Here is a 121,896-nt window from a genome sequence, read left to right on the forward strand (position 1 = left end):
GCCAATCAATCCTCGAAAGTGCAGGTTAAGAATCAAAGGCCGGCTCCACAACATAACACAACATCATCAACGTGCACAACCCTCACCTCCAAAATACCGATGGCGATTAGCAGGAATTCTACGCGCAATTGCTGCGTGAATACGCTCGCTGCCCAAAACATGATATGAAGATCGACATTTCAATGCTTAGAGCGGCCAGGAAGAGGAATACAAATCAGCGGGCCAATGAAATGGGCCTAAGACTTGTCGACATTGCTATACATGTCTGTTGGAACACCAACAAAACAGCCATTAGCATGCAGTGGAGAGCTCCATCGGGCACGTGGCATGAGGAGAATGCTGCACAGGTGGCCGAGATGGGCACTACGCATTTGTCAGAACGAGGAAAGACACCAAGCAGAATAAAATGCAGCGAGCCCAAAATATTCCAGGAAATAAGCGCTACCTGGAAGAACAGCAGTATGCGGAATACGAGCAGCTGCATCATTCTCAGGAAACGCGAAAGTTCTAGCAAAAACTGCTCGGATCCCGGCAAAGGTTTTTTGCTACGAGTCGAAATGTATTAGGATAAGAATGGCAGTATTTTGACACACGATCATGAGGTGACCGACAGGTGGAAGCAGCATTTCGATGAACACCTGAATGGTCTCTTTGGGAGTGAGGAATTGTCTGGGTCGAACTGGAATGAACTAGCAAATTTAAATATATGGGTCAAAAATATATTGGGTCGTTCAATGTCAGGTGGGGCTCGCATCCACGTTCTTTCGGTTGGTACCCGAACATTTTACTAAACTAAACTACTGTCGAACCCTTATATTAGGTAGTCTAATATTCAATTTAGTTTTACTCTCCCAGTTCTATCGCTCCAGGCTCACCTCGACGATGATAGTTATTTTTTGTATGATTGCTCTTTGTTTCTAGCGCCAAGCAAATAGACTGTTATCTACTCGGTCGGTACGACAGAAACAGAAATGGGCAGCCTGTTGCCTGATGACAATACGGGAAGTTTAGTGTGATTTACCAACACTAAAGGGTGTCCCACATCAAATTGCACCACAGAAGAAACGCTGTAGAAAATTACCCAATTGACCGATCCTTTTCAAACTTTCAGACAACAAAATATAACCCATTAGTAAGCTTTTGGCATTTTTATTTCATTTTACTTCAATACCATAACCGTATGCTCGCACCTTACGCTTCAGGTGAAATTAGTGGTCATCGATTCTGCAAATTTCAAAAGCAGTTTTTTTGTTTGAAACGAAAATTCTGTTCATGAAAATATATTCGTTGTGTTCAGATTGGCAAGAAGAATACAATGAATACATTTCTATAAACAGAACCCCGCTTTTGGCCCCAAAAACTGCTTCCGGAATTGGGGTCTCCGACGAAAAGTTAATGACTGCTAATTTCCCGTTAACTCCACTCAAAAAGTTTTGTACAACCTGGCAGCAGTTTCATCTGTTCGGAAATCCATTTTTTCTTCATGTCTTCCTCAAATTTGACCTCCTTGGGGTGTTTCCGTAATGTCTTCTTGATATTAGCCTAGTATTTTTCGATAGGCCTTAGTTCAGGTGCGTTGGAGGGCTTCATCTCCTTGGGTACGAAAGTGACCCCGTTGGCGTCGTATCACTCCAGGACATCTTTTGAACAGTGGCACAAAGCTAGATCCGGCAAGAAGATCATAGGGCCCTCGTGTTGCATCAACAAAGGAAGCAGACGCTTCTGTAGACACTCCTTGAGGTAGATCTTCCCGTTTACAGTTCCGATAGTCACGAACGGCGCACTTTGTTTACCATATGAGCAGATCGCTTGCCAAATCATGTATTTCTTGGCAAACTTTGAAAGTTTCTGCATCCTTACTTCCTCCGGAATACCAAACCTGCGCTAGGCGATGAAGTACAGTAGCTCCGGAAGCTGCGGAAGGTCCGCCATGACGTAAGTTTCATCATTCGTGATGAGAAAGTTGAGGATTTCTCAGGTGCTTGCGCAAAATAAATTCGCGACGTTGCATTTCGGGTGACGCCATTTATTCAAATTTTCGAAAAACTTACCGCGATAAAAATAGAGTGCCCAAAGCACATTAAAAGCACATTTATTACATTAGGATGCTGGCCTATGATGGTTTTGGTTAGCAAAATTTGTCTTCAATACCGTGATAAGAGTGCAATAAAACTCAAATTGATACTTGGAGGCGGAAGATGAATCATTAACTTACACAACTCTATGGCGAACCCAGTATTCAAAAGATGGCTAAAGCTGGACGGATACTATGGGCAGAGCATCTTGCAAAAATGTCGGACAATTACCCTGCAGAGATGGTGTGGGCTTCAAATCCAGTAGGAACAAGACGACCAGGGGCGACGACCAGCGAGATCTTGCGGAGAGCACTCGGTGTCTAAGAAATTCGAAAGCGGTAGCCCACAACCGTGTGGAGAAATTTTGTTCATCAGACCATATCTTAGGACGACAAGCCAATCAAGTAAGTACATTTAATACAATAGTTCTAAATTACTAACGAAATTTTCGTTAATAGTATACTCACACAACACATTTATGTTGTTAAAAAAAATCCTGTTTACCGCAAACTACAATACAAAAACTTCAACTCTTAGGAAGGCGACCACCGTCGTATTATTTCAAATTATCGAAGGATAAATTTATTATCCAAAAGAATTAGGCGCTAAATACTATCCAAAACAAAACTAAGTGAAAAAATAGTTCAAAATAATGCTCAAAAAACCCCAGGAATGGGTTAGATGGAATATGAACCAATAAGAAAAAAATCTTTATTCATGTTTACTTAAAATTTTATTAAGTCTCTCAAGAATATTTTTTCTTTTTAGTTAGATGGTATGTTTGTACAACACAAAACCTCAAGTAGCCGCATTAGTTTAAAATTTGTAGTTATAAGTAAGTTTTCGGTAGCAGGCTCCAAACTTCGAATCTCCGTTTACAGTACTCGGATTATAACATTCGATAGCGCATGTAAAACTGACACCCTACTGAACTAAACACAAATTCCTAACATGCGGTATGTGCACTCGGCTCAGCAATTGAATGGTTAGCCAAGCGCCAAACTTCTGGGTGTAAAATAAATTCCTCGTTATAGGGTCATAACACCTCAATATTCTGCTAATAAAAAAGAGATTGACCACCACTGCTGTTGCTGCTGCTGCTGAAATCGCAAATGATAGCCGGCAATATCGGCGGCCGCGGCTAGCCGAATGGCTATTACCATTTGTGTGCGAGCGTAAAAAGGAAACCAGACCGGACAGGCAGTCACGCCCAATGGCGCCAGCAAGCTAGCTAGCTAGCTAGCCAGCTAGCGGAGTCCGACGATGCCTTGGCTGCAAAACTAACAGGCAGGCAGCATTCGCCGCCGCACTCACTACGGCATCATCGGCCAGCAATCATCACAACATTATCAGTGCAAAGGTTGTTTTCTTTTTTCATTTTAGATCTTTACTGTTTGTAGACGCTTGTAGTCCAAAGTCAGTAAAGTTCGGTATCGGTGAAGTTATCAGCCTAAGTAGCGTGTTAGATTAGTTTGAAATACGCATATCCTTGTGCTTGTTTGCAATGATAAAATTAAATCAAATTATGCTGAAACTCGTTAGATTTGTTTTTAATTTCAATTTAATTAATCACACAGTATTGCAGCTTCACTAGTTACAATACACTCTTCGGCGAAAGACTAAAATGAACTACTGTATTTTCTAAATTAACAATCTTTTATATTAAATTGTATTTAGTGTTTCTAATACTTATTTCTGTATTTCACTTGACTATTTTTATGGATTTGACTTCTTGCAATGGTAATCAACTGTGAACAACATTGAATTTCATGAAAGGAACTAATACAATACTGAAAAACAAAACATAACACAGAAAAATGCTGAATGCTGAATAAATAATTTATTGACATAAGGTTTCCTATAAGGTAAAAACTTCATAAAGGAAATACCGATAGAAATAAATTGTAAATGGGATGTATTTATGGCACACTATTGCCTCATAAAACTACCTGTCGACCATAAAAATCCTAGCAAGTCAACCACAATGTAAAACGAAAACCGCAAAGGTGTTTACAATCGTAAATCCATTTTAATTAGACATCCCACAAATAAGCTAACCCCGTCGGTCGGTCTGACTGTGTGTGCGTCAATCCTACCGTCATCATCAACACCGGGCGGTTACATCTCGTCGTAGGTACGAGAGTGGTAGGTATTTGAGCAGGTCCCTGTGACTGTGTCTAATTGAAATTGAAACACCTTCGCGAGTTTTCCCATCCAGAGCGGGCCGACTTTGCTGCTCGTGACGACACCCACCAGTTTGGTGTAAAGGAAGATGCTATCCGGTGTCCTTAATGAGAAATATGGACCGTAACCACCCAGCAAGTAATAAACTATTATGAAAATGTAATATTTTTCCCTGGGATGAAAGCTCAGGGGCGTCACAAGTTTTATTCTATTGGTGAGAACGTGTGTTTGGAAGATTTAAATTGAATTAAAGTTCTAGTTTAAGTTTAAGTTTAAGTTCAACAGTTTGAAATAAAAGAATTTTTTTTAATTATTCCAAATATCAATATTAGATGATGCTGGAGAAAAGGTCCCCCAAACTAACAAAACAGTGACGCCACCTTTCATAACATTCACGTGCGGGAGAAAGTCAAAGAATCACGCAAGAACAAAAGGACGAAGCGAGTGTCCTCCCATTCGCCTTTCTTTGAAGTGTCAGGATGATCGTAAAATAGCCTCTTTCCGATATAGAAATGTTGTATACAATATTTTACGGATATTACCAATTTTCATATTTCGACTACATGCTGCGAACGTGGAACTAGAAAGAGATGAAGTAAATCAAGCCTATGGAAATGAATAGATTTATACCTGACGTGACCTGGAAGGTAGCGCCGAAAAGTAGATAAATCATAAAAAATGAACCGAGATCTGTCCAGGTCTGGCAGAAAACATAACATCAGCTTAAGGACAAAGCATATCGTGAGCACACGCACTTGAGACATAGAGTTTAAACCTTTCATGCGCATCATGATGACCGAAAAATAGATTTTTAGATTGGCAAACTTCGAGCGGCCCCATGCGGCTAAAAATAACACTTTAATAGGATTAGCATTTGTTTCTTCGTACAAGGATCACGCTATACCTGCTCGATGGGATCCGAACCTACAGCAAGGAAAAGTCCGAACTTGAAACCGAGTCTTGGGACGAGTTAAATTGTGAAAATATTTTGCTAACCTACTGCAAAGCATGAAATACAGTGTACTGTTTTCCAAATAGACAATAAATCATGCATTATTTCCTGGAATACCGTTCCTTCAACGGAAAACATATCTCGGCATCAATCGTAAAATGATTGCAACTAGTATTAGCGTAATAGATTTTTCAATTTTTATGAAGCCAACAAGCACCTTCTCATCATTTGCACCCGGTCTTGAATAAAAAAAACCTATTCCTATGGTAATGAAGCGGCTTTTATTCACTCGAATGTCCGCAGCCAAGCCATTAAATATTTAATTCTGCGCTGCATCTTCGACAGCTCCATTAATTCATACTACGGTGCACTGCATGTTAAAAAACTTGAATGAATACCGATAGTTAATGTTTGTGTAATATAACACGTATGAGCATTAAAAAGCAATTGAAGAAAGCTGCCATAGAATTACATTTTAAATAACAACTCAATGAAAAAGTTGCCTTCACCTGTGGTGTAATACAAATGTTATTGCATGATAACAGTTTTTGCTTCATTACTCAATGGCACCTGAAAAAAATGATTAAATATAATGTTCAATTTTTTTATTACAAATTTTATTGTTCTAGCAAGAATTCCTTCCAATGTGTGGCAGCATCGGTTGTTTAGTTCTCACGAAAGTGACATCAAGTTCTATACCGGATCAAGTCGATGATTTTTTCGAGCTGGCATTCTTTCGATTAGCACAATAAAATTGCAAAATAAGAGGTTAAGTCATAAATCTTTTAACAAATACGCTTAAACCACAGAACTGACAATTACAATAAGCTTAGAATACATAATAACAAACGTGAAATTTTCTGCCAAATCATTTTTGTTATTACATTTTTAATCAGAAAAAAACACGATTTAATCCTAGTGGTGAAAGGAACCTTTGTTATACCATCTTCATTTGATATGAGCATTTCCAGCTCAAAACACTAAAAAAACCATTTCTGGCTCGACTATTTTTGATTGGAAATGCAATGTGAAAATAGTTTCAAAATATAAATAATATTTCCAGAGGCAGAGAGCATATAGAAATCGACACGTCCTCGGAACTTAATTGTTTGTTAACGCTGTATTAGTTATTATCACCCATATGCATCATAGCGATAAACAATCTTCAAAGTGTATTTTAACATACTGAATAACTTTGTAAAACATTTTAAAGGGATAAAATTATCGTGTGCAACGTTATTGACCATGACCAGAAATGATTTTAAAGTGGTTTCTTTAAACAAATTTATAAATTTCGCAACCAGTGAGAGATACTGCCCATTTTTTCATAGTTGACGTAACGACCAACACCATCACTGCTGAGAAAACGCATTCTTATCGGGAAATAAAACGTTTTTCCCGATAAGAATGCATTTTATCTTAATATAATCTTAACTGTATTCTTTTTCAATCAAATAATCTGTCAATTTAGTAGAGATTGTTGGTCAAAAAAGGGCCGATGGGGTTTTATGATTCATTTCTCGTTTATTGTATTCAAAAAATGCGTACGCTAGTTTATGCGAATAAACAGACTGTTTATTCTGTTTAACAGAACGTTTATTCTCATAGCTTGGCGTAAAGCCCGTGAAAAGCAGGTTGCTATGCTAGTTGATTATGCCAGGAGTTACGTCAACTATAAAAATTATTAGCAGTACCTCTGTTTTTTCAAATTTCTCGAATATTTCCGAACAAACTATTGTTGTTTTCATATTGGTTGTGTATATTATATAGTTAAGAATGCGTCGGATCGAGAAAGTACATTTTGGTCATTTCGGTTTTACTCCAACTATGAAACCATGGGCAAGATAGATGGTTACTATACTCAGCAAAGTTGCTTGTTTTAATGTGTTCTACAATTTTTGTGAAGACACTATATATTTTTTTGGACGCATTTAACAATCAAACATTTATCCGCCCTATTAGGCGGATTTACGGGCACCTAATGATGTAGAAAATTGACCTATATTTTATTATTAACCTGCTAAATAGTGATCTACCAGGCTATATTACCTTTCAAAGGAGACTAATAGCGCATAAATCGGTTTGGCCATCTCTGAGAAACAGGCGATCATTTGAGTCAAAACAGGTTTAGGCTAACTCTTAAACTGCTTATTTGTTTTTAATGAAACTTAGTATAAAGTTTGGTGATAGCAATAGCTTTCGTTACTAAAATCATTAAAATTGGTTGTGTAGTTCCGGAGAAAACAGTGTGACGTGGTTTTCACATTTTTGCCTATAACACACACACACACACACACACACACACACACACACACACACACACACACACACACACACACACACACACACACACACACACACACACACACACACACACACACACACACACACACACACACACACACACACACACACACACACACACACACACACACACACACACACACACACACACACACACACACACACACACACACACACACACACACACACACACACACACACACACACACACACACACACACACACACACACACACACACACACACACACACACACACACACACACACACACACACACACACACACACACACACACACACACACACACACAGAGAGAGAGAGATATTACTTAATTCGTCGAACCATATTGTTTCGTACATGACACTTGACCCTCCGAGCCTTGCTTCTATGTCGCGTTTTTCGACCAATTTCTAAACCTTTGTTATAGTACATCAAAGGTAAAACTTGCCAAAAAATACTCGCATATTACGTGAATAGAAACAAAACTGGTCAAAAAGTCAAGCCATTCTTCACATAGAAATTAACCACAAAACCCTAAATTTGTTATTTTGAACTGCGCTTACACCTTACCTTAGCGGTTGTTCTTTTTTTACATAACTTTTCCGAATAATTTTCACGGTCTCTACTGCTGCTGCAGCATTGTACCCATTGTACTTATATGGCGCCAGCTCTGACAGGTAGATCAAATCAACTTCCCAGCCTTAAAGACCATTTCCTAGTCCTAGTTCGTGGCTGAGGGGAACCGTTTTCATTTTCATGTGGACATTCTGACAGGGCCAAAGACCCGGCCGGGAAGGGAAAGAGGAAAGATCAAACTGATGAGGATTCCCTATTCATTCTTTATCCCTCAGGCATCAATCAAGATGCGTCGGTAGGCCCTTTCCGTCAGTGGTCGAGGCAACCCGACGGCTTGGGCGGTACAAGTGTTTGAATATCCTACAAGATTTGATGCGAATGTCAAAAAAACCCCGTGCGTTGCCGGTTGTCGGTGCATTTCAAAGGATACCGGTGCTTAATTGATGGCACTCTAATTTATTTTCAATCCGTTGTCAATCAATCAGTTTTGCAATATCGGACTATTAAAACAAAACCGCCAGAAAGTCGACGCCGCATCGCCGTGCAGCCTCTGCACATTGTTGTCACAGTTCTTTTTTCAAGTTCAACTTGTCATAGAGCTTGCAGGATGCTGCAACAATAAGTCAGGGGTTTGAAAAAAACAAGCCAACAATAGAAATCCACTCGAAAGGTAAAATTCGGACAATGCTAAGAATAGGTAAAAATCACAAACTTGACGTTTGTTGTTTTTCTTCAAGCCTAATCTTCGATCCATCAACAGCGAAGCGAATCTACTGGTGTGCGAAGAATTTGCCAATATGCAACGTTTTGATATTGTACGAACGAATACAATTGCTTGCAAGAGGTTCGTCGCCTGTGTTAATCCTTGTTCTCCCTAGGTTAGGCAGAAGTAAAGTAGTAAGAGGGCGTCACGGGGCGATAGTGCATCTTTATGCAAACAAGCTTAGCATTGGCAAAGTCATAAGTCATTTTTGTTGTGACGGTAGGCGTAAAAAAACATTATCGATGCACACGGAAAAGGCACAGAGGAAACTGTCTTAAAACAAAAGCTCTACTGAAATGCTGAACATGATTTGCAGTTTACCATTCTTAGACTTGTGTCTGCCTCATATAGGAGAGTTGAACTGGCGATAATGTTTGGTTGAGTCCTTATTTATATTACAAAATAATATGCAATACGCAAATGTTTTACATATTAACACTTACTAGCAATTCTAGCAGGTATGACACAGGGCACACCATCCTTATTGATAGAAACTCTCAAATAATCCTCTGTTTACGGCACATGTGTTAGTATTTTTAAAGAATCCTTTTACAAGGTCTTGCTTAATTGCTTATTAACAATGGGCAAGAAAATTAGATATGATATTTTTTACTGTTGCTACCCAAAAAATTCATCTACCAATTCATTCATTTCAATTCATCGAAAATGGCTGAATAAATGGTTACCGTATGATGCAGGTATTGAATTGCACCTTAAAATTCATCTTTTTTGACAGCTTGTAGCTACCAATAAACCGCCCCATCCCCTCATCTTCCCGCTCTTTCCCACCCTTTCAAAAAAATTTATTACTTTCCCCTACCGTCCCTTCATCAATGGTAGAACCACCGTTTCAAAAAATATTAATATATATTCCTGACCGCATTTCAAGGTCAAGACTAAAAACACGAGGTTGGCTTGTTATCCAGTTTGAACTATTCGATTGATTCGACTGAAAATTCGCGCTGGCAGTATTAACCGGGGAGTCGATTATCCGGGGATTCGATTATCCGGGTTTTTAGACTCGATTATCTGGGTGAAAAAAACCCGATTTAATCCACCTAGTGGTGAAAGGAACCTTTGTTATACGGTCTTACTTGCTATTTGAGATAGAAATCGACACGCCTTCGGAACATAATTCATCTATTGGTTATCGTTGTGTAGTGCGTTGATTTACATAAAATTTTTGAAAATTGAATAAATTTACAAAATTTGAACAAAATAGGAACACTTTTAAATTTTGATAGATGAAATTGCCGAGTAAGGATAAGTTAGTTGTTATTAATCTGAGTAAGTGTAAATAAAAGTAAGTTGTAAGTGGAATTCTTATCCTTTAGCATATACATTGTCTAGTAAAGGTCTAGTTTATAGGTTTTTGAACTATGCATAGTTTCCTGTAATGCCATTCTATTTGAATCACATCAATAGAGTTTTCTTGAATAATTTTCATCAATTTTTATTAACTCACGCTGTTATATTTTATACAACACGTGTAGGTTTTTCAACGCCATATTGTTATAAAGTTACAAATCGTTGTTTAACTAACGTATATTCTTCAACAAACTTATTGTGAGCAAAATATCATAATTATTCAATGCATTAATAATTTAAATTGTTGGGAAAATTTATGCAGCAAAACTATCAGCAAATGTAAAATGTTTAAAATGTATCCGTCTGCTGGTAGTCGAGTAATGCGGAGTCAAAATTAGGGTATTTTTTATAATCAAAGTTCCACAGATCCTAAACAAGCAAACATAGAGGTATAGTATTTTCAGCAAAGTTGTGTATTTTTACTATTTGTACAATTTTGTAGTACATGAAAAAGTCATACAACAATTACAAAAAGAGCAAAAATAGAAAAACTGATTTTACAAATACATATACAATAAATAAAATATTTCTATCTTCGCTGCAGAGATAGAAGGTTACTGTCTTTAACAAAATTTCTTGTAATAATATGCACTATAACTTTGCAGAACACATCAATGTGTTCTATTGACACTGAAGAAAAATATTTTTTTTATTTCACTTTTAGGGGGATTAATCAAAATTTAAATTCCACCAGACGATAGAGCTTTCAGTTTCAAGAAACTCCTCCAAAGGTTCGATAAACCTAAAACCAAGTTTTCCCAATCAAAACTCTAGTGCACACGTTTTCTTTGGTTTGGGGCTATTGTGCGCGCGAGTAATCGTGTTTCAAAAGTTGGCGCGAGTGTTCGAGGGGTAATATCTTTTAACCGGTAAAACCACTTCTTATGCAATTTTGCATATATATTCGTAGTGTCAAAACCTCTCGTTTGATATTAAAATAATTCAAATTTGGTAAATTATCTTGGTTAAAATCATTATAAATTATTGTTAATTTTGGTGTGGTGTATACGGTTGCTCATAACTTTCAAATTAAACGTCCAATCAAAAAACCATTCAATAGTGATCTATTAGGATATATTATCTTTCAAATGAGACAAATAGCGCATAAATCGGTTTGACCATCTTTAAGAAACAGGCGATAATTATTACCTTGTCAAAACAGGTTTTTTAAGCATAACTTTTAAACTACTTGTTTGTTTCCAATTAAAAATTCCTGAACAATTTAGCTTTAATAAGGGCTTTCATTTGATAGTAAGATCGTTGAAATCGGTCATGTAGTTCCGGAGAAACCCGTGTCACGTATTTTTCACATTTTTGCTTATAACTTTTAAACGAAACGTCGTATCACGAAACAACTCAATAGTGATCTACTAGACAATAACACCTTTCAAACAAAAGTAATAGCGAACCATTCGGTTCAGCCTTCTCTGAGAAACAGGCGATAGAAAAAATCATTACATACACACACACACACACACACACACACACACACACACACACACACACACACACACACACACACACACACACACACACACACACACACACACACACACACACACACACACACACACACACACACACACACACACACACACACACACACACACACACACACACACACACACACACACACACACACACACACACACACACACACACACACACACACACACACACACACACACACACACACACACACACACACACACACACACACACACACACACACACACACACACACACACACACACACACACACACACACACACACACACACACACACACACACACACACACACACACACACACACACACACACACACACACACACACACACACACACACACACACACACACACACACACACACACACACACACGCACACACACACACACACACAGACATTGCTCAAATCGTCGAACCCTATCGATTGGTATATGTGACTTGGCCCTCCGGGCCTCGGATCAATTTCGTGTTTTTCGACCAATTTTTAAACCTTTGTTATAGTATAACAAAGGTAAAAACATTATTTTTATATAATTTATTTTAACCCATTTCCTCCCAGCGTTGCGAAAACGCAACGCAATTTCATTCGATTCTAGAGAAGGCCTTGTTTAAGATATCAACTTGGACCCTAAGAAACAAAGAAAGATTGGAAATTCTTCTAATCTAATCGACCTGTTTTTGCTCAAAGGTCAGATGTTACATGTAACATAATTACAGCTGTGATAAAACAATAGGTTTTGCTATTTTTCAGACAGTTAAGGAAAAATGCTCATAAAACTCGATTTTACCTCTATTAACGCCTGACCTATTAATCAGTATTAGTAAGAATCGGTTGCTTGCCAAAATAAACTTTGTTTCATAATTTTGATTATTTTTGTAATTTTAAGACAGGTTTTAAGCTTTGCGTTGCGAAAACGCAACGCTAGGAAGAAACGATTTTAACGATTTTATTTAAAATTTGCAACGGAAACGTTTGTTTTTGTTCGTTTGCTGCGGTGTTCCATTTGATGTCGTTGCTTTTTAATAAACAAATGAATTAAATCTTATCTTTCGCATGTTTAAAATATCCCGGAAACATTATAAAAGTTTACATAACATAGAATTCGCAGCTTCAAACACTGGATGGCACAAGGAGCAGCCGTTGTGATAAGAGCGTAATAAAATCGTTAAAGTAATTTTGTCTCCGGAATATCTGGAGGAATTGAGTGACAGTAACGACAGTTTTATGGACCCAAATTTAATGTTGCAACCTTTCCGGAACGTGTTGGTAGGCATTTAATCATCTGCGATGACATGCATTTAGCATTCAAACTGCATACTATGCGTCTAGTGCAAAGATGGTCTCTAACCCAAATGTTTCAATATGGACATAACATGCCCACATAACATGTAATACTCCTAGTCGTTCATTTAATCTTTATTAATACTCAAAATCTCAAAAAAAATCCCAAGTTTGATTTAACGGTAAAAAAGTATGAAGTATTTATATGCATAAAAATGCAGGTATGCAAAAACGGTATTCTCTAAACGTAGCGTTGCAGGACACAAGCTCAAAATTAAAAATACATGTCAGCGGCTTTTTCTTAGTTTACCTAAAAGAGAATTTTGCTGAAAGTTTCAACTTTCTATCCCTGCTGGGAAAAGTGTGGCCCTTTATGGGTTAAACACAAATGTCATAGTTTTCACGTTAGATAATGATTCTAGCATGCCGAACACTGATTTATCTTGCTAAAGGTATAAAATTCTTTTCCTATATATTTTTGTCAGCGCTACTCGATAATGGTATCAATTTTTAATATTTAAATTGTTCCGTGGTATGATCATCATCATCATCATCATCATCATCATCATCATCATCATCATCATCATCATCATCATCATCATCATCATCATCATCATCATCATCAGCATCATCATTATCATCATCATCATCATCATCATCATCATCATCATCATCATCATCATCAACAAAACCATCATCATCAACAAAACCATCATCATCAACAAAACCATCATCATCAACAAAACCATCATCATCAACAAAACCATCATCATCAACAAAACCATCATCATCAACAAAACCATCATCATCAACAAAACCATCATCATCAACAAAACCATCATCATCAACAAAACCATCATCATCAACAAAACCATCATCATCATCAAAATCAACATCATGACCAACATTATTATCATCAAAATAATCATCATCATCAGCAAAATCATGATCAGCGTGATCATCATTATCAAAATCATCATCATCACGGTCAACCATCATCATCATCATCATTGTCGGTGAAAAAAACAAAAGATAGGAATTTTCTAACTTTAGGGTAAATTATTCAATTTATTATACCTAAAAGTAAAAAAACATCACATACAAAAAAAATTTGTACAGAAAATAAAGTTCATCAGTGAAAAACACCGTAAGAAAGGAATTTTCTAACTTTAGTGGAGATTAATCAATGCTAGAAATAGGTTTATGACACCTACAAGTCAAAAAACATGACAGTCGAAAAAAATTTTAGTAAGGTACACCGGGGCAAAGTGAAATGCGGGGTAAGTTAAAATGGAAGCGACAATATTCACCAGAAACGATGAATTGGTACCAGATTTTTTTTCATAGAACAGGTTCCCAAAATGCACCTGCTGACTGTCATAAATGGAAGATCGAAGTGACTAAATACACTCCCTTGACTCCGTCCTCTTGTTTACTTTTTGCTTTTCGGAAATTTAAAACAAAAATTTTTTCGTGTTGTCTAAATTTGCTCATTTATAGTGTGTTTGGTAAGTTTTGTCTCATAATTGCACCTTAGATAATTAGGGTAAATATGTGGACCAGTTAGTACTTGAGTAGTTTTCTTCCACTAATTATTTTAAACTGGTAATGCTAAACACGCAACCGATGGCACTTACAATACGAGTAACTTTCGCTTAAGTTTTTTGAGGCTTTTTATGTTTAAATTTATGTTGCAAATCTCTATATTTTACGCATTTTTTAAAACAGATTGAAATGTCCGTTTTCCTCTAATGGACTTTGTGGTTTACAATAGGATAGCGACCAGGTCCATTACAGGAATTCTAGTGTATTTTGTATGAAGAGGGTCCACTATAGTTACTATATATATATATATATATATATATAGTTCGGCGGATACAAAAATCGGGAGCCAATTAAACATCAAAAGCGGAGCGAAACGTTTTTCAAAATTCGAATTATGGGAGTAATCTTAATAAATAGACTTTATTTTCATAGAACTAGTCATTTTCAACACCCGCTAGCGATTATTTTTCGTAAAAACCAGCACATTTCTCCATAATTTCAAATTAAATTTCAAAAATCAGGAATGCCAATCCGCCTGGTTTTCTATCCGCCGAACTATATATATAGTAACTACTCATGAATAATTGGTTCATGGTTTTGCGTTGTATTGTGCTGCAAGAAGCTCGTGATATCATGATTTTTATCCATGGTGTATTTTCATAAATCATGAGCTGGAAACCGGGAATCATGAGTCATTTTGCTCGTTTCGGAGATCAAATTTCTACCGTGTGTCATATATCATCAGAAATAAGAAGTACAAGCTAATAAACGCCGAAACTGTACCCGAGGTCCATTATAGGTAAAGGGTCCACTATAGGTTAATTTACCCTATTTGGGTTTGATCAAGTGTAACAAGGTTAAAGAATTCTATGTAGAATACTTTTTCCGTTTTCTATTGTGGCCATTTCAGCTTACCCCCCGCCCCCCATATTTTACCCTCGTGGGGTAAATAGAAATGCATACAGAGGGGCAAGTTGGAACAACAACAATGTTCGTCTAACTTCCTATTTCGAATTGAGTATTCGGTTTCAGAAATCATCATGGTCCGAAAGCACTTCCGCAAAACCATGTTCATATAATGGAAAGAGACATTACTACTACTTAGAGCTACTGGAAGAGAAATTCCATTAAGATGGTGCTAAAAAATGGCATCCCAGGAGATGTTTATTTTTTGAATTTCAAGCAGCGGCAGGGTTTGTCTCTGACGAAGCCATAATCGGTTGAAGTTGCCAGGAAACGAGATGCTGGTCCATTTTTGATCTCATACTGCTTCGATTTGCTCCGAGACGTTACCCGGAACATGCGAGAGAATCTATTATACCCAACAAACATTTTTTTTAAATAGTAGCTTGTTCATCCATTGTTCAGCTAATTACTGAGTAATAAGCGTTTGACAAGCTGTTATTCAACAAAAATGTTTGTTGGGTATTGACGAAACAAGCTTTTGCTTGGAGCAGTATTGCATTTTTAACTGAAGTTATTTAAACTTTAACATTTAACTGAATGATTTAAACTTTTTTGGTAATCTTTTCACTGGTTTTCATTGCATCGTTTTCGTTTGTATCAGAGTTGAATAAAATTGTGAAAAATAGTCTCTAAACATTTAATCAGCATATTTCAACTTACACCGCACATAAGCATCTAAAATTTTAATAATCGGTTTATTTAAAACAACTTTTATTATTTGTTATTTTTTATCGATAGTCAATGGATTAAGCTAGTAAATGGCATCAGCAGATTTGAAAATAATTATTTTATAGAACTTTGAAGACGAACTTTGAAAAAATCGTTTCAAATAGCCCCGTTGTACCTTACTAAAAATATGATTCGATTATCCGGGCTGAAAATAAAAGTTAACACCCGGATAATCGAATCCGCGCTGTATGTTAATTTTGATACAATAAAGTGTGAAACTGAGTGGTTGCAAGCCGAATAATTTGCTCTGATGGATGACTGTTTTGGCCATATAACCCAGAAAGTTCTTTGACAAATTTTAATAGAGCACAAATTTTTAAAATAATAATATGCAATAATTTGTCATGTTGCTACGAACCCAAACGTTAAAATAAAATGATAAAATAGTAAACCTTACTGAAAAATAAAAGCACCTTGTTAACCAAATTTCACAGGTACAAATTACAGTTAAACTGCAATAAAAAATTATCACTCCAAAAACATCCTTCAGATAACAGCAATCTATAGCAGAATAAAACCATTCATTTTTCTGTTAATACCATTAAATATACTTGAAATCGCTTCTACAGTCTTCACCTTAAATATTATGTAAGCATTTAATACGTGTATTCATTGATTTCATTTGAATAACAACGAGATACAAATTATACGTTTTTATCTCCATACATTTTACACACCGCATGACAGACAAACGCTCCGAGTAACTAAAAGTTCGACACCTACCGTCCACTAGTCTAAAGTAGGTTCGATGCATCGGTAAAGCAGCATACAGCATAAAACGTTAAAACAGCGCATCGCATCGCATCGAATAAGAAAACCTCCCACAAACACGTGCTCGGTTGGAACGCAAGCGTGCCTTTCTTCAAGTAGCATGGCGTGGCATGGCATTCATCGTCGTAATAACAGAAGCAACCTAGAGAAAGCATTTAAACACTACAGCAACACCTCATACCATACGGACCTTCTATTTTCGTACTTCGTCACGATTTGGCCCAGTGCAGTGCATGGGAAGAACCCATAATATTCTTAATTTTCGATTTAAAATCTACTAAAAGCGAGCAAAATTGTAGCGTACCTTTGTATAGTTACAGTGTAATGAATATGATGGAGAATAGCGTACACGAAAGAAACCGGTTTCCCTCGTCCGACCTGTAGCGGAGGGTTACATTTTGCATTTATTCAGACTCCCAATCAACTGTTCATCGCTGCAAACATATTTATTATTTTTGCACACCCTTCCCCTCAGCCAACAGTGGCTATTTAATGCACACCAAGCAAATGCAAAGGCTATGCATACCGTAGAGTGACTCAATTTTCGAAAAATCTGCATCTTTGGAATGACTCAAATGGCGTTTGAAACTTGCACCACATGACTTTTACACTTCATATTTGAGAAAAAAGTGGGCGAAATTGATTCAGACCTAAAAAAAACATTCTTTTCATTCGCCAGAGCCAATGCACTTCGGTCACACTACCAGAGAGAATCTTTCCCGTAAGCCAAGTATCGTAGCCGAGGAAACTTTACGGCAAAACACTAATCAACGACAGAACAAAGTAATTTCTAGAGGCTTTACGCACTGTGATTGCAATCTAGCAGGTACGAAAGAAAATTAAGTTCTGCAGGATATTCATTGAGCTCTGCATTCGCACCTTTGCGCAATGGACGCCGCCCGTTAGCACGGGAGAATACTACAGTCAATGATGGCGGCGCGCACATGTCGACAGCTTCTTTTATCTGCTTTCCGCTATTTCTTTTGGATGGTGTCGTGAATCCAGAATAAGTTTTCCAGTTTGGTAAATTGTCAATATGAACATTCAACTTGAGTTTGACAAAATTCAATACCATAAGTATATGACTGTGAGCTAAAATAAAAACTACATAAGATGCGAAGCCGAAACAAAAAATTAAATTAATTTGAACCACCTTAAGACCACGTTAGGCAAAATTTGAACCTAGGCGGACCTAAAATTATGGCATAATATATACAATTGAAATCTACGCTGGTTAAAAAACTAAATATATACGACATTGGAATGCATAAAAAATAATTCAATAACTCAAAGTTTATCTAAATTTTTTATAATTTTTAGACAGGTTAAGACGGAACTGGTAGAACCAAATAACAGTCTCATTTGTGTCCGGTGCTTTTTTTGATTAATAGAATAAGATTCTGGTTTTCCTCAGTCATTTAGTAACTGACCTAGATTCCATCCTATTTCAATTCAGATCAAGTTTTGCCTTTCTACTATATAAATATATAGTATAAAGGTATAGAAATCACTTGGAAAACCGGAAATGGAAAGAAGGTCCTGCGGGCCGAATGTTATATACCATTCGACTCAGTTTCGAAAACTGAGCATTTTCTGTGTGTGTGTGTATGTATGTGTGTGTGTGTGTATGTGTGTGTGTGTGACGCTTTTAATCTCACTCACTTTTCTCGGAGATGGCTGGACCGATTTTAATGTCAAATGAAAGGTCTAGGTGTCCCATTGGTCGCTATTGAATTTCATTTTGATCGGACTTTTAGTTTAAAAGTTATGTATAAAAATACGAAAAATATGGGACTTCATTATCTCATAGATCCCTTAACCGATTTGAACAAAATTGATTGCATATGAAAGAGGAGCCTTGCAAACCCTTAACTTCCAAATTTCATGATGATTGAACTTGTAGTTTGAAAGTTACATAAAAAAATGTGAAAAAATAGTATTTAAAACATATTTTTGTAACATTTAAGAATTAATTCAATAAAAAACATCACACATTTTATTATTATTTGAAAATTACTGCTGAGATCTATCAAACGAAACCGAGTTATTTAAAATCGGACGGTTCATTCAAAAGTTATTCAAACTTTAACACTTAAGCACCGTATATTAAACCGTTAAAACGTGTGAAATCAAAACATCAATCAAATGTTGATTGTATTCAATGTATGAGATGTGTGTGATGTATGTGTGTATGTATGTATGTATGTATGTATGTATGTATGTATGTATGTATGTATGTATGTATGTATGTATGTATGTATGTATGTATGTATGTATGTATGTATGTATGTATGTATGTATGTATGTATGTATGTATGTATGTGTATGTGATGACAATTTGCAATGAAATTCAAGAAAAGTGAGAAACATGTCAAAAGTCAGAAGTTTTTGAAGCCTCTTAGTGGAATACGAACTCTGAAATAAAAGAAAAGAAAAAAACTTTTACCGACTAAATTCAACTACAGGTATACCTCGATAGTACGTACACCTTCGCTTCGTTTAGCGTACGTATTACCGAAATGTACGTACTATCGAATCACAATCTTAGGCTTTGAAACAATGTTGTATTATGCTTAATATTGCATGAAATTTGCAAATTTGCTTGCACTATTGAATAAATATGTATTTTAGTGGTATTGATTTAATATATCGGGTATTTTTTAACTTTTTTAAATCAATGATTTTGCCCTTTGTGAAACTTGGAATGAAACAAATAAAGTGTTGCTGGAAAGTGTACGTACTATCGAGGCACAATGTACGTACTATCGAGGATACGTACTATCGAGGCAAAATGTACGTATTATGGAGGGTACGTACTATCGAGGGTACGTACTAACGAGGGTACGTACTATCGAGGTATACCTGTATTTAATATTTATTCGCGACAGATAAGTATACGCTTTGAAAAAAGACACTGATGAAGCCTGCATGTTGTAGGCGAACTACGTATCTGTCGCAAATAAATATTAAATAGCGGGATTCAATTGCAAAGTTTTTTCTTTTCTTTGATTTTAGATTTCAATTGTCATTTCCTTCACTTGCTGTTACTCACAATTGCACGCAAAGCAAAAAGCGGAGAAAAGCAGTTAATTTAAGTATATAAGTATAGTGTTGTATAGGATCAAAATACTAGTGAGTTGATTTTTCCAAATAAATTTATACAAATTTCATACAAATTTTGCGCATTAATAAATGCTCCATAGATACTAGAGCTTAGAAATGTTATATGAAAAATAGGAAGTAAACGTTGCACGGTAGTAACTTTGTACGATTTGTTTTCGTTAGTGACATTTTAAAGGACAGATGTCTTATGTCATGTATCATGTTTTAATAAATAAATCAAAAATGACCAGCACTGGAAATCATATCGATCATATTTCTCATTCTCAAGCATGTTTATGGTGCAGTTTTTGCACTATTTTTCGACCTCATCTTGTTTTCCTAACCCTCTAACATTGTAAAAACGATGCGATCAAGCTAATGACTATCTTTTCATGAAAGTACATTCAAAATAAGCTCAAGTTTTGATTTTCATGCAAAAATAATTATCTGAAGGAGCGCCAGCTAAGAAAAAGTTCAATTTCTCTTTTTCATATCTAATGCTCTATTCAGTTATTTTTTCTAATTCAGATATATTGCAAAATTGAAGCCAAGCAAACTAATAGTAAAATTTTGAGATTAATCATTTTGTTGTAGATATCCTTTTTCTTCAAAAACGAAGTATAATAATAATTTTTCTGAACTCTTGTTTTTCAAAGATGCTAACTTTTGAACGCATGGTATTGATATCAAAATATCAAAAAAAAAATCTACCCTTTGGGCTAAACCACTCAAAAAAATATCAAAAAATATGCTATGAACGCATATTTCATATTGTCAGTTCAAAACAAGTTTCGTATGTGGCTCTGAAACCCAAAAGTTAAGGCCGACCGATTCTAAAACTAAATAAGGTGTTCATCAAATAACATAAATGACGCTTACAAGTATTTACGCACCCAAGGAAAGAAAATATAATTATTCTACGCAATACGTTGTGTATTTTACTGGCAAATAAGGATTTTGAGGAATTCGGAACGAATATTTAAAAATATAGTCAAGTTAATTATAGATGTTCCTGAGAAATTAAATAATGATTATTGTGGCAGTAGAAAGGCTAGGTCACGCCGCTAGGTGGATTAATTCGGGTTTTTGTGAATAGTATTATATTTGAATCGCAATCTGGTGCACCTTTGTTTCAGTTGTATCCATTTTCGATTCAGTTTTTTCTACATTTTGCTTTAGAATATTGTTTGAATATTATTTTTTGTTACAATTTAACTTGCTTTTGTTTTTTATAGTGTTTCAATATTGTTTCAGTTTTTTATTTATCTCTCAGTTTAATAATCTTTTTTGTATTATCTAAGTTAAAACCTATCCAGAAGCCGATTCCGAGCCGAGTAAAAACGAGATCACACGAAAAGAAGCGTTGAAGAGCGACGAAAGTGAAGTGACCCGAAACCGATTTTTATCGAGAACTCCATTCTGACTTTTGTAATTTCTATAAAACTCCACTCTCAGTCCACACTGAAGTCTGCATAGGACATTCGTCGGAACCAGTTGTGTCTCATCGTGGTGACTTTCGTCAAAAAGACAATTGTACACACTACGCATTTACTGTTACGAGTGTTTCTTATACTTTGTTACTAGAACGAAGGCTGTTTGGCCTAATGCGCTTTCAAAGCCAGTCAATTCGAATAATGTCTTCTAGTATCAAGTTTTTGTTATAATTTAATTGTTATGCTTGTCCTCCTTTACTCTTCCATTTTCTTCTATCTTCTATCTTCAATCTTCTATCTTCTATCTTCTATCTTCTATCTTCTATCTTCTATCTTCTATCTTCTATCTTCTATCTTCTATCTTCTATCTTCTATCTTCTATCTTCTATCTTCTATCTTCTATCTTCTATCTTCTATCTTCTATCTTCTATCTTCTATCTTCTATCTTCTATCTTCTATCTTCTATCTTTTATCTTTTATCTTTTATCTTTTATCTTTTATCTTTTATCTTTTATCTTTTATCTTTTATCTTTTATCTTTTATCTTTTATCTTTTATCTTTTATCTTTTATCTTTTATCTTTTATCTTTTATCTTTTATCTTTTATCTTTTATCTTTTATCTTTTATCTTTTATCTTTTATCTTTTATCTTTTATCTTTTATCTTTTATCTTTTATCTTTTATCTTTTATCTTTTATCTTTTATCTTTTATCTTTTATCTTTTATCTTTTATCTTTTATCTTTTATCTTTTATCTTTTATCTTTTATCTTTTATCTTTTATCTTTTATCTTTTATCTTTTATCTTTTATCTTTTATCTTTTATCTTTTATCTTTTATCTTTTATCTTTTATCTTTTATCTTTTATCTTTTATCTTTTATCTTTTATCTTTTATCTTTTATCTTTTATCTTTTATCTTTTATCTTTTATCTTTTATCTTTTATCTTTTATCTTTTATCTTTTATCTTTTATCTTTTATCTTTTATCTTTTATCTTTTATCTTTTATCTTTTATCTTTTATCTTTTATCTTTTATCTTTTATCTTTTATCTTTTATCTTTTATCTTTTATCTTTTATCTTTTATCTTTTATCTTTTATCTTTTATCTTTTATCTTTTATCTTTTATCTTTTATCTTTTATCTTTTATCTTTTATCTTTTATCTTTTATCTTTTATCTTTTATCTTTTATCTTTTATCTTTTATCTTTTATCTTTTATCTTTTATCTTTTATCTTTTATCTTTTATCTTTTATCTTTTATCTTTTATCTTTTATCTTTTATCTTTTATCTTTTATCTTTTATCTTTTATCTTTTATCTTTTATCTTTTATCTTTTATCTTTTATCTTTTATCTTTTATCTTTTATCTTTTATCTTTTATCTTTTATCTTTTATCTTTTATCTTTTATCTTTTATCTTTTATCTTTTATCTTTTATCTTTTATCTTTTATCTTTTATCTTTTATCTTTTATCTTTTATCTTTTATCTTTTATCTTTTATCTTTTATCTTTTATCTTTTATCTTTTATCTTTTATCTTTTATCTTTTATCTTTTATCTTTTATCTTTTATCTTTTATCTTTTATCTTTTATCTTTTATCTTTTATCTTTTATCTTTTATCTTTTATCTTTTATCTTTTATCTTTTATCTTTTATCTTTTATCTTTTATCTTTTATCTTTTATCTTTTATCTTTTATCTTTTATCTTTTATCTTTTATCTTTTATCTTTTATCTTTTATCTTTTATCTTTTATCTTTTATCTTTTATCTTTTATCTTTTATCTTTTATCTTTTATCTTTTATCTTTTATCTTTTATCTTTTATCTTTTATCTTTTATCTTTTATCTTTTATCTTTTATCTTTTATCTTTTATCTTTTATCTTTTATCTTTTATCTTTTATCTTTTATCTTTTATCTTTTATCTTTTATCTTTTATCTTTTATCTTTTATCTTTTATCTTTTATCTTTTATCTTTTATCTTTTATCTTTTATCTTTTATCTTTTATCTTTTATCTTTTATCTTTTATCTTTTATCTTTTATCTTTTATCTTTTATCTTTTATCTTTTATCTTTTATCTTTTATCTTTTATCTTTTATCTTTTATCTTTTATCTTTTATCTTTTATCTTTTATCTTTTATCTTCTATCTTTTATCTCTTATTTTCCTATTCCTATATTATCCTATTTTCCAGGCTTGTTTTGCCAACCTTGATACATTTTAGCCAGTGACAGTAATAGATATAGTGATAGACAGGAACTACACCAATTTATTGAACAGACCATATTCTGTCGTAACAATAATTTATATCCCAGAAAATATATTTGACTGGATATGACAAATGCTCAAAATACGATCTACTACAGATGACGAAAATTTGAATTCAATTCCATTATGCGTTTCATTTAATTTAGTCCATTTAGGTTTATTTGTTTTTATTGCCTCGTGAATGTACTAGGGTCTTTTTCTAATTCCCGTCGTAATAAGGAAAGCCATTCTAATTTTCATCATTTGCTGGATGGATTTAGTGAATACTCCAAAAGTTCTTGTACTGATTTGACTAAAACACACTTACCTTCCGATCCGTGAACTTTGAAATCACTGAAAAGCGACTATTAAAGCATATTATTGAAATTACGCAACTGACTTCATTACTAAAATTCGTCGTACCGTTTTAAAATCCGTCCAACAAAATTTTTCATCGTCCGAACTAAAAATCACAACAATGTTTACGAAGCTAACGCGCATGTATTTGTGTAGGACGGCATGACAAATGTTATTCTACAAAATTTCTGCAGGTCAGGCAAGTTTTTCTGGCTGTAGAATAACGACAATGCCTTGCGTGAGTTATTTTCATTTATGAATGACGGAAATTAAAACGATTAGTCGACATTGTCTTCTTCGTCGCACGAAAAAACGTAGGAAATTTGGCTGGAAAGACTTCTTTAACCCTTTATAAGGCCGTGGCAATTATATTGCCACCAACGAAAAATATTTGTTTTGAGTCTATAATGACATCAATATAATTATAGAAGCAAAATAAAAAATGTTTGTTGGTGGCAATATAGTTGCCACTGCCTTATAAAGGGTTAATGATAAAAAGCATTTAAATAGATCTCAGCTCACTTTGATTGATTGCGTATGATAGACAACTAACTAAAGTATTAGGGAATAACTAGTTTTGCATTGTGTGTCATAAAAATGCTGATATTTTTAATAATTTGTGTTGGATAGGACGGGAATAGGCAATTACGACGATGTAGCAACATACGATAAATAATGATATTCACGTTGATTTTAGTTCAAAAATCGATTAGAAAAATAAAAAAATACGGCTCGATTGAAATCGAGGCTCGGATAATCGAGTCCGACCTGCATTACCACGATAAAACTAGTTGGCTGCACCACGTCTCCTTCAAAATTACCATAAGTGTGGCGTAGCAATGCATAATGGTGCACCAATCAAAATTGATCTTATCGCGGTTGCTCGTCAAACTGCAAGAAATCTGTTAGTTTTATAGAGCTATTAAAACGGAAAGACCCTGACACCAAATAGATTTATTACTGCTATTATGAAGAATACTAAAGTTCAACAGCTTTATTCAGAAAAGTTGTAGATAATAATTAGTTGTTCAATCGTCCCATATATAACGTTTTCAAATTCTGCTTGGCTAAGATGGTACTATCAAATGAATGTGAATTGAGCCAAAGTGATTGTACCATCCCTGCTGTCAAGTAGCGAAAGCTTCATCGGTACTATTGCTGCTTTCAGCAGAACGTGATACGACTACTTGAGCTTATAACCTGATTCTTATAGATGTAATGAAAACATTCTGAGAAGTGGGCCACTTGGCCATGAGGCAGTTTTATAGCGGTCATCATAAAGTTCTGGTGGAGCCCATAGTTATATTAGCTGTTTTATGAACTTGGTTATGAAAACCACTACAGGAACGAAATAAAACTTAGAATTCTTAGTCAATCAGTATTGTATGGTTGGGGTTGTGTGGGGGCGGTCCCTAACATGAAAGGAAGGTCCAAATAAGTAAAAAAATGCATTTCTTTTGCATTAAGACCGATTGCAATTACGCGTCTGGCTAGGAGACAAGAAGATGAGTGGCTATGAAGATTGGGTAGAGGTTATGAAGGAGGGAAGGTCCAACGAGGAGCGATAAATAGGAAAAAGGTTTGCTTCTCATCCGTTATTGGGATTTTCAGATCAAACAGATGCATAATGGCAACGTGACAGACGGGGAAACTGACTGGCAGAGAACAAATTGAGGGGGCACGAGGAACGTAAGCATGAATGTATGTTCCGCCAGAACTCCGGAACGCTCAGACGGTTCTTCATCAAACTTGGCATACATTTTCCTTAATATAAAACAATTAGCGCTGGGGGGAGGGGGGGCTAACAAAAGGGGGCATAGAATAATCGAATGGGTAAATGGGAGCCGTTCTTTTGCATTTGGACCGACAGCAGTTATACAAGTGCCTGGATGACAAGAGGGGGTTTCTGAAAGGGGGAGATAATGTGACCATTGACAAGGAAGAGGTTCAAAAACGTAATAAGAATTTGTCTCGCTTTATAGGGATTACCGAAAAGAAAACAGATTTACAAGTGGCTGGGGGATAACAGGAGGAGGAGCTGACAAAGGGAATAGACAGACTCAAATGAAGAAAAAGGGTTTTGTTTCTTGCATTTTGAGAATTTTTTACAATAACCGATGTACGTTTGAATGGGAAAATACACATTCAATAGTTTCATAGCTTCTTTTGTCATATGAAGTCGATAATTCAAGATAATAAAAATCCTATCTGTTCTAGATTGTAGACATGTAAATGTTCGTAAAACTACCTACACGTCTATTTATTATTAGTACCGTACTAATTATCGAATTTTAGGTCGATTGAATAAGCTATAACAAATCTAATAAATAGTTATGAAACCACTGAAAAGCAATGCCATTGATTGTATTGTAAAGCGACTATACGTTGCAGCATACTCGAGCCTGCTGATTTCGGCAGGCTGTAAAGTTAGCTTTCGTACGAGCGGTCGCTCAGTCGTCTCTGAGACATATCTGGACAATTGGAACGAAATAGATATTGTTGCATTATTTAATCTCAAACTAAATTATTAATATTCGATCTCAAACTAAAATATTTAATCTATTGTTACTCAATCGTTAACTTTGGCATAGAAATAAAATCGTTTTCCTCCGCTATTATTACAAGAATTCATCTCCGCCGGCCCTCGATGGCGAAGGGGTGGCCCCGGTCATACAGCCGATATATGCATGCACCACGAAACGGCTTGTTCTCGCCTCTTAACTGCTTTTGATGATGCCCCAAGCCGAAAGGCCATTTGTAGGCTCACTCTACGCAGCGCCGCGCCGTTGCCCAGCCAGCGCGCGGTTGCGGGAAAATGAACCGAAAGAAAGGAACCCCTTCGATATATTATTAGTAGCTTCCATAATGGAAAAGTTGCCCTTTTATTACTCGCTGGCATAAGAGAAAAGCAATAATATGCATTGGAAAGATATGCTAATTTTCGTATTCATTTTCCACCATATCATTTACATATTTGATAAAGTTTTACCTGAATCCTGAAAATCGCGAACGCAGAAAAAGGCACTGTATAGGATCAGTAATGCAATTTAAAAGGCTCGTTAATACTGTACGTACGAGGGTAAATGGATAACTTTGATTCACAGGTGGTAGATGTTGCATTTTAGCACATCAGCAAACATAACTATTTACAATATTTCAGACAGGTTAGTAGTAAATGATCATCCAATATTGCCCACAAAAAAAATCAGAATATATGTTATCTTATCTGAGTAGTTTCATTTGCCACTATTAACAGTTTGCTTATGGCTTACGCCAGGATGAAAACCATGAAACCGTATTTACTTCATTAATCGAACTTTAACCTTAGGAAAGGAAGGATGACTTAAGGGGGCATAGTACTTTTTCAATTTAAAAAAATCGAAATTTTTTTTATTGATTATTTCGAAAGATTAACATTTTGACTATATGTGTTTCAAGTCATTTCGATGAAATCCAAAAATTGGCAAAGTTACAGCTATTTGTACCGCACATGTCTGGAGCGATTACACAGCGAATAAAAACTTCAATGTCGTTTTTCTCGAAACCAGGTTTTGAAAGTCGGTACTATAAATATCTCAAGAACGGCTCAAGCAATTCTCATGATACTTTTTTTGTTTCAAAGCCAACAAAATTATCTAGTGTTTGACCCATCCTTTTTTCGATATTCCAATTTTTGTATTTTTTAGAGATGTTTAAAGTCAATTTTTTCGACTAAAAACCTTACTTTCATGTTTGAATATCCGCCAATTTGTTATGCGTTCGAATTTTAAAAAAAAAAAAGGATGGGTCAAACACGAGATAATTTAATTTACTTTCATGTCGTTTTGGAATTTTTCAATTCGGATAAGCCCCCCAGCGCCAATCCATGGTACCGCAATTCATGTTTTTTTCGAATGATCATGTTCAAGGAGCCGTAGGGGGGAGGGGAAGAGGTTCACATATGCAAACAAAATTGTAAATATTAGTATAAAGTACAATGTTTAGAATGCAAAAAACCCGAATAGATTCGCCTTTCGCATTATCGAGAAAAAAATATTTGAAATAAGGCAAAAAATATGGTGTAAAAAGTACTATGCCCCCTTAACTAAAAGAAGCTTTGCACGAAAGAAAGTTTATGCATAAAATTGATTCAACAATACTAAGTTCAACGACACAGTTTCCAGCACTCTTTTAACGGCCAAATCGGCAGAATCACGCACAGTACTCAATCCAGTAACATTTATTTGATTATTTTTTTGGGAAACGCTCAAGCCAGACCACTTTTTCGATTTGTTTCATTGATTTAATTACGAGCAAAGTGAAGTGTATGCCGACAAAATGCCGCTCGCGGTGCGGTTCGATGTTTCTTCCCTTTTTTTTGTTTGATTTCACATGCGGCAAGCATAACAGAAGCCCGCGGCGCATTCGGGTAGGTGTGAAGCTATTAATTAAAAATCTTCGTAATTTTCCGCCACATTCTGATAGCGAAATCGTTAAAGTTCAAAATTAAAACCCCTCAGCAGACCGACCAACCGTACCCGTCGGTGGGTGAAATCATTTCGGATGTGTTCCCTCTGCAGAGTTGTAAATGTTTACGCTCTTTTGCTTTCAAGTTCAATTTTGCGAAAAACATAATAGTTGAATTAAAATAATGGAAATTTACCAGCTTTTCCCAGTTGTTCTCGTAAGCATTCCTTCAGCAGATGACACAAGATGCTTTACGTCATTGTGTTGTGTGAAAAACATAACATCAGGCAAGAAACTTCGAATTCGGATCTACCATTACTGATAAAATTAAGTGAAAGTACATATTTTTTCGAAAGGCGAAGGATAGAGTACATTTGCCGTTCAGTACCATTAAAAATTCAATTCTGTAAAATAAAAACATTCTAAACATGATGACATTTCGTTCAACCTTCAGTCACGAGACAAGAGGTAGGATGCACAATAGATAAAGTTAGTATTAGACACACTTGAACTAGGCCGATTGATTACGAGGCTGAGAAACCGGATAGACCAAATAGGGGTGATATACACTAACTTGAAAAGATATGACGACTGGATGTTAAGTTACAAATTGTCACATGGTTAGGCTCGTATATGTGCGATCGAATCCTGAAAATGACTCAAAGGTATCATCCCTGTCCACAAATAAATATACTGTAGGGTAAGACTGTCCAGAACGCACCGGGGGGGTAGAATGGCCCATGCTATTATACCCTTAAAAACGCGGAAACTATTTGGTAAAATTATAAATGCGCATTTTATTTTGGTGTAAAACACGCTAATTCATAATTGTGCAGAATGTAAAAATATCAAACATAGCCACATCCAATAAAATCAAGCGATTATCCGCGATCTCATTCCACATGTAAGAAACGGTTTTCTCTTAAGCTTTTACCACTAGTCGGTATGCCAATTTCATAATAAATACAGTCTATCTAATTGATATACTATCATACTCGATGATTCATCACAAAAACGGCATTAACTATGCATATTTTTCACATATATTGCAAAAAACTTCAAAATACAAAAAACGGGTTGAATGCATCACAGCGGGATCGAACAGTTATAAAATATTTTTAATTTGCAGTACCGTCAAACGGGGTAACTTGCAACCATTCTCAACTATAAGTGCAAGTGAAAACTTATCTGTAGTACATTTGAGGACATTTAATTATTACAAAGTTATTAGGTCTAGCATAGAACAATTTCACATATTGAGAAAAAATATGCGATCAATATTGGCTGTTGTAGAATTTTTTAACTAATTTGTTACTGGTAACCCCTTAAACGGGGTAAATTGCACCAAGCAATATTTTTTGGAAATTGAACGAATTTAAAGATTTGTATGAGTTTCTTTTGACTTGAATATGCAAATGATAATCCGACTTGCGATTTTTAATGCTTTTGCTATGAATATACGCATAAATGTCCTATGTCACGCTGGTGAAAAAAAATTTATAAGCCCCGTAACGGAAATTACAGAAATAACTTTTTATATTATTCATGCAGTTGATATTCCTTGTCTGAATCCTTAAAAGCTGCCTTCTTTAAGGACCATTCACATACAGTGGTAACCCGATTTTGTCACTCCCCGATTTTATCACTCCCCGATTTTGTCACACCCGATTTTGTCACGTTTTTGACCCGATTTTGTCACGCTTTTGATTTATCGAAAGCTTAGTTTGAAAATCATTTTTAAACATTTCAAATGTGTTAAAATACTGAAAATACTGTGAAAAGAACTGTGTTGATTATCGTGGAGTTTCCACAAAAGTTGTTTCTAATCTCCACAACAATAATAGCTAGAAGGTCACTCTCTTTGACAAAGTTCTTTATAATAATCTTATCAAAAATTTTGTAGAACATTGCTTTGTTCTATCTGTCACTGCTTGAAAAATAAAGTTTCTATCTTACTTTTAGGGGGGCTTATCAAAGAATCGTTCATAACATAAGAAAGGGCTTTTTACGCTGTGAAATTTCTCTGAACATAGTTAACCAGTATAATCAACCATTTCGGCGCAATCGAAAAGCGCGTGTTTTCATACCTGTGGGACCTGTGCTGTGAACACCTGAAAAGTGTCCAGAGAGATAGAAGGAAGTGCGAAATGTCTTAAAAGTTATCAGAATGAAATATATGTAGTTCGTTCTAAGTTATCTGCAAAAAAATAAAAATTGAACAAATACCCGATTTTGTCACTGTCCCGTTTTTGTCACCCCTGAATCCATCATGGGGGTGACAAAATCGGGTCATTACTGTATTACGTAACGCACTTAGGGAAGCGGGAGTTGTGTAATAACGCATTACACGCCGTATATCCACTATACAAAATCTCATCATGAAGTGGAGCGGGAGAGTTAAAAATCATCGATATCTTAGTTACGTGACATATGAATGTTCATTACGTTACGAGTGATCGTAATTAGACACAGTCATATTGCTAGTCAATTTTCACAGTGAGGTTATTTTCTTTTTGGCCTCTTCTATGGCCATTTTCAGTATATCTAGAGAAAAACTGGCATATTTCCGACTTACCGAAAGTATCTTACACTCTTCTGGTGTGCTTTAGTATTGTTTGATGCAAAATTAAGTGATAACTTGCCTCTTGAAGCTAACGGAACACAGCTTTTTATATCTACCAGCTGTTGCAAGTTACCCCGTTTATGTACTTGTTTTACGAATAATGTGGTAACAAGTAAGATAAACAAAACTAGTCATCACAAATCGATTATTTTGTTTCCTTATTGTTCATTATGCTATAAAAATGTATGTTAGGCTTCTTTTATTTGAAGTGCCTGTGGGCGACATAAACATTTACTGACGAAAAATTGACGATGAATTTGTCCCCATCTTGTGAAATTTTCACCAAAACAGTAGAAAATCAACATAACAGTATCTATGGCTTCTTTGAACTGTTAACAACAAGATTCAGAGGCTGATATAGATTAAAAATTGAAGTAACAGATCAAAAGGTACAGTAAATTGGATAGATATAGCGTTGTTGCATGTTACCCCGTTTGACGGTACATCTTTTGTTTCGGATTATTTATTAAAAATGTAGCAATATTATGTATTGTATTAGAATTTGCCTTAAACCTAATTGTACATTGTTTAACTTACAATATTTCATCACACATCAGTTGGAGAAAAGTAGATGATTAAATTTTATTGCCAATTATGTTGAGATATGAACCCATTGTATCTCAGCAAACAAGCGTATGTAACAAACGCTATAACGAACGCTTCCGCCATTGCGGCAGCCTAGTTTTAGGAGTTTATACAACACGTGATTGAATGGTAATTTTTTTAGTTGCGTTTAACGCCTAGCTGGGCAAACTTGGTGCGTTTTGTCCACGGGCTTTGGCGTTCTGCCTCACATAATGATTTTGACTCTTGGCAAAAATCGTCAAAAATAACAAAAAATACTGGTTTTTGTTAGGAGATTTCACCAGGAGTAAGTGTAGAAAAGATCCCAAAGTCTTCTAGAAGTTGAAAAACGTGGAACAAACACGCCGTTGCTCTGCAAAATGAAGTTTTGCTTAAGCGGTGCCTTCTGCACCACCTTACCCTACCACGTGAAACTGAATTCACTGCTAGGTTTTGCTGGACATCGCCGATTCCCTTCTCTTACATTTGCTACCTCACAGTCTCAGGGTCCATCCATATACCACGTGAACAGTTATGACAGAGAGTACAAAATATGTAAACTTAAATTGTGCTTATTAAATGAATTATACATATCAGAATAAAGTATTGATCAGTGTTTGTTTTTAAGCTCAAATAAGGGCGCATTCATAAAGTACGTCACGCTTATAGGAGGGAGGGATCGTTGACTTAATCGTGACGATTTGTGACGTAGGGGGGAGGACGGGTATAAAGTTATGTGACGTCACATGAAAAAAAAATCAAATGGAAAATTTATTCGGGAAATTATGATTTAGCCTTCATTTTAAGATACAACTATTGAAGGCTTCTATAAAATTAACGTACTGATGGATTTTAAAACAAATAGTTAAGTTTTTTGAATAAAAACTTTTTTTAACATATATGTGTAAGCAGGACTCATTTATGTAGTATGAACTCTCCATTAAGGCTTTACAGAATATGCAGTACACCGCTGAAGAGCTGCTTGAGTACCGTCCTGCCTAAAAGATTTTTGCAACCGCAAATAGCAGTCGCACAAACTTCTGAGGGGCTACGGGGTGCTACCAGAGACTCATGACGATGCTTTCCCTTGATATTCGTGCTGAACTCAATCGATGAACATAAACTCCATACCAAAATTCCACGGCTGCTTTTAAGGTTTTTCGGAATAATTTATACTGCCCCTCACTCAAAAGCTCTCTGAAGCATAAAGTTTATGCGGAATAAATTTCGCATCTAAGGTAATGTTGAATGATTGCACGATTGCATGAATACACAAAATGACAAAATCCATCGGAAAAATTCTTCCAAGGCGTGTTACTGCAAGACGTCAGCAGGAAGTCCTGAATCTTTCAACTAGATCAGACGAATTTGAGTGGATGGATGTATAAAGGACGTGGATATGCGCGAAACATTAATCGACGACACATCAGCGACTTCTGAAGCGTATCCGATCGCAGAAATTGGAGTTTATCTTCAAAATTCGTGAATCGATGACTTATAACCTCGAAGATTTTCTTTTTTTTATTTGCTGAAATTCGAAAATTTGATAGCTTTAAACTTTAAGCTTTAAAGGTTGGAATTAATATTTAATTTTTTGTTGTGAAGGTTTTTTGTTAGGTAATAGTTTTTTTATATGGTCTATCTTAATCGCATGAACCGACTTTACAGAAGTTAGGGGAAGGCGGAGGTAGAAAATAGAAGAAAAGTATAAAAATCGAACTTAAAATGCTATTTTATAAATTTTTGACAAAGTTTCTTTAGAAGCTGCTTAGCGCTCTATGCAGCGAACTCAATGCGCCTTTGAAGTTCGGTTAACTACACCTGAAGCTGCTTAGCAAGCTATATATCCATAGACATAAAGCTTATTAACCTTCCTTAGACGCTATTATCCGAACTCGTAGCTACTTTCAAGTTGCACGTTGAACTTTCAAGCTGCACTTTGAACTTTCAAGTTGCTACAGATATTAAAGGTAGTTTATAGAGAACGAAGTTCGGTTTACAAATGTAGTGTCTGGTTATTCAGCAAGAAAGTCCAAATATGAACTTCCAAGTTCGTTCCTTAAACGAAATTCGAACTTTTGGTTGCTTGAGTAGTGACAACAGGTAATAACTTGCCCTACGCCGTTTCATCATTTGACGCCCTCGCCAGTCAGCTAATGCCTTCTATGCTTTTGTCAAATCCCCGCAGTGTTTGATTGAATTCAAATTTCTTCCGTGGAACCAAAAACCCTTTGGCAGATTGGCAAAGGCCGAATAACATCGCAGTAACCTCTAATCCTGAGCGGAAGGATCGGCAAGGGCCGAGCATCCAGATCTGTCATCTAGCGCGGAAGGATCAGTAAAGACCGCTGGTTAAGAATATCGACGAGCATCCACGCCGGAAGCGGCGATCACGTACGGCAGCGATTGGTAAAGGCAAAAAGTGTTGCAGGCTGGGGGTATGTGTGCAAAACCTAAATTACCGTCCATATCTTGAATGTTTGGCCCAACGAATGCGACTGGCTGCTCAACAGTCAGGTCTTTGAACACAGTCGTAATCTTGACGACACCGACGATTGCCGATACGATGATGCACCGAACTGTTCAGACAGTTCGTTGCATCGGTCGCACAGTGTGTCGCTGCCGAGATGGTATATTGCGCGAGGCATCTTCTGATGCTGGGATAAGCGATATTCTGTACCGGGGGCATTCAACCCCCACAGTATGTATGGTGAAGAAAAGCGGCCCGCTAAAGAAAAGTACAGGTTAGATAGACTAAGAAAGTGAGTATGTTGCCATAAGGCAAAGTGAGAAATAAATTTGTAAAACGTTAAATTATTGGATGGGCTAATTTAGGCATTTCCCGGCTTTCCCATGAAAACCCAAGGATAAGCGTGCCGACCCGAGACTTGTTTCAAGGAGTCTCAGCAATGCTGGCGGCTGGGGCTAACCAGTAACTAACAAAATATTTTTTGCGGCCAATGTTGACACAATATGAAAGTTTTGTGGTGACACGCTAAGCTATCATTTGGGGATGAACCCCCGGGCTTACTGACATAGTGTTTTTGGTACACTGTACTATGTAGCTTTTGCTTGGTCAGAAGGTGCAAAATCTTGTTAAAAGTAGTATGGTAGTCTAGTAGTGTTTTTTGACAATGGGAAGCAAATAGTTCTTCAAAGCATTATCGTGATATTTAGTGTTGATCTTAACACCAGGTTCAATGACCAACAATGGAACCTCCAACTCGCCTCCAACTTCAACTCTCCAACTCCAACTGGCCATCTTATGTCCAGACTCCATACTTATCTAGTTTCCGTCGAATTCGCTCTTTTACTCCTTTGATGGCTTCTGGTGTCCTTACAATGCGTCTACGGCCAGGTTTGGACAGTAATTTTTAAAATCCAGTTCTGCAGGTTCTTCAGCTTCTTTAAAATATTTCACGGTCGAAAATTTTTCAAAAACAGACTTAGCACAAGTTCCGTTTTTACATCCACGATTAAACGAATAAAAATTCAAAACAAACTGGCAAGCTGTGTTGATATTTAAATACACTCTAAACGAAAAATATCCAGACAAATCTGTGATTCACCCATTTTAATTAAACACGTTCAAAAAACACTGACACTTATTACTACTCACCCTGTACTCTGACATACAAGATGAAAATGCAACTCGAGATAGAGCAGTTGGATTCCTGCTGAACCCAGAGGTACAAGCGGCCCTGATGAAGAAAAAATAATCATGGATTTATGGCCCAATTTAGAACATGGGTTAGAAACCTTACTGCAACCCTGTGCGATATGGGATGCCATGGTCTAATGGAGAAGAGCGAAAACGGGAACTACCACCTGGTGGAACTATCGACGAGCAATGGACCGACAATTAGAACGTCTTCATCACGACCTGTGACAAAAACTTCAGCAGTATGCACAGCGGGCGGAAGGAGTGGATTTTGAATGAAACTTTAGGAAACCCAAGTAATAATTAAGGTTTTATTCCAGTCTTATGATGGCATTTGTCACCAAAATTGGTCATGAGAACCAGGACAAGACTGAAATAAATCTCACTTTTTAATTTGGGAAAATTGGCCAGCGGAGAGAGACGAAAACCGGCATTGAGCGAGTGCGAACCAGAGCGACTAAGACAGTCAACCCTGTTAAATGTAGTCCGAACTGAAACCGGCTGTTAAGCACGCTTGTAAGCGTGACAAAAGAACCTTTACTTGCTCCCTAGCAGGCTTCATATTCAGTTTTTTGCTCAGTAGATGCTCATTTGACTGCAACGCCTCAACTAAACAGAATTCGAAAAAGTAGAATAAAGGGCAATTGTAAAGCTAATTATTATCTACATTATTGTTGAAGAAAGTATAGTTTTATCTTTTGTATTTACGGTGCTATGCGATTGCTTCCCCGTTGGTAGCCAAATGTGCGCTCTTTTTGCTATCAACGGTGTAGCGATCGCATAACGCCGTAAATACAAAAGATAAAACTATACTTTCTTTAATAATAATGTAGATAATAATTAGCTCTACAATTGCCCTTTACACTACTTTTTCGAATTCTGTTTAGTTGAGGCGCTGCAGTCAAATGAGCAAAAAACTGAAAATGAAACATGCTCCCTAGCCGGAGAAGGAGAAACCGCCTCCGCCAATGGCGATATCTGTTTGTTGTAAGATATTTCTCACTGCCTGCCAGGATGAATATTAAGATACCACTAAAGAACAGAGCTGACCTGTTACTGACTGACCGTACAGAACAGCTTATGCGAACAACTCTTTTCAGTTTCAAAGATCAGAGAACAACAAAACCAGAACCAGCCAATAATTAGTCGCATTAATCGCGTCAAACCTGAGGTGCCATCACTGGATGAAATGTATCTGCATCAAAAGTATGAAGTTCAACAGAGCACCAGGGATAAACTGCATTTCATCCGAGATGCTCAAAGCTGGCCCATCTTCGTCAGTCCACATCATGCTCAGCTATTCAGCAATACATGGGGCCCCGCAACTTGTCCGCTTGACTAGATGTAGGGCATAGTCCTTAGAAAAGGAGACCTAACTGAATACGGCAACAGGCGCGACAACATTCTTCGACGGCTGGATTCCGTGTTGACCGATCATGTGTAGACCATATCACAACGCTCCGCATTATATTGGAGCAGATCAACGAATTTCAGGACTCTCTTCTACTGGGGTTCGTTAATTTCGAAAAGACGTTCGATTGACTCAACCACAAAAACATCTGAAGCGTACCTAGGCGTAAAAGAGTTCCAGATAAACTAGTCCATGTCAGCGAGGCCCAGTATGAGGCGTTCTCATGGAAAATGTTGCTAGTGTGAACAAGGTTGCAAATTATCACCGTTGCTGTTTCTCATCATTAGAATATACTAGTTAGAGCTATTGACAGTAGCCCAAAATGTCCTGAAATTCCCTAAGGAAGCAGCTAAATGACCTTGACCTAGCCGACGACATTGTCTTGCACGCAAAACGACGTACTGATATGCAGACCAAGCTAGATGACCTCTCCGAGAACTCCCAGGCAGTAGGCCTCACAATCAATGTGGCAAAGACTAACTGTATGGTAATGAAGACTGACAATCCCAACAACTTCACAGTAGTGAGACAATAGGTTGACCAGGTGTGGTAGAAGCCTTTCAATATCTTGGCCAGACAATGGTAGCCAGACAATGCCGGATGGTGGTACCAACATAGCTCTACGAATCTGAGAAGCCAGCGATGCCTTTGTGGTCTGCGCAACATCTACCACCCCAACCACGTCACTAAAAACCAAAACCCCGAATTTCCAATTGAAATGTTGAATCTGTATTGATGTACGTCTTTGAAACGTGGGGCGTTTCGATGGAAACAACGCAAAAACTGCAGGTATTTATTAATCGCTGTCTGCGATATGTCTTTTGTGCGGTAGCCTGACAACTGACAACTGAACAAAAAAATTCCATCGTCAATGTCATCAACGGCCGGTAGCAACGGAAATTTGTGAACGTATTGGATCGTGGATCGGACACCCCTTGAGGAGAGGAGCGAACGAGATCTGCAGAGAAGTACTCGATTGGAATTCGCACGGACAATGTAGAAGAGGCAAATCCAGAGGCTCTTGGCGGTGCAGCTGTCCTGGTGGCAGATGAAAGTCATGGCGGGTAACCGTCGGCAGTGGAGATCTCTGATTTCATCCATTTGTTCTACTGAACCGGTGGATATGGACCAATAAGTAATTAAGTAAAAAATTATAATTTTGAGCATAACCTATCTTCAATCATAATGCACAAGGGACTGATGAATCCTGCAAAAAATAAAAATAAAAAACAGTTTTTAGAAAAATTTCATTTAAAGTTTCAGACGGATTTTTTTTTGCAGTCGCCAGCAGTTAAAGCAAACGTTACTTCATAAATATCGCATACGCATTCCGACTAGGTGTATATAATGGCAATAAACGGCGCCCATCAATAACGGTCAATTGACTCAAACAACCGGTAACCGGTAGCTGCATGCACATAACAGACTCGTCGGGCTTCCTTTGAGCTTTTCCAGCAGTGATGATGATATTGATCAATAATCTAAACTGGAAATTCTCTTCAGAAGAAAGTCATAATTTGTAATTTGAACAGGAATCAAAAACTAATTTTCTTACAAATTTTCATACTTTTGCTAAATTTTCATTTTTGTTTATGAAATAATATTGTAGACCTCAAACGTGTTCGTATCTAACAAAATAGAATTGATAAACTAACAACAACAGGTTTTCTTTCGTTTGCTATGAATAATTATTATTGTAATTGATTTTGTTAATTTTTTACTCTCGTGCTTTTAAATTATTTTTAAAGTCGAATAAAATAAACTGGTTCACATTACTAAACTGTACTGTATCATTTTTGAATACATGAATATTGAATAAAATTTATTATTTAGTTACTGTGAATATTTTTCCTTCTACCTAAAGTGAAAAGTCATACTTTTACCACCGTAAAGTTTACCACTGCGACCAGCCAAAGCCAACCTTTACTTATTAGTAAGCAGCTCGCTGGCATGACCAAGTAATTCAACTCAAGTATCCTGCGAATTGAAAACAATAGTGCCGCTAAATAACAGCTGCCACATTATCCACCTATTCGTCACCCCAATGTGCATGTATCGATATGTTAACCGACGATAATCACCTTTTCATTCGCTCTTAATGGATGTCCAGTGCTTCAACAACTTAATGAATCGTTTAAAACCGCATAAACGGTCGTGCAATCGGTAGTTATTTGCGTTTATTTACAGTAAATTTGATACCACTACACCTTTCTTCACACCTTTTCCCTTTATTGATGGCGTGTGTACTCATTGCTGCTAAAAGAACGTTCATTCAGCGTGATCGAAGTGAACTCACAAACCATAACCAAACTCTTCGGCCAGACTCGGATGATAAATAAACACAAATAATGAATTTGATGATTGTTATTATCCTCATCAAAGACGATAATCATGGAATCATAACTTGATAGCTACGAATTGCTATGCTTCACATGCAAACGAGGCTGGTTGTGCATCATTCTCGAATTCGCTACACCCTCTCTTCATACTTTCACGTTTTCCTGCCTGCCTAATTAATTATCTCATCCAAAAAATTTCTGTTTAACCGAAAAATTGCATATCTATGAAAAAAAACAAACCATGAACACCACATAAAAATATACGACCCCGCAGAAGCAAACCGTTTGCGCTGCAGTTGTTTCATTCGTTCGATCGCTGATCGAAAATGACGATCGTCAAAGCTTATGACTGCGTAGCATCGCGTGCAGTTATTCAACACTGCAGTCCCCGCTCGATGGTTGCCATGGGAACGTGAACGTGATTGGTGTAGCAAAACATACGCCAAGCTCCGCCCATCGTATCTGTGCACCTTTCCACGATTCGCGCGATGTCTCGTTCATAAATGTTTGCTTGCCTCAACCGAACCGGCCGAGCGAACGCAATGGCATTTGCTAAAGACTACATAGCAGCAGCAGCAGCAGCAACAACTCAGCGTGGAACTTATTGTAAATTGAAAACATTCATTTTAAAGTTTACCAAATAGATTGTATTTGAATGGCATTTAAACTGCAGGACATACTTATGGTAAATTAATATCAAATACAGCATCATTCTATCAATTTATCGCGTGAAAATGTCCCAAATTTAAGAACAGTAAGAACAATTGCTGTTGGGTGAAACTCACAATATTTATATGAGAAAAAGGGAAAATAAATACACAACCATAAATAGTAAGCTTCATCCGATTTGGTTCGGTTGACGTCACATCGTAAGACCATCTTCAATTTATTGGACAAATAATAACATTGCAATTCTAGATAAGAAAGTTCTCTTTCCAGCCAATCTAATTTATCTAGTGATGAAAAGAGCTCTTATTCTTCTAAACGACTAAATAATATGCTAGGGTTCATTACTATTCGAATAGTAGAGCATCAGTTCTATGACTAGATTGGCCGCATGTTTCAGCTATTGGGCAGCAAGAGAGAGTATGTAGAAATGCAAGTAGTTAATGCTCAATTCATATGAGGTTCAGCGATGTGTCAAAGGACATTGAGGAAGTGTCCTCAAATGTAGCATCTTGATATTAACCCCTCTAAGCTTTACATCATTTTTAGCACCGAACAATTGTCTAATTTTTGTAGCTTTCAATATTTTTTCACTAACTTTGGGAATTTTCCAGGAAATCTTTTCTAATTTCATGATTCCTACAGATTGTGGCCATATGTCACATGGTCCCGGTATTTCCTGGCGGAGCACGACATGGCTTTTTAGATAATTTCATCAAATTTTGGAAATATGTTTGAAACATGTCGATTTTTTAAATAAATCAGCAAAACTTTACCGCAGTTACGAACCATGGTACGATCCGGGAGGTCACTATGCATCCGAAACCAGGAAAATTTCAAAACATCAGCACTCACCTTAATAACAATCGGCGACCGTCTCATGTGTCTCAGAGGCCATATGGCCGATTCGAAGTCCTGGACAACTTCCTTCAAAAATCGTTCCGTGCCTTAATGAATTTCATCTTCTTGCTTGCGCACTTCGTCCTTCAAGTCATTATTCATGGCTCTCGCCCAAAAAAGTTTACGATCTCTAATAAAACCAACTGTCTACGCTTCCTACCTTGCGTTTTCAGTGCATTTTTTTTAATCTTTGGCCCAACAAGAGTTGTATCACCCGGTTACCCGATAATTAGCTAGTTATAGTTCAATAAGCTACTATCCACCAAAATTGTTTGTTGGGATATAGACATATATGTAAAGGAGAACTGTAAAAAACGCATAAGTGCGGTAGAATGCGTCATGCGCATGCTATTGTTTGAAAACGTGAATATGGAAACATTCATATGGCATGAACGATTATTTGATTAATCCCCCTAAAACTAAGATAGAAAAATTATTTTTTGAACATTAAGAGATACAGCAAAACAAATCCTCAAAATTTTTGAAGAGATTATTATAAAGAACTTTGCCAAAGAAAGTAACCTTCTAGCTAATATAGTTTTAGAGATAAGGAATCATTTTTGTGGAGACTTTATGGAAATCAATTTTTTGACCACAGTTCTTTCTACAGTATTTATATTTTTTTTAAATCATACAATTTTCAATATTTGCTTTTTAATGGGGCTTGCAAATTAAAACAATAACCAATATAATTTGAATACCCCTGCATATTCCAATATCCTTATCCTGATGATATACATACAGTTACAATTCTTATTCACGCACATCTTAGCAATAGAAAAAATTATCTATAGCTATGTCGATTATCTATCGAAAAAAAGTTAATAAAAACGTTTTGGTCAATTCCGGCGTAGTATTTTCCGGAATTCGAAAGTCTTCCAGTAACAGCAGCGTGAAAGAGCTAAATACATTACATCCCCCTAAGTTACGTCAGCTAGCCAGAGGCGGACTGGCCCACCGGGTAACCGGGCAAATGCCCGGTGGGCCTCAGTAAAAATTTCGTCGTTACAAAAGATGAGATTTTCCGAAAATTTTATTTCAGTTAAACTCTTTCTACGACTCACGAATGTTCAATTGCGGGCCCCATGATTTATGAAATCATTTAAGTTGAACTGTTGGGGTCCAAGCTCCGAAAATATTACCAGCTTCAATTCTGAATATTTAAAAGTAGAATTATTATTTCATCCGCAGTTATTTGACTACTTATAAATATTGAACTGTCGGCTTAAGCTCCATACTTAGTTTACTTCAGTGGCGACGGTCCGTTATCGATCCTGCACCGAATGAATTATGGTCCTCCAGTACTCAATCCTGGGCTACCTTTCTTCAAACCCCTCGAACACCAGCTGAACGTGCATCATTCTCGATAGCGCGCATCTATCAGTGCGATGTCTACTCCGAAGTCTACGGCCTCTTCTTGATTCTCTGCTTAAAATAATTTTGGTTACTTTTTCGTCGGGCATTCTAGACACGTGACCAGCCCAGCGCAGACTGCCACACAGTACAATCTTCATTATAACAGCATATTTGCATTCTTAATACAGCTCGTAGTTCATGCGTCTGCGCTACCAAAATCCATTTTGGATTTTGCGAAATTTTTCGCTAAAACCCCAAGCATTCGTCGATCAGCTTCTTTTAGCGTCCATGATTCATGTCCGTAAAGGGCCATCGAGAGGATTAGTGTTCTCTAGAGCGTCAGTTTTATGCGAATTTGCAAGCTACGGGACTTCAGCTACAAAATGTAATGCCTGCGTAAAGGCCAATTCGCAGCTGCAATTAGTCGTTTTATTTTGCGACTTACATCATTGTCACATGTCACGAGCATACCAAAATATATTCAGTTCCTCTTCGACACCAACACCATTTGGATTTCCACGCCATGTACTTCATTTTGGCGGTGTTAATGGTAAGTCCCAATTTCTCAATAAATGACCTAAAATCTTCTTTCGTTGCTCTACTTTTGATTTCGGTGATATCGACGTCATCCGGAAAATCAAAAAGCACATGAGGTCTCATCTGCTATTCTGACTCATAATTTTTACTCATCCAGCGTCCACGAATCAACGTAACTAGTTCTGTGGGAAAACCATATCGTAGCGTTAACTGTCACAGCTCATTTCGTTTGACCGAATCGTATACCGCCTTAAAATCCATAAAAATATGATGAGTCTGCAAGTTGTACTCCCGAAACTCGTCAGTTACTAGACGCAGGGTAAATATCTGACCCATCGTGAAGCGACCCTCATGAAAACCAGCTTGATACTCGCCGACGAAGAACTCAGCTAACGGACACAGTCTAAAACACAGGATAGGAAGAGCACCTTATAGGCAAAATTGAGCAACGTAATGCCTCGATACTTATTACTCTCAAGTCGATGTCCGCTTTTAAAATTATGGGAAATGAGGTCAATCAACCACTCCGATATTTATTTCCCTCCCATATTCTGTTCCTGACAATGAGGTGGCATATTGTTTCGTACAGCTGCTCGCTCCCCGTTTTTAGAAGTTCAGCCAGGATACCATCCTTTACAGCAACCTTACCGTTTTTCAGCTCACTGATTGCTCTTTTGACCTCCTCCGGTGTTGGTGGCTCCACAGTTTGGCCGTCGCTCAAAATTCTTATCCTGTACCCAGAGGTGGCATAAACCGCAGCGCAGACCAAAAGACACACATTCTTAAACAACACAACACTCACCATGCGGTGTGTGTTCGCCCACAAATTCCCTTCAGTGTCTCTTTTGCTAAACACGCTCTTTCGTGTTTTACGCGCACCAGGAAAAGGCAGTCGCAAACGCAGAGTGATAAATTTGCTGCGTGCTTTACCACACCAAGAGCCGCACTCTGCGCGGCTGGATTGTACACCCTGTGCTGGGTCAGTTGAAGTGGTGTGATTGAAAAAAACATTTTTACTGTTGCGTCGCCTGATCCGTACTAACTTAACATAGACCATATTGGTTGTTCAGTGCAGCGTGTATTTTCACTTTTAAAAGGGCAGAAAATTTGTAAATACAAAACAATTTTTTTGCGTTAATTCCGCACGGAGTGTGGCAAAGGGCAGCACCAAGTGCTGTTTGGATGATCACTCACTGGGCGATTTTCACCGAGTGCTGTCGTTCGCTCCCACTCCGCTTTCGCTCGTACGCTGTGTGCATATTAGCTGTAGAGGTGTGTTGCCGAATTGCTCTGTGCGACAAGGCATAATATTGGAACATTGGGCGCATAGTGTGAGCGAATGACAGCCCTGCCTGTACCTGCTGATCTTCGTGTTTACTTCTCTATTCAACAGCGGCTGGAAATACTCTTCCACCTGGCTGCTACCGTCGTTTTGTCAGTCAGTCAGTCGGTTGCCAGCACTGTCATTGCACATCACAGGCATGGCAAAATTCTTGCACCTGACCGTTTTGTAGAAACTCCGTGTGTCGTTGCTGGCGAACCTCTCCTCTGGACTGGCGAGCACGTGCTCATCGTACTGGCGTTTTTAGACGGTGGTTTCTTTTTCCGCAGCTCTACCAGGACGAACCAAAAAGATTCGAGCAGAGTCTCGGGCTCTCTTCTTCTTCTCTTCTCTTCGTCACAATGGAATCGTGTGAAGAAATTCTGCAGAGGATTCGCGCAGAATACCTTGCTTAAGAAGCAAGATTCTTATAGGAGAATCCAAGAGTTGAATCCCAGGGATAGCTATAACTCGGCACGGGAATCGCCTGCACTATGAACTGTTCTGTTCTGGCGTGTAGACGCAGTAAGCTACTCATATATATTGAACTGTTGACATCCTATCATTTATCACGCAAATCAAATCAAATATTCACGCTGCGGCCGATCCTGCAAAAAGCCCATGAATACAGAATTCAATGCACAATTATTTCATAGATTTCAAAGTTGCGTATGATACCATCAACCGTAAAATCATGGCCATTCTAACATCGCAGGGGATTTTATCAACGTGATGGTTCCTCATGTGGGCTGTTCAACATGCCGTAACAGGATGTTATGAAAGGAGCAACACACAGGCACAATCTTCAGCAAATCTAGTTAGTTCGCCTGCTTTCCCAAGGAAATGGATATTGTCGATAGAACAGCATCTGTGGTAGTGACTGAACAAACTAAAACTCAAAGTAGCGAAGATTGGGTTGAAGAAAAATGCATCCAAACTAAAGTACCGTGAACCGCTAATATGACGCACACGCTAAAAGCTAGTAACTCGGTCCTAATAACGACTGAGTTTGTTTTGTTTCGAGCATCGAGCCGCTACACTATGGTCGAAAAAGCCAAAATTCCAGACAAAAATCAATATCTCGAAAACCATTGGCTCTACATATTTCATGTATTCAGAAGATTTTGTTTAGAAAAAAAGACCTATCTTTTGGTATAATTAGTCATTAGGGTGGTCCACTTTTACTCGTTATAAAAATTTTAACTTTTTTGTCTTGCGATATAGAGCAATACTTTCTACTACAAAGTTGTAAATAATTTATTTTGCAGAAACTTTGCTGAAGAAACCAAATTTGTATCTCATCTGTGTATCACTATACAACGAATTTTATAGATTAAGTCAGGGTAGATCTTGAAAAAGCAGTTTTTCTGCTCTAACTTTTTTATTTGAAAACCAATTTGAAAACTTTGTTCGGATGACTTTTAGAACATAAAATGATGCATTTTTTAAAACTTCTAGATAGTTGCTATCTATTGCCTGAAGGAAGATATAGAAGTTTTCGATTCAAAATATTATAGTTTTCCACGGCGTCTCACACTTCCGTTGGCACATATTTTCGAAAACGGAATGAATGGTCTAAAAGTACGTATCTGGATCTACAAAATCCATGTAATGGCATTTTTCCAGACTTCTCCTATTCTGAGAAAAACGCATTTGAAAAGTAAGTATTTTTCCTTATTCAGCCCGCTGTGGTCCAAAGGTTCACCAATATCTACGATCCGCAGGACCTGGGGGAAAAGTTGGGTTCGAATTCTGTTATAATTGACTCCCATTATAGCTTGTTTTGTTCCATGGACCCGTAAACGTTGCTTCAAGGGCCATCCCTTACCTGTTTTTTCGTTCTGGAGACACTATAAACACGTTTGTTTCATTACTTTCTTCTACCGTTCCCTCCATCTATCGTAAAAAAAACTATCGTTATGAAAAACAGTAGTTATAAAAAAAGAGTATTTCTACATCTCTGGACTGAAGTGTTGCGCTTGCGTAGTTTTGTTTAAGGCGGAATTAGTCGTCATCGATTCTGCCAATTTCAAAAGCAGTATTTTTGTTTGAAACAAAAAATCTGTTCATGTGTTTTGTTCTGTTCTGTTCAATATATTCGGTGTGCAGATTGGCAAAAAGAACGCAGGATTTACATTTTTGTAAACAGAGTCCCGCTTTTGGGCCCAAAAACTGCTTCTGGAATTGGGCTTTCCGACGAAAAGTTAATGACTGCTAGTTTCCCGTTAAGCGTGTAGATCTATCGCATATGTTTTCTTATTTAAAAACCTTCTGATATTTTTAGAAAGAAAACTAACATAAATTCGAGGTATTCTAAAATGTTTTCAAGGTTTTTGGAATTTGCTATATTTTTTTTAATATTTTGTATAGACAAGTATTTCCATTTTGCTTGCCGCCTTGCAGACTGATTCTAGCAGAATAAGCTCACAGTTGCTTACTTCTACGGCATGATAACGAGAGATTTTACGCATTCTCTCAGCACTCAAGTCGGCCAAATGTTTTTAGGATGACCTATCAATACAAAAAAATCGGGCTGCATTTTGTCCACAGCATAAAATAAAATTAATTTTTGTATCTCGATGAGACTTGTTTAATGAGAATGCGGTATCAATCGATGAAGTAGTCGGGACATCATAATCATTCGATATTATTGCAATATTTTCAAAACTTTATCCAGGAATTAGTAATGGTGCGTTGAAATATTCCTCATTGTACTTAAAAACTTATGTTGAGCTTTGTTAATACTTCAAATAATTCTTCTTGAAGAAAAATGCATGTATCCCTTATAATTGAACAATTTTTTTTTCGATTCCACCGGCATGTCCTTCTTTACGACACTGTGTATGCTTTGAAAACTTCATCACATACTTTTCGGATTTTTTCGACGGAGTTTCCTTGCGTATTTTTTCACAAAGAAAACAATTCGCGTTTGTCCATTTCTTTAAAAGTACCCCCAATATTACTTTTTAATAAAAAGGTTTTAAAGCGTCGTTTTCTAACTTACCTGCGATATTTATAACGGTAGTTTTTTTTACAATAGATGGAGGGGACGGTAGAAGAAAGTAATGAAACAAACGTGCTTATAGTATCTGCAGAGCGAAAAAACAGGTAATGGATGACCCTTGAAGCAACGTTTACGGGTCCATGGAACAAAACAAGCTATAATGGGAGTCAATTATAACAGAATTCGAACCCAACTTTTCCCCAGGCCCTGCGGATCGTAGATATTGGTGAACCTTTGGACCACAGCGGGCTGAATAAGGAAAAATACTTACTTTTCAAATGCGTTTTTCTCAGAATAGGAGAAGTCTGGAAAAATGCCATTACATGGATTTTGTAGATCCAGATACGTACTTTTAGACCATTCATTCCGTTTTCGAAAATATGTGCCAACGGAAGTGTGAGACGCCGTGGAAAACTATAATATTTTGTATCGAAAACTTCTATATCTTCCTTCAGGCAATAGATAGCAACTATCTAGAAGTTTTAAAAAATGCATCATTTTATGTTCTAAAAGTCATCCGAACAAAGTTTTCAAATTGGTTTTCAAATAAAAAAGTTAGAGCAGAAAAACTGCTTTTTCAAGATCTACCCTGACTTAATCTATAAAATTCGTTGTATAGTGATACACAGATGAGATACAAATTTGGTTTCTTCAGCAAAGTTTCTGCAAAATAAATTATTTACAACTTTGTTGTAGAAAGCATTGCTCTATATCGCAAGACAAAAAAGTTAAAATTTTTATAACGAGTAAAAGTGGACCACCCTAATGACTAATTATACCAAAAGATAGGTCTTTTTTTCTAAACAAAATCTTCTGAATACATGAAATATGTAGAACCAATGGTTTTCGAGATATTGATTTTTGTCTGGAATTTTGGCTTTTTCGACCATAGTGCGCTATGCTGCACGTTCTCCCGATACTCGTCACTCGACAGTGCCTGCGTCGAGTCGAGTTGCACGACATGATTTACAAAATAGAGCCCATATTCATTCAATTTACTGTCCTTGTAACGCTGATGGCTTTTGAGTAGATGTCGTTTTTTGTGTTAATTTACTATCATGAGAATATTGCAAACTGGGGCCCCTAATCTCAAAGGCCCGGTGGGCCCTTTGGCTCCCAGTCCGCCCCTGGACAATCGTTTGGACTACGACAACCGAAGTTCGATACCCCGGCTGGGGTACGTAACTTCGGTTGTCGTATGCTAACAGGAAAGGGGCACAGTGGCTCCCGCCCACATTAAGATGGTAGCCCCATCAGCGGGATAAGGACCTTAGGTTAACAGCCTACTGTACCAGAACACACAAAAAGTTACCGAAAATGAAAGAAGAAATCTCTACGGATTATTGGCAACGACCTTTAGCATGAAAACACGGACACGAATCGGAACATGGAATATACTGACCCTTGCCCAGCAGGGCAAGCTGGCTCAACTTGCAAGGGAAGCTAGCCGCCTGAAGCTTGAAATCCTGGGGCTGAGCGAGGTCCGCTGGCCGGGTACTGGCGAACACAGGACATCATCCGGGCAAGTCTTGCTCTACTCTGGCATACGAGGTGAAAATGCTACTCGAGAAAGAGGAGTTGGATTCCTACTGAGCCCAGGGGCACATGCGGCCCTGATGAAGTGGGAACCAATAAATGAGCGAATAATCGTTGCCAGATTTAGAACACGGGTTAGGAACCTTACGGCAATCCAGTGCTATGCGCCAACAGATGCTGCCGACCTGCAGGAGAAAGAGAGCTTTTACAGCCAGCTGAACAGCGTGGTTGAGAAAATCCCGAAGGGGGACATCCAAATTCACATGGGCGACTTCAACGCGAAGATTGGCTCAAACAACGCGGACCTTGAACGCGTCATGGGACGCCATGGCCTAGGAGAGATGAGCGAAAACGGGGAGCTGTTTACAGAATTCTGTGGTAATAACGACATGGTCATTGGTGGATCGCTCTTCCCCCATAGACCAGTACATAAAGTCACGTGGGTTTGCCGCGACGGCCGAACAGAAAACCAAATCGACCACATCTGCATCAGCCGGAAATGGAGAAGGAGCCTTCTTGATGTACGCAACAAACGCAGCGCTGACATTGCATCCGACCATCATCTTGTTATCGCTGAGATACGTCAGCGCGTCGCACGTGTCCAACGACGGGAGGAGAAAGTTGGGTGCCGCTACGACGTCCGCTGATTGGAGAATCCTGAGGTGAAAAGGGCCTTTGTTGAACAACTTGAATCTCGAGCCTCGGAGTTGCCACCTGGTGGAACCGTCGAAGAGCAATGGACCGGCATCAAGAACGCCTTCATCACGACCAGTGATGAAACCCTCGGCAAAGCGCGCAGTGGGCGGAGGGAGTGGATTTCGGATGAAACTAGGAGGAAGATCGACGAGCGGAGAGAGGCGAAAGCCGGCATTGAGCGAGCGCGGACCAGATCGACTAAGACAGCTGCCCGTCAACGATACGCCGAACTGGAGAGGGCTGTTAAACGTGCTTGTAGGCGGGACAAGAGAGCCTGGACTAACTCCCTAGCCGAACAAGGAGAAACCGCCGCCGTCAATGGTGATATCCGTTTGTTGTACGATATTTCTCGCCGCCTTAGTGGTGCCAGGATGAATACAAAGATGCCGCTAAAGGACAGAGCTGGTGAGCTATTGACTGACCGTACAGAACAGCTTAAGTGATGGACTGAACATTTTGAACAACTCTTCCGAGTTTCAAATGTCAGAGACCAACAAAACCAGCAGCGTACGACGCCTACAGTTCGTCGAATAAATCGCGTGAACTCGGAGGCGCCATCGCTGGATGAAATTGTAGCAGCCATCAAGAGTATGAAATCCAATAGAGCGCCAGGGATAGATCGTATTTCAGCCGAAATGCTCAAAGCTGACCCATCTTTGTCAGCCCAGATGATGCATCAGCTTTTCAGCAATATTTGGGAAACCGCAACTTTTCCGGTGGACTGGATGCAGGGCATATTGGTCAAAGTCCCTAAGAAAGGAGACCCAACGGAATGCGGTAACTGGCGTGGCATCACGTTGCTCTGTATTACTCTCAAAGTACTCTGTAAGGTAATTCTCAACCGGATCCAGGAGAAGATCGACGCTACTCTCCGGCGGCAGCAAGCTGGATTCCGTGCTGGCCGATCATGTGTAGACCATATCACAACGCTCCGCATTATATTGGAGCAGATCAACGAATTCCAGAACTCTCTTCTGCTCTTCTGTTTCTCATCGTTATGGATGAGATATTAGTTGGAGCAATTGACAGTAAACCAAATCGAGGATTGCCTTGGAATCCTCTAACGATGGAGCAGCTAAATGACCTCGACCTAGCCGACGACATTGTCTTGCTCGCACAACGCCGAAACGATATGCAGAGCAAGTTAGACGACCTCTCCGAGAACTCCCAGGCAGCAGGTCTCACAGTCAATGTAGCGAAAACTAATTCTATGGTAGTGAACACTGACAATTCCACCAACTTCACAGTAGCGGGACAACAAGTTGAGCAGGTAGACGTCTTTCAGTATCTTGGTAGCCAAACAACGCCCGATTCACTGGACTGATATAGCCACACGGATCAGGAAGGCCAGGGGTGCCTTTGCAGGTCTGCGAAACATTTGGCGCTCAAACCAGATCACTCTACGTACGAAAACCCGAATCTTTAATTCAAACGTTAAATCCGTACTGCTGTATGCCTGCGAAACGTGGTGCGTCTCAGCGGAGACAACGCAAAAACTGCAGGTATTCATTAACCGGTGCCTGCGATACATTATTCGTGCCTGGTGGCCTGATAATTGGATATCCAATGAGGAACTCCATCGTCGGTGTCATCAACGGCCGATAGCCACAGAAATTCGTGAGCGTAGGTGGAAGTGGATCGGACACACCTTGAGGAAGGGAGCGAACGAGGTTTGCAGAGCAGCACTCGACTGGAATCCACAAGGACAGCGTAGAAGAGGCAGACCCAGAGGCTCATGGCGACGAAGCTTAGCCAACGACATCCGGGCTGTAGACGAGAACCTGTCCTGGCGACAGGTAAAAGCCATGGCGGGTAACCGTCAGCAGCGGAGATCTCTGATTTCATCCCTTTGCTCTGCCGAACCGGCGGACATGGACACATAAGTAATACCAACTAGATTACATTCAAAATTTGCAAGCGATTTCGAAAACAGTTGGCAGAACAATTAACCCGGGTTAATTAACGGGTAAGATCGTCTGTAGACGGCTTTCGCTTTTGGAGCTCCAGAGCCACACACGAAATTTGTCTTGAATTGACAATATGAGAAATATGTTCAAAACAGAATTCCTGACATGCTAATATTAATATCATAACATTCTGACCGTTCAAAAGTTATCATCTATGCGTTCAAAAGTTATCATCTTTCATAAACAAGAATTCCGAAAAAAATTATGGTGCGAATATTCCCTTTTTTACGTTTGAAGAAAACGGACATCTAAAACAAAATGTTCGATCTCAAATTTATCCTATGAGTAATTTACAAGGTTTTTTTTCAATTTTGTGATATATTTGAACTGAAAAAATATTTGGGCAGAGGTTTAGGCATGAAAAACTAAAAAGAGTAATTGGACTATTTCATACCTAGCGGTCCTCCAGATAAAAATTTTCCCATGAAAATCAACACTCGAGCATCTTTTGAGTATACTTTCATGATAAAGTAATTATTTGCTCGATCGCATCGTTTTTACGATGTTGCCCGTTAGAGGGTTAAAATCAAAGTGACTATATACACGATTAAACATATAGCTCTGATTGGCTCATTTTGTCCGTAATCAATTCTTCTAAAATCCGGCCGAAGAAATTCTGAGCTGCGAAGGGCACGTGGAGCAGCGTTTATGTTAATTTGAGCGAGGATATTTGGAGAGTCCAATTCGCGCAGCAAAACTTTCCTGATGAAGAGTATCCTATCAATATTTTTCCTTTTGGAGAGAGTTTCCATATCGAGTAATTTACAACGGTCTTGATACGGCGGGAGCACTTAAGGGTTTTCCCAGGGAAGGTGTCTCAATGCGTATCGTAAAAGTTTCCTTTGAGCTGCCTCTAGTCTGGAAGACCAAATTCCAGTGTAAGGGCTCCAAACTACAGCAGCTTATATCGAAATATAAGAAAATGCTCGATTGGCCTCCTCAGCCACCAGATCTCAACTCCATTGATCATCTGAGGACAATACTGGATAACAAGATTCCTGTGGAGTCGCGGAGAACTCTAAACGATTTCTAGCATGGTTTCCAAGCAGCACGGGATGCGAATCATCAACAAATGCTGCAAATATCTGTCGAAAGTATACCTAAACAGCTCATGGCAGTTATGGAGAACCATGGAGGGCATACGAAATCCTGGAATACATTATCCACGAGCACTGGTACGCTTGCAATAGTTCATTTCTAATACTATTTACTTTTTTATTTCCTAAGTAAATCTTTGTTGGCTCACACAAAAATGATTAGTACGAAATAAACAAGCAATGGCTGTGAAACGAGACTTTTATTAATTTTTCACATTGCAAAGTTTACACTAAAAATAAACTAGCATATAAACTCGTGAGAATTTTATGAAAGTTTTATGTTCTGTTTACTTTTTTATTTTCAAAACTGTATTATCATGCCACCGGACGCTCAAAAGTGTAAGTAAGCTTATCTACCATATTCAATATAATAAGAAAAATTAGAAAGTGGAATATTCACTAAAATGCAAATATATGGTATAGCATACTGACTCCATAATTTTCGATTAGAGCCATTTGTCCAACCATTTTCGTCCACGCAACTCTTCACCGTAAATCAAGTTGAAACAACAAAGGCGTAGAAGTATCTTTCCTAGATTGTATCATGCAGAGAAAAGTTCAATGCCTAGGGAAGTTAGTTTGTAGCTTCGTTTCAGTAAAAATCAATAACGTAATTATTCAAATGAAAGCACCCTTATGCGGGTGCCGTTGCATATATTTAAAACTGTTTGGTATAAATACTGGTGATATTCTTTATATTTTAAGCCAGTGTCCAACGAAATAAGTTACCGTTCCAGTCGACAGTTGCCGGCAAAATAAATAGTATGAAGTTGTTTCTGTTGCTAATCATTGTCTATGTTACATCGGCAGCCGAAACCCCTGGATTCTTTATAAAATTGTCAAAAAGTGTACCTCGTATCGGACGTCGCGGTGATTTTGAAAATTTCTTCCTAAAGCAGTCTAAAAGTGTTCCTCGCATTGGCAGGCGCAGTGGATTTATGGAAAGTATTATCTGAAAATAAAATTAAACTAATTTAAAACCTTTCCTTGAAACACAGGCCCCGTCACAAGATGCCTCCAGCAATTGGTTTGATCGACTGGTACGGCCTTCTAAACGTCCACTTACCGATAACAGTGAATCGGCGGAGAACAGCCGAACTTACAACAAAGTACGTCCTCTAGATCTACATCACATTATAGACATACTCTCGGACGATCTGTTCTTCGGTTCTGATCTAAAGTTCATTTCATGGGATGTGCTGGACAAGGCACTCGAGGAAGATGCGGATCTGCTGGGTAAACTAAGTGCCTTGGCACGTGATAAGGAAGTTCACCAGTTGAAACAAATGTTGTCCACCGACAAGAACGAACTCGTTCAGTATGTTCCGCTCGAAAGTAGTCCAGGTGATTCTCGCTCCAACAAGGCGTACATTTATCGTACCGATGGAGATGAAAGAAACGTCCAGCTTGGCAAAGAAAATGTAGAGTACCAACAGTGAAAAACTATATACCAGCAAATGACACGATTTGAAATCTTTAACGAGCAGTTTAAGTTAATTATAAATTCATATTTACCTACTATGTGATTTAAGAATCTATAAACACACGGGTTTAACGTTCCTATTTATATCTATTTAAAAGTTTGGCCCTTTAAATAATGTTTGTTACTAAATATTTGTAATACATAAAGTTACTATACATTGGAAGATTAACATTAAAATGAATTGTATGTAACGAAAAGCACTTTTAAAAACCAAAAAATAAGACGAAGTAACAAATATAGCTGATAACTTCTAAAAATGTTTAGAGCCCTTCACAATATTTTCTTTTGTCAAAGAATGAATCATGCCAAGCTGCCTGTGAAACCATATTGGATACCTCGTGATTCGTTGGGTTTAGCGCTTTCGAAACTTTTAATGCCTTCCAATAAAAACTCCAACGCCTTGTACACTATAAATGCTTTACAATTTTTTAATTGAGTCAATAATCAGAATACCCGCAACGGACCAATTATGTAAAATTTAGGAAATATTAATTGAATAACAAAACACACACACAAAAGGGAACGAGTTTAAAGTTTCTTCCAATTTTTTTTTCCAAATCGCCTAAGGATTGGCATGAGAGCGAATATGGCCAAATAACGACAAGCACGGAAAAAGTTACACACGATCCTGAAGACTAAGCAGCCTCCGAAGGGGAACAGAGATCGTGAAGAGTTGAAACAACTTTTTCCGGACTATAATGACACATACTCTATAGGCAAACCAAATCATAGTCCTTAAGTAGGGTTCGAGAGGGGAAACCTGACAAACTAGCATGAGATGGTCGACTGATGGAAGCAATTTTTCGATAAGCACGTCAATGGGGATTTATTGGAAGGAGGCATGGGAGTGTCCACAAATAACGCCTCGGCTCCCAATCTCGAGGAACTCCGTCGAGAAATCGAATTGCAGAAAACTAATAATACAGCCACCGGAATGAACTGAACCTTTCCGGCGGACCTACGAACTACTAGTAAAGACATTTTAATGGATAATTTCCAGGATTTGGAAAAAACACTACCGTAGCAATGGTTTGTCGCATCTACAAAAAGGGCAATCGGCCTAATTGTCATAATTATCTGTTTCCAGCGCGGTTGCTGAAGAGAATGGTTCACAGTGCACTTTCCGCCAGCACACTGACAGATTTTGTTCTATGAGGCAGTAAAGTCGATAATGCATAACTGAGTGCACTAACCCTGCTCTCCTACGATTTAGTTTATCGCTGTCAACAATTAAGGGTAAACGGGGTAACAACGTCAGTGGAGGTGACTCTCAGAATCGCAAATTGTACTCTCATCCTAAAATTTTAGGTGAGGTGATTGTGAGAATAGGTACAGGGAATAGAACAGATTACACTGCGCATTCTTGCGACGTGGCTGGCCCACTGTAGTCTCCCAAGTTTCGCCAGATGTATGATGGAAATCTCTCCAAGTGCCTGCAGCTCGTGATTCATACGCCTGTGCCACTCTCCGCTTGCCGTTTGCACTCCACCAGAAATGGTCATCAACACCTTTCGTTCAAATATCACAAGTGCACATATGCACCGGTCTGATTAGCGTTTTGTGCATCGTCAGCTTTGTGCGGCAGCGTATGCTTCTTGAATGAAGCGTCTTGCGTAGGTAAAAATAGACTCGACTTCCAGCCTGAATGCGCCGTTGAACCTCCTTGTTGTTGAGTCCTCTATTATTGTCGGCGGTGACCAGTACTTACTTACATAATCAGCTCCAGGCCGTGGTTTCCTCTGCTGTACGAAGAAGTCGTCTCCATTCTACTCGGTCTATGGCCGCAATTCGCCAGCCACGTAGTCTACGTAGGGTCCGCAGGTCGCCTTCCACTTGATCGATCCATCTTGCTCGCTGCGCGCCCCGCCGTCTCGTTCCAGTCGGATCGTTATTGAGAACTTTTTTAACCGGGCAGTCGTCCGACATCCTCACGACATGCCCAGCCCATCGCAGGCGACCGATTTTTGCGGTGGCAGCGATGGGTGGTTCCCTAAGCAGCTGATGCAATTCATGGTTCATTCGCCTCCTCCACGTTCCGTCTTCCATCTGCACTCCGCCGTAGATGGTGCGCAACACCTTCCGTTCGAAAACACAAGGGCGCGTTGGTCCTCCACGAGCATAGTCCATGTCTCATGGCCGTAAAGGACTACCGGTCTAATCAGCGTCTTGTAGATTGTTAACTTCGTGCGGTGGCGAATTTTGTTCGATCGCAGCGTCCTACGGAGTCTAAAGTAGGAACGATTTCCTGCCATAATGCGTCTTTGTATATCTCTGCTGGTGTCGTTGTCTGCGGTAACCAGTGAGCCCAGATACACGAACTCTTCTACCACCTCGATTTCATCACCGTCTAAATGCGTCTGGCGGTGACCAGTAATCCCAAATAAATGATCAACCACCTCCAGTTTATCACCATTAATAGTTACAGTATATGGGAGATGATCGATGTTTTCTCTGAAGCCGTTTCCTACCATATATTTGGTTTTCGACCTCGTCCTAATCAGAAAAGTATTGATCGACGTGTATGATACCATACGTTGTATTCTGATCGAAGCGAAATTTCTAATCAGATCCGGCTCCGATCGGCGATTATTGAAGATAGACGACGTAACAAATGCCAGAGCAACTTTGTAACCGATCGTTACAGTATGATTATGGTTATAAATGTTTAAATAAATGCCCACCTTTTTGAATCTAATACTAAACACAAACATATTTCACTAAAACACATACGCCACAGCACCGATGGGTAAGTGGGTAACAGCACAAAACACAATGCGGTCGACAAACCGCCAAATCAATTGACAAACACATTTGGACCGTTCTCAAGAATGTGCCAACGGCACATTTTCGAATCAGGCGAACGAGTGCAGTGGAAGTATAAAATTTTAAAAAGTATTTTTAATTGTGCCAAAGTGCCAAATTCGGAGCGCTTGAAAATTCCAATCCCGAGTATTCAGGACCTTTTTGTATACCTGTTGACAGGGGTGTCCTGCACTCAGTGCACCTATTTTGCTTTTTTAGCTGAACATTTTCGAATTTTGTTTGGCTGAGGACAGCCCTGCCTGTTGAATACCGTTTGGTTTAGTGATCGGCGATCGCGTTCCGGAAGCTTGCGACCAACCAAAGACACCCTGCACTCGTTTCGGCATAGGCAACTTGACGGTTGTCTACGCCTAACCCGTAAAAGACCAGCGATTGGTCCTCTGATCGTCCGCGATCATAAGCGCAAAAGAGGACGCCACCCGCGGGCAGCGGCCCTAACCGTAAAGGAGGACCCCCTTCGCGATCTAGCAAAAGTCGGTATCGCCCGTCGCCAACCAATTTTCGACAACGAAGGAAGCCCCTGAAAGGACCCATCTGGAACGCCTTTCCAGGTCATTCATTCGCCATCCGTATTTTGCCAGTCGGCAGGGAGGACACCGGAGATCAGCGAGCGTTCGCCGGTCATACTCAGCCGCCAATGTCAACACGCAGAAGGAACAGAGAGTACCCAACAAACAATTTTTTTGAATAGTAGCTTGTTCAACCATTGTACAGCTAATTACTGAGTAACAAGCGTTTGACAAGCTGTTATTCAACAAAAATGTTTGTTGGGTAGTGAAGTCTCGTGAACCCCCCATCAACACACTACACGTTACAATAAAGAACATTTAAACAAAGAAGTTGGCCAGTAGCACGCCGACCTTGCGATGAAGTCCAGGTCTCGTACTGCTGAAGTTTGTCGGGGTAGCAACTCACTTGGGAGTTGTTACAACTTGTAGGCAGCGTTGATCAGTGAATGCCGCGATAATTGCAGCAATCGAACCAATCGCCTTTTTCATAGATGAAACAAACCATACCTTTCATCCATTACTGCGGTAGTTGCTCCTTCTCTTAAATCCATGAAGTTTTCCAGTGAAATGCCGTTTCTATTGGTTTTTTGCAGTTTTAGTGAGTTCTTCCGGTAGTCGGTCCATTCCGGTGGCTCTGTTATTCTTCAGCTGGCCAATCTCTCGCCGGATATCTTCGAAATCAAGAACCAACTTGCAGTTATCGTTTGAAAGCACTCATAGGTTAATTTCCATTCCGTCTCCTTCTGTTATATCGCTATTGGGATGTCCATCAAGGAACCACTTCCACCTGTCGACCATCTCGCGCTCTTCTATGAGCAGGTTTTCCTCCTCATACCTTCTCATAGAATTTACGCATCTCCTAAGCCCGGAATAGTTTTTCCAGCTTTACACGATCTGCCCTCTGCCATCCTTCTGAAGCATTTTTCTCCTCTGGATCGTGTTCAACTTATTCGTGCTTGTCGATACATTCGCAAAATCTCCTTCTTGGCAATGCGTAGATAATTTTTCCACGCGCTTTTTTCCCTCTTCATCGCTTGTCGACATTCCCCGTCAAACCAGTAATTTCGTGCACTCGAGACTTCTTCACCTAGCACCGCGATAGCAGCCTCATTAACGACTGCGCGTATCGTGCTCCATCCGTCTTCCAGGGTCGAAGACCTAGCTCCACAGAGGAAGGAAGAACTTCTTCCAGTAGACGTAAGTAGTTCCCGGCAATTCGCAGGATATCTAATTGCCAAACGTTAACCGATGAGGGTGGCTTTGTCGCGAACTATTGGGAGCTTTGCCCAAAGTTAAACGCAGTCTAAAGGAAACACCGCGCTTGAAGCAAATACCGCGCTAGAACTGCTGCCAAAATCTTGTAAACGAACATGTTGTTCACAAAACTGGGTGGCCAAAAATAACTAAAACTTTATGATTTCTGTGTAATTTCTTCCAATAATATCAAAATTGACCCAGCAGCCATAAAAGAGCATTTTATTTTTGAGCAGCGCGGTGGATAACTTTCAATGAAACTCACAATATATATGTACCGTCGATAGTTTTCAGCACACTTGTACTGGTAGGTACTAGGTAATAATGTAGCTTAACCTTTATTGACCCGGAATTCTCTCTAAACTTACAATTTTACTGGTATGTAGCTTAAACTTTATTGACCCGGAATTCTCTCTAAACTTACTGTCTGTAAACCGAACGAACGAACAACTCCCTTTCTACATTGTAACACTTATCTCTCCCCCACCGGGGGATAAACTTTCTGCATTTTCAACCTGAATCTCCCCTTGCTCGTGGCGTTGCCGCATGTATTTATAACAGCTTTTAATTGTTCGTAGTAAGAAGTACTAGAACAGCTGCTGAGAAAAAAAAACAGAGAGTAGAGCGGAACTTAAGTTCTATGAGAGTTTCAGTTGGCACGTTCGACGTACAATGTTTGTTATGTTCCATGTGCAAACGTTTGCGCTTGCCCCTGAAACGGTCTGAGAAATAAACTTTACAAAAACCGCACCGAAAGGTAAAACTTTCGCTGTCGCGGAAGCTTCGGTCAATGTTAACCGTCAATGCTAGCGTTTGTCAATGTTACCCGTACGGGCACGCTTTTGGGCACTGACGTTGCAATAATACGAATCGATATCCGCACTCCGCAGGGAGCGTACATTGGTGATGTTCGAGTAAAACGAGCAATCGATGAGAATATGGTCGATTTATTTCAATTCATTGGTCAGGTAATCTTCAGGTAGCTTTTTGTATACCTTTTCGAGGAAAGAAAGCGCTTCTGCATAGTTATTGCACTGCTGGTTGTTATAATTCGTGTCGGTGTGCAAGCTATGGGGCTCGATCGCCGGTCTATACATCTAGGCATACATATCACATATCAATGTGCAGATACGTTGTATTCCCAGTATTTCTGCAGAATCAGTAGGGTCCATTGTGGCGTGAGCTCCAATTAGTCCCCTCGTCCTTTTGGCTATTGATGCTTCACATAGTTCACAGCATTATACTGCGGCAGATGCAGCAGTTAAGCCGGCCATTTTTACGCGTCAAAAGCCCTCCAGAATAGATATCCCAATTCTTCTCAACAGAACATAAGTCTGTTGCTACTCTCGTTAATCATCTTCAATTCATCACACGATCCTGAATTCTGGCAAACACTACAAAGCCCGTTTCCGATTTGTTAGAGACTCTATCGCTCTGGTAAAATTGTGCCTTACCACTAATATTCTTCCACACCTTCTTGCCTTTGTAAGTGCAACAAATCTCCTGTAGCACCACGATGAAAGGATCGTACAGCACCCTGTTACCCATTCTTCACTAAAACTGAGCGTATTCTGGTTACTGCTAACGTAAGAGTAGGGATAAAGTTAGTCAACCTTATTCTGTATTCCAATGGATCGGTTTTTGGAACGAATGTGGATAGGATTTCCAATTCCGCCTGGAAAATCAGATAAGCAAAATCACTCGTTTTGAAAGAAGTCAAACGAATATAGAATGAGAATGACTGTAGCTTAAAAGGATTTATACAGCAGCTAGTCGAATTACTCAATTGAAGCTTTCCTAACGAGCGTATTAAATCTTGGCGCTAAACTGGATGATAAAATGTGGCGCAAGCGCATGAACCAAGCGTTGTACCCTGTGTATGAAGACGTGAATGTTGTAAAGCGCACCGAACACTACACAGTCTGCATGCACATGCAGTCTGCATACACATGCAGTCTGCATGCACATGCAGTCTGCAATGGGCTGCCCGCATTGCGAGATGAATGATGAATTAGCGTACACAGTATTCAGCAAGGATTCCGAAAGAGACCGACATCTTTGAAGCAGACCCGGCACAAGTTGAAGACCGCGTGATGTTGAGGCGACTACTGAATTAAAACTAGGATAACCATACGGACTGCATTAACAATAAAGTAAGAAATGATATATATTTTAACAGTTTTATTTTTTCACGAATAATACTGTTGGACAATGCTAGCGTAAAACAACAAAAAACTCAACGGTATAACTAAACCATCAAGCGTTGGGCCCACTGGCTAATCTCAGTCGGCAAGTTCTGCGATCTCTGGATCGCTTGATTTATTTGTCCGTATGTAAGCAGTAAGTGATGGAGCTGATATTCTTTTTGCACCTTTGAAGCGGCACTACTAATCGGTGCAATCAATTCTAAATTTTTTACATGCTCAAAAGCTTTCAGTATGACATTTCGTTCAATGCCTTGCATGGTGGAACTAGAATTAGCAAATTTATTGTACCGAGTTAAAACCATCTCAAAATTAAACGGATCACGATCGTATATTTCCGAATGATGTTTCATTGCGATCAGGAGACAGATTTCCAATACGGATAAACCACACAGCAACACTACCTTATCATCATTGTTACACTGCTGGTACAACATCTGAATCTGTTCGACTGTTATCAGCGGACTAGATTCGCTCAATTCGGAGACCAATTCAAAAAGAAAGCTCTTAAAAGGACCTTCAAGAACTTCATACTCATACATATTTTGCAATATGGATACCACACTTGGCGTTGAAACTAGTGCATCTAAATGTTTGTTCCATTTGGACACCCATTTGGAAGAAAAACTAAAATCATTAGGATCGAAGACGTTGCGCAGTAGAGGAATCTCGTGATTTTGCTGACTTTTTAGCTTTGTAGCCGTATTGTATTCTTTCATTTCCTAAAAGACCGTTTACATTGTCAGTAAGCATATAAATACAATTCCAACGTTATACCTTTTCAGTTGGTAGCTTCAAAAGTGTTCCAAACAGCTGAACTCGTCCTGCAAAGTTATCCTCCATCGGAAGTAAAAAGATTTGACGGTGAGAAAATCTGGATTTCACACGCTTTTCCAGGAGCTCTATAACATCCAATCGCGCGGTTATTCCTGTAATATGAACATTATTAGGTCGAATTGTACACATTGTTGTCTTGCCCTCAATACCTAGTACACAAATTGGAGCTTGAGCCGATTGTGCAACATCAAATAAATTATACAACAATGTTTGGTTGTGATGTGAACAAAATAAATCGAATTCTTCCAGAATAAATATTACACTTTTCGAGTTTTTCTTATCACCCGCTTTGAGGCAGCCTAGCAAGAATGCCAGGTTCTCAGCAAATGATCCAAAAACCTTGCCATCAACAACATTCTCCAAGTTCATTTGTGATGTTGCCGATTTCAGGGCCAACCGATCGTCCGTGTGCAAGAATCCATTCAAGTAAACAATCAACGTATTGCTGCAAAAACTTTTCTCTTTTTGTAAATCTATCAGAACGGAAGTAACAAGCTGCAGTATGATATAGAATTTAAGTAATTTATTGAAATATGTAATTATTACTGGTTACCGTAGTTTTGCCGCATCCTCTGGGGCCTAATAAGAGAGCACTGTTTGATTCACCATTTTCGGCCGTTCGATAGAGTAGATCGCGGATGTGCTGCACTTCTTTCTCATATCCTCTAAAGGCGGCATCTGTTTGAAGGCGTCTTTTTAAAAACTTTCGCGTTTTAGCCGTGTCGTCTTCCAATACCGGCATTTTAGCACTGATAAACTATTTTTTCAAATCGATAACGTATAAGCATTTACGTGCATTTCTCGCATGTCTAGATTGCAATATACAAAGTTCTGAACAAATTTGATTTTTGTTTTGGTGTCATGAATTTTGCGCGGGTTTACAACTGCGGCTGCCAGTTATTTTTGTATCAATAGAACTAGCTACACACAAATCAATAAGCCAAAATATATGTAATTTTCACTCAAACCAGCTTTTTTTGTTCTGCTCTGCACGTTCACTGAATCCCTAGCTGAATCCAGCTTTTTACGAGCCATAAGGTTTTGCAAGGTGACGTCACGAATGAACCGGAATGAACGCAATTCACCCATTTGACATCCACTCTTGGTTTGTTTACTATTTGTTAGACGAACGCGATATGCATAAATTGGAGTTAAATGTTTTAAAAGCGTATTATCCAGCAATGGCGCCGTCCAAACTACTCGGAATGGCAGTTTTTGTGCTTTTCTGACCGCCGTTAAGACCTTTAAGCAATATTCAGTTTCAACATATTAACCCATGTTCTAAGTCCATGCAAACAAACCACTGATGGACGTCAAAGAAGTGAGGTTATGCTCGCCCGTGCAAAACCTTATAATGGCGGACGTGTTTGTAGTATTTGAACGGCACTTTGACATTTCACTAATACATCGCACGTCTTGTTTCCGCACGTTCACGGTAAAACTACAGGAACTTGCGGAAAGAAAACATACGATGTACTACTGATATGTCAAAAATACCGTTCAAATATTACGAACACGTCTGCACACTTAGAGCGTTCTTGTTTTGCTTAGGTCCAACTTCAGTTCGCTCTAGCACAGAGAACAGACATTCATCTTAATCTCGCAACGTGTGTAAAACCTCAGCAGCCATTTTGAAAGTAAGTGGTAATGCTCGCGCTACGTGGCGCTCCCATCACTAAGAGGATTGATTTTGATTTTTAATGTCTGTTAATGCATATCAAAGTATTCATGTTTTCACCAAGGCGTCGCTACAGCAACTAGTGTGTTGTTGCAATTTATCCAACCAAAAATAAAAGTAAACAACATTTATCAAAAATAGCAGTGCTTGAGTTATTCCTTTTTAACTCATCCGTGAAACTATCTTTGCGTAAATAAACCAACATTTTTGCATTTTGGTTCAAAGTGATTCTGTGCGGCTTCCCGCACCCGTTCGTCTATATGAAAGTCTTCATAGCGGTAAGGTTTTCTGGAATGTGATCAAAGTTGAGAAGGCTGCTGCAGGTGCCGCCGCAATGGTATCAGGCGGTACGAATGGTGCGTTCAATTATTGAAAAACTCTAAACACGACACCTATTTCCGGTAATTATCAAATAAAATAAAATCTTGAGATGCCTTTTGGTTTCTATGTTCGATTTTCAGCCAGATTCAATAAATAACATAAACAAAGTTACATCCGTTGCTACAGTAACTTATATCAGAGTAGCCAATATATCGAATATGCAGAATATAACAAGACTATATATTAAATTTGGCAACGAGGATATTGGACAACTGGTGCACCTGATGTGAGATGTCGCTAGTGTCTTATTAAAAAGTTTACACACCATTTGCATGATATTTTATATGAGCATAAATGTCTGTTCTCTGTGGCTCTAGTTCCAATCGAACGACTGTCAAAACGTTTGTTTTTTCACTCAGGTTAAACTTAGTTTCGCTCTGGCTTGTACTGTTTAAACGACTGGTTCGCTCTGGGTACTTTTACAGTTTCAACCCCGCCATAAGCAATACACTGACAACCTGAAAACGTTTGTTTATTCTCCCTAAAATATTTGTTTATTCATTGGTCGAGTTGGAAGTTATCCAGGTTAAAACATAAAAACGCTATTAGTTTAAACAACTGATGTCGGTAACATTTTACGGAGTTTTGAAACAGCTGACTGTTTCGTAATTGACTCAAGATTACCGAAAACTCAACAAAACTCTGAATCTGTCAAAATGCACCGACTTTCTCGGTAAAAAGTATCGACAGACTCGGTATTTTTTACGGCTGTTTCGGTGAAAAATATTCAATTTACCGAGCGCCCAGTGAATTTCCCAACGCTATTGCGGACATATTTGTAAATTCTCATAGTAATATTGCTCTTTGCATTGAAAGTTGGATTTTGAACACACTTGTCCAGTCACACATTTTGTAGGTGAGAAAAGTTGCCAAAATTTCGTGGGAAAAAACCATGAATCTTGGTTGATTTCTATTTAAATTCTAAATGCTTACGTAGAGTTGTTATCGACGCAAAGAATAATATAAAAATAGTTTCTAAATACATAATTCCACGCATAATTCATAACTTGAATAAATATGCAGCATATATGAAATAAATGAAAAATTAAATACTATTTGCTTTCCCTACAACTGGTACTGGCGCCACTGCTAAATCAAATGTCAGCTCAGATGGGAGAGTTGTAATGATGGGAAATGTCGGTCAAAATCTATAACGATTATTGATGAAGTTTTGTTTTCGTTAATAATTAATAACGATAATATGGCAATATAAGCAAAAATACGTAAGAAATAGAACAAAAATGTTAAAATAATAACAAATCAAGAAGAAGATTTCACTTTAAACCCTCCAATTTTCGATATTCTTCCATGACGATAAAGTTTGATGGTATTATCGATATAAGATTACTAGCGATATTATCAGTAGCACACTTTTCATCACAGTTTTGAAGGTTGCACTTAATAACTGTGCAGTCCAATTGAGTGTGAAGAGCGCAATATAGTACTCGTAGTTCTTTCTCTAGGTTGAACTTTCCAGAAGACGGTTTCGCTCTGGGATTTCTCACCCAAAAATAACCTTTTCATTTAACGTGTTGTCGAATGGTGCTAGCGGTGCCAACTGACGCTGTCAAAATATTTCAATGAGTAAAAATAAGGTACTGCTCTCCACTTAACTAAATTCGGAAAAAATGTTTATATGTTTGTAATAAATTGAAGCCCTTTTAAGTTTTGAAAATTCTTTCATTAGATTACATTTTTAAACGAGTATTAAGGCGCGATTTGTTTTAGTCAAACGGATTCAAAATATCCAAAATATACAATTTACTGTTTCACTTTCTTTTTACTCATTGGTAGTAAATAATTTGTAATGACACAACTGACACGCACACAGTCATAAGCTTTACAACTTTTATTTTACTGCCTACGTGTTGTGAATGAATTTAACTTGTTGGATTCGAAAGACCAAGTTAGCTCTGTAAATTTGCCGAAATTTTTGGATTATCTCTGTAATTTACCGGAAACAACGTATCTAGGTAACATGCTGCATACAATTGCTATTCTGGAAAACTGAGTCTTAAATTCCCAACATTACTTTCATTTAGATTTCAATTAAACAAACGTTCTATACCTAAAAAGGCCGGATTCTTGAAAATGGTTGAACTAAGCTCCAGCAGTGATCCTTTTCAACACGGATTCCCAAACATTGTTTTCGTCATTCCAGCGATTGTTGTGGTGGGTTTATCCGGTAAGTACGTGCCAACATTGCACTTGTAAAGTAAACAAAGCAAACGTGGAATTCACGTCATTCCATATGGTAGCGGTGCTAACGCAGAACTGAGTGTGGGAATCGCATGGTACTAACAACATACGAACTTGCCAGAGCATGATAAGCCATTTGTTGATAACAGCCCGCTTTATATATCTGCTCTCTGATCCTAGGGGTGGTCTATAAACTCCACCACTGCATTAAGGACCATTGCGCCGGTAGAAAGTTGTCGACGTTATCCATGCATTTTTTGATAAAACACGCAATTGAGGTAATGTTCATCTGCTGTATAATCCTGCAGATTTGACAAGTTTCTTTAGCTATGACCAAGTCCTGTTCCTTCTATTCAATTGGGCATGTGCCTCATATTTTACGAACGATGCAATTTTGTGGTTTTGAGAATTCGTTGCTGATAATGTCGTACAGGTACTTGTTATCACTACTGTACCTATATTCCCGTATTTCGATTGCTTCTTCGTGAGTATTTTGGATTAGTTCTCGACATTCAGTGATTGTGTCGTCGGTGAGTTGGACTAGCCGGTTTTTTCGATTTGCAACGTGTTCAAAAATTGCTAGTTTGAAAGCATATCTGGAACTAGAAGGTCATGGATAACGTAGTTGATGAAGCAATGTTTAATACGGTTGGCTCTGACGGTGCCAGCCAGGATGTTCCGAAAATGCCTATGGACGAGAAAGGCAACTTCAAGATGCCCAGTCTAGAGGAGTTCATGGAAATGCTCGAAAACATGGATAGCATGTCGGATGAGGAGAAACAACAGCTGAAAGGTGAAGTACTGAGGAATTCTATGAAAGGACGCCGACTGGAGACCGGATTTTCCGATTATCTTGTATTTTTAACTATGGTGGTAATCATAGCTGCTGTTTTCGGTAAGAATCTTGTATTTTTGGCCACGCAATACTGTTCTGTCTCATATATAGTTGCGCAAGTGTGTCTGCAATTTGATAACAAGACATTTATTTCGCTTATATTCTCTTTGTAGGTAATCAAATGGTATTAAACATATTTAAATTTTATTTTTAACAAGCACCTTTTTAAATATTTTATCAATATTTACCTGTTTCATTAGTGCATAATTTAAAAAACGGGTGTCAATGTTAGTTAAATGGGGTTTAATTTATTTTCTAATTTTACGAATAAGATATATTACTTCTAACAAAAATGGTGCAGAATCATCGTCGTCGTTGCATAGCTTGGTTAGTCTTTCAATTTTCAACCGAATGTGGACCCAAGAAAAATACCCAGAGTGTCTGGAAGTTGCAATGTGAATGGAAAGCCTTCAATACTTTAAACGTTACAACTTGTTCTGCGACATAAGCGACGTGACAGGCTAATTTCAGTGGTACTATGTGAGTCGATTCACATGTGGTACCTCCTGGAACACACGTCATTCTATTCGACTTCATTAATACTGAACGTACCTAGTACAAAATAAATTTCGCCATGTTACATTACTCGCCTCGCAGAATAAGCCCCATTCTTTGAAGATTACGGAGATTAGTGAAAGAGTTATTCATAGCTATTTGAGTAAAAGATTTAAAGTCTTTTTCTCGAGCGTCTTAGTAGACAGGGAAAATTCAAGAGAAGTCCTAGGCAAAATGCGTATCTGTCAGAATACAATAGGATGAGCATACAATAGGTACAATAAGTACGCGTTTGCGATATTCAAACATGTTAAGAGTTCTCTAAGACCTTACAATTCACTAAGACATATGTTTAGCAACATGTTCACACCGCAGTGCTGAAGTATATTTCGCAGTTTTCTCAAGAAGAGAAAGAAGCGTGCGGTGTGTTTTTCGCAACATGGCCGGAAATGAGTTAATCACACTTTCATGAATTAAAGCCCTCGAAGTCCGTTCTGATTCATACTTAGAACAGTCTCAAACTTCGAACACTTCAGAATAAAATGCTCGTAGTATCGCTAATATGATAAAATATTATGCTTATTGTACACCACCGTGTTCGTTAAAATGTCCTCTATCCTGTGAGGTATGACATTGAACTGTAGGACTCCTTGTAAGAAATCAGCAGGCGCTGGAAAAAAGTGAGAACTTAGATTTTAACTTCGTTCGCATACTCTTAGCGTTTGGTGCAAAAGTAGCTGTTTTTTCATTTGCATTATTTTACCAATTTTAGAACATTTACCTTCCCACTTCGCGATTATTAGGTAAGTGCAAGATATATACGTACTACTAAAGCATAGTTAAAATACAATATTTCATGCATTATTTCAAAGATATTAGATAAATAAAAAGTGTTCGAAGTTTGAATCACGTTTTGAGGTGTGATTCAAACTTCGAACACCCACGAATAATATCCGGTTTTCCGGATTTTTCTTCAGGAACATGAATTATCTGCATTGTAAAGCTGTACAAAGTTAACTTGCTTTAGATGTGGTACATAGAGTTTGAAAATATTAGCAAATGACTGCAGAAGTACAGATTGAAACTAATTATTGTGTGAAAAATTTAAATCATACTGTTAGGTGGATTTAAAAAGACAGTGTTTAGAAAAAGGATGAAATATCACTTATTTAAGTTGAATGACACTAAAAACATTAATACTTTTCAAAGTAATACAAGTATTCGATGTCTGAGACTGAAATATTCGAGCTTTGAATGTCGACCATGAAAGTGTTCAAAGTTTGAATCAAAACCGAACAGCAGTTTTTTAGTGTTTTTCAATGTAAATTAATATTTTATTCTCAGTTTTAAAATTTTAATACGAAAATAATTAAATTGTCATGCTATTAAACTATTTATGGGAGTAGAATAAAGATGTTTTGGAACATTTTTCTTTGAAGAAAGTTTCAGCATAGCTTAAGTGTTCGAAGTTTGAATCAGAACGGTACATGTAAACAAACCAAGTGAAATATGATATTTTGTTTGCCGGCCCAGCAACAAATAATTCTCAGTTTATTATGTTACGCAACACAGTTTGTTACGGCTCACAACTTTGTTCTTTTTATGCTAGTCTGGGCCGGGCATAATGGCAGAATGTCAAATCCCGGTCTCTGTGATGTATCAAGAAAGGCTAAAATCACTTTTAGAGGTTGGATTGATGAACGGCAGACTTATCTTTCCACAGTCGCAGATGGCTTGCCAGGCAAGGAATTTTTAAGCGAATGTCGACAGCTTCCGTACAGTCCCAGCCCAGGAACTGCAAACCGGGTAGCAACATAGTATTCCAACATAGTGCCAGCCTTGATGTTTTTTTTCTTTCTACCAGCCTTGATGTAGATTTCTTTATTTATCACAATGCAGCACGGTTTTGTGAGCCACTTTCTGTACAGCTTTGTTAAACCAGCTTTTGGCCACTGCGTTCTGGATGTCATTCCGGTTCATTACTTTCCAAACTGTGTCGAACTGTATTGCTTCAAATAAAAAAAGAAGCAAGTCATTAGTACATTTAATTACTACAATGATTGCCTAAACTATATTTGTAAGATAAAGAAGCCGGTATCGCGACGCGACGCGACATCGCACCTCCTTGCTCGGCTTCATTTAATTTCAAGGATAAAGAATCACCGGGTATGGCCGCTTGGAGGCGCTAGGTGAGAATTTAGTATGGTCAAAGCTATGTTGGGTGCTTTGTTATGTTACTTGCCCATTCCATACCTCAAACGTTGCTTCAAACAATTCGTTTTGCGCTCAAACGACGAAGTCTTTTCCGACGCCGAGTTCCACCAGAATCATAGAAAAAGTTGAGAGGACATAAAGATCCACAATTCAATAGAGCCAACATGTAAACAATCCATTTTAGTTTACTGGTCAAGCAAAACAAACACTTACTGTTTACATGTTGGTCTTCGACCCCATTTGAATTGTTTGTCTTCATAATATAATACCTCGAATAACATGCTATTTTATTAATCGTGGTACCTAACAGTGCACATATCTGTTAATCTTTAATAGTAAGTGTCGAATAGGCATTCCTTTTTTTGAACTACCTAATAGCATAGTCTTTCTCGGGATGTTTTTATCAAAATTCTCCTAAAAACTGTGATAAAGTTGTTTGCTTTTATCTACCAATTTGTAGCTCTAGTATCGTTCCACAATCCGTTCTTTGACCACACGAAACGACTATCGCTTTTAGTTTGGTTGGAATTTAATTTAACCTCTGTAATAGGCAGCATCGTAAAAGCTAACGCGATGCGATCAAACCAATAACTATTTTTCCATGAAATTAACGTAAAAAAAGCTCAAGTTTTGTTTTTCGTTCAAAAATAATTATCTAGAAAAGCGCCATCGCCAGGTAAGAAACAGTCCAATTTTCCTATTTCGTTATTTCGTCCCAGATATTTTTTCAATACAGATACAGCAATGATTCGTACAGTAATTGAGGGTTCGTTAATTGGTCGATTCGTTAATTGGGTGTCCTAACAACTGTTAGACTGCCCAATTAGCGAATTAGCTGGAGTGCAGTCGTAACCCAATCACCGAATCCAGGCTGTATATTACAGAATTGAAATAAAGTATGTAACTTACTCATAGAAAAAATTTGAGGTCAGTCATTCAGGAACATTCCGGGAAAAATACTGTGCGAATATTTCTTTTTTTACTTTTGAAGAAAAAGGACACCTAAAAGTCCTTTTTCTTCAAAAGTAAAAAAAGAAATATTCGCACAGTATTTTTCCCGGAATGTTCCTGAATTCTTCTTTTTGAAAGATGATAACTTTTGAACGCATTGTTAGAATGTTGTGTTATTAATATCAATATGTCAAGAAATCCGTTCTGAACACATTTTTCATATTGTCAACCCAAAACAAATTTCGTATGAGGCTCTGAAGTTTCAGAAGCGACGGCCTAACCCATTCAAGAATTAAACGTATCATGTTAAGTGTTGAATTATTATATGAAAACCGCAAAAATTCAAACATCACGCACAGCACACTAGATCACCGTGTGCGACGGACACACTCTAACCTGTAGTGTGGAAAGGATGGCTTTTTACCGGGCCCGCACGCTTCATATCTTCCAGTGTGACACGGGGTGCAACTTGACTTATCTATCTTGGGATCATTTCTTACAATCGCAAAATGCCGCGGTCAATCGCTGACGCAACTTGCTGATACTGTTCTCTTCAAAGCCTCGTTGAAAACAATATTCCTTCTCGGAAACGACGGGGCATCGCCATAGCAAAGATGAATGTCCGCGCGTTCTCAAGAAGAACACATTTTGATGCTGCAATCGTTTTCAGAAACGTCCTAGAGAGGGGAGGCTCTGTAGCCGCAAGGTTACCGAGTCTGCTTTGACAAGCGAATGGTCATGGTTTCGAATCTTAGTAGAATTAAGCCATTCATTGTCAATTGATTTTAGCATGGGTTTATTCTTAGGCAGGCTTCATTTTCAGTTTTTTGCTCAGTAGATGCTCATTTGACTGCAGTGCCTCAAAGAAACAGAATTCGAAAAAGTAGTGTAAAAGGCAACTGTAGAGTTAATTATTATCTGCATTATTGTTGAAGAAAGTATAGTTCTATCTTTCGTATTTACGGCGCTATAGGGCTGCCACCACGTTGGTAGCTCATCCACCTTTCCTTCATGCTGAATTCTATATTCACCCACTGAAGCTTTTTGACAGTGCAAAAGTCCCTCCTATAGCTAAGTGTGCTGGCTGGAACGAAGGAGTGCTCGCCAGGGACGACTAGGGTATGAGATAGTACTGACAGCGAGGAGTAAGTGGGTAAAGTACATCAAGCTTTGAAGGAAGGGTAAACCCCAATACACACAAGCACGCATATCGCTCATTCGATAGCGATTATAGCAAAAAGAAATGCTGTGCACCGATATCCCAATAGATCAACTATACTAGTCGCAGTGATGAGTCCACACAGGAAAAAAACGTCCTAGAGAGACCCGAAAAGTCTATTTCATTGTTGTTTTCCATACGCGTCAAACGCGTGTCCGTCGCACGCGGTGATCTAGTGTGCTATGCGTGATGTACGAATTCGTGCAGTCAGACTTGCCATTTCCTCACTCAACCACAAATAAGTAGTACATCAACACAAAGAGAAACAGACCAAAAATAAAGAGAAATATAAACAAACTTTATTTTCTCATTGTGCGAAAAATGTGAAACTGTCAAAATCGCTCGTTCTGCAGTACCTACGTGTAAAAGGGAAACAAAAAGATCCGCGTCAGAAGCGACTGCACGGATTCCAATTCCAATGTTGCCATACCTATCATCCACTATTGTCATATGCAACATTTTTTGCACTGTAGCCGTTGCGAGATAGAAGTCAAAACAGTTTTTTTGTGTCCATATCATAGGCGTGTATTAACATTTTGTTGCTCAGTTTATTCCTCAATGTGTAGAACAATGTGCAGGTTGCTGAGCAACTGCGGTCAGTAAAAAAGAGAAAAGTTAAAACAAAACTGAGCAGAATAATTCGCGACTGAGTAAAGTGTGAATTTTGCTCTTCTCTTTTTTTATTCTGAGGAGGATTCATCCCTGCGTGCAGTTTTCAGATACTAATTCAACATCCAAAGCGCTCTGTTTTAAAATAAACTGCAACGAGACTAAAAGAGATAGACGTTTCACGCCAAAAACGAATTGCAAAACGCTACCAGAGCTTTGAATCGGTAGATAAAAACAATCAACTATCACGCTTTTTAGGAGAATTTTGAGGAATACGCCTTGAGAAACCCTTATCTCGACCGTTATGCTTCTGAAAGGTTTTCATAGTTTTATAAAGTAGGAAATTTAAAGGAAATCTTTAGTACAAAACTTTCTCAGCTTTGGAATAAAAACAACAGCGTTAAGTTAGCTAGCATACTTTTTGTACTAGAGTGAACCGATAACGGAGTGATTGTGAGACAAGAAGGGCGTCTGAAAAGGGGGAAAGTTCATCATTGACAAGAGGACAACGTCTGAAGAAAACTTTGAAGACTTTGTTCCTTTTTCGTTAGAGGGACTTCCGGTAAGAAACCAGATGCACAAGTGATTGGGTGACAAAAGCGGAAAACTGACAAGTAGGAGGGACGTCCAAATAAAGAACAAGGGCTTTGTTTCTTGCATCATGGGAATTCCCGGAACGAAGGAGGTGTACAAGTGATGGGAGACAAAAAGGGGCATGGTCCCAAGCAAAATCGGTTATTCAGCTAGTTACTAGCAAAAAGACCAAACCGCAAACATAAAACAGTTTCGAGTACGATGTAAACGGCCAAGCTTATGGCCAAACAAAATTTGGAGGTGGATAGCTCCATCACACACCACATACTATTACCATACCAGTTTGTCGATATTAAAAGTATATTTAAAAGTATGTAAAAGTAATAGTCCTAAAAATCTATCGTTGAATCCAATCTTTAGTTCTGGCTCATTTCGACTATGACATCATAGAGCTTTATCAAACACAGTCTTAACATAGGTAACAGGTAATTACTAAATTTGTCGTTTTTGTCAACCTCAAGAACTCTGACCCATAAACAGTATGACAACAAGTAGAATTCTGGACTTGCGTTTTGTTATTGATGCAAGACTTATGCAAGTGCTAGGTCCGTGTTTTTGTACCGAAACGGTCAATAAACAGAGACAACAAACAACAAATTTTACAGCCTCACCGCTGTATTGTAGCAGAATCAGGTTTCTATTTGGATAAAGACTTACGCATGATCTGTTCGGGAAAAGCCGTTATAAAGATTTCAACTTTTTTATCTAACATAGTAATAGGAGATTTTTTACAGCTTAATAGCACTAGAAATAATTCTTAATTGTTTGAGACAATTGGCGACTTTTTTTCGAATTTTGCTTCCATAAGATAAAGTTGAAATGAGCGGCCTTGGCCAGCAATTTTGAATTTCCTACCTAAAGAACGAATATTTGCAAATCGAACACAGTCTCATTAGATACGAACACCTTAGAATTTTTTTTTGATTGCAAAAAAGTTGGTGTAAACGTGTATGATTGACTCACACCTCAACTGATAACAATAAAAAGCATAAAATTTGTCTCTGTTGAAGTGCTTATTTTATGGAGTAAAATTAACTTGTACAATATAATTTGTGTTACACACCTATCTTCAAACAACTCCACGTGGCAACTTTCACTAACGAAAGCAACCGACCACGCGGATTTCCATCGAGATCTAATCAATACTCGAGTTGCTAAGATAACAAAATAATCTGCCTAAGTGCAAGGTAACTTTGTTTGCATTTACACCTGCTGATACGTACGCAGATAAACACGTCACCTTTTCGAGGAAAACAGCCCTTCTCTGCTCAAGACGATTCAGTATCAAATTCGATACCGCTGATGTTCTATGTAAGTTCACGGCTCCAGGCTTGTTCTACTGCCGCACGACACGCACGCTAATTGAGTGAATTCCAAAAACAATTGTTTTTTATAGCAGGTGGAGAATTCCCACCATCACACCGAGGTTAGCCCTCTAGAAAAGCGCGATGTGAATATAATAATATCTCTATTTGTTTTGTGAACGAACGTTAGATTTTCCTATCTAGTTGAATTAACACCATTCTACCGAATAACATAATTACACGGAAATGGAAGCGAATGTCGATCAAAATCCGTTCACCGAAGCACTACAGTCGGAAGCGATTACCGAGCTGCTCCACAATAAGGACAAAGGAGAATTGGCGCATAGTTTGGTTTCTAATTTGAAAAAGCTCTCGGAAATGTTCGTTAATCTTGCGGACGAAGAAAAGCAACAGTTCGCGCGTGAGTTTAAGGGCCAGTTCGTGAATCAACTGAAAAATTTAAACGAAATGGTGAAGCAGGAGAAATTGGCACAAGAAAACTCAAAAGCCCAACAATCGGTACCAGTTTTCGACACATCCGCAGTATTTCAAGAAGAAATGAATTTCTACCTTACGATTGCCTTTGGGTCACTAATACTATTATTTATTGGTTAGTTTTAAGATGATGTGTTGTACAAGTATTTATAAAATCGTTGGGAAAATAGTAAAAAAATTAGATCTTAACATTCTAGCAGTTAAATCATGCTGTTATATCTTGATTAAGCATTTCAAATTAATATATTTATATAACCCCTGTGAATAGAAAGTAATACTCTCCTAATTTTGTGATTTAAAATTTATTTATTATTATTTTTAACACAGTGTATTTTTTAGTTTGCAATTCATTACGCGTACTATCTAACCCAACGATTTTTTGTAGATCTTAACCGTATTCTAGGTTACTAAAGTACATATTTAACCTCTTCACACTTAATATCATTAATTATTAAAAAAATATTTTAAAAATTTTCAATACTAAGAATAGACGTGAAGACGTTAAATTGTAAATATGCTTTCTGGTTATACACTCTTTTGATGAATTTAGATTGAGCCATTCTATTTGCTTTCTCTTTTAGTATTCTTCGGGTATAAACTGTATCTCTCCTTGACGGAAAAGGAACGCAAACGGGAAGAAAAATTAAAGGCTAAACAGGCTAAGAAGAAGAAATGAGCACTAGTCCAGCGTGGCAGCTGTAGCGGATGCGCCGGAAACAAACCAGCCCGCCACAATCATCCGCACAAACACATTCCACACGTAAAAGACTCGTAGGCTACGCTCGGATGGTATCCTCCGCGCTATTTCCCACTAAATGCAATTAAGTGAGACTTTATATGAATAGTTTGATCAGTGACTAACATTTATTTCGTGTTTGTTTTCGTTTCTGACGGTTGCAATATAAATTAATACTAACATCTTTTGAAAGAAGAAAAACAGAGAGAAAGATCTATATTAGCCAAGGCCAATTTATTGTGAAACAAGCTAGAAATATTTTAAATTCGTTATTTTAAAACTTGTTGACTACATTTCCAGTGCCCATTCCGAATAGTCCGGCGAGATTTACACTTAACTACGACAAAAGTTCAGGACAAATACAATATTTTACTTATACATGTTAACGAGCAGAATCAAAGCTTGCAAAACTCTTTGAAGTAGCTGATATTAGTTGTGAATGAAAATATTTTTCTGTCGGTAAATGGTATATACAATATGACGGTTTATTAAACTATTACAATCAAAATAATGGTGCAACGCTTCATCACATATCCGAGTCCCGAACGAAGAATTGCAAGTTACGTTCATGCTATCAACGTTAATAGTGGTTAATCTTATCTAATCTAATACCCACTTAGCCAACGAAGCATCCTGTTCTTTATAAGAGATATGAAATCCAAAACACGCTACTGGCTCTATCAATAACTGTAGATGATAATGTTGTAACGCCTCTCAGAAAGTGGAATTTCACCATAAGCTATTATTTTTTAATGCAATTTGTAAATGGTGGTCCCTAAAATTAATATTCCAATTGGTCTAAATTTTTTTTCTGTTCTATTAATGTGGAGTAAATCCAAACGCATACGCATCGATGTATTTTGAAATTATTGGTGGTTTCAATAGAGCTATTTTTGCAGTACAAATAATACAATATTAAATTCGAAATGCTCAGATTCGCTCCTCCATTTGGAGAGACCAATGCTTCTGAACAAAATGCTCCTCATGCTCCTGAATAAAATGATTCAATTTTATCCCCAAAATTGAATTCACCCATCGTAGCAGATGAAAGCTTTGGATTTTGGATGAAATTTGGAGGATGATCGACAAACGAAAGATGCGAAAGCCGGCATCGAGCTGGCATGAATCAGAGCGACAAGGTGGCTCATCTGCAATACGCACAACTAGAGAGGAATAATTTTTAATAACGGTAAAAAACTACAATCGAAGAAGGGGACAGTAGAAGAAAGCAAAGGTGTTCATCGCATCCAAACAGATTGGGAAAAGATGTGAAGGGGAAATGAAAAATATTAGGTAAGGGCTCTTCGTGGTATTGGAACCGATCAACGTGCTCTAGAGCTTTCTACTGACGTCCGTTGATTTCGAAAACGCATTTGACAGACTCCCACAAAATCATCTAGGGTACACTAAGCAGTCCCAGATACACTAGTCCATCGTATCCAAGCTTAATACGAGACATTCTCGGGTAAAGTACTGAACAACAGCATTTTGACCGACGCTATAATGTTTACGACTGGTGCGAGACCACTGAAATTTCCAAATTTTTGTCGTCACCAATGTAGACATCTTAGGCTTCATAAGCAGTTGCGATCGAACAGACTGAGCCCCATTCATAATGTACCCTGTACAAAACGCTTATTAGACCGGTTGTTCTCTACGTGCATGAAACGTGGACAATGCTCGAGGAGGACCTGTGAATACTCGGAGTTTTCGAAAGACGAGTGCTAAGAATGATCTTCGCGGCGTATAGGCGAACGGAGTATGCAGGCGGAGGATGAACCGTAAGCTTGCGCAGCTCTATGGCGAACCTAGTATTCAAAAGGTGGCTAAAGCTGAGTGTATACGATGAGCGAGGCATGTTGCTAGAATGCCGGATAACTACCCTTTTAAAATGTTGTAAAATGTTTGCTTCAAATCCGGTAGGAACAAGACAACTAGGGGCGCAGCGAGCCAGATGTTTTAACTAGGTGGAGCGATATCTGGTGGAGAGTACAGAACATGGTGTCCAAGCAATTGGAGACCCAGAGCCCAAAACTGAGCGAACTGGAGAAATTTTTTTCACCAGGAATTTATGTCTTAGGGCGGCAATCCAATTAGTAGTAGAATTAAATGGAAATTCTTCTCGTTTAAGAGTGAATGTTGGTCAGAATTTCACGTTGGCAGAATTTCATTACAATCTGCTAAATAGTTATCAAAATGGCATCGGAGAAAAGGCAGATTCTGCAAAAAAACATGTGCGCTGTCGTGGAAAAATCGACTGCGTCTCATAGATAAAAAAGCCTTCCCAAGTAACAATTTCAGGCTGATCAAACGCTTTTATAGCTGATTTTATTCAACCTGTGGCTGAACTATAGTTTAGGTTTAGAAATAAAAACCTTTTTTCAGCTCTTAAACATCTAAATCTGGCGATTTTACCAAGCTTCAGACTTGTTAAAAGCTGCTTTCAAAGCTGCGATGAAGCTTAATAGAGGTTTTTGTGCGCTTTTAAATAGCCAATTTGCGCAATGCTGTCAATTCTATTGTTAGAACGAGAAATAGTTTTGCATTATGCTCTTCCAGCCGCTTAATCAACGATTCATCACCCTTTATGCAGCAAAAAAAATCTATTTTTAAATTTATGAAAATGGAATGCGCCATTTTTTATTTTGCCATGAACATTGTCGAGCGCGATATTTTTAATTTCGAATAACTTTAATTCGTATAAGTAAGCTTACTAATTAAAAATGCATGTCTTTTTTTCCGGGAATTGAACCCGCCATCTTTTGATCCATAAGCACTCACCGTATGATCCGCCCCATTTGCATTTGAAGAACAGATAGTGAGAATATCTTTACACCTGAAGCCTAGCCCGCCTAGCGTGAAGCAGTCGATAATGTCGATAACTGACAAATAACTTTTGCTGTCAGCCGAATTGCGAAATTCTATGATCTGGCACTGTATGCTGTGAGCCGAAAGAATACTTGGTAGAAGTTTGTAAAGCCACTATAACACCCTTAAGCAGCCTTCAAGTACTTTGAAAGTTGTGAGTCTAATGAAAGCTTCCACTCTACACTTTAATACCTTTAAGCAGCCTTAAAACGGTTTGCTGTTTATGGCTGTTTAGAAGCAGATTGTTTAGCAGAAAAATCCGCTATTAAGCTTGTTTATCAGCTTTTGGGAGAGTACTGGTTTGAAAAACTTAAAGTAGCTTAAACATCGCTTATTTAAACACCATTTGAGTTCTTACTTTATGCAGCTTTGATCGCCTTAAACCAACTCGTAAACAGCCATTGCTCTTGCAATTCAGCTACCATTGTTAGTTGGGTTGGGTTGTAAACGTCTTTTAAACTTGACCCTTCTTTATCGACAGACTTCGCAGCCGGTTATTACAGTACGACACAATTACGGGGCTAGTTCAATAATCCTGCTGACTCTAGAAGCACCAAAAAGACCCAGACGACGTAACGACTGTCAGGCGATGGCAGAAAACCAGAGGTTGGAAAATTAAAAAAATGTATATATACGCCGAGCATCGGCAAAAGGTTTTATCATGACAAAAACAGAGATGCGAATGGTTCAATTCGATATAACTAATGAGGCACATGGGTACATTCACGCTTCATAGCATCGCTGAATATACGAATATCGTGTGCAACGCAAAAGTGCGAAATAACACCTCCTGCTGCTTCCAAAGTATTCTAAACCCGCTAAATCGACTATGCTCAATTTTCAATATTCAAGTAGTGAACGAATTCCGATGTTCACGATGAGGTTATGTTCGAGATGAGATTCAAAGCCGAAGGATACATTATCGGCGAGGCAGGCGAATAGTGTATGTTCATGAGGGATGTTCATCGATTCAAATAAGCATTTTTTCGCGAATTCTCCAACCTCTGCAGGAAACCGAAGGAAGCTGGCCTGCTGAAAAGTCAAAAAGATGTTAAGTCTGGTCAAGCGATTCTGCTGTTCGATTCGCGATGTAGCGAAGATGGCGGATGTTTTTTCATCTAGTTTGTCCAAAAAACATCGATGAAACATACCACTTTCCACGTCTTTAAGGTCCGAAAGGCACCGAACTGGAACGACAAACAAAACACTGTTGTCAAAACCTGCACCAGGAACCTGTACCGAGATTGACTGACGAAACCAAGATGCATCGTGATAGACCACGACACTTACATCAAGGCGAATGCAAGGAACGTGTACAAATTTGACAAAAAAGTTCTTGGTTTGGCAGACCATTAGTAGTTGCGGAACCAGCCGTACATCACAACGGGTAGTATCAGCGGACAAATCTATCGGGATACATCTACAAGCGCGTGTTGCCCTTCTCGCGGTCCACGTAGACAAGCCGCTGTCTTGGTCGGATTTGGCGCTCGGCCTGCAATGACGTTTTTGACCAAAAGACATCAATCCACAAACTCGCCGAAATTTCACCCAATCAATCAGAAGTCATCATTTTGTAGTTTGTTGTTTGTAGTTAAAGTTCAAAGAAAATCCTACTTAAAAGAAGTTTTTGGCGACCATTTTTGGGTGTCTCATTTTTTCCAAATGCAGTGTTTAGGTCCCATGATTTGCCGGAATTACGTAACTCTGAAACCGTAGACGACTTTCCTAGAGGTATCAAATTACACGTTCTAAGTAGCCAGTTTACAGGCACAAACCCAGAGAATAATTGCCTAGGAAACTTGCCTCACAGTTGGTCTATCGTTTGGCGTGCTGTAAGGCAAGCAGCGCCGTCTTGTTGAAATCACATATCGATCAGTTATAATGCTTTATAGTAGGACCGATTGCGAATACCATTAATTTTGAACAAGTATAGACTAATAATTCTGCCGCCCCATAAATCGCACCTAACATGACTAGGGAAACTTAGTTCGAGATAAGTAAAACTAGAAAAATGAATGAGGTTTTAGTAAAGGTTATTTCCAAACCAAGTTGCTAGCCATGATGTTGCTTAGGAGTGTTCTTATGTTCGTTACCACTGGAATCAGCACATAGGATTGCCGTTAGCATACATTAGTTGAACCAAACCTAACATATATAAAATATTTTCAGTTATAATTTAACCTATTCCCCCATTTGAATTCGATTTAATAAAAACACATTAGTTGCGGTTTTTCATGTTTTATTTTTGAATATGAAGTGATATATTTTCCTGTTTACAAAACATATGTTTCATTATAAAAATACCATATAGCCACATAAGTTGGTCCAGCTGCAGAACTAAGCTCATTCTAGATATAACCGCATGCTAATTTTATCTACGAACTATATGAGGTTTAGGTTTTTTTTGTTTCAATTTTCAAACGCGGATTGACTCTTGTGATGATTATAGTACTGTATTCACAGCTTCGACAATAAGGCACATTTACGCAGCAACAAAAGTTTGCGAAAAATCAATGCATTTGTAATCTAATTGTGTTCGACGTTGAATGTCCTATTTTTGTACTTGTACGAAATCTCTTAGCTACATTGTTCTTTCATTTTTCATTATGTATATCGTTCAACGTTCTCATCTTGCATAGATTGTTATATTTTTTAAATTTAAAATCTCCTAACACACCCACTAAAGTTCGTATAATCTACCACATTACTGCATTGTCTGTTATTGTAGATGTTTCTTATCATCTATAGAAATATGGGCTTAAATGCAAATCGATAAAATATTATGAATCATGACAAAACCGACAAAAAATCATAACTTTTTCACATTGCTAATCTGAACAATATTGTAATTCTGACACTCTATACAATATAGAAATTTTCTGGAAGTTAAAAAATAGTACGGTCTGCTTTCATATACACTAAGAGAAGCACAAGTTTTCAGGCTGTCAGATTTTCAATGCGTAACATCTGCATAATATTATCAATAACAAGTCACCTTGGAGCAGGAGAAATTGGCGGAACATTGAATTATTTAAAACAGTGAATTAGTAGTTTTATTTATTTAAAATGTTAATCCAGCAATAAGCATTACGATCTATTAAAAAAATATTTCAAAACAACAAGTTAACCATTTGCAAGAGAGAACGGATGGTAGGACGATTGTTACATAGCTTCTGCACAACAGAAGTATAGCGAAAAAAGGTTAGTTCATATCATTTTCTCCACAACCGGATCCATTTCCGGAAGCGATAACTGATTTCATGAGTACGTTTCCATTCGATTTGATCTCGAGCTGGAACAAACTATCGTCCTTTATGTTGCTTAGTACATCCTCTGTCATCAAAACATGTATTCCGTTCGGACCATTCACGAACAGGTTGATCCGCGGCGGAACAACCATTGACGATGAAATCGGGGACGATGGGGAAGGTACCGAGGTATGCGCGTCGCTGGTGCTAACGTTGGAATACTTGTTGCTGCTCTTCATCGTACGTTTATAGTTACCTGACCACATATTGCTAATATCCGACGAGCTGGCACCACCGTGAACGGTTTCCATAAAACCGGGAATCTTTTGCAGGGCGCAAATCAACTCCGTCAACGTGTTGGCATGAAGGTATATGGCGTGGTACATGTTGCTCTCGAGGCACACGTAAATGGTCAGACGAGGCGTGATTGCTCTAAAAAAAGATAATAATAGAGTGTCGGAAGTATTTTTGCTTAGTAATAGAGCTATTTAATTATAATTTTATCACAAGAAAGAGTTTTGAAATTTTTTATAACGGTAATTTATTACAATTAACGGGAGAAACGGCAGAAGGAAGTAATGAAACGCAGAGTTGATAGGGGAAACGCAGGTGTGAAGGGGAAATTCCAGCCATTTCCGAGCCATTTTCGGTTTCCCCTTAATCTAACTCGTTTTACTGATGGGACGACGAAACTTTGACTACAATGTCACGCCGGTAACTTAAATACTCTTTATCTTTCTTCTATTAAACATCGAACAATAGAGGTGTTTCTGCACTACTACTTACTTGCTAAAGTTTTTTATTTAATCAAAATTCGTGTTCAATATTAGAGTCGAACAATCTTAAAATGCCTAATGTAACTGACAAACTATTGTATTATTTTCTTTCATCTATTGATTAGAATATACTTCACGGATTCATATATTCTTTTCTTTTATTCGACAAAACTTGTCAGTGGAACTAATAAAATGCTAGTTATTTATTTGTCTATTCATATTTTTCGACTCTTGTGAAAAAATTCGATTTTGACAAACACGTGACAGTACTTACTTCGAATGAAGTATGTTGAACATACGTATTCCATCAGCTAATCCACAAATCTTGCAAAGATCGTCTTTGGACATTCTGTAAAGAATAGCAAGCGTTCACGTTTTACGTTAACAATCGTCAGTCGGAAAGAGGACCTACCTGAGCAAATCGGACCCAGAAAACTGCGCAAATGTCTTTGCGTACGCACTAAGACGATGGTAGCTCAGCCATTGACTCAATAGCGATGGGCTCGAATCCTTTGTGATGTTCGGTACGTAGTCGTCCATCTCGACGCTGGCCTGCGGTGGTGAAAGTACGTTTTGATCCATCAATTTGCAGATGCTGTTGGTCGAAGAAACGTTGCTAATGGCAATCGGATTGCTGCTGACAGCGGCAGCAACGGCGGCGGCCATTACTGCCGTCTTGCTAGTTGGGGTTGCTGCCCCACTGCAGAACGACGACATAATATTCTCTAGCTTGTTAATCGGCACCGGTGAGACCGGAGCGGCCAGTAGCGGTGAAATATTTCGTTTAATGCTGAAAGATATGATTTGAGAGTAAAAACCAACCGCATGAAAATAAATTATTAAAGTTCACTTACTGCTCAGGACTGTAACTGCCAACAAGTGGTGTAAACATGGCTTCTGTTGTAATATCCGACAAAAATGTACATTCACAGCTTCGCTGATACTTATCCTGCTCTGCAGGCGGTCGTTTAAGGATCTTTTCGCGATCCTGTTTGTGCTTGCGATCGGCTCCCTTTAACTTGAAAACCTACGGAAGTGTAAACAAAAATAGTAGAATAAAATCAAATAAATCACGTCCTCAAACAAAGCCAACCTTGATTTGACACGCTGCCGCATGCAATGGCTTGACCGGACTGTCCAATCCATTAGTGCCGGTACCAGTGTTGTTCAATGCACTATCCAAATATGTTTCGACCTGAATCCGGAATGGAACTCCCTTCTCGCCACCATGTTTCTTGGGCGTAAATTCGGTCGAAATGCAATTTACTTTAACGTACACTCCGACTTCCTTCATGGGATCCCAGTAAATCTCCATCGTGTTTAACAGACTGCTACTATTCGGTTGCACCTGAATCAATCCGTAGGAAAGTGGAATATCAACCTGGTGAAGAACAAAATTGGTTAACAATTCGTTATCAACAACCTAGAATTAAGGCAAAATACTAACGTCTAAAATCCTTTCCCCTGGCCGGGACGTTTGCCAGAGCTGCATTTGTTCACGCTCCATGTATTGCAGACGTCGTTCGTGGAAACAAATTTTTATAATACTCTTTAGTATTTTCCCTCGGAAGGGCGACAGATCGCCCAACTTTTTCAATTTGATCTCATAGCTCTGACCTTGGTTTAGATAGGTAAGAGATTCTTCATTGTTCTTTGTAGCAATAGATGTTGCTGCTCCCAGTACGTATTGGAATCTAGAAAAAAAAACGAAAATGCTTTTAAGCTCCTCGTTTGTGAAGGTTTAATTTAGATTTACCTATTATCATCGCGGGTCTGCTCGGGACGCTGCGTGCTGTCGCCTTGTTTGTTGAGATTATCTAAAACAAAATAGAAAAATCATCAAACTGTCGCCAATTTGTACTGCATGATTGATAAGTAAAAATTCTTATATCACTAAAAAAAATCCCCCCAAAAGACAGTTACAACTATGACTAATTGGTTAACCTCATCTATTGTTTCCGTTCTGAATGTGTCAAAGAATTACGCTACAAAATGATATAAATTACTTTTTGGCTTGCTAATATAATCTCTCATGTGTAAACTTGAGATGAAATAACCTTTTTTTCAACTACATACGTTGAACATAAAGTTTTAAAACATGTTGACATTCCCATCTACAACGGACAAGAGCGCAGATCCCATGCGTGCTCCATTTGTTTGCTTATTATGAACGAGAGGAGCAAAAAAAAAGATAGACCGAAGAGTGAAAATGTGGGAGAGAGAAAAGAGAGAGAGAAACAGAGAAATTCTCATTCTCCAAACGTTCATCAAACAAGCCACATTGCATTGTAAAAAATATTTTCTCCGTTCTCTCTTCTAGCGCAGTGAAGAAATTGACACAAAGTATGACCACTACAAGATCTTATTTAGAAAGTCGTTCGTTCGAAGTCTTGACGACTGGAGAAAAGCAGACCAGAGACAAAAAAAGGTTGCTGTGATCGTGCGCTAGTGCAAGGCAGCCGTTCATGATTGGTTATGTAGCCAATGTCTATCAGGTTGCGGAGCAGCTCAGAAATTAATAAACGGCGGTGAGTACCTACTTGAATAACTTTCTTCTAATGATGTCAATGTAAGAAATGTGTGGAAATACACCCGAAAAATAGTCCCTTTATCTTAGATCAGTATTATTTTGGGTAACGCTACTCAATTTTAACTACGTATACATGCCTGGTTACGGTAAGGTAGGGTAACGACACCAGAAATAGCCTCTTTTGTAGATAGAAAACAAGAAAATCGAAATTCATTGTCATATAGTCATATCGATGAGCAGCTTTTAGCAATTAACAGAAACATGTTTGCTACGTTTTCAGTATAAAAATTTAGACTAAATATTTGAAAATATCATTGTAAACGTAAAATTTGTGATGCATGTTGAGGCACCAGTTTTCAACCCCCACGATGCAATTTCCACCATCCCCAGACTCCAGTTTTTGTCACCCCCAAAAGTATCATTTGCATCTTGTTCTAGTCTGAAAATTCATTTATATTTATATAGTCCAAATTCAAATAAAAGATAGAATTTTATTTTAAATCTAATTTCATATCCCTTTTGAAGTCTCGTTTCAACTTCTATTTTAAATCCAATTTTGAGTCCTAATTAAACTTCAACATTTGGCACAATTTCATGTGCCTTTTCCTTAAAATTTCAATTACAAATTCTCCAAAAAGCAAAGCTTTGGGTCCTTTCTAAGACTTGATTCTTCTTTATCGACAGACTTTACAGCCGGCTAGTACGTAGCTACGAGTACGAGTCTCGAATACGAGTCAAGTTAGGAAGGTTTTCCGTTTTATTCTACTAAAAATTATTTTTAGAAAACCTTCCTAACTTGACTCGTATTCGAGTAATTTTTAGTACAATAAAACGGAAAACCTTCCTAACTTGACTCGTATTCGAGATTCCGCTAAGACGCTCAACATAATAACTTTTAATTAGTTAACTAAGCGGTTAACAAATTCTCAAGTTTTCAAGTCTAATAAGTCTAATTTCAAGTTCAAAAAGTCCAATTTCAAGTTCGATTCAAGCCCAATTGGATTTGAACGTTAGTTAAATCTCAAGTTAGATTTAACTCAAATCACTTAATTTCAAGTTCAAGTTTGAAGACAGGTACCCCTACATTTGCTATGCGATGTGAATCAAATTCAGTTGTGAGCATTTTGCTTAATTATTCCACTGCTGGCATTTCATACAACGAACCAGAGAGCGAAAGAGAGTCTACCGTAAGAGAAAACATCATCAGCGAAAAATGCCGCTCACATTCATGAATTAAGATTGGCGGAATTTACATTTTTCCTTCGCGGGAATCGATATTTTCTTAATAAGGAAGTAAAAAGCCTAATAAGAATTAGATAATCATGTAATTTAAATGTGTGTTTTAGTTTAACTTTGTGATTTGTTTAGAGATTCATTCTCTCGCGCTCACTCACAGTTACGTATCGCACGAGGACGAGAGAATGCCTATGCTGTTCAACAACGAATTTGTATGTATATATGCATGGCTCTGGGTTGAAGTTGAAGCAAAGCAGAATGTGATCAAACGAGAAGAAATATGTGTGAGTTTTGTGCTTCTTGCTATGAAAGCAGAAAAACTCACGTGAGATCAAGTTGGCATGATCCACAGTTGTGATTTTGATTTTTGATGAGTTTTGAGATTTTGAGTTTTTACCATCACTGCCTAATTCTGCGCATCCCATATATCAGTCAAAAATTTCAAATTCTTGAAAATTTTTATCTTAATTGACACATCTAGGAGAATATGTATACATAGAGCTATTCGTTTGAGAATGCTATGATTTTTAAGGAAAATATGCGGTTCCATTTCAACCCAGGCCCATTTCAACTCGAAGTTCGCAAATTCAAGTAGCTATAATTCCAACTTCAATTTTACATCATGCAAAGCTTAATTTTAAGCCTAAATTTTACATCTAAGTTGTTTACATCTATGTTAGTCTTATTTGAAGTCCTATTTTAACCCCTCTATAAGGTCTACATCATTTTTAACGCCGCAAAATTCACTAAAATGGCCATAACTTTTTTATCTTTCAATATTTTGCCTCTGAGAAACATGAGATGATCGCCAATCGCTATTTTGTCGAATGCTGATGTTTTTTGATATGCTACATGACATACTTTACTGATGCTGAAATGTCCCTTTATGGGAACCGGTTCCGGATTTATAGTGTCCCCCCGGATCCGGATGGCACATACCATAGCTCATAACTGCAGCAAAGTAACTGGTATGTCCACAGTTAATGATATGTTTACAAAAATCAACAGATTTCAAATTATAAATTATAAATATTTGGCAACTTTATCTAAAAAAGCCATGTCACGGTCCCTCAAGGAACTCCAGAATAACTCCGGAACCATATGACATATGGACATATTATCTGTAGATATTATGAAAATAGAAAATATTTTCGGCAAAATTCCCAAATTTGGTGACAAAATATTGAAAGATAAAAAAAGTTACGGCCATTTTAGTGAATTTTGCGGTGCTAAAAATGATGTAGACCTTAGAGGGGTTAATTTCATTTTAAATTGAAATTGCTAGTTTAATTTGAAGCAAATCAAGTTCAAATTAGTTCAAATTCAGAACCAATTCCATGTCTATGTCAAATCGCATTGATGGCCCATTGCATGCCAATAATTTAAGTCTAATTTAAGTCCCATGACGTGAACTTAAATCGACGAAAATGTGTATTTAAGAGCGCCGGGTAAATCTTTTAGAGAGGACCAGGGGTCCTAAAATGGATTCTTGTGGAACACGTAAGGAAATCTCTATTGGATCTGAATGTATCCATTGGATAGAACTATTTGGGACTTGGGCGTGTCAAGTAACGGTTTTATTTTACACGGCACGTATCCTCCGTGTTAAAAAAAGACTTGAGTATACTTTTAAAATATTTTCAAAAACTTTGAATAGAACACAGTGAATACTAATGGATCGCAGATTATTTATATTGTTACCTTTGGGTCTTTTACGAATTAGAACGACTTTATTTAACTTCCAAATACGGGGAAATTTGTAAGAAGACATAATCAAATTGAAAATTCTGGTAAAATATGCGATAATATCAGTCAAATAAATGTCAGTGGGACATTGTCCTAAGATTACATCATTGTCGCTGACAGGAGTAAACTTTAACCCATTGTCATTCAATGGTGGTAAAGCAATACTGATTCCATCTTGTATAAAAATTGATCCAAAAAATTCGTTTATTTCGTTACTGATTTAGCTGAGCATTGCTAGAAGAAGTAGGCAAAACATTGATATTTTTGGGTCTGTTCCATAATGCTTTACTGGACACTTAATGCAGCACTACGCGTTGTGGAAACTTACTGCAGAAAATCTGGACTTTCGGTAAATCCGAATAAAACCTCTATCGTTTTATTCTCAAAACGTAGAAACACGAATCAAGCTTACGCTCTGGGCTTTTTTGATTCGGATATTGATGTTGTGGACCAGGTGAAGTACATAGGATTGATTTTCAATTCCATTGGCTGGTCCTCAAATATTGATTTCCGAATTAAGAAAGCATGCATAATAAAGTGTCCCAAAATAGCACTATGTCAGAAAACCCGGGGGCTCACCCTTCAAATGATAGCTTAGGGCGTCACAACAAAACTTTTATATGGCGTCAACATTGGTTGATGCGATTTAGGGGTCGCACATTTGAGTTTTATGAAAAATTGGCATTTTTCAAGAGTAAATTCTAAAAAATATTTTTAAAATGCGAGAGTAGGTGAAACAAGGTACTTAACTGTTTTTTCACAATCATTGAGATCTCATACATTCATAAAAAAGTTATGGTGGCATATTTGGAATCCTATTTGGTTACAGAAATTTATTAAATTCGGCAAAACTTTGTAATTTTTTTAAAATAAACGTCAAAACAGGGTATCAAACAGTGTGTCAGAGCAACGTAGCTATACTATATAGATGGGAAATTTTATGACGAACAACTTTGAAGAAAGTATGAATCAATTTTCTACAACTCACGCTTAGACATCATTTTGGAGCAAACCAAGTTTCCGAGATACGATTTTTGAAACATAGTACGTAATAAAATATATACGCCCTTTTTAAAAGTGATTCTGGAGCCTAATTGGTGCCAAATTGTGTGGAAAATGCATATTTCCTGTTATCAAAAACATAAGTGACGTTTAGAATACATAGTTCAAGTTTTGTCATTCACCTCTTTCACATAACACTGCTAAAATTTGAAAATTACAGAAATGTGTTCTGTTCCGCCTTCAAAAAATCGTGAATATCTCAACGAGATTTGAACATACATCCATACTTTCTTTGGCCAAGTTGTTCGTCATACAATTTCACATCTATATAGTATAGCTACGTTGCTCTGACACACTGTACGATACCCTGTTTTGACGTTTATTTAAATGAAATTTCGAAAATTTCAAAATTTTGCTGAATTAAATAAATTTCTGTAACCAAATATGACTTCAGACATGCCACCATAACTTTTTTATGATTGTATCAAATCTCAATGATTGTGAAAAAACAGTTAAGTATCTTGTTTCACCTACTCTAACATTTCTGGAAATATTTTTTTGAATTTACTCCTGAAAAATTTCAAAAACTCAAATGAGCGACCCTTAAATCGCGTCAGCCAATGTTGACGCCATATAAAAGTTTTGTTGTGACACCCTAAGCTATCATTTGAGGGGTGAGCCCCGGGGTTTTCTGACATAGTGCTGTTTTGGGACACTCTAATGCATAGCCTTCGTGTAATGTAGACGCAATTAGTAACTCTTGGGGATTTAAACCCAAATATAATACGCCCTAAAAGCTATTCTTAACATTAAACCTCTATACTTCCACATGGAGTGAGGAGCACTGAAGTGTGCTTATCGACTACAAGCGAATGGCTTTTGGCAGTCTGTGGACAGTTCCATTGGTCATACTGAAATGTAGTCGCAAATTATTGCGGAGGACAAGTTTGCTCTAAACCCCAGCGATGAAACACTCAGGCGTATAGGACTGTATAGGACTTTTTCAAGTATCTTTCCTTCGGGAGAAGAGTGCTCAAGTAAAAATTCGGGTTTTATTACACTCTTATGATGGTATTTAAGACCAAAATCGGTCATGAAAACCGCCATAAGTGTACAATAAAACTCACATTGTTTTTTGGGATGGTTGCCAGGCTACATACAAAGGAAAATTTCCGACTATGTGGTCTGTTTTACCAACGGTTTTTTGCACGAAGGTCAGCTTAGATGGGTAGCTTAGATGGAATCCTATTCGTAGGGTAGTTATTGCTCCGTTTCTCAAGCTGAAAATGTTTCAACTGTATGTAGAATTCAGTTTGCTGTTCAGAAAGAATTAATAGACAATTATCTACTTCTATTCTGATAGCCAAGCCGCTATAGAAGCACTTTGTGCGGCTAACTCAAAACCTAAAATAGTCATCGCCTGCTACACTCAGCTAGAAGAATAAGCATTCTGAATGCCACTCATGTGGTTAGGGTTCCTGGTCATTTTGGTATAACCGGAAATAAATGGGCTAATGAATTTGCAAGATCTGGAGCAGAAAAGTTAGTTTTTGGTCCAGAACCTGCATTATCAATTGCGGCATGTCGTATAGAACTTCCTGTTCCCTCTGCTTTCCTTTTCATTCTCATCAGGTAAATGATGGCACGGGCAAGATGGACAAGACACAAATCTTCCACATAAGTATTAGGAACGTCCCTACAGTTGTTAGTAATCAGTTGTGGCAACCGATTTATGACTAAATTCAGTCATAAATAAGGTTTTGCAACCATAAGTGCGAAAAGTGTCCTGCTTGGGGTGCCACTAAATCCGCAAATGCTGGTATATGATACATGATACATGTTAACAACCTAGCAAGACAACGGTCAGCTCAACATTTGCTGTTCCCAGGCACGTCCACATCCGCCAGCCCAAGACAAGCTTAACAATTTATCAGGCCAAATCCTGCAGTAGCTACTTAACGTAAAAGATGAGCCGAATTCCTCTTTTGTGGGAATGGTTCTAAACAACTCTGGCTCTGCTGCGAACCGATTCAAATTAGCGGTTCATGTGCGCTAAGTTACGATTCACGAACCAAGCTTAGTGATTCCTTCGGGTACATTCCAAGAACTGTGGTTCTTTTTCATAAGCCATTTGATTGAATTCTCTTTTCTGTGAACCGGTTCCCTACTAGCAGCACAGTTGTTATAAATAAATTGTAGTAACCGATATATGACTAATTTCAGTCATAAAAAAAGACTGCAAAAGACATTCAAGACTGTCATTGTGGCTTTTAAATTCCTTGCGTACAATTTGTACGGTACAAAGCTCAAACATTGTAAATAATACTTAAGTAATACTGTCAAACAACATCCATTAGGCTTCGAAAAAGTGTTGTCAAGTGATGGAAATATTAATTTGTTTTTATTTTATGCCGAGAAAATGTGTCAAGTCATGCAGTATGGCATCATTGGGTTGATTCGGGTTAAATGTAAAATAATAAATTACGTCAAATCAAATATAAAATTAATGAAGCTAATGAATTACGCGCCGTCGCTTAGTGGCAATCCATTGACTGTCCTCATAAATTCATTCGAATATTGTGCGACATGAAGGCGAGCAGCAGGAGTAAAACCTGAAGCCCTGAAGGCAGCAAGAGTTGATCACGCTCGGATAAAATTATCATAGGTACGAGCGACACTAAGCCTAGTTTACATATTATTGAATTACGAATTATATTAATCATGTTCAAGCCACATGTCGAATCGACTGATTTCGGTCAGGTCGTGTGTGACATTTACTTGAATTTGGGTCTGAAAAGTTTGTGAAGAATTTGACTTTAAACAATTTTTTTATAAAAAGTGTTTGGGATCGGGGTTTACCGTTTTACTTAATATTTTTGGGCTTAGACTTCCAAAGATTTTGTTTCCATTTGTAAGGCATAAAACTTTCAAGTTTTACTTGTATTGTTTACCTTTTAAAATTAAATATCATTTACAACAACAAGTTCAACAAGCAATATATGTCCTTCATTCGTAAATTTATATTGTCCGGTTCCCAAAAACATCCTAAAATGCAAAGCAAGTGCTACGAAACATTTTATTATCTCCGCCCACGTTTTTTTTCGAAAATATAAGAATGTGTTGAATCGCAAAGTATTACCTACTTTATATCTACATTTAAACAGCGTTCATCTTGCTTTAGCAAGACAGGCTGACGGATTCAAGTTTGTTTTTTTTTGTTTTCATCGCAAAGCAATGACATCCGCTGTAAATCCCCGAAACGCTGAATTCACTAACCTGCGCTATCAAAACGGTTACTGTGCATAAAGTTTTGCAATCCACCGATAGTGCTCATGGAAACATGTCCCCCAGTGGCAACTCCCCCCACAAGCGACTGCTCATTAACGACAGAGGACTGCTGTTGGGTTCCATTGGTACTACCAGTGTTACCTATATTTTGCTGTGAGCTAGCTTGGCTATGATGCTGTTGATGTTGTTGTTGAGGCTGCTGCTGCTGCGGCTGCTGTTGTTGTTGTTGTTGTTGCTGCTGCTGTTGCTGTTGTTGTTGTTGCTGCTGCTGCGGCTGCTGCGGATGATGATGTTGATCTTGGTTCTGTAACTGCTGGTGATGGTGATGATGATGATGTTGCTGATTAATCGAGCCTGACGCGTCTATGTTTTTCGTGCTTTTGATTACTTCATGAACAATCTTCTGCGGTGGTGATGGTAGTTCTTGCTTAAAAACTGGAAAGTTCAGTAATGAATCGCTGAAAGAAAAAAATTACGTTTTTAGCTGACACACACTATAGATACTAGCATATACTATACCAACCTCATGTATCCATTATTCGACAATTCATTGCTCAAATCAAGATCTAATTCTTCGGGCCATCGAATTGCACCTGAAATTAGAAAGAAACCCGATTAGATTATAAACATACCAGTCTTGTAGTTGGCTGTAATCACTTAAATCATTTGTCGTATTATTAAGGTTTGCGTTAAAACATTTGAGTTTTTTACGCAAAAAGTCTTTCTCCATGGCCTCTTCAATGCCGTAGCCATCACTCATTTCCAAAACTAGTTTAACTAAATTTATTCAAAACGGGTTGACTTCTATCCGTAACAGCCTTGCGCGTGGGCATATTGTTATCAAGCGACCTGTACAGTTGAGTTTCCCCGATCGCCACATAACACAGATCAGATTTTAAATAATGCCCGTGGCGTAAACAATCCAGCAAACAGGATTTGTTAGATTAGTTGAATGCCATTCAGACAAACAAGCTTTTTATTCATCTGAACGTTGCTACGGCAGGGGCCGCGATAACAGCTAGTGAACTTGATCCCGCTGCGTATACTGATGTTCCTCGTGGTTTCAAACTGGACTGGAAAGCGCGTGTCCTACGTCACCGTTAGAAATCAGCAGCGATGTGGTTGTCTGTGAATGTCGATTGGCTGTACTTCACTAACGAAATGAGTCGAAATCGGTTAAACAAAATCGACTATTCGCTCACTTCAACATCTTCACTCGTCGCAAATGATTAAGTAAACAGCCGTGTCGGCTAACAAGACCACAAATGTAGATTCTCGAAGCCAAATCAACAAGCTAACTGATATCACACGGGACGGAATCCGTCGGCAGCCAGTGTTGCAAGCAGCTCTAGGTTTGTTTGTGAAAACGGTTATCTCGAAAAATTTACACATTATCACCGTAATTATTAAATAAATCAAAAACATTTTGTCACACTACCACCAGTGTGAGTCGCTTTCGAAACAACTGTTGAGTGTGTAGAGGCTGGCTTCGTCGCGCCGTGAGTGATAGCAACAGGCGCAAGATTTTAGCACATCTCACTAAGGCGATTCAAGTAAATGTGTTCACAAGGAGCTGAATCCCGACGAAGGTGTAGTGGCAAAGTAGGTACAGAACGTTAACTTGTATGCTAGGAGTTTTTAACGAGTTGACCAAGTCTTGCGATGATGGAATGATGATGAGTGTCGCGACTCCTTGACCCGAAACGAGCATGCTATCATCCCCCTCCTAGAGTGTGTGTTGTGATTAACCAATCGAAAAATCGGCTTTATGAATATTATTTATTCACTTAACCTAAGGTTTTAAGTTTTTTAAATATTGATGCATAAAAATAAGGTTTCCCCTTGGTACATCCGTGTTTATGTTTATAGCAGCATATATAAAACTTTTATGCGTACATTATCATCATTAATATTCCACACCAAAATGCCTTGTGCGACCAGGTTTCTACTCGAGTTGACGTTTATACTGCACCCTACCTGTTGCACTTCAAACTGAATGTAGTACAATTAATATTAAGCTTCGTTTTGTTGCATGTGAAACTCGGCAATGAATGGTCTAATATTATCATCACGAGTTTGCTGAATAAACATGTCTTCTTGTGTGACACTCGTGTGCATGCAAAACAGGTTTAGCAAACCCATGCAAAGCACTGGTAATCAATGTACCAATCACTATTTTAAGAAGGAATTGTTCATTCAATAAGTTACTTGAAAAATATCGGTGTAAGCAAACAAACTGATTTTTTTTAATTTAAAAATAAAATTACAAAGTGTCCAAACTTTTTCAGAAAGCGCTTTATCAAAGGGATAACCACTTCAAAAGGTTATAAAACCTGCTGGAAATTAAATATTTGCAACAATAACAAAGGCACGTGACCTGTTGCTAGTCTTTTAATCATATCACTCAGAAATAAAAAATAATGCTTTCGTCAAACTTTCCCTAGATATCGACAAACAAGTACGAGAATGTATGAGAAAATAGAAAAATTTCCTTTAGAGTTTTCTGGGAAAATAGGAACCTGTTTAAATATTATTTGAATATTTTGAAACTTTCATCATTACCTTTCCCTCCTTGTTTATTTTTATAATTTCCGTAAACAAAAAGCTGATTTCATATCAACTTCGACGATATGCTGGTCTGGAGATGAAGTAATTTCGCAACCTTCTTTTGTTCCTATAGATGAAAAAATCGTTCAAGTGCTGAGCGACAGTAAATTCGGAATAATACTACACGTATATTTTTGTCCTACTTCTCGGGCCAATTTCAAGTGCAGCGATTCGATTCCAAAAATAAAAGTTGTGTTCGAAAAATAGCATTACGGCAAAAAAAATGTTTTCAGGTGAAAGGTTCGCGATTATGAATGATTTTAAAAATTTACTCATTAAGAGAATGTCTGTTTTTTGGATATTGGACTACATCTTACGGAAAGGCAGTGAATCCAAAACTCTAAAAATGCAAGCGTCACGAATAGTTGTTAGGTTTTAGGCACTAAATTGAGTAATTTCCTGATTGAATATTAGTATTTTTGCGCCAATCGATCGAAAAATATTGTACCCATCGACTCCAATAAAGTAAACTATTGATTAGTAGGGTAGGCTGCTGCAGGCTGAGACTAGCTGCAGGTTGAGAAAATTAGATTATTTTTAAATTATTGTAAATAGCGCCCCAAATCTTACTCTAAACATCAAACCGTTTATTAATTTTTTATGATTGTAAACTACTATAAAAGCCAGCCACTATTCAAAGGATATCCTGGAGTGGTACGAAACCAATGGGGTTACTTTCGTATCCAAAGACATAAATCCTCCCAACGCACCGGAACTAAAGCCCATCGACAAATACTGAGCTATTATAAAGCAAGCACTACGGAAGCATCCCTAGAAAGTCAAATCTGAAGAAGACCTGAAGAAAAAGTGGGTTTTTGTAGAGAAAAAGTTGCAGCCGGATGGTGTACAGAACCTTATGAGTAGAGTTAAGCGTAAGGTGCGAACATACGGTTATGGTATTGAAGTTGAAAGAAATAAAGACGCCAAAAGCTTACTAATGGGTTATATTTTATTGTCTGCAATTGCAGTAGTGCAACTTGATTTGGGATACCCTATAACCAGGACACTGACTTCTATACAAGATGATGTTTATGTTTATAACACCTTCTTTTTCGGGCCCACAACAAATTCTGCCTTGGTGGAAACCAAGGTCGTATGCTGACAGGGGAGGAGGGCTCCTTCGAGCTACGTTGGCCCTCCGGCGATACTGCGGGGTTGATTGCGGGCTTTGCAATCCTGAACCACTAAAAAATCAAAGCAATGGACTCCGTAAGTAATAATAATAATAACTCTAATCGGAACAATCGGCAAAGACCCAGGCGACGAAAACAGACTAACGATTGGAAATTAGGAACATGGAACTGTCGGTCTCTAAATTTCCTCGGAAGTACTCACGTGCTTTCTAAAGAAGTGAAGAGCCGCAAGTTCGACATCGTAGCGCTGCAGGAGGTATGCTGGAAAGGAACGATGGTACGTACGTATAGAGATGGTCACATACCATCTACCAGAGCTGCGGCAATACACACGAGCTGGGCACAGCTTTTATAGTGATGGGCGAGATGCAGAAGCGGGTGATCAGGTGGTGGCGGATCAACAACCGAATGTGCAGATTAAAAATCAAGGGCCGATTCTTTAATATTAGCATAATTACCGTGCACAGCCCTCACCTCGGAAGTACCGATGATGACAAAGACGAATTCTACGCGCAGTTGGAGCGTGAATATGACCGCTGCCCAAGACATGATGTCAAAATTATCATCGGGGACTGTAATGCTCAGGTTGGTCAGGAGGAGGAATTCAAACCGGTGATTGGACGGTTCAGCGCCCACCCGCAAACGAACGAAAACGGCCTAAGACTTGTCGACTTCGCCGCCTCCAAGAACATGGCCATACGTAGTACCTTCTTCCAGCATAACCTCTACCATCGGTACACCTGGAGATCACCCAACCAGACAGAATCACAAATCGACCACGTTCTGATAGATGGTCGGCACTTTTCAGACATTATCGACGTCAGAACCTATCCGGGCGCTAACATTGATTCGGATCACTACCTAGTGGTGGTAAGGATACGTCAAAAACTATCTGTTGTGAACAACATACGATACCGCCGCCCGCCACGGTATAATCTAGTCGCCGAAAACTACGCGTTATCTCTCGAAACCGCGCTGCCGGAAGAGGGTGAGCTGGATGAAGCCCCTCTTGAGGACTGTTGGAATGCCGTGAAAACAGCCATTAACAGCGTAGCGGAGAACGTCCTAGGCAGTGTGGCACCGAATCGACGTAACCAATGGTTTGACGAGGGATGCCGGCAGATATTGGCTGAGAAGAACGCAGCGCGGGTACAAATGCTGCGTAGAGCCACCCGTCAGAATGTGGAGCGATACAAACATAAGCGGAGGCAGCAAACCCGACTCTTCAAGGAGAAGAAGCGCCACCAAGAGGAGAAGTAGTGCGAAGAACTCGAACAGCTGTACCGCTGTCATGACACACGGAAGTTCTATCAGAGACTCAACGGATCTCGCAAAGGCTTCGTGCCGCGGGCCGAAATGTGCAGAGATAAATAAGGAGATATCTTGACTGACGACCGTGCGGTGATTGAAAGGTGGAAGCAGCACTACGATGAACACCTGAATGGCGTGCAGGCGGAAGACCATGATAGCGGAGGAAGTGACCACATTGGTGCAGCAAGCGACGAAGATGTGCCACCCCCATCGATAAAGGAAGTTAAAGAAGCCATCCAGCGGCTGAAGAACAACAAAGCAGCGGGAAAGGATGGCATTGGAGCGGAACTTATTGAAATGGGCCCGGACAAGTTGGCCGGCTGTCTGCATCAACTGATTGTCAAGATTTGGGATACGGAACGACTACCGGAGGAGTGGAAAGACGGGGTTATCTGCCCTATCTACAAGAAAGGTGATAAGCTGGATTGTGAGAACTACCGAGCAATCACTATCCTGAATGCCGCCTACAAAGTGCTGTCCCAAGTCCTCTTTCATCGACTATCGCCAATAGCCAATAGATTTGTGGGAAGTTACCAGGCCAGCTTCATGGAGGGTCGGTCTACAACGGACCAAATCTTCACCCTGCGGCAGATCCTCCAGAAGTGCCGCGAATTCCGAGTCCCCACGCACCACCTGTTCATCGATTTCAAAGCCGCATATGATAGCGTAAACCGACAAGAGCTATGGAAAATTTTGGACGAAAACGGCTTTCCGGGTAAGCTTACTAGACTTATCATGGCTACGATGGATGGGATCCAGTGCTGTGTGAGAATCTCGGGTGGATTGTCGGACCCATTCGAATCTCGCAGGGGACTTCGACAAGGAGATGGTCTTTGCTGCCTGCTATTCAACATTGCGCTTGAAGGTGTTATATTGCGTGCGGCGATCGAAATGCGGGGCACGATTTTCAATAAATCCAGTCAATTTATCTGCTTTGCTGACGACGTGGATGCTGTCGGCAGAACATTTGAGGCGGTGGAAGATCAGTACACCAGACTGAAACGCGAAGCAGAGAAGATTGGATTGAAGATAAATACGTCTAAAACGAAGTATATGCTGGCGGGCGGTACCGAGCGCGACAGGGCTCGCTTGGGCAGTACCGTGGTAACCGACGGGGATGAGTTCGAGGTAGTCGACGAGTTCGTATACCTTGGCTCACTGGCAACAGAGGACAACAATACCAGCCGTGAGATTAAAAGACGTATTATCAGCGGAAGTCGGGCCTACTACGGACTCCACAAACACTTGCGGTCGAACAATTTGAGCCCCCGTACAAAGTGCACACTGTACAAAACGCTAATTAGACCGGTTGTCCTCTACGGGCACGAAACGTGGACACTGCTAGAAGAGGACCTACGAGCACTCGGAGTTTTCGAACGGCGGGTGCTAAGAACCATCTTTGGCGGAGTGCAAGAGAACGGTGTATGGAGGCGAAGAATGAACCACGACCTCGCGCGTCTCTACGGCGAACCAAGTATTCAGAAAGTGGTTAAAGCTGGACGGATACGTTGGGCAGGACATGTTGCTAGAATGCCGGACAACTATCCTGCAAAAATGGTTTTCGCATCAAATCCGGTAGGAACAAGACGAAGAGGGGCACAGCGAGCGAGGTGGCAAGACCAGGTGGAGCGAGATCTGGCGAGCACTGGGTGCCCGCGGAACTGGAGATCAGTTGCCATGGACTGAAACAGATGGAGAAATTATACTGCGCAGGCCTTGTCATAAGACGTTAGGCCAATTAAGTAAGTAAGTAACAAATTCTGCCACGTATAAGAGAGTGTTCGTGAGTTGCTCACACCAGCTGTAGTTCAGGTGAACAAACAGGTATTAGTTTCAGCTTTGTGTGAAGAATTTAGAGAGTGAGATGCGATGCTTGCTACGAAAACAATACATCCTGTTAGAGACCTGGTTTTAATTACAGACGAAACAAGGCGCTTATAGTACTAGATTTTCATTTTCATTTAAAACTTTAAAAAGAAATCTCTATAAAAATAACGTTCGTAAAACAGAACGAAACCTACGTTTGAAACCAAAAAGTTTTTGGAAGTTCAAATCCTATCGCCCTGGAACCTGTTGGCATTCCAGTTGTTTTACTAAAATATGAATGCTATGAAGCTTTAAAGGTGCTGCTAACTTCCATCTTTAATCTTTCTTAGCAATGCCAACTATTTCTTTGTATATGAAAAAAGTCTTATATGTAGAGATAAGAAGGGTGATAAACGTAATGTGAACCGGTATCGAGGAATTTCCTATTGGTGTGCCTGCTATTGCATACGATCGTCTAATGTTCAGCACAAAAAAACCAACGTTGCGAATCGAGCGAAAAGTCAAACATGCCTATTCACACGCCAAAGGGTATGAGAAAAATAGCATTCAACGCTTACGCCGCACACGCAGGCGTAAAAGAAACAGTCGCCGGTGCTGTGTGCGGACATTCTGCTACCCACACACTCGCACACGCACAGCTTATTCCCGAGTGAAAAAACTCGCGTGGAATCAGCTATCCGTGAGGCTGGTGGCGCACTGGGATACAGATTTTTGCGTTACTTTTTCTTCTTCTTCAACTTCGCTCTCGATTATACTCACGGGCGGGAGTACGAGCCGCCGAGAGTAATCGGTATCAGCAGATCGGGCTGCAACGAAGAACGACGACTGTAGCTGTTAGCTAAACACACACTCAAAACGAGATTCAAACCTCGAACCCTTTAATTTATCTAATATCTTTGAAATGATGCATGAACTATTGTATTTTAACTATGCTTTAGTACATACGTTCCTTGCACTTATCTAATAACTAGCTAACCCGACAAACTTAGTATTGCCACAATTTAAACTGTGTTGTGCGTAAATCGTAAATCTCGGATGATCTTGGTCACAATCCCGAGTTTTGCAAGATTCTGCGGAGCTCAACCTTAGATGATTCATTTTGGCAGTTCCGTAACTATGAAAGCAAGGGTAATATACAAAATTTGGAATTTTTCCTTACAGTAAAGTAGCAAACAACCGCCCCCTCCCCTTGCTTAGCCAGGTAAAATAAAGCGGATAGCACTAAAATATTCTCCGTGATTGTATAACATTTCGCCGAATTCCATTTCGCGAAAAACCTTACGTGGAATGTACAATTTCACGGAAAACTTTTTCGTGGAAAGTACCATATCGCAGGGGTGATTCTCTCCTTACTCTAAAGGAAAGTAATAAAGGCCTAGGAAAACAAATAAACAACCCACTGCCACAGGAGTGAGGGGTTTCATTTGTATGGGAGCCCCCTCCCTTAAAGGGAGAGGGACCATAATTCACCATAGAAAAAATTCTTGCCTCCAAAAACCCCTACATGCCAAATTTGGTTCCATTTGCTTGTTTAGGTCCCGAGATAAAAGGAAATTTGTATTTCATTTTTATGGAAGCCCCCCCCCCTTCTCTTAAAGGGGGGAGGGGTCATAATTCCCCTCCTAGAGAAGGAAGGGTTCTCAATTCACCATAGAAAAAATTCTTGCCTCCAAAAACACCCACATGCCAAATTTGGTTCCATTTGCTTGATTAGTTCTCTAGTTATACAAAAATTTGTGTTTCATTTGTATGGGAGCCTTCCCTCTTAGGTGGTGGAGGGGCCCCAAAACCCTTGCATACAAATGTTCACGCCGATCGGTTCAGTAGTTTCCGAGTCTATAAGGAACATACCGACAAACAGAAATTAAGGAAAACGTTCTAAAATTGATAAAATAATGCAAACGAAAAACAGCTACTTTTGCACGGAACGCTAAGAGTAGGTATGCAAACTAAGTTAAAATTTGAGCTCTCACTTTTTTCCAGCGCCTGCTGATTTCTTGCAAGAAGTTCTACAGTTCAATGTCATACCTCACCGAATAGAGGACAACATCTAACAAACACGGTGGTGTACAATAAGCATAATATTTTATCATATATTAGCGATACTAACAAGCATTTTATTCTTAAGTGTTCGAAGTTTGGGACTGTTCTAAGTTTGAAACAGAACGGTAACAAAAATATGGCTACGTACATGCTGTTCGACAAGACTTCTCCCAATTAAACCAAATTTGGAGTAATGATACTATAGTGTTCATCTTTTGCTATAACCCAAAGAAAACCATGCGTTTCCTTTTCACTTTAATTCGAAGGAGACGCTTGTTTATCAATGACCAGCGATGTCGCAACATGAGTGTAAACTGCTATGTATGTCAGTTCATAAGCTAATAATTATTGGATTGAGTATTCAGAAAAATTCTCAAACTTTTTCGTAATTTATCTCCTTTAAAAAAATCCCGCTTAGTCGCTTTAACCGTAATAAAAAATAGCGCGTCGTTCGACTTCAAATCAAGTACCGTAACATACAGCGCGCCTCCCTCGATTCCGATCAACAACGGAACGCATGGTTGTTTTTCTTTTATCTACAGAAAAAAAATTAAAAAAAAACATGCTGCTTCATTTCTCCAATTTTACATTAGAGAAAAACATCTGATTATGCTCGCCGCGGAATATTGATGATAAAATGATTCAAAATCTTTTTTATTGTAAATCTGTATTTCACACACTTGTACACCAAGAAATCGGTATTTAAAACTGCATATTATACTGGATATGAACAAGTGGTTATTGAATTACAAAGAAAACGTAGTTCTCAACACAATCAACATAGCACATTGAAGTGCACACATGTTAAAACATGGTGTAAAATCGGTATTTCCGCGATGGTGTTCCGTTACGAAAAGTAACTTGTTATACCTACAAAATAACAATCTGAATCGAAAAGTAAATACTACGTTAGAAACTACATTTAACAGATATAATTTAAAACTTGTTTAATAACTTAGTCACAATCGTATTTTTTGCTAGCGGGAGCAAAATGTCAATGAAAGTCGAGTCCTCGTCGTAACGGGACACGCTGGAATGTGTCTTTTGATGATTTTATGCAAGTTTATAGCTGGTGAAATGGCGATGCCATCATTGTATGTTCAATGCAGCTAAGTTGAAATTAGAACCTTTAAGAATAGTCTATACTATAGTACAAAAACCGTCTCAATTTTTTAGAGCCGGAAATTATCATTGGAAAAATAGAACGACCCAGTCCACCATTACGGGACAACGGCTCATGGTAACATTGGTAACATTGGATTGGCACATGCCAATCCACTTCCATTTCGCCAAGTTTTTAGTCTAAAAATGGTATCGTTTTGGATTAAAATTTTTATGGGCGTCTTAGTGAAATATGAACATTAAACAAAAGAAAACTTTTTCAGGATCAAATTCTAAATTCGAAACTTCGAAAATCATTTTGGATAATAAATGATACAGCATAGCATAGAATGCCGCATTTAGTAATTCATAATAATATCTATAATTTACATCAAATTTTAACATAATTATATATAAATTATTCTAGTAGCTAGCAACTAAGCTTGTCTCAAAACTTGTTACGTAGAACTAACTCTGTGATAAATTTATTGCTGTTCTGATCGAGTTGACATGCGTTCATTTCATTTCCTGGTTAGAGATAAAGTTGATAAACATTTCTAGAATTGCACTTGCATTGGTTTGGTCATCGTGAACAAATATGTAAATCTTTAACCGTATCGTGGAGGAGTATACCGGATCGATTTGCGAATTCGCGTGGAGCGCATCTATACTATGATTGTTTTGAGAGGTGATTAGCGGGATTAAAACTCATGCATTGCATCTGCTTGCAGCCTATGGTGGATGATGTTTTTGAAAGCGATGATCGCAGGTTTGAGATTCGCACGAAACAGCTGTAGTAGGTATAAGGTTCGACAAGTAGGCAATTACCGATATGGGAGATTACACTCATACCCCACTTGATACAACCCTGCTTGTGTTGTTACTATGTGCGAGCAAATTATGATATCTCGCTTACGCAAAATCATATTTATTGATTAATAAAACTTTACTTGCGCTTTTTATATCGCTTTTTTGCAATAGTCATAGGTACATGACCTGATTAGACAAGATAAGTGGCAGTGTGTGAAAGGCATACATTCACCGCTGGGTAGATTAAGACGGACCGTGTATATTTTGTCATAGGTTTTAAGAAACCTTTCAAAAAAATCAGCGACTATCATTAATGTCGAACGTTGTTAGCGATAAAAACAGTTCTTCTAAGGTCAGCTCCATGCCAATAATTTTGAAAATATATCTTTAAGTAATGCTTCTGGTGATTACGAAAAACTCATGGGACGCCGACTTTTCTAGTAAACAGTAGTAGTACACAGGCCTGGCACATTCTTTTTGCTTCGATTTTGCTCATTTGATTACTGCACCTCAACCAAGTAGAATTTGGCAAAGTGATATATGGGGTATTTGTAGAATAAGTTATTGGCCCCAATATTGTTGAAGTAAGCATTGCTAAATCTTTTGTGTTTATTGCGCTATAAAACTGCTACCCCCGTTGGTAGAACGGCGTTTCGCCAAGGCGGAGATATATCATACCTAGATATCCTAATATTTAAGTTCTACGCCTACCAATCGGAACATTATTAGCAAAGTTTTTATTATTAAAATGATAAATGATAAATTGTTACAGTAAGCTATCATTAGTTACAAAGTTACGCCATATTAAAAGTTTTTAATGCGTTTATGTTTTAATGCTCATAAAAAATATTATACTTTATGAGTATAAATCAGATTATTGATATCGAACGATCCTGTCAATATTACAATAATAGATATCCTCTTGATAAAAATCTACTATCCAAGCATAGGCAAGTCAATATTCTACGAAAATAAATATATACTCCCTTCCACCGACATCTATTACTTTTACGTATGCCACTATATACGTGTTTAGTATATTATGATGTCGATTAGAAATGTTGATAGTTGATACACTCAGAAACATCCTACACTAATTGAATGTTCACTCAAGTCATTGACCCGAACTACGCAATAAAACTGTTTATCTGTATATCAGCTGTGGTATTTCCCAAAATTAGATAGTTATGTATAATAAACAGTAACATTGCGCCTGTACGTACAGTGGAAGGCAATGATATTAGGATCATTATAAGTATTTTGATTACTTTTCCAACAAAAGCACTTAAAATAATTGATAGATAATTGTTTATAGGTTGTTAGTGTCATAGAAAATTGAATAAAGAAAATTGATAATTGGCAATACTGGCAAAGTTTGGAAAAAACTTTTTACAGTACAACAAAACTTTATGGACAAGAATTTTTAAGAAACAATAATCTTTTAGCGAAATACTCGCTAAAATTTTATCACAAAAATTCAGTTCAATATCAATAACATAAATATAATCAAATAAAAACAACACTGAACCTAATGTGATGGCCATCCACTGTTACTCCCTACACTGTCGCCGATCCTACATTTTTTATCGTACATAAAATCGCGATTATATACAACGATACAATACATACTAAAGCCTAGAGCGAAAGAGTCAACATTGGTTTCGTGTGTAATTTTTTCGTGAGTTAGCACATAGTTATAAATATATAACCATGTACAGTTTCCTCAGTTCATTAAATCGATAAAAGTCCTTTTTAGTCTATCGCACTACAAAGAGAATACTCAAATATATCACCAACGAAAGTATGCCAAAAAACCAATACAATTCGTGTTCCGGCTTTGAACATCTTGAAGCAGGCACATCAGTTGGAGAGTCACTTATTCAAGTTATCTATTTTATCTGAGATTTTTTTCTATCAATTATGTTACTTTCAAACAAAAACTTCCACTTTCAATCAAAAAACTTCCACAGTATAAGACACGTGCTCAAGGCCATTTCGTCTGCCCGTTCAATGTCAAATCAATAAAGGAGTCATTAACCCCGTGTATGTATACCGTTTCCAAATATTTCCGTTTTGAATAATATATTTATTCTAGGAGGTTGTGTTATTGTGTTATGGCTCCATGTATACATGAAATTTTGATTAATGTGAAAGAGTAACCTAACTTTTGAGACGGTGTATCTTTCTTACTAGCCAAGGTAGAAAAAATCTGTTTATCATCATCAAGCAAAACCTTTGCTCTGTCAGCGTTAACACAAAACAAGTTTGACCAGCTCCTTTTTCATCGACGTAAAAACCCCCGTTGCTGGTTGTTGCTGCCAGGAAAATGACAGGGTCTGCAAGAGCAATAATTGGCGCGTGAATGCAAGAAACGTCTTTTGCGGTCACATGACTTGCATGATTGCGTATAAGCAATCACAAAAAAAGCTAATTTCGACTAAAATAATTTATGCGTTTCTATGTACAATCAATTATTAGTATACTGGTAAAATTGATCTTTTACTGTTCGAAATTTGATTACAAAAATAACAAAACCTAATATTTTCCAATTCAAAAATCTATTGAATCCTACATATGACATAAACAATAAATGATTTCGATAGTATTTTTTTTATTTTTATTGATGGAATAGAAAGAGTATGTCTAAAGGTCAAAGATAAATATTTCAGGTCTCATGCAAAGCTCATGTACAACTTTACTTATTGATCTGGAAATTAAATTAAAAAAAACTTATCCAATTTAAATTGGATAAGTTTTCATTTTGTTGAATTTCCAGATTTCGTATTCTACTAAGACGCTCCAAAAACTTCAGTTATTTATTGATGTTAAAACATGCGACGAATAATATATTTTCCCAATTAATTAGGATAATTTGTCAATCGCATGGTGCGTCATTTATTTTCGAAAATTCCCCGAAAAATAGATTTCATAAAATTTCCCAGATGGTTGTAAACAACAATCAGTTAGATTCCCGCTTTAATCAACAACAGAACAACAGAAACCATCCATATATTGATGAGTCACTCACAGGGAGTACCACCTGCGTTTTTATAGCTGTGGCATAAAATTACCACTTTGCCGTCAAAAACGTAAAAAAATTAAGTTTATTTTTATAGAAAGTCATTGGTTGTAAAAATTTCACTATTATCGAACAGTTTTTTTTCTAGACGTAGCTGAGACGAATATTGTAGAGTTTGTAGAGTTTCATCAAAATAAAATAGTGATTTATTGTTGTGACCTCAAGCCTGTTGTGACTGTTACCACGAATAATCCTTAAAATAGAAATAGAAACCGTATCACGCTTTAATTTTCAATTAATATTTGAGCGAGCAATGCGCCAATGGAGGAAATATTTTCTAACATAAACTGAAATAGTATGCACTATGATAGGGCCTACAAAGAATCATAAAACATACAATCGATCCCCACGAACATCCCAGAATGAGCTCATACTTGTGTGTCTTATGTACCTATCGTCATTACATACCTACTCATTTTTAGCTCATCAATCTGCTGCTGAGTTCAAGGGTGTGGAAACTACTACCAATATATGAAGGACTTATTGATAGCAGATGGCCATAATTCAAGCCATTAATTTCCTTTAGTGAAATGTTCAAAGAAATTACTTTGCTTCTAAAGGTTTGATGTTTTCCAGACTGCTATAAAATCAATTCAAGCTCCTTCGTATTTAGTACAATCATCGTTACGTTGCCAAGCAAATGTAACGTATTATTTTGCCCCAATTCCATCACTTCTAATTTTAGTTAAACGTGCTTCGCACTTGAAAAGATGTAAATCTCCTGCAGCAAACGCTCAAAGTCCTAATCTAATCTTGTACGTTTCTTCTAATCATGTTCCGGCTTACAAGGGAATTAAAACCCCTATCAAGTAATGCGCAATGATCGCGTATCAAATAACACCGGGCAGTTTGCCCGCAAAGCGACATTTCTTACCTTTACGTCGAACTTCACGGTCCTTCTCCGTTGCTGCAATCTTTGGCTCGGAACCGTCGGTTTCCTCCTCCTGTTGTGCCGTGGCCCACTCAATGCGTCGCTTGCGCGTCGGTATGACAGTAAATGGAGCGCCCTCCTGCTGCTGCTGCTGCTGGACGGATGCAACGGCTGCGGCCGCCGCTGCTGCTGCTGCCGCCACTGCCGCTACGGTTGTTGTGGTCGTTGGATTCGTGTTCGAGCCATTGCTAGCGGCAACGAGCTCTGATTGCATCTTGCTATACTCAGCGGGCCAAGCTTCCTTGGAATCGGGAGGCGAATCAACGAAGTTATTGCGATAGTCCTGGAAATTGTTCGGGGAACCACTGTATGTGTCGTCACTCTCTAGATTGTAGTTCTGGGAAATCTGTAACGGAGAAAGTGTACAAGCATTAGTCATTGGATTATGTTAAGTTCAAAACGTGTAAAATCAAAGTCTCACAATGAAAAAGTGGTCAGGTTTTGAACGCTCATAACACGATGATTTCTTGATGGATTTACAAGATTTTTAAATTTGAATTGATCAAAACTTTGACTCGCATGGAATCGGTATTGCAATCGACGCTAAATGGGAAAAATTAACAATACAACAAAAATAAACTTTATTTGTGGAGAAATAGTAGTGGGCATACAGCACCACCTAACTGCGTCATTTAGGGGATTTCTGTATTCTACCTTGATTTTTGTTATGTTTTTAAATGCTTATTATACAAAAAAAAGCTTTACAACCGTATTAAACAATTCGCATCCATCGATTCCAAGGAAAAGGAGTACGCATGGTCGTTTAGGGGAAGGGTGGTAAAGACAGACACTGCGGGAAAGACGTACACTTGTCATATTTCATAAACGATAATTTTTGATGATGGGGAATGTTTCTATAGACTGAATGAACTTTTGAATTAAACTGGCAATTTTTAGCAGCGCAGCTGTCAAATTTATTAGCAAAACAAAGAAATAATGCGTAGATGCCCTAACCGATATAATTTTGTGTGTCAAGAAAATAGCTGGTAAATCGTTAAAAAATAATATTTTCATGCAGTATCCACGGCATTATGTTAGTTTGATCCTTCACTGAATAACCATTGAAAGCCTGGCGAATTTTTGAATATTCAGTAAAAAGTTTTTTTTGTTAAATTACAGTCATTTTAACACTTTTAGGTCATTCGTAACTTCTGTGGAGTTAGGATTTGACCCCGGGTCCTCGGTGTGAAAGGCGAGAATGCTAACCACTACACCGGGATTTACCCCAGTAAAAAGTTATTGAACTCGTTTTGTCCAACAACGATTTAACATTGCAAATACTTACATATGTAAAATATATGTAAAAGTAACCAGAAGTCATATAACAGTTGGAATAGGCCAACTTTTAGAAACGATTAATTCGTCACCAATTAAAATATTAAAGGGAACCATTTTATTTCCTCGCTCAAAGGGGGGATCGGGAAGGGGGTTTCCCCATACCAATTCTTAGCTAAATAGGTACATGATTTCCTAATACATATTGATAATTCGACGACGCGTGACACGTTTCTGCGAGTGTCCGTCTTTTACGCCCATGCGTAGGAACTCTGATTTGTACATAATGTTTAAAATATTAAAAAAAAGTATAAATTTTAGGAGAAAATTTCTAGCACACGTTGTAACTATATTAGACAGAGACTTAAAGGTTCAGTTTGTATGGAAATTGCGATCAATACAGTTATATTTGAGTAGATATTGAGTCTTAACCTTAAGGTGTCCATCTTTGCCGCCCTTCCCCTACCAACTTGTACTTCTAAATACTTAATGCATGCTAAATTTGTTCGAAAATTATAGTTTTTTATTTTTGAAATGTTGTCCAATTCAGTCCAATTAATAATTATTTTCAGTTGAAGCGTTTTGGTGATTGACTCCATTAAAATTATGATAAGAAACTATTTTATTTATATTTTTATTAGCATAAAAATTACACCGTCTGAATATTCTTAGTGGCCAATGTTTTCAAGTGTTTTTAGTACCATCGTTTTGCCTAGCGACTACACAGTTGTTTTCTTTAGACACCAGCTCTGGTTAATACTTAGCAGTTTGGGTTCAACGCTTAGAACGTAAGACTGAAAGTTGTAATATTTTGTTACCTAAGCAAGGGACGGCAGCACATTCTTCAAATGTCAAACTGCATAATTACACACCTGTACCCGTTTAGTAAAGCATTGACCCTTTCATAGAATCGTTTATAACTTGTCATGATTGTAGAAGGTTAATTGTTGATTGTCAACTCCAGTGTGGCTTTTCTACTTGCAAAGTCAATTAAGAGATCGCAATAGCAAATACCCAAGCAATAATTTGATTTTTATTACACTTTTACTGCAGAGTTCATAACTAGTTTTAGTTGCCAGACTTATAGCGGCTAGTGTGTAATAACATGAAAACTTAGATACAAACAACGGGTGAAGATACTTGAAAGTCAATCGGTATAAAAAACAAAATATCACGAAGGGCTATTATGGGAGTCGGTGAGGATGAAAACCCGTTTCGATAGGGTTAGGAAAATGCGGCGGTCACTGAAAAGGAATCAAACGGCAGCACAGCAAAGCGCTTTATTACGACGGAATTTGACCTTTTGATTTTTTGTCCGACAGATTTCACAGCCAATTGTTAGTGTACAGGAAAAATGACTCTAAGAGTGGCTCTCAGTCGAGATTCGAACATACGATGACTGGCTTGACAGACCAGTGTGGTACTTCGAAGCCAATTGGAAGGCTGAAATAGTTAGGATCTCAATCATGGAAGAGCTACAACTCGGAAGAATCACTGCATCCAATCCGCAAATAGCGCTGATGACAATATCCGATACGAATATCTGTCACGAATTCATCAGGCGAGGACTAGAATGTGCTTTAGTAAATGTACGTTTTCTGTCTTAGGACGGCAGTTGAGTATAGGAATCTTAGCGAGATCACAACCTCGCCTTAACACCCTTCATTTGTATTGAATTCTGCGTCATCAACGATGTTTGTTTTCAGAACAAGCTACTAGAGTGGTACTGGCTCAAGGAATGTAAGGAGTCCTCGTGTGCAGCGCAAACTGCAACTTGTTTTCGCTTCCTGGCTCTAGGAACAAGTTTGTTATTATAAAATAGGACGCTTGAAGAAAGTCGGAAGATAAATCAATACGCCCTGACAAAGTTAATAATTAATATATAAGAATATCGTTTACTGCAAAGTGAAATGAAGTGCGAAATACTGAAAACAGCAGGATAATATTACAGTAGGACATCATACAAATGGCAGTGATGGTGTCCATACAAAACAAGATGTGATTTATTAACTATAAAGAGCTCAGCTTGGTGAAACGCTTATCTAGGCGAGGGCTAAGATCAGTACTTCTTTACCTCAACAGATCAGTATGGGCATTATTAGTAATATTTTATTCAAAGATTTTGATTAGAGACAATATCCTCACGTTTCGTGTATTTTAAACCCTTTTAGTTTTGGATTTTTAGTCAAGCTTTTCTATAATCAATTTTCGACTAATTTTCTATTCTCGATTTAACGACATATGATATTTATTAATGTTATTTTTCGTTCAATTTTTAGGGGATTTGAAAATATAAAATAACGTGAAAAATTCTTATCAATGTTAGAGGTTTTCTTGGTTAAGAAAAGTTTGAATTCTTTTTGCAGACAACCTTGAAACTATCTGGAAATTCTTGAGGAGGCGTATTCTTGGAAGCAATGTACAGCCATGAACATTTGCGCTCTGCATTCATCGATTCGTATAACGAATCGCGCCACTGTGGCTACGTTATCTTCAATTTTATATATGTTGAATACATGTATATACATAAAAAGCGCGTCGTCCTTGATCCGAAAAAGTAAGAGTTTTTAGAGCATTTCCTAGTCTTTGCCGTGTGCTTCCATCCAAAGCCTGTGCATGAGTGCGCCAAATAATAGATAAATGTCCATCAGGTGGAAACAACAGTTTCTGTCTCATTTCGGACGGTCGGTGTAAACTACCGACTGCTGTGAAGCGATTGTCCATAAAAACACCGATACACGCGCCGACTGTATACTGCGAATCGTGAAGGTTTGTGGGTGACCTTACCGGTTTGTTGGCGTTGCTTCTGTGCTAGTTTGGTTAATTCAGCTTCAGCCGATGTATAAAATATATGTTTGCGTGAGCTCGCCACTCGTGTGAATTGAATTAGACTCTATTCTATTCACGATTTGAGATGGTCTACAACTGCGTACATGAAAAAGGTGGAATTTTACCACGCATCCAACTGTTTTGTGAGCGTTCAAACAAGAACCAGCCATATAGAAGCGGTACAGTAGTGGATAGATAATGCGACAAGTTGAAGCTTCAATGTAAAAAGTTAGTCTAAAAACACAATATGGAAACTGACTCTATCCCGAAAACAAATTAATAGGGCTACCCCCAACTTTGTCAGTATTGGAGTGAGAAACCTTCAAATGTAAATGTCGAATTGTCCGAAGAGCACTGTAACTCAGCACTGTCTGCTTATTTGTTCGCCACATGCTAGCTGCCATAAAGTAGAAAAGGAAAAATGTTTTTTCAACGCCCTATCTGCGTCATGCTTCTTCAAAATTAATTTGCTCTGTATCAGTCACAATTACGGTCTGTTTTGTGCTTCAGGCATGAAATAACTGGCACATGTGACGATGTAGGCCAATTTAATGAAGTATTATTATCAGGCAATCATTGTTTTCTATACACATGCATATTTGTGTATCGTTAATCACGTCAACTACATGCTACCATAGTAATGTCCATGTTCTAAAAAAGAAGAAATAAGTATAATCCATAATGGCACATTACTCATTTTAAGTTCGCAATGTTCGAAATACTCGTCACGTTAGTTTTTGTGCTAGCATTCCATAGATCACTGCCTTCACCGTTGGAGACCTGCCTGTATTTATCCGAAAACATTCTGTTGTACGCTTCAATGTCGGTTCCGCGGCCACAAGGTTACAGGGTTCATTTGATAAGCCGGAAGTCATGAATTGAAATCTTTTAAAGTTTAATTTATAACAGCGACTTAAGCACAGCGTTAAGTGGCTATACAAAAAACGCAGAGATAGTGAGTGTCTAGTAATTTGAAATCTGTCGAAAATACCATCCCATACCCTGCGTAACTTAATTCCTAAATCTCGTCCTTTAACAGTCTAATGATTTTTTTTACTCGTGAATTTGAAAAACGTATTTAGACCAGTTTACTTGACGTTTTGCCAACGCAACAAAGTTTTGGCCATGCATTCAAGTGCTCTCATTATTCAAACATAAAAAGGGAAAATAATTGCGTCGAAAATTATACCGTGACTTGCTTTTGCATAATATCAAACATGCGCAAAGTAAAAAATATTTCATTCAATTCTGTTAGGTACTGTATAACACAAAACATGCCTTTGATCATATTTCTATGACACATTTGTAAAGAGCTGGAATAATCGTATAGAACGAACTATTGTGATCCAACCTTAAAAACGTTTTATTGTAATATCATTTCTTCGCGCCATTAATGCTCTGATTTTCCGGCTTCGCAGGAATTAACGAGGAAGTTGAGCAAAAATTTAATTTGATTCTGCTAGGTACACTAAATATATCGATTGTCACAGTAACGCTTTTTCATTTTGTTGTTCTTCCGTGAGACAATTACTGACTGTTATCAAATTTGTAAATATATTTAATGTAGCAAGATGAAATGGAAGTTTCTCCTAACTTACTCGTCGATTCGAGAATTCTAGTAAGACTCTTAAAATTGATTTTAAGCTATTCTTCAAATTCGAAAAACAAAACGCCGATAAAGCAGACAATTCAAACGGGATATGCGCCTATCTCAGAATCTATATCTATAAAAATGGATTTCTGTCTGTCTGTCTGTCTGTCTGTCTCTATGTTCCTTATAGAGTCGAAAACTACTGAACCAATCGGCGTGAAAATTTGCATATAGGGGGTTTTGGGGCCAGGGAAGGTTCTTATGATGGTTAAAGACCCCTGCCCCCACTAAGAGGGGGGGGGGCTTCCATACAAATGAAACACAATTTCTGCATAACTCAAGAACTAATCAAGCAAATGGAACAAAATTTTACATGTGGGTGTTTTTGGAGACAAGAATTTTTTCTATGGTGAATTGAGGAGGTCACTTTAGGAGGGGGAGCTTCTATACAAATGAAATACAAATTTCCTCATAACTCGAGAACTAATTAATCAAATGGAATCATATTTGGCATATAGGTGTTTTTGGAGGCATGATTTTTTTCTATGGTGAATTAGGACCCTTCTCCCTTTTTAAGACGGGGAGGCTCCCATACAAATGAAATACAAATTTCCTCATAACTCGAGAAGTAATCAAGCAAATGGAACCAAATTTGGCATGTGGGGGGGTTTGGAGGCAGGATTTTTTTAATGATGGTTTGAGACCCCTCACCCCTGTGGTAGGGGGATAAGGACTCTCATACAAATAAGACAGAAATTTTTGCGTAACTCAAGCTAATCGAACTCGAGAAATTTTAGACTCTTTCATAAAACATTAATCAATAACAAGACCACCAAAAACTAACAATAGTAACATTAGATATTTCAGCGCGAGACGGCCATAGGCCGCGAGTGTTGCCAGCGACCTGCCGTTGGAAGCGCCGGCCACTGCGGGTGGCAGCCCCCCGTAGAGATCACCTCTATCTAGGTTTATTTATTTTCCTAGATCTACTGACCTCTATTACTTTCCTTCAGTCAGTCACCCCTGTGAAATGGTACTTTCTACGAAAAGATTTTCGTGAAATGGTACATTCCGCGTAAGGTTTTTCGCGAAATAGTATTCTGCGAAACTCTTTATTACGGGTTATGGTCAACCGAGAATTAATGTTCCGCAAAATGGTATTCGGCGAAATGGTTTGTAATGATGGCGAATATTTATTAATGCTATCCGCTTTATTTTATCAGGCTAACCAATAGGGGGAGTTGTTTTCTACTTTACTGTTAGGAAAATTCGTATATTAAAACACCCATGAACTCCCCGGAAACTTGCAAAACTCAAGATTGTGACAAAGGTCATCCGAGATTCACGATTCATGTACAACAGAGTTTAATTTGTGGTAATACGAAGTTTGTCGGGTCAGATAGTAACAAATAAATAGCAGAATTAAAAGGTAACATCTCTTTACTCTATTGATGTTTTGAAAGTAAACCGAAAACGTTCAAAGTGATAGTCAATAAAATTAACGTTAAGTAAATTTCATTTCAATTTGTTTCCTAAGGCTTAAAACGGAAACAAAATGGAGAAAGGTGACATACATTTTCAAGCATATGAAACTGTTAAAGTTTCACCGCACCTGTGGCTTGAAAGCAACATTTTCATTGTAACCGTGACAGCTAACCGAAATTTACTAAAAGCTAAAGTTACTAAAACGAAAATAAATATGCAGTTGCTGCTTATCCTGAAGCGGCATTATGGATCTGTGCCGTTTTGGCCGGATTTTACATTCTGCCTTTTCGTGGAATAATAAGCCACCAATAGCGTGCAGGCTGTGCACAAGGACAAGAAAACTTTCAAAACGCCAGAAATCTGTTCATCTGTTCGAGAAACATTGAGCCATTGTCCAACGGAATCTGTGAGAAAGACCTGAAAACTATTGAAAGCGGGAACCAGGTAAAGGCAAAGGTGTTCTATGGCGATGAGCTGGCTGTAAAGAAAATAAAAGGCCCAGCAATTCAGTCAACCGGAAGCTTAGCTAAATATTTTTCCTGTACTTTATACTAATTAAACTTATAAAAGTTCGAAATACATTCAATATATTAGCTTGTTTGACAATACAGATTCTCTGAATATTTATACAATTTATTTATCCAATATTACAATCAACTCAAATCACATTACTCGACATACCAGGGTAATTTTATAAAAATTCTGTTGTTTGGATGATCGATAATACCGATTTATCAAGAATGCTTTAAAACAGTGGTGGCCACGGTATAAGCATAATGCGGACTAAATCAAATCTCCTCAATAGATCCGCGGCCCGAAATGACTTCTGACATTAATAAATTCAACCTATAATTCCCGTCCACCATCCATCAAACCAGTCCGCAGGTCGCAAGAACCATATTGAAGAGCCGTAGCGGCTACGACGAGAATTAGGAATAAACCCTACCTAGCATCACGTTTGTTAGATCTGGACAAGTTCCGGGGACTTGCGGGAACACCTCGACAAATGGCCAGCTTCGTCCATGAACAAAATTACACTACACTAAATTACACTAGAATTCAATAACTAGATCAATGGAAACCAAATCTGCTATTTAGGTTTGGTCGTATCTGGAACCCCTAGGGAAGTCAATAACACACTGTGATATATGATTGATAATAAAACTATGTCCGGAATTGGCCATTGTAGTTCTAGGTACTCAATTGGCGTTATATGGTTCTATTTTAAAAGTTTTAGTGTGATTTAAGGTGTCGTATGATGAGTTTTTGTTCATGTTCGAAATTGGTCATTTCCTAGGGGTTACCGGAGTTCCTCAAACATGTCCAGATATGACCAAACCTGACCCTAGATAGCAGATTTGGCTTTCATTAATCTAGTTATTGAATTCTAGTGTGATTTAAGGTGCCGCACGATAAGTTTTTAGAAGAAAGAGATTAAAGTTTGAGGTATCTACTGGATCTTTAGCCGCGTGTAATCTTACCATTTTTCCACAACTTGGGAAAATAATCATCACGATTCTAGAATAATCTTTGAATGGTTTTACTAAAAATTGTAAAGTGATTTCATGCTATAACCATTTATCAGAACACTAAATGTTTCTTCATATTTGAAGGTTGAAAATGAAACATTCTAAACGCACACAAATGCTGCCATCCACTAATTTTATGAGTTTGTGTGCAGCTGCATTTTTGAGTTTGTGTACAGTTGCAGAAAGTTTGCAGAATTTCATTAAAATTGCATAAAAAGTAAGTATATAGTATCGCATAAACATTTATTTTCGGGATAAGTTTATTTGTTTACATCTTGGCATCAACGAATAAACTAAGACACTATGTCTTTTTTGGAATTCCCTAAATCCGAACCCGAAATTGTCTTTAAGAAACGCGAAAATGGTTGAAACCATGAACTAAAAAATTTCTTAAGGCCAAGGCAGCGCATTAGACAGAGAAAAGAGCCAAAACAAAATTTTCTATGAGAGTGCGCTTTTATTAAATGGTTTTGAAGACTCAACTGTAGTCACATATCATATCAGGTACGGATTTTAGACACAATGATGTATTCGAAAAACAACGTAGGAGCATTATTTAAGAAATATTTAAGATTTGCTATCTGCTATCTTTCTCGATCGCACCAACGCTGTTTGATGCTTGCGCTGCTTCGGCCTTAAAAGAAATTACTTAAAAAAAAATTAGATCCTTTTTGGATGCTGCATGAGGTTGACAACCTTTTCTGGCCAGACTAGGCAAGTCGCCATTCAAATAAGGAATAGAGCAATAGATCAAGTTGTGTATGGAACATTTGTAGAACTAGTTATTATGTACAATTTTGATGAATAAAGTTTTACTGTATCTTTTGTATTTACGGTGCTACAACGTGAAGTAGCTTAGTGAACGTTCTACAAGCGAAATACGTATCTGTCGTGAATAAAATCAATAGTGGAATTTAATCGGAAAAGGAAATCAGAAATTCTTTAATTTCAGGGTTCGTATTCCACTGAGACGCTCCAAAAACTTAAAAACTTAACTCAAAACAGTAAATCAGGAACAATATTAGTTTTATTTGGCAAACTTACTCTATGATTCAAATGATTATCAATATGAAACGCATATATTCCCTAATTAGTCAGTTGATAATTAAACACAGATTTCGGTGGATTCAAAACTGTATCATGAGATAAAGAAAATGTATGAGTGGTAATTTGGTTTAGACTGAACAATTTCGTGTAGTCTAATATGAAAGTGAGAAAACGAGGGAGATTTTTGAAACTATGGTGGATTAAAACCGCAATTCTAGTGGCGCCAAAACCAACCATTCCGTCAAACCTAGGCTCCTTAACGTGAAATGAGAAGTCATTAACTTTTCGCCAGAAAACCTAATTTCGGAAGCAGTTTTTGGACCCAAGACAGGCGTTCTGTTTAAAAACAGAATTTATTTACAGCATTCTTTTTGCCAATCTAAACACAGAGAATATATTGTCATGAACAGAATTTTTATTTCAAACAAACAATTGCTTTTGAAATTCACAAAATCAATGACGAGTCATTTTACCTTAATGGGAAATTAGCAGTCATTAACTTTTCGTCGCAGAGCTAAATTTCGGAAACAGTTTTTGGGCCCAAAAGCGGGGTTCTGTTATTATAAAAATGTATTTACTGCATTCTTCTTGCCAATCTGAACACAGCAAATATATTTTCATGAACAGAAATTTTGTTTGAAACAAAAAAAAACTTCTGTTGAAATTGGCAGAATCGATAACGACTAATTTCACCTTAAGAGTTCAGGATTTAGGGAGAGTTTGGAGAAGTCTGAGAATTTCCCTTGGTATCTGGTAAGTTTTTTTTTGGCCTACTTTGCATCAACAATCTTGCTTCTAGTCAAGTTATAATTTGCCCAAGAGGCCTAATTACGTCCTCGCTTCATCAATGGTAACGCAGAATTTGGTACGAATTAAAAGTTTGTGGAGAGGTCTGAAGTCACCTGACATCGAATGGCCTGATTTTACTGAGATTCGAACCCATGACTACTCGCTTGTCAAGTAGACTCGGCAATCTTGCGACTGCGGAGCCCCTAATTAAGTGTTAATAGGAGTCGCAATGTTTCGTGTGATAATTTTGTCATAACTTCTGTTATTTAAAATATATAAATGTACGTTCGTCACGATACGTTTTATTGAAGTGTACAACTAACTAAGTAAAACTCAAATATCACAAGCTATATCAATCGAATGAGTTTGGTAATAAATCCACTCATACGAGAAATGAATGAAACCTTTAACTAATTGGTACGCTAGTCTAACCCAAAACATTCCACGTTAGCAACAGCGCCGAAGTTGCCCCCTGCCGTTCCATGACCACACCCACCAAATTTTTTTAATTTTCCGCAGTATACCGTCATTGTTACAAGCATCAATAAGCAGAAAGAAAGAAGTTTAAAAACAAACGATCGCTAGCAATTACGTCACGTGTTGTAGTTAAACTAGGAGAAAAGCACATACATGTGTGTGAGTAGCTTATGGTCACTTTGACACGCCACCTTTTGCTATTCGCGTGGTTTGATGATTACGCAATGGGTACCGGTAAATTATCGCCTTCGAGCAGATACAGTTTCGGATCTGGGCTCAGTAGTAGAAGGTTTAAAGTGGTATGTACACAAATGGCTTTTACAGATTGTAGTAACCGCGTCCCCAGTTTCATTATTTCAATAAAATCAAAGCTGTATTATTTTCTCGTATCCTACTTTGCTTAAGTCAAATTGCGGTTTTAGAAGTATATATTCGAGGTCACGTATTTGGTCGCATAACAAGTCTTGCCATTGAGTTAGGTACTGGTATGCATGCCCTAAAACAAGTTTTTTTTTGCGAACAGAAGACGCATTAATCAAGGGAAACTTGTACCGTACACGAATAGTTTCCCAATCAGTTCAAAATAAGTTCGGAAAACAAGATTTGGCTTCGATGACCTAGCAACAAATCATGTTTTGGAAAGTACTCGAAACATAAAGGTACTCCACGATGGAGCAACCTGTTTAACACATTCAGCTGAAAGCATACCTCTTCAAAATCTTGCTGGTTCTGCGGATGATTGGATTGCTGAGTTGACTGCTGCTGTTGTTGTTGTTGCTGCTGCTGTTGTTGCTGCTGCTGACTGTTGTAGAAAGACGTAGAGTATTCCATTTGTTGTTCTTCCTCCGTTGGGTCAGACTCAATGCCGGCCTGTAAATGCTGCTCACTGGTGTGATAGTAGAATTTCAACGGCTCGGGTGTCTGGCAGAGCTGCTCGAATCCACTGTTACATAAGTTTGCCAGCAAAGACACCGCCATTCGTGGTTCTATCGCATAGAAAATCGCTGCCGGGTGTCCGTTGAGATGTTTCACTTGGCTATTTTAAGAAGACACACTTATCCAGAGAGAGAGATGATAAACCCGAAAGTAAAGGTGTTAAAGGTGTAATTATCACCAAAGCTCGGTGGTTGCGTATGTGCGTGAAGGACAGCGACTCGATTATCTCGCTAGAATGGAGGGCCCGATATTTCACTTGCAGTCACAAAACGAAGTCTTCTAATTCACACTTTCTGCTTAAAAAACGTGCTATCACGTGCGATGACGGTTAACCAGGTTCTTCGACTTTAAAAGTTGTTCTTTCCAAAATTTACAATTGTTCCAGGTGCAACTGATGATGTTAAATGATTTTCACAGTTTGTTATATAATCGGTAGGGAGTTTACATATCCGGTTTTTGAATACCTTGATTCGTTGACCAAACGATGTAGCTACTTGCTTCTTATGTGGCTTAATCTTATTGCTTCTAATATATACTTTATCTGAAGAATATATCTAAAATTTGCACTTTCACTACTTTCTTCTCGGGAATTACTTTTACTCATATGATTACACTAAGTACACATATTGGATTGGACATGCACAAAATGTTAAGTTCGTAAATCAGCGAGTCAGTTAAAATAGTACGAAGAATGAGTTATACAGCTTTTTGATTCCTGTAGTCTCACGTTGCCGATGATTTTGAAGTAAAGAATTGTCAATTTCAACCAGCATCTTGTTGACCATAAAAATGACGAACTCCGAGCTCTTATTTTCCGACTCCATATGGCACACTAATGGCGCAGAATTTTAAAGACAACTGTTCGGTCACTTTGTTCAGTAGCAGCTCCACTTTGCTAATGTTCACTAGTATCTTCGACAGAGCCTGCCTGGGCTTAATTTTCGAAAACTTCTTCCAGCAAACCTTCCTTCTTCCCTAGATGGGTACTTTTTTCGCACTGTTGATTTACACTTAGCTTCTCTTCGTATTGTTAGAAATTTTTAGCGATCAATTAATACCGATTAGCACAGTCGCTAGTATATTCACTTGCTTCATTCGGTCCACAAGCACGAATGCGAATGATTCAAATGGAAAAATTTTTTGATATCGCCTCGCCTGTTGGTGATGGTGGTTGCGTCGAGAAACGGTACAACCGAACACACGCGCGCGCGCGGTAGACGATTATCTCCTAGTGGTAACGTCCCAACGCTTAATCGTTGATATAATATTCGAACAATCTGATACAATCCATAATAGTCGCTGCAGGCAGCTAATATTTCTTCCCTACTAAATGCTGAAGCATAGCTTCGCGCAATATTCCAGCGCACAAAGCATTTTTGGCTTGTTATCTCTTCCAGAACACAAATTGAAATGTGGTTCTCACTCAAACGGGAACAGTAGCTCACTTCTACACCACTTGCTGACTTGTTTAATTTGATGTTATGCGGGGCCTGTTCGTAGCAGAGCAACAGACACGGCAATCAACTTATTTTACTTTAAATTAAGATTTATTGAACCCAATAGAACGACCGACGACAGCGTGCTTTCGTCTTGGCCTGGACACAGTCGCGTAGCTTTAGTCTGTCAGATAGTAATTTTATTTCATATCTTCACTTGATACAGCTCTAATTTACTGCTCTCGTTCTTCTGTTTGCGTTTATACTTTTCACTTTAACAAATAACCGTCGTCTTCTCTTCCCAGACTAAATGCGTCTTCAATGGACGGAAAACACTTGTTTGTTTCCGTTTGTTAGCGTTTCGATAACCGAAGTAGCGCACCAAATTCCACCGTCCAATCACTAATCACACAATTTAAAATTCGAATGCTTCACGCTCTCAGCGCTGCCGACAACCGCGCAGAGTGTCTCGTCAATAATCAACTTCCACGTTGGCGTCTAGGTATGCGTCTAAAGTCATTCACACGTTGCTGGCTATTTTTGCTGCCTCTGTCTGTATATTAAAACGAGTTCCGTCTGTTCCTTGATCACGAAACAAAATAAAAATGGTGGCTTCTCATTCAGTTCAGCGTTTTTTTTTTCTCGCCGTTTAAAAACTTCCCTGGTCGAAACGAGGCTCTGACTTGGAGACGTATCACTCAACCGAATCACGCGAATCAACTGAAAAGGAAAAAATGTACTATTAACGATTTTATCTTAACACGCAAATAAGACACTCGACTCTACTGATGTGTGCGGTTAAGCCCAGAGGTCGATGAGAGTTAAGAATCAGTAAACACAGTAGGAGAAACGCGATAAAAAATACTCCGAAGCAAAGCGCGCGTCAAAGCCAAGTTTCCTGTACACTATACTATACTACTAAAGTGGGTACACTCTTTCGTTACCGCTAAACCGCAACGACACCCAACTGACGACGGTGAGGTGACTTGTTTACATTGCAGACAGGTAATATGTCCTTTGCAACTGAGCAAACTTTTCTCTTCGGTTCGCTCAACACATTTTCTCTCCACTTTCCTACAGTCTCGAAACTTACTACTACTTAGACATGCAGATAAATATGCAAAACCCGTTTATTTTATCAGAAGAATTCAAACCTGCTCTGAAACCCTCAAACGAAAGTCTTTACGCAAGTCTCGCGACGCGTAGAAACGATCTTCGAATACCTACACTTTTTTTTCTTCATTTCGATTGCAATACTACTTAGCCTATTTTCGTACAGACTGGTACATCAGATTGGCTTTTCTATTTTCGGCGCATTTTATGATTTCAGGTTCAATACTCCCACGTTATGACGCAGGGCCGAAGAAGCACGCATTTTTACCTTACTTATACTATGAAAAAGTTTACAAATCAGTGCAAAATATTGAAATCGCTTCTGCTGGCAATACCAATCAGGTTTACAAAATCAAGCTACATATATTATGAAGTTATACCGTCTGCCCATGCGTGCCCTAATTAATTCTATATATGGAAACTTACGTCAATGGGTTTCGAATACGAAATAATAAATCAAACTAAAAATGTTTTAACCTTCTCCAATGCTTTCAAAGTTTTACAACTTAAATCGATTTTGTTAGTTTTTCTTACGACTTCTAAAAAATAGATTTACTCTAACTTTAATATTTAACTTGAAATGATATATAAGCGACATGATTTAAATTGAAATTATTTATCGAGTTTTGAAAATCTGTGAAAATTGATCGTGTGCAGCCGACCCAGAAGAAGTTTGCCACTACGAGTTGATGAACA

At 38.0% G+C, this 121,896-nt stretch overlaps 4 protein-coding genes across 6 annotated transcripts; 2 read left to right on the forward strand and 2 right to left on the reverse strand.

Moving 5' to 3' along the window:
• The first annotated feature begins 53,041 nt into the window (after positions 1 to 53,041).
• Positions 53,042 to 53,716, forward strand: LOC128737685 (uncharacterized). The gene is given in 1 exon segment (XM_053832380.1): positions 53,042 to 53,716. A coding segment is annotated over 1 exon segment (675 nt).
• Positions 53,717 to 60,594: 6,878 nt separating this feature from the next.
• Positions 60,595 to 62,129, reverse strand: LOC128736251 (origin recognition complex subunit 4). The gene is made up of 4 exons (XM_053830731.1): positions 61,941 to 62,129; positions 61,537 to 61,882; positions 61,328 to 61,479; positions 60,595 to 61,272 (listed from the first exon to the last, which is right to left on the reverse strand). The coding sequence occupies exons 1-4, from the start codon at positions 62,127 to 62,129 to the stop codon at positions 60,595 to 60,597; spliced, it is 1,365 nt and encodes a 454-aa protein (XP_053686706.1).
• Positions 62,130 to 73,814: 11,685 nt separating this feature from the next.
• Positions 73,815 to 75,659, forward strand: LOC128737686 (uncharacterized). Its single transcript, XM_053832382.1, has 2 exons — positions 73,815 to 74,536; positions 75,003 to 75,659. Exons 1-2 carry the CDS (start codon positions 74,173 to 74,175, stop codon positions 75,095 to 75,097), a joined length of 459 nt encoding a protein of 152 aa, XP_053688357.1. The 5' UTR covers positions 73,815 to 74,172; the 3' UTR covers positions 75,098 to 75,659.
• A 4,596-nt stretch (positions 75,660 to 80,255) lies between these two features.
• Positions 80,256 to 119,324, reverse strand: LOC128737682 (transcription factor CP2-like protein 1). 3 transcript variants are annotated; one of them, XM_053832375.1, is made up of 11 exons: positions 118,424 to 119,324; positions 106,637 to 107,039; positions 92,375 to 92,444; positions 91,993 to 92,309; positions 83,806 to 83,866; positions 83,497 to 83,743; positions 83,143 to 83,430; positions 82,904 to 83,076; positions 82,462 to 82,839; positions 82,324 to 82,398; positions 80,256 to 81,705 (listed from the first exon to the last, which is right to left on the reverse strand). In XM_053832375.1, exons 1-11 carry the CDS (start codon positions 118,691 to 118,693, stop codon positions 81,228 to 81,230), a joined length of 2,760 nt encoding a protein of 919 aa, XP_053688350.1. In that variant the 5' UTR covers positions 118,694 to 119,324; the 3' UTR covers positions 80,256 to 81,227. The 3 variants fall into 3 exon arrangements, with proteins under 3 accessions (XP_053688350.1, XP_053688349.1, XP_053688351.1); XM_053832374.1 differs by having other exon boundaries at positions 91,840 to 92,309; XM_053832376.1 differs by lacking the exons at positions 106,637 to 107,039; positions 118,424 to 119,324 and adding an exon at positions 92,509 to 92,801 and having other exon boundaries at positions 91,840 to 92,309.
• Between the last annotated feature and the right edge of the window lie 2,572 nt (positions 119,325 to 121,896).

Source organism: Sabethes cyaneus, chromosome 2 (assembly GCF_943734655.1).
Source record: "Sabethes cyaneus chromosome 2, idSabCyanKW18_F2, whole genome shotgun sequence".
NCBI lineage: Eukaryota > Metazoa > Arthropoda > Insecta > Diptera > Culicidae > Sabethes > Sabethes cyaneus.

Coding starts and splice junctions, on each gene's coding strand:
- LOC128736251 (XM_053830731.1), bottom strand. CDS start 62,129: ATGCCGGTATTGGAAGACGACACGGCTAAAACGCGAAAGTTTTTAAAA. Junction 61,883..61,940: donor GAGGATGCGGCAAAACTACG/GTAACCAGTAAT, acceptor ATCATACTGCAG/CTTGTTACTTCCGTTCTGAT. Junction 61,480..61,536: donor AGCTCCAATTTGTGTACTAG/GTATTGAGGGCA, acceptor TTCATATTACAG/GAATAACCGCGCGATTGGAT.
- LOC128737686 (XM_053832382.1), top strand. CDS start 74,173: ATGGAAGCGAATGTCGATCAAAATCCGTTCACCGAAGCACTACAGTCG. Junction 74,537..75,002: donor ACTAATACTATTATTTATTG/GTTAGTTTTAAG, acceptor TTTCTCTTTTAG/TATTCTTCGGGTATAAACTG.
- LOC128737682 (XM_053832374.1), bottom strand. CDS start 118,693: ATGGCGGTGTCTTTGCTGGCAAACTTATGTAACAGTGGATTCGAGCAG. Junction 92,310..92,374: donor TCGAATAATGGATACATGAG/GTTGGTATAGTA, acceptor TTTTTCTTTCAG/CGATTCATTACTGAACTTTC. Junction 83,077..83,142: donor CGGCAGCGTGTCAAATCAAG/GTTGGCTTTGTT, acceptor ACACTTCCGTAG/GTTTTCAAGTTAAAGGGAGC.